Below are 121,018 nucleotides of genomic sequence, written 5' to 3'. Positions count from 1 at the left end.
GTTGCCTGTAAATACACACTACGGCAGCGTTGCCAGCAGTCTCGAATGGGGATTGGGGGGCCGGAAACAACAAAGCTGTCATGACTATGTAGTGTTGACATGACCTCGCCCCCCCCTACATCCGCTTCCACGTGAAATGAGCACGCCCCCTCGTTGTGGTGCACATCGGCAGGCGTAACGGTGTCGTACAGCTGCCGTCGGAGGCGGACGAAATGGATTCCCCAGGTCCGCCGAGACGGCGGCCGGCGGGTTGGTAAGTCGTCGTCACGCCCCTCACCTCTAAGCCACTCAGATAGTGTGTCTTGGGACACTTGGTTCGGTCCTGGACAAAGGATACCCCTTGGTGTACCCGCCTGTAATCCTTGTCGGTCGATCAAGGGGCGGCCGGGGTTGGAGCGCAGGGGCGGACGCAGCAGAGTGTTGACAGTGTTCTGCGTGGTTCATGACAGGACGCAAATGCCACGAGACAACGGCACATAGACACAACCGAGACGAGGAAGAGAATTCCAGAGGATAGGGTGTTCGTGTTGATGTGAACGGCGGATAGGCTGCAGGAGTCAGAACGGGGAAAGAAACCGTCTGAACCCGTCCGCCCTACGATCCCACAGAGCCCATAATACAGTTCTCTCCACAGCTCATGTTTCCATTTAACGCGGGAAGCTCAGGGCGCGGTTTATGCGATGGTGATGGGAAAAGGACATGTGGCGCTGGTAAGAGGGCAAGGGGGGGGGGGGGGGTGGTTGTGTAATTACACCTTTTGGAGCGCTAACAAAGAGGAAGAAAAAAGAAAAGAGATGGGAAGGAGGGGCAAACTCGGTGGTTGGAAATCGAAATATGATCTCGGCGTTTGTAACGGAGGGCGGGACGGGGACTTGTAAACCCCGCGGTCCGACAGGCGGGCGTGACCCATGATAAGTCGATTTTTTTGTGGGAAGGAAAGGGGGAAAAAACCACTCCTTGTCGTCTTTGTTTGATTTTTGGAATTGAGTGGAATTTTTAATTTTTATTTTCATTTTTCTTTGGCTTCCTGCTAGCAACTGCTGCTTTGGGCAAGAGCCGGCGGGCGCATGTCGTCGTCCACGGACTCTCGAAACCTGGCCGACTACTGTGTTTGAAGCGGGCTCAAACAAGTGCCGGTCAATAGTAAATGGCGCCTTGTGAGTTCGCATGTCGACTTGGGCCGAATATCTAACGAGTCTGGCTTGACCACAAACCGGGGAACCCCTGCGTCAGGGCTTGATGGAAGAGAGTGTTCGAGACGCTTTGTCAGCGGGGCATTTTGGGGTTCGAAGAAGTCCATTTTCCTCGCCAAGGAAATGCGCTGTGTGTACGTAAGTTTCCGGCGGCTTTGAATGGTAGACTTGGTCTATCTAATGCTGTCCCTGTCGACGTGTGATTACCGTTCTAATTTTTCCCCAAAGGCAAATCACTTTGGTCCGGGTCAAACCTAACGAAGAAACCTCTCGGTCGCATCGCCTTCTCTCTTTCTCTCTCTCTTTCTCTCTCGCACTCGGCCTTTCGCCCTATGAGAAAGGCAGGGAGGTGGGTCAATTCCGCCGTCAGAAGGTGCGGGAGATTGACTGTTTCTGTTGATTGACTGTTCCCTCTCTTCTCGACTTTTTCTTTCTATTGCTCCATAGTTGCAAGCAGCCAGTCGGGCTGCAACACAGTCTTGCGCCGTCCCACTCTGTCCACATGGTCGGGATCGTAGAGAAATGGGGTTTTCGTACGGGCTTGATGACCAACCGCCAACGTGGTAGGTGGTCCCACCGCTGACAGCCTGACAAGGGGGTGCCCCATAATTTAGGCAGGCGATCGCAGAGGATGTGCCACTACTGATGGAAAAGTTGTGAAAGCAAAGGCGGGCCTTTTTGTGCAAGTGCCATCGGTAGGTAGCTGGCGGTGCCGGACCGGGGTGTCGATCGGCCGCCGGAGCCCAAGAGCTGCGAATGACCGGCGAGGACCTCCCAGCTTGGCGGTCGGGCCAATGGTCATTGATAATTAAGTTTTGGTGGGATAGAGGCATTTAGGGTTGAAGCCAAGGCGAATGAATAGGCGACGCAGCAGCAAATGACACGACGTTGGGCAGATTTGGGGGCAGAAACAAGGAGAGAAAGTTTCGGTTCCCTGCGTGACCGTGATGAAAGGACAAGGCGCGCTTGCGCTTGGTCGAGGATGCATATCGGTGTCCGTCCGTTACCGTACAGTGCGAACAAGCAGTGTCAATACACATTGGGGCGCGTGTTTGATTGGCGCTTGTCTTGGCCCCCTTGGTATTTTTGGGGACATTGCGGTCCGCGGGTTCGGGGTGCCGGTACGTAAGAGTCCGCGGCATGTTGACGGCGGCCAGCAACCCACGCCGTCGGTCGGGAGGGATCGCGTCAACAAAAGTGCAAGTGTACACGCGGGCCCCTCCGTTATCCGGGGGATACTCTTCACGCGTACAGGGTTTAAAAGTATTCTTGTCACATGTTGTTTGCGGGGTTCCTAGTCGGTAGTAGTTTGTTGTCGAATCATGCATGGATGAAGCGAGGCATACATAGTCCATGGAGGCATCTCGGGTCCGAGGAGGAGTTGGAGAAAGGACGGACGGCGTAGGGACCCGGTGGCGCATCATGAGCGCTGGAACTTGCAAGAAGGAAGCCGTCTGTTGTTCCCTCTGTCGATCCGCCCGGGACTTAGCCGTAGTTTCGCCCGGCGGTGGTGCGGATACACCGTACTTGGTACGAAAGCAGCCCTAAACGGCAGCGGCAGCAGACCCTTGAGCAGCGCAGCTGGCTCTCGCTGTCGACCCATGGTGACGAGCGTATTCCCAGTCTGCCACCTTGCATGGTGCCACCAGTGACGGACCACTCCGACCTCCCTCGGAGCTCGCACTTTCCGTAATGGCCTAGTAACAACAGTATCCAGAGAAACTATCCGCATCCGTACTGTATGTAGTATAGATGGACAAGCTGCACTGGAATAAATACGCGGGATGCAGCAAGACTCGTCAACCACAGCCCGCTCGCTTGTCGTGTAGCCAGGTACCTACCTACCTACTACCATTACCTGGGTGCCTGGGCAAAGATGGGCGAGTAGAGGTGACCTTCCTTGCCTTGCACGCATAGAAACTGCCTTCTTCAGGTCGCTCAGTCTCAGTCTCCCCCCCCCCCAACACGCGTATCGCCGTATTTTCCCCATGTCCCTTCGCGTTCCTCGCATTACTCGTCTCCCCTTGCTCGTTTTCGCTCTCGTGGTCGAGACATCAACCTCAACCTCAACCTGAGCTCGCGTTTCTGCCACGAAGTAAGTACGGGTGCTGCAGCCACCACTGCAGGCTAGTTACCTACGCAACCATGCCGCACACCCGGCTCTCGCCAACCACAACTCGATGCGAGCTTTTCGAGTATGTCTGTGGCTCGGCCAGGTCCCAAAAGCAACCGTAGTGGTGGGTAGTAATACTACCGCCTCCGAATAGAGTATCTAGGCCATTAGCCGGGCAACCAGCCCTGCACGTCTAAACGCAACCCCAACCTTGTTCATCTCTCATCGAACCCACTGTCTTGGCCTATTCTTTGCTTCCCAAACGGGTCGCCGGTCTTCCTCTTGGCGCCCTGCAAAAGCCGTATTGGCATCTCGTCATCCATCTCACCGTGACCAAGACATGGCCTATGCTTTCTGTCTTGTCAAACCATCACCAAGACCACCTTGCCATGCCAAATTGTCCCCGCCCCGCCCTTTTCTTGCTGTACGCACGCCGCCATCGTACGCTGTATCTGGACGATGCGCGAAATTGTCTATGGGATTTCGGGGCCGGTCTGGGCCCACCATGCGAGAGACGCTGGCGCAGCAGCATGTCGGTCGTAGTCAACCCAAAGTACCTGGCGAGACTTCGAGTGACATGGCTCGAGTCTCACGTCCCCAAGATTTGTCATGGTATGTTATGCCTTCGCGTTCGAGGAACCTTCTGTTTGTATCCCACCGGGTCCTTGGCAATCATGGGCCGTGTCTGATACACAATGTATTTACCAGGAGCACCGCCTCGGGCGACGTTCCGCAGCAACTGAGATTAGACCCTATCCCCTGAACTGTGCCACCCTCGTGGACTGCTAATCAGCCTCGATCATAACCTTGCGTACAGTATGTATATCTGTACTACATATATCATCCGCCGTCAACCAGCAGGTGACGACTATCGAAACTATCGCCCACACTGCCCTGTTTGCCGGCAAACTCTGGTGCCAGGCCATAACCTGTACTCAATCCGCGAAACTCCAAAACCTAGAGCGGTCCTTGGCGAGTATCGCAATATTCTCTCCTTTGCTCGGGAGAGAGACGTCGACCTCGTGCATGCGGTACAGCGTCGTCTTCACTACCCGCCCTATGAACACTGCATCGCTGGTACCTCAGAGGTAGTGTTTATCGGATCTCCAACTGGTGGATCATCGTCACAACTAGGGTATTCAAATAATCTTCCCCGCCCCTTAACCGACCCGCGGCGTGTTGATAGAGGCGTCTCGTTCCTTTACCAGGCTACAGATATCCTGTAGAATATCATGTCGCGTTGGCAAGCTAAGTGCCAGTCGTTCGGGTCACGCCAACAAGCTGTTGTCACCACTATAAGCACCTTAATCGGACCAGGCCTCTGCCGAGTCGCACAACGGTATGCTTCAGTATGTCGCAGAATGCGAGGTGGAACACTGTCTCGTGATGGAAAAAAGCCCGTCAGCTTACGGCGGAGGCAAGCGAAGCAAGCAAATAGGACAAGGCCAGTGCCAATGTCTCTTCCAGAGTTCCAACCGGCCTTTTGTGCTTACGGTCAACCAGCCATTGGCTATAAGTGACTCTGTCTCGGTCTCGACTTGACAAGTCGACCAAGAGGGAGAGCGGCTCTCGTTGAACCCAACGTCAGCAGCGAAGGTGCTACCTGAAAACCACAGCCTCGAATCCGACCATACATTTACTTCGTTAGCAGCTTCAGTCTATTCAGGAACACGCTGACAATGCAGCCAGACCTACGGGCATGCCGTCAGACGAGCTTCTCAGGGGATATCGCTCGTCCGAGCCGGGACCTCATCGTCTGTCCTACATAGTGAAGTCTGGTTTGCCCGCGAAGAAAACCTTGGACATGATGGCTTGAAGCTTACAGCAGAGATTGGAGGAAACCTCCAACAGCTACCTGATCGCAGTGGAGCCTGGGCCGGAGAGGTGACTCGGGGCTTTGCTGCTCAGGCTTAATTCTCCGTCGATGTCCGTTAAAGCTTCTTGACTCGCGTCAGCCGCGTCCAGGCAACAGCAGTAAATACATGTAGGTCGATAACCTCACTCGTGCGAGGCAAATTCCAGACGAAGATGTTGCCGCAGATCCTGCTTGCTGCCCCTCACATGAAGGACCGGACCAACTTTCGCTACGGAAAGTGGGCAGGCGCAAGCGGTGAATGTCGATTGGATGACTGGAGATAACGAGAAAGGGTAAAAGTCGATTGTCGACGGGTCAAATAACGAGCGGCGGTCTGCGCGAGTCGTGGTTCATCCTTTCTTGGCAAGGGGGATCAGGGAAGGAGAAGGACGAAAGATTGTAAAAAGATGGTTGCCCCCGACCGCTGAACACGGTGGCAGTCGGCGCCCTCTGGCACAACTCCGAGCCAGCAGGCACACGGGGGGAATGAGCAAGAACTTAAGGTTAAGCGGTACCGCGCTGGGTACGACACGCTGCCGGGATGGGTCCAGTTGCAAGCGCGAGGTTTGGCGAGATGTTCATCTGCGTTTTGGAAGCCACAGGGTTGCGACGCGATGGCCTGTGACCTGTGGAAGGGCTGATACGGTTTCAAGGGCTCTGTGTGTGTGTCATCACCGGAGGAAGCTGAGGTCTGGGATGCGGCCTCCGCAAGCTCCTCTCCCGCGCTCCGCTTTTTTGTCTCCGTGCGGGCGCGGAGCCTCGGTTCCGAGTGAACGCCAGTCAAGGTCAACGCAGTGCAGTGACAGCCGGCGGGATGGTCCAGGATGGCTGGCCCTGGGAGGTTCCCCGAAGTGGTTGTCAGACGGTTCTAATTCTTGGGATGCATCCCTAGAAATTTGCCCAAATTGCTGCCCCAGGGGGTGCTTACGAGTGACCAGTAACAGTCAGCAGACAGTTGACAGTTGTGTGAAAAAAAGGGGCGACTGTTTCGCCGATCAGTCAGCCCATTCGTTGTGGCCCATGAAGGTCAAGCACGATCAGTGAAACAGCAAAGGCGCTGTTTGCAAAAACGACTAATAAGCCGGATGCGGGATGGCCAGGCCGGATTTGTCACCTCGGGGTCCGGCGTAACTCCACTACCCCAGTATGCCAGGCATGTTTGCCCACCCCAACTTCATGATACCAGCAGGGAGCATCACAGGGACGGAGAGCTCGCAACTTGAAAAGTGACTCTTTCTCATTCGGCGTTTCCACCCCCAGGGCCCGATTGTTTAGGGGTTGGGACGGTTTAGGATTCAGACCCGCGTCCTAACCACTCAAATAGTCCTCGTAAGTCCCGTCTGCCGATCACAGGATCCCCGTCTCGGGAAGGAGCAAGGGCAATTCTTGGGCTACTCCCCCCCCCTCATGGTTTTCGATTACTATACCGAATAGGCATGGTAGATAGCGTATGCCGCGACCCGAGTCGTGTAGGCGCCGCACCGCCGTTCGCGGGAAACCGAGACAATGGAACAGGCATCTTCGGGGAAGGCAAAGTGGGATGCGATTCTCACTTTGCATACGAGAGAATCTGCCCGGGCCCGCTCGCCTGCTGCCACCACAAACCACCCGAGACCCTGACTTTGCGGTCGGCGTCTGTCCACTCGGTTCCGGCGCTGGACCCCCTTTTCGGATCTATACTTCAACGCCGCATGAGGCTTGCCGGCCGTCGTGACGGGTGAGGCGTCCACCACACATGATCGGATACCGGGTGGCAGGGAGGATGCGCGCTCTCGGTCTCGGTAACGCAACCGTGATCGTTCGTCAGAGGCCACACCGCTGTGCCTGTCGTCTACTGTATGCCTTCCGGGGTCCAGACTTCTGGAACTACTTTACGCTAGAGCGAAGACGCTGCAGGTGATCACAGCCTGTCTCCAGGACGTACTTTGGTGGGAGGGTCTAGGTACACCTCCTTACTTGGCAGTGTAGCGTACGATTTCCTTGGTTAGCAACTGTTCGGTAGCCATGACCAAGCTGAGAGTTTACCGGGATCGCAAATTACCGCTGCTGAGGATTCCCGCGGCAGCTTAAACCATGGTTGCCCGGTCAAGGGTGGGGTATCACTCGGGTGCTTGATACCAGAGTACTTGGAGTAGATCTGCCTTGTTCGCGGGGGCACCTGCCACGTCGTCCTGTGACCATGCTCCTGGCTTTCGGGTTGAGCCGGCTGTGCTGACCACGGTTTCGGGACCCGGGGAACGGAACGGTCGGTAACGGTGACGGATGAATTCATTGGAGGGACTCCGTTGAACGTTTGCGGCCCTCTAGACGGAACTGGTGGAATTCCCACGTTTGTGGTTGTACAAGGCACGTCCTCTACATACGATATCATTGTGTTGGACACCGCATCTAGGCTGTTGGGAACATGAAATGAGAGGCAGCCATAGGGTAAAGCTGTGGACAGTGAAGGTACTTCCGCATGGAAGTCAGTCGTTATAGGCAATTAACTCTTTTGACACATACTGCGGGAGATGTAGTAGCCGATATTCCCTTGGGCCTCGTCGCCTCCCACGTCTCGCAGATGCCCTTTTGCCTGCTGTTGCGCTGGTTGACTACTTGCGCTGGCAACCCGAGCTTTCGAGTAACACGATGTGCTTTCCCCCGGCTTTCTTGGGCCAATGACATTATGAGACTCAAAAAAGATGCTGTGTTCGCAACGAACGCACCAGTGCAGCTCCCCGAGGACCTCGGTGCTCTTTCTCCAAACTCGGCAGACCTTGTCTGCCTCTCAAAAGCCACGGCAGCTTTCGCTAACAATTCCACAGGAGCCCTGTTAGAAAAGGTCCCGAAACCATAACTTGCAAGCAGACACAGAGCAGTTTGGGCCCGAGGCCCGTTCCCCACCATATCGCAAAGTCCTTGGTATCGGTTTAGTGCCTCCCCTACCTCAGTCATTGGCAGCAGGCCCTGAAAAAAGATGACAATTGAGTCGCAGAGCAGGATCCGTACGCGTTGAACATGGTGAAGCCGTTCGGACGAACGAGGGCTTTCCGTTCGGCTTATTTGCAGTCTTGAGAACCCGCAACTGACCAGGCAGAAACCAGGTGCCAAGGATAGGGGACATACCAACGAGGTTTATGTGGGAAGGTAGCGTCAAGCAGCGATCCAACCCGATGGTCTGAGTCATGCCCCTTTCCAGCAGCTTTTGTACAAGTTTTGAGTGCAGTAAAGCAATATGGAAAGCCCCTCTATTGCTCAGAAGGAGCTGTATGAACCAGCGTTCTGGGTCCCCTCGCCGTTGAAAGAGTAGCACAGACGATCTCTACTGGAAATCTGACTGGACTGCGTGCCATCAGTGAAGGTTCATGTGATTTGGCCCAGGCGCATTCCTATCGCCCAAAGATGCTAGTAGTAGCGGGATGGCCCCGATAGGGCTGTACGGCGACTGTGAGAAGCTTGCCATCCGTTTCTTGGTGATCTGGGTGCTAGGGATTCTTGAGGGGCAGCTAGGAATTTGATGCCAACGAGGACTCGGTTCGTCTATAGGAACGCACAAGTTCGTGCTCGGTTGTTGGCGGGCCTTTTTTGAGGCAGCTTCTGGCACTCACGAAAGGGGGTCGACCACTTTGCAACTATCACAGGCGGAAGTTGGAAGGTCCGCGCAATCTTCAAATCCCACAGGGCAAGCAAGACCAGCGTATGGGAATTGCTTACGGCTGTGGGTCGTCGACTCGAGAGCCACTTGGCCAGACTATTACGTGTACGTGTACAGACTGTTTCATCGGTCAGGCACTACGCAAGCTCTCGAAAACAGGCCTTTGTACACTCCTTTCCTTCAGAGTACCAGACGTCATTTGCAAGGTGGAAGACGGAGGGACATCTGAAACATTGGTCCAATTAATAAAAGCTCTCTTTCTACAACCGGGGTTCTTAAAACTCCGCCGATACAGCAATGAAGCCAGTCGCCTTCCCCTCGGCGGCCTGCTTCATCAGCTCCTTGTAAACGGCGTCCTTGGTCTGGTAGTACTCCATATCTCTATGTCAAGCAGTTAGTCGTTTTGTATGTGCCGCAGTTGAAGAGGGGGGGGCCACTGGATAGGAACCTACGCCTCGTTCGCAAAAGTAATCTCGTAAACCACGCTCCACGACTGCGAGCCTGGCACATCGGTCAGGACCTTGCACTTGCTCGCTTTGGACGCGACGATGTACGTCTGGCCGTCTTCCTGGGAAAAAAGGGACATCAGCACTCCGGAGCTGCTGTATAAAAGCCAGGAGGGGGGGCGGATCCGTGAACATACCTTTTTACACTCATTGGCAAAGTTGCTGAACCGTGCGACGGCCTCGTCTTGCTTGACGTCGTCGGCTAAGGCGATGAGTCCGATCCTGGTGATGGCCATGTTTTGCGATTATCTGCTTCAACAGATCCGTGCCAGGGACGAGTAGGATCCTGTAGCCGATAGAAAAGACTTTGGCTGTGTTGTATGCTAGGCTACCAACAAACTCGACAGCGCGGCCCGTCGCGGTTCTTTTATAGATCCCCTAGACTCGGCCCACCCCTCCTCCTGACCTAGGAACTCATCGCCGTCGGATCGCCGCAGGACCTACGTCTCACGATGCCAGCGGAGAAGCAGGGGCACCACGCTCCCCCGTCCGATAGCTCTCCCTCCTTCACTCAGGCGGGAAAGCAAAGCCGGGCCGAGAGACAATGGTCCATGATACCTCAGGGCGTTGAAACGTCGATCGGCTGAGTTGGCACCACAGAGCACGCCCTGATCTGGATTCACCGACGGAGGCCGGGAGGGGGGGATGTGGAGCCCACCGATCGTCAATGGTAGGGCCGAAGGAGACTGTTGCATGAACACACCGCCGGCCGAGACTTACCGGGAACGAAGGCATCTGCCGAAAGCATGAACAACAAGACCCAATCCAGCCCATTTTCCGTCACAGGCCAAGAAAAACAGACCGGTAGCGATGAGATCCCGCACCCGCCCGCTCACAATTCGAAACGTTGGCAGACGGGGAGCACCTCAGACGTCGGTGGTAGTCAGGGCTCGGCGGCGGAGCATATGCCGATTCGGGTCGCTAGCCTGCGTCAGCAGAGGTGTGTGGGGGGAGGGTGTATTAGTACCGGGCAGATCCCAACTTCCCCGCGGCGGGGGAGGGGCACACAAGGAGTTGGAGACGCTGGGTGGAGCACGGGGCCGGGGTCCGTGCAGTTACTCGGCTTCCGGGGCCGTAGGTAGACAACGGTTCCGGCCGACCGGTGGGCCCCATCCAAGGCGCGGCTTACTGCGGGCATCTCCTGAACCATGCGACAGATGTTGAATCATGCTCATTCTCATCATCCCTCACTCACAGATTGTTGCGTCATATATCACAAAACAGGGAATGGATGTACTGGATGATTTGATCATTGATCATTGATTGTGAAGATGAACATCGTAAAGACTTTTTTATAGCCATCCCAATAACACCAAAAACACAGAGATTCATCTACTCGTACAAGTCCCCTCCCGCAAGTCCACCCCAGGCTCGTGCGTGTCTCGTGTACTCAATGTCCCATCACTTCATCGCCCCCCGGGAGTGTTCCAGACCCCCATAACACCAAAAAAAAAGAAGTCCAAGCAAGAGGCCTCGAAAAATTGTATATGTTTTAGGAGTTAGAAATTAAGGGCTGATAAGCGCGAGAGCTTAGCCTCCCACGCGAAGTCCAGCAGCCAGAGCGACATGGATGGAGAAAACAAAAACAAAGTTGACACTTTGGAAACGCCTCGCCAGAAAGAATGCAGCAGGATATCAGATGCTCGCTAGTTTTGAAGCCAAAATGAAAAACTTTTCATGTTGCACGGCGCAGCCGACGTGAGTGTAGGAATTATGTGCTCACAGGCACATACGAGAAGGGCATGGGCCATCACTGGCTTCCCCTGCGTCGTCTCTGATCTCTGTAGTTGAGAGAGTAAGGGGCAGGGCGTTCCTGACGAACCGTCCGTCGGTCCGGAAGCGTGGACCTTACATCTTGGTAGTAACCGGCATGAGATGGGGCCGGTCCCGGCTGGAAAGACAACGGAGACCGCGGGGCGTACGCCGTCTGCGGCATCTCTGCTCCGCTCGTGGGGTAGATGTTGCTAGACGGGTTCGGTCGCAGATAGAAAGAGTTCTCCTGCTGAGTTGTGTAGTGTTGCTGAGGGGGCAGGCTCGGGATGGGCTGCATTGGACGCATCATCTCGACCGAAGCCGGGGGCGGGTAGGCATGCATCGGCCGAGATTGCATCGGAGCGCCAAAATCCGGCATCTGAATCGTCTGCTGGAGAGGGGTCGGAAGAGGTTGTTGGAAGAAGCCGTGTCCGGCGGGATGCTGAGCCTCAACTGGTACCGAGTGGGCGGCCATCGGCGAGTGAACCCGAGATGAGGGCTGGCTGTAGCTGTTGGGGGGGTAAAACTCCGGGCCATTGTTGACTCGGTGCTCGGTACGACGACTGTGGGCGGTCGTCATGTCGCGGAACATGCGCGAGCGGTCTCGGTTCTGCGCCATTGCGGATGACCGGTCTGGCGGAGGAGTGGTCTGGCCGTCGACCCAGCGGCAAGAGTCAGAGTCGTCCGCGGCTTGGGAGGACACCGAGGCCGGAGCCGAGGGCACTCGGCCTGCCGTAGTAGCTGGTGCGTTCATCTTCTTGTCGCTGGTAGCAGCAGTAGCGGGCTCCTGAGCCCGTTTGACTACTTCGGGATGGACACCCTCGACGTACTCAATAAAGTCCTTCAGGCTCTGAACTTTCTGGACCATGCTCTGAACGCTCTGCTCAGACGAATTTGAAGCATTTGGAAGCAAAGCTTTCATCGCGTCAACAATTTGATCAGCGAGGGATTGGAGCCTCTTCTCAGTGCCCTTCAGAGGAATGCCGGTGATAGGCTGGAGCAGACCAAGTTGCTGCAAAGAGTCATCCGCGGCTCGGCGAGCAGCCTGCAATGCCTCAATGGCCTGGCGAAACTCATCTTCACTAGTGGGGTTCCGCTGTAACTGGTCGTGTTGGTTCTGCAACGTAGCAATGTGCGCCTGCGTGCTCTGACGGAAGGATTCGACCAACGCATTCGGCGAAAACGTATGGATGGACTGTGCTGATGCTCGGCGAGCTGTGACTGGCGTGCTTCGCGTGCCAGCCGCCCGTGGCTCCTCTAACATCGGGCTGCGCCTAGACTGCTGGCTATGTGACGATGAAGGCAATGTCCCTTCTTGCACCGGACTGTAGGAGCTGGAGGCCAGGGGGTGAGGCTGGCGTGGCTCGTGACGGTTGCTTTGAACGATGTGAACCTCCTGGGGCGTTGGGAAAGAGCTGATGGGGGCACCTGCGACAGGTAATCTGCTGGAAGCCTCCGGGTAGCGGGACTGCATCTGGAATCCTTGGATGGGTTGAGAGGCAGCTACCGGGGGTAGTTGAGATGGCGCATAACCCGCGCGGGCATCATTGGGCATGTGCGGGGCTTCCGGCTGCTGAGGGTGGTGTGCATCAGGCCCGGAGTGCATATGAGAGCTAGATTGATCTTCTGCAAGCCGATATTGCTCATAGTATTCGGTCTGGGGGCCCTGTCTCATAGGTGGCTGCTGCTGGCGTTGAGGCATTGGGAGTTGTTGTGGCCGCATCTCCGGCGCGTGTTGCGGCGGCATTTGCAGAGGATCCCAGGCAGTCTCTTGACCTGCCGGAATGCCGTGCGTGGGCCACAGAGGCTCTTGGCCGCCCCCATTTGGCCGTTGATGTTCGGCGTGCCCAGGCGCATAATCGCTGCCTCCATTTTGTGGCAGGAAAACAAAATTGACTTGCAAGTCGCTGTCTGCAATCATGTTGTCAAACTGAGGTTCGTTAAGGCACAAATCAAGACCATCAGAGAAGATGGGATCAAGATTAAACGTTGCGTCGACACCAAAACCGAAATCATCATCAGATCCCAGGTCTGACCATGTGGGAGTGTTGCTTTCGTATTGTAGACGCTTGGGCGAAGGGGTTTCTACCGCGACGCGGGTGTTGAATTTTGTCGCAAAGGACGCAGTGCGTGTAAACAGGGGCTTAGGTGAGACCGACTGTTCGGGAGCTGTCAGCTTGGGTTTCCAACATCTTGGGATTCTGTTCGAATAAGGAGTTCACCTTTCGCCCGTCAGTACAAGACTTGTAAACTGGTGATTCAGGGTCTCGAATTTCAATAGCAGAGTCCCTTCGTCCTTGGAGACGGTAGAACCGCGGAGGGGGGGCGTCATCCCCGGACTCGGAAGGGCTTCTTTCTGAAGCACAGGACGAGGCAGAGGGTGTCAATGCCGGTTGTTGCAATTCCGAGTGGACTGAAAGTGCATCCCACTGGGTTGTGAATAGAGAAATCCGATTCGCAGGGTCAAGGTTGACCCTGGAGAGATTGCCCTCTAGCACGACCTCGCGCCCAACATAGACGCCGGAGCCGAAAAGAGTGGCGATGCCACGATACCCCATCTGAGGACGCTCAGAGTGAGAGTGACGAAAGTCCAAGTTTGGTCCGTACAAGGTGAGCAGGAAAGTGGTACCAGACCGTTGCTCGGTGTGAGTAGGAACCCAGCACACAGCTTTGAGTAAGACGAGCATGTATTGGTTGTTCCGGAGGTTGAGAATTTGGATCGCATCTGTAAGAGTCTCTCTCGCACCATCGTCGACGATTGCAACGGGGTCTCCGCGTTGATACTCCTGGTCGTCCAAGGATTTTCCATCATGGAGGAGCGTGCCGTGGGCTGGTTGCATGTTGATATTCGTCGGGTGGCCACTCATGGGCGTAAAACTTGTTGAGTGCATTGACTTTGTCTTTTCGACTGCCCTTCCTGATAGGCGATGGTCTTCGGTTTGGTGTAAGCAAGCGGCCAAGAATACGTGAAACGTAAGGTACGAGGATTAGCACCACCAAGAGTCAAGTTGGATGTTGATCTGGCACATTGCTTGACAACGGTGGAGAGAAATGGAGGCCGTGTTGAGGCAAGCCTATGCTATACGTGAACGGCTGGACGTCCAAGCAGCGTGTTATGAGTGAAGAAGTGTGTGAGGTTATAGCAATCGGGATTGATGAGGAGGCGAGGAAGTTTTATACGATGAACCGAAACAAGAGGGAGCTGTGGACGCATACCACCCGGTTTACCTCATGGAGCCAGATGCGACTTGGCATAGATTCGGGTCCGATAGCCAGAACATGGATCATAGAGTGTCGCTGCAGCGGAAGGCTCATTGCGCTTCCGTTTGTATGAATTTGTATGACATCCTTGTTAACACCCTCCCAGCTCTTGCGGACGTAGGAAACAGGGGGGAGGGATGGGTGTGTGTGGTCAAAATCCAGAATGCACTAGAGGGCGATCTGCTAAGTACCTAGGGCCGCAAGGTACAAAATCCTGGCCGACGAGATAGGTATCAGGGATGGTGACGGGGCAGGCCGGGACGACCGGGGGTGATTACAAGGCCATGGGTTGTCTCGGACCCTTTCTCCACCCCCAAAGGCGAAGTCGTCGTTCTCTCCGAATCGAGTCTGTCGGTGCCTCAGTGGTGCGTACCCAGCCCCATCGCCAATGAGGCGTGGCTTTCCAGGCAGCTCGTATCATCCACCTCTCTTGTCGGTGGCCTCCTAGATCATCAATCATGGTCGACATAAGAAAGAGCTCCGAGTCAAACATCTCGGGAACGGAAACAAGCGTCATCTGCGTCAACTGCTCAACCTATTTGACGCCATTGACGCCGTTCCGGATGGTAAGAAAGACTTCGTGACAGCTCACAAAGCACTACTTCATTGTACAGAGGTGAAGAGAGAGAGGGAGGGAGAAAGAGAGAGACTCCTTCTAAAAGAAAAGTCAAGAACGCGCAAGGAAAATTCTGAGAAGTGATAGGACAATACATGCCATTGGCTGCTGACCATGCCGGACCACGATCCTGATGGCGCGGGCGTGGAGCAACCGAACGCCTGCAAGCCCTCCTCGACCACTAGCTTTTATCAAGCGGCGACCCCGCCAGAGTCATGGGGGGAACAGGCGCCTAACCAGAGCTGCTTAGTTTTTATGAAGTTATCGAGTGTGCGCGGCTTACGGATCGGGCTATCGAGGTGGCTGTGAGACAGCATTACGGATCAGCATACTCCGTATGGCGCTGGGAACGCCGCGATGCAGAACCCGAGGGCCCTGCCGAGGCACGACGGGAGGGCTCCAGTAGATGACCGCACCGCCGCCCTGTTCTGAAACCGATGTTGACATAGCCATTCTGGTGGCTTCATAAATTCCATACTGGCTGCTCCGGTCTCGCTTTCTCGCCGAGGCCAATGGTCTTGCTGGATGGCAAACGTGACGAAATGCACGCCAGTCCATGCCGATTGTTGAGTCGATCATGGTGAGAGGTGTCTTAAAGAGCGATATGCGCCTTGTGGATTATGTACATTGTGTCGCGTCGTGGACGACCTGGCAGCGTCCGTAATGGGACGTGCCATGCCCATGGGTCGTCTGTGCTCGCAACAGACAGATATTTTGATCTAGATGATCGTTGCCACCTCACCGTCCCTCTTTGCCTGTCTTGGAGTCGGCCTCACTTTTGACCTTTTTCTCTTCTTCGCTCTCAGCGGGCATCTTGCCGAACTTTGTCAGAACTTTGGCGGCCCATTCTTCGAATTCACGCTCAGCGGCCTCATCCGTCTGGGCAGCTGATCCGCGAATGCTTCTTTGGGCCATATCTCTGAGGTCGTCAACGGAAGACACATCAAAGGCCCAGGCAGCGCCTCCGGTCATCATCATGGCAAAGCTGAATACGTTGAGCGTCGCCAGATTCAACGCCTCAAAGGCAATCATGCCTCCTTCGGGATTTCCTTGCTTGCCTGCCGCGTAGTGGCTGGGCTGGTAGAACTTGGGAAAGGCGGCGAGCTGTTTGCGAACCACGGAGCGACGCGTGATCATGGCCGAGAAGAGGAAGAAGCCGGCGCCGGCAAAGAAGAGGCCTAACTGTTTCGTAGCCCTGGACTGAAAGAGAGAGGATGTTGGCTGAGGCGGCGATCTTGCAGGTCGAGAGTCGGACGATTCGTTGTCGGAAGCCATGGCCGTTGGCAAGCGTTGCGCGAGCATCGATTCCTACCCCTCCCAGGAAGAAGAAAAAGGTCAGACAGGGCATCCGCAGTGGCTTCTGCGGAAAGAAAGAAAAAACTTACTGGGTCAGAGCGGCAAGGACCGGACGGTCAATTGATCAAGACGGAAGGGAGTCGATGGAGTCGCGGTCTCTTGGGCAAGCTGAGGTTCGTGTGCTGGGGAGAGATAAAGCGGAGCTATGGCGGGACAAGATAGGAAAGCTCCTCTGAATTGGATATCGGGGAAAGGAAGTTCCCGCCACTAAAATTTTCGGACCCTTGCAAAGAGTGGACCTGAATATGCATCTATACCAGCTGACCGCTTAGACTTGCAGGTAACCAGTATTACTATCTTAACCAGCAGTACTTTCTCCTGCCTGCGTCGAGCAAATCGAATCACCAGATTTCCCCGGGCTATCCCACCAATAAACCGTACTGGCCTGAATAGGAAAGCTCGGCATTTGGCCTGTTTCAGCGTCCTACCCTTTCCTTTACATTGTTTCCAAGACGTCACCAATCGCTCTTATCGATCACAGGCGACGCGCATTTCCCAACCACCTAGAGTCCAAATTACTCGGCTTGTCAAACGTCCGCATCAACCAGTTCTCTTTGCAATGCGGCAATTTCGCACTATGCTGACAAGATGCTATCCCCGTTGACTACGGACGAAATGCATGCCGGCCCACTGTTGACACTACACAACTTGCAGAGGACACGCCTTCAGGCACCTTAAGACTGCAACTCGACGGCTGCTGCTAATGCGCCCACACTATTCGTACAGCGGCAGAACAATAGGGCCGGGAGTGTCGACATTGCATCCGCGACAGCCACCCGTCGTCATATCTGCAGATGACATGGAAAACACGATGGCGGTCAATTGTCATGCCACACTAAAGCCCTGGTCGAGCAATGGCGGCACGTCCTGACGTCGCTCTGCCCCTGGTTGCGAGGCCCAATCAGCGTCGCCCACAACACAAATCCGGCCTGCCTGCTCGCTTTTTGGGGCGATAGCCGACCTTGCAACGGCTGCAACTACGTACCTCCAGTCGAAATCACCTGCAGACGACAGACATGCCAGTAAGATGATCGGATGGCTTCCCCGGGGCCTGTCCGCCTACCCTCGACGACGGCTGCATCTGGCGGGTCACCACCGTCCCATGGGCCACACACCACTGCAATAAAAACATGTGCGAGACCATCAAAATGACACATCAGACGTCGTTTTTCACTTACATACACTCGTACGCCATCGACGCCTCGTGAGCCTGCCCCTTCCACAATTCATGGCCCTGCGCCAGCACTCCATCCGGCGACAGCACACGGAACAGAAGACATACTTGTCTCGCCAGCGATCGATTGTCCGAGATCTAGATTGCTGGATCGTCGATTGTATTCGACAACATCATTGCGCTCTGTCAGTTGTTAGTCGCACCATGTTGTCGGGTCCCCGCAAAGCATGCGCGGTGCTATGGATGAGGCGTGCCAGATTCAGGCGGGCAAGCGTTCAGACATCAACGTTTTGCTGGAAAAAATCATCCGGTTGGCTGTTGTACACGTCACGTTTTACCAGCTGTCATCAGGCGGCTTGTACATCGTTTGTCTGATACAACGCCACCGCAGCAGGCTGTACGACCGTCTCCCGCTCAGGCAGAACGAAAAGTCTAGTTCCGCGGGCCTTGTTGGGGACAGCCAGGCCATGTTGATGCGCTAAACTCCGTGGGCAAAGACGAATTGCTGCTTTGCTTCCGCGAGCTCGACGATGATGGGACAAGACCGTAGAGCTTGATAATAGTTGGAACAACTAGTGAGCGAATCAGCCCAGGGTTCTTTAGAAAATGATTGAAATACCGGGTCAGTTGTTGTGTGCCGCCACTTGGTTGGTCGGATCCATGCGTGGTTTAAGGAGGTGGACGAGGCTTGTCGCAGTCGTCTTCGTGAGAAGTGATGCCGGGGCGAGTCGCAGACTGAGATGCACCACACCGCAAAAAAGCATCACGAGACGGGGTGCGCAGTCGGGCGCCAGCTGTGGAGACTGCGACGGGTTTGCCCATTCTCGACGACATACCCTGGGCTGAAGAGAGCGCCGTCCCGACAATCAGGCACCTGGTTCGAGGGTTGTCCCAAGACAAAAACAAGCCACAGTTTGGTTGGACGGGAGACATGTGTTGGCTCACGGCTATTGACGAGTTCCAAACTGACTTGGGTGTCTCACAGCACAAGCCCAAACTGGTCAGAATGGCATTGTCTTCATCATGGTCAGGAACTGATTGCGACAATCCCCCGTCATGAGGGGTTGCTTGCAGCAGAAACTCTGCTGCGTGTTGAACAAGGATGAGTGCTGTTCCGCAATGTCAGAGCGGTTGGTGAGGTCTCATCACAAAGACCTTTCCAGTAATCAGCTGGCTGGCAAGCAGCTGTTGGGACCTGCCGGGCTTGATTTCAGGTCCGGCAGTGTCACAAATCACATTCCCCAAGATCTAGTGCCTCAGCCAGGAAAGGCAATAGTCACGAATCAGCACCCAGTAACAGTGTAGTATTAGCTGAGATGACGCCTCTGCGCGCACAAACACACACACACACACACACACACACAAACACACGTACCAAAAAATAAAAATAAAAAAGACTCCTGCTGGCTGAGGGATTTACCAATTGACCAAGATTTTAGCCGTGGTGCAGTGCATGTGGGATGCTCCACGATCGCCCAGGCGCGAGCTTATCGTGTACTCTCCCCCACCCCGGCTGCCACGATTGCTTTACCACAATACTGGGTCACCGATCAGATTGCATCGTGCTAGATCGATGGGATGGGACAATGCGACCTTTGTTCTGCCATCCAAAGATCGGTGCCCACCAAACACGGCAATCTGACAGCAAACGATCAAATCACTCGCGGAGCTTGGTAGAGAAAACGCCTCTGTACGATCGACCCTCCTTGAGTTATTTTACTTTGGTCCTTGTGGCCCGAGGTTTCGATTAAGAGCGGGAGCAACCGCGTTGCCGAAAGTTTGCTGATGTGGCACCGTCACCCGCCGTCCAGAGGACGCCCTTACTCATCGGGCTTGTGCGACTCAACGTCGCGCACAGATCCAGCAGGCTTGAGAGCCAACTCGACGGTCGGTACTCGGTGCACAGACTGGGTTCCGGCAGAGAGGGATGGGTGCGAAATCTGAGTCGTATTTGCTAGGAGTACGCCATGCTGTCGCCGACAACTCCATCGCGAGTACTGAAGAAAGTCGACAATGATTTAGATACATCAGGAGGGGAAACAAAAACTTTGTCAACTGTCATTTTTGTGTTGGAAAGAAAAAAAATAATCAATGTGCAGGAGGTTGGCTGGCTGCTGAGATATGACGAAAGCGGAAGGGACAGCATGGCAGGGAGAAAGTAAAAGTCAGTACTGACAGAAGACCCCAAATGCTCAGAGCAAAGAGACCGACGCAGTTCTTAGCGCCGGCGACCCCTGGCACCGGCGATGCGACCCCCGGGTCCCCGATGTCGTGGCTCCATGTATATACAGGCCCACTGGGATCTCAAATCAGCGACTGCAGTACCTCTACGGCTGCATGACACTGTGTGCACTGTATATGTGCACAGTAAGCGCGCACGAGCCCAAAGCATGCAGTTTGTCATCTGAGCCCACTTCCTTCCATCAACAACAACCACCCACTCAGAGCGATATCGTTCCATTCTATTTCTGCCGCCCACAAACCTGAGATTGCTCTCACACACCAAGCCCAGGGCTCTAACGGCGTCCTCCAAGTTCGATTCGACCACATTCAGCCGCCAAATCAACCGCTCATCACACAGCCCGTTTTTCTCATCCGTACCGTATAGACTACTCTCGGGGACCAGCCCACTGGCTCCCACCCCCCCTCTTGTGCCACGCCGCGTTGTAACACTAGCGGGAGCTCAGATTTGTGTCCCAGACAACCGCTCGGAACCGCAAGCCACCGATTACTATTTGGTTCGCTGCACATCATTCCGAACCACGTTCTAATCTGTACGGCACAGCGTTAAACCTAAATCATGGGTAAACCTAGAGGTAGCAACACTGCGAAGACGAAAGCCGGGGCCGGGGCCACCAACGGCAGCAACACAAAATCAACCACTCTTTCCACCCCCAATGTACCACCCGCTTGGCCCCAGTTTAAGCCACCGTTGCCTGTTACCGACCTGGTTCCCGACAAGCTCGACTCTTGTCCCGACAAAATCGTTCTGATCCGCAACTTCTGGCCAAAATCCCTCTGCAGTACATATGTCACCTTCCTTAGGGGCCTGCCGCTGATCACCACCCCTGGGCGGCCCAAGCGGGGAGAAGCGGTTAGGGTGAACGACCGTTTTCAAGTGCAGGATGCCGGATTTGCTCAACGCCTCTGGACCGAGACTGGGCTGCGCGAATCGCTGGGCCAAGAAGACATTCAGGGTTTGTGGTAAGTGTGCAGACTCTTCTCCCTTGTTATCCCCGCTCCCTCTGGACCCTTGTTCTGAGCGATGCGTCCGTCCCACGCGCTTCCGGCTAGATCCGCCCGTTTCTGCGCACAACCAGAAAACGTCCAAAACAGTTATAACAAACATGAAACCCACACAGAAGAAGGAACTCCTCTGCGTCAAGACCTTCTCGTTCCGGGTATGCCATGAGACTTGCTAACAAGGGTCGACTGTGCTAGGGGTGGTGAGGTCGTCGGCCTGAATCCCAACATTCGCATCTATCGCTACTCCAAGGGGCAGTATTTCGACGCACATTGTAAGTCTCAATAACCCGATCTTTGACCTGTCATACGCCACATGCGCCGAGGGGCTATGAATGGTCTGCGAGTCACGGGGGCAAGGTACCCATTTCTGCATACACTCAAGACCTGTGGCCGAGTAATTTCAATCATCACTTTGCTATGCTCGCAACAAGCAGCAAGTCACAACTTTCACGGTTTCTTAGATGGCTAAAGTTGGGATGCAATGGAAGGACAGAGCCTGTCAAACATTTCATTACAAAGTCTCAGAAGGAATTGCCAACTGCCACGTTGTTGTGTTGTAGGCTAAACCTCCTGAGTCCGCAAGGCCGGGTTGTTTGAAGGTCGTCGCAAGACATTCATCTTTCGTTCAAGCGGGCGGCCCTGAATTGTCAAGTGCAGCGAACCTGTGCAAAGGATGAATGAGTTCGCTTGGTCCATATTTTTCCTCAGTTTCTCGTTACAGTATCCTTCATCGACCCAGTCATATGGGAACCGGACTCGGAATAGTTTCCAACACATGCATGTCTCAATCTCCTCCAGCTCACAACGAAAGTCTCGAAAGGCGATCATGACTTACAACGCCTCGTGGAGAAACCTGCTTATAATCCAACTTCCTTTTACCCACTATTCTTCGAAGACGATGTTGGGCCCCACAGCAAGAGCCTGGGCCGTCGATCAGCCCAACGATGGTCATATTTGATATATGATATCTTATCCCCTCCGCTCAGTCCTCTTTGTCTACGCTCTTCCTGTTACCGCAGACTTCCCATCCCAGCACCAAAAGAACTTGTCGATTCGTCGCGCAGGCCCAAACCCTGCGAATCGGTCCATATCGACCCACCCAATGGCGTTACCCCCTCGGGTCATGCGAGAGATTGAGCCCGGGAGCCTGCGAGTCCGATCCAGCCAAAACCCTTCGACATCTCGCATCTCCCTATCCAAACAAGGAACTCAGCAGTGAATGGTGCTGGGATCGTTTGACGACCTGCAGCAGCCAAGGATCTTTTGGTCTCTGAGCCATTACTCTTTTATTCTGCATCATTCACTTGTCTTCCGTGCAGGCTTCCTCTTCATCGTCAAGATCGATCCAACTGACCTTTGTACTCCCCCCCCCCCCCCCCACATACAGACGACGACTCCAACAACGTCACGTTCAGCCCCGAACTCTCGACCGGGTCCGTCACGTGCAAGACAACTTGGACGCTGCTGCTGTATCTTACCTCGTCCGCTGAGGGCTGTGTGGGCGGCGAGACCGTCTTCTTTCCCAACGACCGCCGCTCCGCCAAGGAGGAGATCCCGGTCGCCCTCGAAACGGGCATGCTTCTCCTTCACAAGCATGGGGAAGATTGCATGCTGGTAAGTCTCGTCTTGCGAAAAATTTCCTCGTTTGTGTACATACTCTCAAGAACAACCCCCCCCCCCAACCCCCCCCCCCCCTTCCCCATGCATCCTGATTCCTCCCCTGATCCCCGGCATGCTCAGGGCAAAACGCACCTGAGCGTGTTCGTATGTGGCCGCGACCGTTGCCACCATGGCCTCTGTCACGGTCTCCTCGCCGGTAGTCCTTTTTCTGTACCTTTTTGTTGCTTTTGGTGGCGCGAAACACGACCCAACCTCGGCCACCACGGCTGCGGCCTCATCTCTCCTCTCCTCCCCAACCACTCACCGATAAGCCCAATCCACTCCGCATGTTCGGCAGTGTTCACCAAACCGACCACCCCCTACATTCCCCCCTCCCGTCTGGCCCTGTTATTTTTACCTTCCTGGCCGCAGTGTATAGGTTCCCTTAGACTGACACATGTTCCACTTGTCAACAGCACGAGGGGCGCGAGGTCACGTCAGGCGAGAAGTGGGTGTTGAGGACGGATCTATGCGTCAGAAAGTGAGAGTGTTCTCTGTTGATCTGCGCCAGGCATCGCGCAACATGGATAGCCCTCCCCATCGGCTGTCCCACCCTCTGCCCGTTCGGACGTGGAGACGGATCACAGCACATGGCCCATGGCCCTCGATTTCCCATCCACTGTTCTGGTACGGTAACCGCTTTCTGTGGCATATGCCAATTCGACGACCTACTGTGTTTTCATCCCTACTCCACCCCTCTTTTTGATCAGATTTACTGCTGGATCGTACCTATGGAGGAAGGAAAAAGACAACGGAGTGGACTCGCAGCGCGTGCTGACCTCTGGGCTTCGCGCCGCACGCATGCCGCACCCGATCAGGTTGCCCGTTCGGTCAACGATCTAGACAGGAACCACAAGGAGAAAGAGGGGTTCAGCAGATGAGATTCTGCAAGAGGGGGTTGATGAGTTTCAGGTCCACCCTCTCCTCCCCTCCTTCTTTTTCCATCGCAATTCAAATCATCAGGGTATCAAGGCCGTCGAGATCCCCATCGCGTGTGTGCCAAGTAGAGATGTACGTAAAGACACATGCTTGAGAGTGAAAGTGGTGACATGAACGATCCGGTGGCACACGCCGTACCAGGCGGTCCTCTTTTCTCTTCGCTCATCCTTCCGGTCCTGCTGCTGCCTCTGTCAGTGTCGGTCGAGGAGGGGCGTATCTTTTAGGCCGATAGGCACGGCGTAGGATTGGACGGGAGCCCGGCAGGATGCGCCCCCCTTTTCCTTTCTTTCTCGCTCTCTCTCCCTCCCTCACTCTCTCTTTCGATGCTGGTGCTACCTACAGTACTACTGCTGAGGTTTTGCTGCTGCCGCGTGCTCGTCCCATTCTCTCCCCTAATGATGTGTTGTGTGTTGGGTACGACACTTACACTGTGCTTTTTTTTTTTTTGTACCTGTGTTTTTTCTTTATATTGCATACCTGTGCGACCTCAGGAGGGATTGCCTTGGCTACGTATCCCAGTCCTATTCTCACCATGTCCGTGGGGAAAAAGGCCTCGAACGTGACCGCCGGCTGCTTCCCGTCCCTTCCCCGAGCGACAGGCCTGTCCACTTCCCTCCTTCCATTTCTATTCTTTCCCCCCTTTTGGGATCCTTCCCGCGGTAAACTTAATGTAACGTGGAAACGCTTCCACAAGTTCGAGGCTCTTAGGATCTCCCGGCGACGCTCCAAGCGATGTTCCCGGGGTTAGGTCACAGTGACATGAGAAACGGGCCACGCACAAAACAAGGCTATTATTGGGCACCTGCTATCTCCCCATGTCTCGTAAGAAAGGACGCCTGGCCGTCTGCCGGAACCCAGGCTTAACCCGGAAAGCCCTCTCCGGTATCGCTCCGTCTCCCTACCGTATGTCCCTGAATTGATGACTTGGGGCCCGCGATAATGACATGTCAAACGCCCCTGTCGCAGCGTGAAAAGCTACCGTTGTTTTCGCCTCACTAGGCCATGGCGCCGCTCATCAGTCGGTCCATGGCATCCATAGCACTCTCCTCCTCAACATGTATCTCATCTCCACCAGTAGTATTGACGCCCTCGGGTGGCTGTGAAACCTTGTTGTCGTTCTCCTTCGTGGGGCTCCCAAATACCTCCAAGAGCTCGCCCCGGTGAACCACTCTTCCGTCTTCCAGCTGAGTCTCCTGTTGTGCTGTGTCTCCCTCAGCGCGGCGAATGGGGAAGGACTTCTTCGTTATGGGCTGAGCCTGAGGGTCGACGGTCGGGGTGATCTTGACGTGTCCGGTGGCAATACGGCCCATGATCCAGTGGAATATCCACGGAAAACTGGTCAGGGGCATCGAATGTCTCTTGTGTTCCTCGTCTTCGTACTCCTTCGCAAGGGCTGCGTTGACCTGGTCCTCGGTGACTTTGTACATGGCAGCCACGAACGGGGCAAAGTCGTCGTAGTGCCTGCTGCCAGCCTCCTTGTAGCAAATCTCGCGGTATCGTTGTTTGAGCGCTGACGACTCCCGTCCAATATCCTCGTGCTGCTTGTAGTCGCTGCCAACACGTGGTCTGGAGAGCACAAAGCCGGTCCAGGCTTCGAACTCGGTCTGGACGTCGCGATGGCTCATGAGGCGACGCAAAGAGGTGTCGTATTGGTTTTTGACCTTACGCGCCTTTCGGAGGATATCGTCTGAGAGAGGAAAACGGTTCAAGATTCTCGTATCGAATTTATTTCCGTAGAGAGGGTTGAGAGACTGGTCTTGAATCATGTCATATATCTGTCCAAGAGCGCTTGATGACCTGTAGGTACATCTCCTGTTCATGAAGTGAGGCCATGCCTTGGGATGTAGGTCTGGCGGGAATTTGGCTGGGTCCGCTGTTTTGACATAGTCGACCGCCTTAGAATGAAGCTCTGCCAGCTTCAGGCCTGGCAACGTCTGTTAGCATCTGCTATGCTTTCAGCGGTTATATCGAGGCAAGGCAGGTACTCACATCTGAGATCTTTGGCCCCTACTCTGGAGTGGTCAGCCAGCGCCAGATGCGCAATTGCAACCAAAGCCAGGCAGTCGTTCTGGATGTACCGAACGAAAAATGTTCTTAGATCAGATACTTTGACGAACCCGCGCCTCAGCACCTTGGCCCTCGGCGCGATGTAGTTCATTGGCGGATGATGCCATTCTCGAGGAATGAGGTCAGGGTTCCAGATCACAAAAAAGTCGTCGCCGTCCAGGTCTCCTCCTGACAGCATGCTGGGCACATCTCTGTCGCCAATGTTAGGAAACACTACAACGTTCTTGAGGTGATGGAGAGTGGGGACGTCGACCGCTTCCACAACTCGGATATCACCGGGATGAAGTGACGGATTGCGCCCGACAATGCATACTCCAGTGACGCAATAGTATTTTCCGTCTTCGGAGTTCGGAATCTGCAGGAATATCTGGGGAAGGTCATGAATGTTTCGCGTGGTCTTCCCCTCGGTTGCCTTCGAGTGACCTCGCAGTGTTCCCGTTTCATCGAGGCATCCAAGAAGGAAAGCGCTCTGTTCGATAACCACCCGAGCCTTCTCCTTTAGCAGCTTCATGGACCAGATGCGCCAGAGGTTCAAGATCGTAAGAACAAACGGCTCTTGCACCTCCTTGTCTATGAAACCCCAGCAGACGAGATCCTTGATCGTCAAAGAAGTCATATTCTCGTCGATGTACTTGCCCAGCAGACCTGTAGCCGCAACCTGGTCGTTCATGGCCTTCTCGTAGTTCTGAATCTGCTGTTTGGCAAGCTTCAAGATGGGTTCGCTCTTAACGCCGAGAGTGGTAAGAATAGTAATCGTCTGTCGGTTCAGGGTCGCAACCGAGTACTGTGCAGACTTGATGATTTCCAATCCATTGAACTGCGCCTTGAACTTTTCTTGGGAAGGTCGAATGTGCACTTCGAGTCCCTTTGCATCGGGCCAGACGGCCAGCATGCCTTTGCAGCCACCCATGCGGAACTGGAAAGCAGACGGTATGCCGACTGCTTCCTGGCCCATCTCGTTAACTACCATCTCTGCTAGGAGTTTCGAAATCTTGCCCACGCCGTCGCTGAAACAGTATTCGCCCCTTTGAATGTCTTTGGCTTGTTCGATGCGAGGAACAGTAATTCCACGTATCTCCCTTGTTGTTGAGAAGCACTGGCCAATGCGAGCGGCATATTTTGCGACGTTTTTGATGTGGTTGAATTCGCCCATCCATTTCCGAATATCGTCGCAAGTAACATAGTCCGTTGGGCAAAAAAAGTAAACCGCGCACTCCCGAATCTGCGAATTTCCAAAGGCCAAAAATTCGTAGATGCGATTGCCAATCTTGATGCCTCGCTTCAAGGCGCGGTAGATCCTGTCGAAGACCTCATCACCGGCGTCATTGTATATTCTGCCTTTATACAGCTCATCCGTGAATTGGACCCTGATGAAGCGGTCTTGATGAGAGCTGTATTTTCGAAGAACTCTGTTCGATGCTTCTACACTTGGGGAGCAGAAATGCATTGTTGATGGTGTGACGATGACTTTCCGAATAGTCGTGCAGTAGTACGGCATGCTGGCATTTGGAAAGAAGAAACGGGCCTCTTCATTTTCAAACATTTTCATCGGGTTCCATACTCTCGCTCCTTGGTCTGCAAAGTATTCAAGCATCCACTTTGCTCGGTCCTTGTCCATGCGATGTAGCTGATTGATGAACTCCTGAGTGATGGCATACTCGGAGAGAACGCCGCGAGAGATACAGACTTCTAGCTGATAGAAGACCTCGAATTTCAGATCATCGGATGCCGGGGCGAGGGAAAGAGGTGCGAGAGACAACAACGAATGATTTGTGGACGGCTTGCCGAACTTTGAAGTTGCAGGTTGGCAAAGTGTGCTGAGCAGCGCAGAGCGAGAAGGCACAGCTCCAAATCGGTCCAGGGATGTAGTGGCAACGTTGTGGGCCTGTAGTGCCTCCAGTACATTGTCGACGGTGTTTTCGGCCTTCTTGATAATGAATCGAAAGGTTGTCCAACGGCCAATGTTGATGAAGTCCGGCTGGTCGAAGTCGTATTGCAGAGTCACAGGGAACTCTCGAGTCTGCTGTTCATCGTCGAGTATGATGGTTCGACGCTCCCACATATCCAGATTACCCCACGAAGACCTTCCTACGGCCATCATCTCACGCTTTCTTCTGTTGGCCTTGGTCCAAAACATAGGGGGAAGCTCCAGCGGTATGACCAATGCCATGTCGCTTCCATCGTTGGCTCGAATGACTCCTTTGAGGCGAGAAAAATCTACGATGCATTTGTGGTGGGTAACGCAGTTGTCGTACTCCTCCTCGCCTATTTCGCCTTGGTTTTGGACCGCATGTTTCTGTGCTCGATCCCGAGTGGAAGTATCGAAATAGATGGTGAGATTTTTTTTCCGGAGGTTGAAGTCGATGCGTACACTGTCCGTGACAGACCTCAGCACTATCATCTCTTCTTCTTGGAGTTGCGAGCCAAAGTCCAATCGATCAGCCTGCAAGGACATCTTGGACTTGAACCAGATGTCGGGGTTGGCTGGGCTCTTACTCAAACCCTCGTATCTCTGATGGGGCGTCTTGAAGGCACTGAGAGAAACCTGTGCGCTTTTATTTTGGCCATACTTAACAGTGTGGACTCTGGAAGACCAGAAATCGAGCTGGGGCGGGGGCTCAAAACGGATCAAGGCGAATCCGTCTCGGTTTCCATGGCGGTCCTCGCCGATCTCGAGCAGTGAAATGTTGCCATGTTTTGTGAAAGAGTTGTAGAGTTCAGCCAGACTAACAGCAGAGGGAAGGCGATGGATCTTGATGGTGAAATCCGGCCAAGTCCTCCATGGCTCGGTCTCAGTAGCTTCCATGATGTGAGGGTCTGTTTTTGCTTTCCAATGGTGAAACGGGTGACTGCTGAATAATTAATTCGACTACCTCGTCCAAGGAAGGTGTTATGGAATAGAAGAAAGAGGGATGGTTGTTTGGTTTTGGTAAATGGAGACAGGGAGAGCAGAGGAGGACGAGGGAAGTGAAATGCTAAGCGATGAGAATAGTGTGAGAAGGTTAGAAAGAGAGGGCAGTACACAAGCTGAGTTATATTGAGAAGGTGCGGATGAAACTAGAGTGATAAGTGATGTGGTGTGCCCGATAGAGATTGCATTCTGACTTGTGTCTGAAAGGGCTGGTGACAGTATTGTTGATAGTATCGCCCTCCTCTGAATCAACAAAACTGGAAGAAATCGGGAAGTTGTGGTTTAAGAGAGGCTGCCTTGACAGCCTATGACATAGGTACATACCTCGAAGAGTGTCGGTTTGGACTCAATGTTTTGCTCGTCGTTATGAAAACCAACTTGTTTCTTTGTTTGTTCCCGAATGCTTGATGTAGCCTATCATGGCCCCAGAGGCGAAAGAGTAGCAGAAAGGATCTGCGCGAGGAAGGGAGTCGAAGGAAGGCTTGAGATGAGCAAGTGGAAATGAGCCGGACGAATTCGTAGAAGAAGCCACAAAATGACCGATAATGAAGGCCGAATCAATTTTGTGAGACAAGAAATCCTGACTTGGGGTACCTAGGTAGGTAGGCGCACCTCTCCTCCCTCTTCTTACTCGCCAATTAGAGGAAGGAACGGGTGCCTGGCTGTTATTGCCAGTTTCCAGACAACAGTTTCCCACACCAGATGCAACTAGCCGTTGCCATCTGAATAATTTGCTTGCTCCCATTCACCGCCTCAAAAGCCTGCATATCTCTAGGTAACTGCCACCACCGTATGCCGATTTCAGCAGTCTAGAACCAACCCGCATTTGTTTAATGGGGCGTCATTGAATTGTTTATCCGTGTGCAAACCTGCCGGCATAAAGCTGAGACGGTACCTGGTCAGTTTGAGCCATATGATTCTTGAGACTAAATCAAAACATGTAGCCTCCATCCAGTTTTTTGTTTTCCGTATCCCAATGCTTCTGCTATCACTAATCGCATCGCCCCTGAGTGCTATCCCGGTATGTATTGCGTACTCGTCCTTCTGTGAGCATATTTGACTGATATTCCAGTACCCTTCTTCCCATGGGTTAGGAATTTGAGTTGCTGTCTGATGCGCCTTCACACAAATCATAGCTCCAACTACCATGAAAGACACAGTCGCGTCGGCCATGTCGAACTCTAGACAAAGCAGTGGGGAGATCATCATCTAGACGCTCAAGTTCGTTCTCGAGCCTTCGGGAATGTCGATGATCTTGCCAGGGTTCATGATCCACTTTGGATCCAGCGCGCGCTTGATCGACCTCATCACGTCGAGAGTGTCGGGGCCAACTTCGAGGAGAAGTGACTCTTTCTTGCCCCAACCGATCGAATGCTCGCCGGTACACGTTCCCTCCATGTCAATTGCCCGCTTCACCATGTTGTGAACGCATTTCTCAACCTTCTCCCGCTCTTCGGGGTTCGTCCGGTTGTAGATGATGCTCTCATGGAAATTTCCGTCGCCAATGTGGCCCAGGATGCTCGCAAAAAGGCCCATGTCGTCCATCTCCTTCTTGCTGATCTCGATCAGATCAGCCAGGCGACTGAAGGGGACCGCAACATCCGTACTCCCTATCCGGTGTTAGTTAATGTGGCTTATGCACTGGGACCCGACCCTTGCGGCAACTCACAAACTTCTTCTCCTTCCTTTCTCAGTGCCAACATGGACCACAGGGACTCTTTACGGGCAGACCACAGCAACTTTTGCTCCAGAGTGTCCTTGGCGAACTCGAAGTTCCCACCTTTGTGGCCCTTGGTAATCTTCTGGACGAGACCAATATTCTCTTTAACGCCGGCCTTAGTTCCCGAGAACTTGAAGAACAGCGTCGGAAGTTCTTGCCAAACACGGGGGGCCGTTGCACCGCCCATGTTGACAACCTTCATCTGGACCTCGTCCATGATTTCCATGGCCGCCACGGGGATGCCGTTCCGCATCACTTCTGCTGCTGCTGCCGCGGCATCTCTAATGCTCGGGAACGTCACCACTGCAACCGAGAAGTCTTCAGGAACGACCGCGAGCTTGAGTGTCGCTATACCTTTGTCAATACTTCGCCAAGGAATCAAGCAGGGATCCTACATCGGCAAATCAAGACAGCGCAGTGATAAAAGGCTACTTGACGTACCTTCAGTAACGAGTCCCAGTGTTCCTTCGGAACCAACAAACAGACTATTGAGATTGTAGCCAGCAGACGACTTCCTCGGGCGTCGTCGCGTCTTGACCACGGTGCCGTCTGCCAGCACAACAGTGAGGTTGATTACCCAGTCTTTCATGGTGCCGTATCTAACCGCATTGGTTCCCGAGCAGTTGGTACCGACCATTCCGCCAATCTTCGCACTTGGGCCTTTCCTATAGGTCAGCCATCGAGATCTCGGTACCAGAAACACGGCGTTGATCCATTCTTACCTGGGTCAATGGGGAAGAAGAGACCGCTCTCCATCTTGGCGAGCTTCTCGTTCAAATCCTGCCATCCGATGCTAGGCTGTACGACAATGTCCATGTCATCCTTATTAAACGAGAGAATCTGGTCCATGAAGGCGAAGTCGACACTGATTCCCCCGTAAGGCGCCGAAAAGTTCCCTTCCAGACTGGAGCCTCCCGAGTAAGGGATGATGGGAACGTTGTACTTGAAGCACACCCGGGCAATTGCCGATACCTGCTCCGTTGAGCGGGGGTATGCGACGGCAACTGGCAGACCGTCAGGGTTGGTCGACGACCATTCGGAATACCCGTGTGCGTGCAAGTCTTCCGGATCTGTGGAGATGATGTCCTCGCCGCCCAGCTCCTGTCGAATTTCCTTCAGGGCCTGCCCCGGACGTTAATAATCGCAATACATCAAGAGTACAGACGACAACCGACCTGCTCCATCTCGGCCATGGTGGCGTAGTTTATCGGGCGAGATTGGCCATCCGCGGAGAGCAACCCGCCGCCCAGTGGAAGAAAGCCCGAACTGGCGGAATTGTCTTTGACCGAACTGGCGAGACCCCATCCGACAGTCCCCGTGGCTAATGCCACCGCCAACACCGACTTTCCGCTCCAGCCTCCTTGCGCGGTGTTGACTGAACCGTCGGTGTTGGTTCGGGTGCCGCTCCGTCGAGTGGTCGTTGCCGAGAAGCTCCGACCAGCACGGGCGGCAGACGGCACGAGTTGGGTCCTCAAGCCTTGGCCCAAAAAGGGCCTCGCAGAATACCTGGCCGACATGCAGGCGACGGACATTTACACGAACGCAGATCCGGCTGCTGCTTGTTATTGGCCTACAGTATGACCGGGGGTACGGAATGGTTGAATGTGGGCAGGGTTACGCTATGGGTTGCGTCGGCGTTGGGATTTGTGCTGATTCACCCCTTGTTGGTGGCAATAGGACGTATGCTGCAAGCTTCAACCGCGGGTCTTTTCGAATTCGCAACTTCACGTTACTTCCGGTAATCTCGTAAGCTAGCAATGCGCCGAGGTGACTGTCGGGCGAAAGGAACTGCGGTTGCGTTCGTAAATCGTCTATGCGAGAGGTTGTGCGAAACGAGTCCGTGACAACCGAAGTCGGAACACGAGCCTGGCAGAAAGAGAAAGAGGACAACAGGAGGTTTATATTTAAATAAAAGAAAGCGAACGAATCGTCTCCCCAAGAACCCAGTCGACGGCCAATGTCGCAATCGACCACGAAGGGAACTAAGCAACCAAATGTTGGGGCAAGTGGATATGGTGGATGACAACGGGGCCCTTCGTCTTTAATAACGATGCTTTTGCCCTCTCTCCTGTGACAGGAGTCGAGAGCGTGACCCAACCGTCAAAGTATCTGACCGTACCGTTTCCCACTTTGTAACGAGGTGCAGCCAGGGCAGAGGCAGTGTGTGGATAGACGACCGCTCTCCTCAACCAATCAGCGAACCCAACAGGCAGAATATTGGCCGAAAAAGTCAAGAAACAAAAATGGCGGAGGCCTGGGAGGCACGAGAATCATGGCCGGCGAGCGAGCATAGATGGAGGCGTCAGCGAAGGTGGGATGCTGGATTGGTGCTCGACTAGGTGTGTACTTGGGAGTACCCTGTTTGTTTGCCAGCTAGCACCAGTACAGCTAGTGTGAGCCCTCCAGGTGGAGCAGCGAACTGGGACTGTCTTGTTGCAACTTACCGTAGACACGACGAAGCGGACGACATCGGGCCTGGACCTTGGGGGCACAACCGAGAATAGGCGGGGACAGTTCCGAAGCCAGTCCTCCCCGGCGAAGCACACGCCAGCCCGGACTCGGCAGAACAGACAATAACAGAATTCATTGAATTCGACTTGACGCTCTCGATTCCCTTGCCACTGGTGGCTGTCTCGTGATGCTGAGTGACGCCTTCAACCCACCAAGCCGCAGCAGGGGTATCGGAGTCGACACGGAAAAGAAGGCCAAGTCTGGAGGACCAGAAGGGCACGAGGACAATACCGAGAATGGGAGACGACAAAGGCTTTCACGTCATCACCAGAAACCGATGTGGGCTGTGATGCAGACGTGACCCCCGTTCCGTGGGGTGGCTTGGAAGCCTGGGGGCACGATGGATGGGGGCAGCAACAAGCTTCCACGGTTGCTGGCCTGCTTGAGGTCAGATTACCAACGACATCCCACCTTCTCTCTGTTGGCATTCACACCGACGTAATCAAGCCCTTGGCAAGAGTTACCGGTAATCACCAGCAACGGCCAAATCGATCGACCAACTCAGGAGAGGCCGGGAGACCGCGTGGCCCGAGATAGCCATCAATGTCCTTGTTCTGGGGCGCTCTCTCACTCTGGTGCAACATGGACAGCTGGGGCAAGGCAAGGCCGCAACCCTTGGACCTCCAATCAGCATTCTGTCCTCAACGACGACGATGAACAGGGGGGGAAGCGCAGGGGGCTGAGAAAATCTAAGCGCTTCCCATGACCACGGTTTCCCGCCTTTGCTGCAGTGGTGAGCAACAAAAGGGCCCGAGTTCTGATGAACCCCCGCGCACCGGGCTTTGTCGGTGTACAGCCCGCAGTGGGGCTCGCGAGGGGTAACGGTAGCCAACGGTGGACGCGCTGGACGCCGAGGACGCAGGTCCGTTGGCCTCCGGTCGAGCACGACAAGACACTCGGGACAGTTGCCGCTTCGCGGCTCTCTGCCCAGGTCTGGTGGAATGCTGGCTCCAGTTTATGGGGTCCAGGCTTGTTACATACAGGGCCAGGTTTCTTCCGCGCAACGCTGTGAGGTCGCAGACACTCTGGTGGGAACACCGGACACGGAAGGGGGCCACAATCGCCAGGACGAACAGAAGCAGTCCACGTTAAAACACCGACTGAAGTGTCCAGAAGCGCGCCTCCGATGGGTTGACCGGGACGGAGGCTGATGTGCACTCGACAACGTCCAGGACTCTAGAGTCTCTTCACCGGCTCTCGATCGGCAACTGTGTTTCCGTCATCTGACCCTCGAGACGCAGAAATGACATAAGCCCAATAGTGTTTCTGATGTTGCGATAAAGAGGTGGTAAGCAGCAACGTCGGCTCTTACCACGAAGGCTCGCTGGGAGTCACTCATCGTGTCACCCTCACGAAGTCGAGGTAGGTCAGCGACGTGACCCCAGTTGCATGCGTCGTGTGGAACTGTTTGCGCGATACCCCGGACTGACCGCCTTATATACCGTGTACAGAACGCGGTGAAACGCGAGGTCAGGCCTCGGGAATGACTGCGCGACGGACAGACACGCCTTCTCGAGCAGCATCCTCACCGGTCTCGTAGAACTACTTCAAAGGAGAGGGAGAAGGGACTCGAGGAGCTGTGCGTCTTTACGCTCGCATGGACAATAACAGTGTGTAGGTAGGCTGGCATAACGCCCACTCAGCCCTCCTTGCCGACCTGCTCGAAGGATTTTCGGTGCATCGCTAGGCGCGTGCCCTCCATGCTGCAAGGCAACCCCCCTTGCCGCTCGCCCTGCAAACCCCAACCATCGAGGGGGTATGATGATCGGCCTAGCTTGGGAGCTGAATCGGACCCCCGGGGATCCTGCAAAAAGGGAATCGGATGGCCTAGGCAGGGAAGCCGGCGATGGATATTTTGAACCGCCCCAACAAGCATTCTGCGAGTCTCTTGGTTCGCGCGGCTCTGGCGCAAGAGCAGCAGTTCTTCTTTCCCAGCCTTTGTCCGTCGGGTTTCCTCAGCCATAGACTGAGAGAGAGACCGCCATTATTAGTCCTGTGACTCCTGTCCAGATACGGCGAACGGCGCATCATTGACGTGGGAGAATAACCCCCCCTCGTATCCGACGGCTTGACGGATAATGGCTTACACACCACTAGTCGTGCGTCGGCGAATCTTTCTCCACGGCCAGGGTCCTCCTGACGAGCTCGTGCAGCACACCACCACCAACAAACGAGGGTTGAAGCAACACAGAGCCTCTTGGCCCCCCCTGTTCTATTCGCCATTTCCCGGTGGCTTTTCGACTTTGGCCATGATCTCTCTTCGCGCGTTCCATTCCAGGCCGACATGACAGTAATAGAACCTCTAACCATTATCGCGAGCCACAATTGGAACAAAGTGGGTGAGAAAACCCCAGCTTGAGGCTCATTCCCAGGCCAGGCTTGACGGTTCCGAGTGTCCACGTGCCCTGACTGCCCCCTAGGTTTTAGAACGGGCGGGGGAGGGAAGAATGGGCATGCTGGGGGGCCACTGGCATTGTCATCTCCCAATGCTCTGCCTCTCACTGGCTGCCAATGTCTCATGCGCGGCGGTAAGAAGAATTGCCCGATGGAGTGATGGCCCATGGAACATGGTTTTGTCGCTGCAGGACGTTCAGCAACCAGGGCGGTTTCCGCAGCGGCATCCCTTCCACGACAGAAAAAGAGGCCACTGGCGATCAGTTGTGAATCGTGAACCTGTTATGTTGGGCATTCCTCAGTCCCACAGTCTTTGAGCCCAGCCTGTATCCCAAAAACCCAAGAGGCGGGAGTATGACGACACTGTCAGCTTCCCAATGGCTTCATCAGGAGCGGGGTGAACACAAAAGAGAATGGCCGTTGTCGAAATAGCGCCCTGGCCGTGACACAAGTGTTTGGCCGCGCGGGTGGCTCGGCAGGGTAAAAGGGGTGGAGACGAAAAGGGCGGGGTGTTCCACAGTCACGACGCACAGGAACATTCCGAGAGGCTCTTCAAAGAGGGTGACTTCAAGCGGTTGCCCTATCACGTTGGTCTTTGAAAGCATTCTGACTGTCCTGTTGGGGTGTTTGTATAGGCGGGAACGAAACTTTTCGACCGCTTTGCTGCTGTCCTCAACCCCCCAGTCTGGGGATACAACTTGCCGGCCTACGTTGGCCGCTGCATGCTACAAAAACGACCCCGCGTGAGGTCGGCGGCTCAGGACACCATCCGCCCTTCCCAGGAAAATACGAAACCACGGCTGCCCATCGTCCCAGAGCCACGGGCGAGCCTTGGCCGCCGCAGATCCGAGAGGGTTTCCAAGCCCATGGATGATTTTTAATACATGACAACATCTGACCTCGCCGGGCGAGACGCGAGAATCACCAAGAAAACCCCCCCTTGGAGAATCAACGTGGGCGGCCGCGTTTCCTGTCGTGCGTGGTGTGGAAGGCAGGTTTCGTGGGGGCTTTTGAGCAGAGATCAACGCGAGGCCTCTCTCTAGAAAGGAAAGAGCCAAGGGGTTAGAGCTGTTGGCGCCCTCGGGCGCCATCTCTCCAGAGGCCTGGGCGGGCCTGGCTAGCTGGCTAGCTAGGCGAAGGATCCTTCCATGCAGGCTGGGAAAAGGTGAGTGGCTGGAGCAGGCTCGTTGATGCCGTAGTGACCTTGTAAGGCTCTTTCGATGACACACGGGGCTCGAGGCGATTTGGGGGACAAGACCTGACGCGAAATACATGATCCATCCATAACCTAGTCGCATAGAGGGGAGGGACGTCACTTTCAAACAGAAGCGAATGATATTTGGGAACTCAAGATTGGGCGGAAGAGTGACCTTCAATGGCTTGGTATTGGCCGCAGTACAGCTATCTGCCGGGGGTAGTCAAAGCCGACAACTCTAAAATCAGCCCTAGACTCCGTAATTCTTTTGATCATGCTCAATCCCATTTTGCCCGACCCAAATAACCGTTTTCGTCCTGGATAGACATCACGAAAATGTGGTTCGGATGGCCCGTCAGTCAACCTCTTGACAAGAACGGCATCCTCACACACACGCAGCAGACTTCCGCTTACGACTCCTTTCTTTTCCGAGAGAGACGAAAAGCTTAGTTGCCAGCGAGGGCGTTGGCGCGGCGGCGGTCACGCTCCTCAGCGATGGTAAGCTTGACACCCTTGCTCTTGGGCAGGGAGATCCAGGGCTTCTCAGAGCCGATGACGAAAACGTTGGACTCGCGGGTGGCGAAGGTGTTATCAATGGCGTCCTTGATGTGGACGATGTTGAAACCTCCGTCGTGACGCTCACGGTGAGTGATGACACCAACACGACCCATGTTGCGACCACCGGTGACCATGGCAATGGAGCCAGTGTCGAACTTGATGAAGTCCTGGATCTTGCCAGTCTTCAGGTCGATCTTGACGGTGTCGTTAACCTTGATGAGGGGGTCAGGGTAGCGGATGCTGTAAAGAGCAAATCGAGTCAGCAAAGGGGGTTCGGTGAAGGGGAATACATTACAGCCGTCGGATGTTCGCAGCTCCAATCTCTTGCTTCGTTATCGACCAAGTCTTCGTCTTTTTAACGTTGCTTCCGCTTCCTCCCTCAAGGGGGAGTGAAGACTATGTTTCAGGAAATATATGCAACAAGAGTACTTTGGGGGTGATAGCGAATCGACCAAAGCTTGATCCAACGGCTGAATGATGGCTGACAGAACAGGTGATGAAACTCACGTTCTCGCATCGTGCGTGACCAAGAATGGGATTCCACCGCGGCCAAGCTGGACGCGCTTGACCTTGCCGAGCTTGTACTCGGCCTCCTCGGCCTGGATCCGGTGGACGGTGAAGCGGCCCTTGGTGTCGTAGATGAGACGGAAGTTCTCGCCCGTCTTCTCGATGGTGATGACGTCCATGAAGCCGGCGGGGTAGGTGATGTCGGTGCGGACCTTGCCGTCAACCTTGATGAGGCGCTGCATCAGGATGGACCTGGTCTCGCGGAAGTTGAGCGCGTACTTGAGACGGTTGCGCAGGAAGACGATCAGCGGCAGGCAGTCGCGGAGCTTGTGAGGACCAGCCGAGGGGCGGGGCGCGTAGGTTCCGGACAACTTGTCCAGGAGCCAGTGCGAAGGCGCGCTAAGGCGCTTCTGGTGCTTCTTGCTGTGAGGGCATTGTCAGACTCTTTCTTCCTTTCGATGTCGCGACGATCGCAGTTGTCCTTGTGCCCATCAATCTTTTCCCCGACGTCAAGTTGCTCCTCTCTTCTTCCAGCCTCTTCCTGTACGGCAGATAGATTGACTGGACATCGACGTCGAGATTGATTCAGACGGGGTATGATCAATACTTACAGTCCCTTGCCCATCTTGTCTGACTGCCGGTTAGTCTATGGGGGTATCTGGTCGGTGGGTGTGAAGGTCGAAGTCGAAAATACACAAATTTTGGTCTCGGGACGTGGAGTACAGGAGAGAAAGGGCCAAAATCCTTCTTCCTGTGCTACGCTAGGTTTTTCGAACCCTACGGCTTTCTGTGGGTGGCAGGCGGGCCGTCAGCGAGAGGGGCGGGGCTTCGATAATCCGGTGCTGCCCAGTGGCCATCACAAGCGAGGTGGTCCGTGTGCCTTCGTCCCAATTCATTGCCCACTGGGTAGCGACCGGGTTTTCGGCCGCGGTGGGGCCTTTGATGTGCGGAGCAGGATGACGGAAAGGAATGGTGACCCCACGCAAACGAGTCCCGCCCGGGATGCATGCACCTCCACGGCATCAGCTCACCTAGGCTCACTATGAGATGGCCGATTGTTCGGAGTATTCTGATGCTTGAAAGTTCTAAAAGGCACAGACACAGGTCAAGGCTGTAACCATCAGGCGATTGGTACGGACACTTCAATTCACAATGGCTTTCTTGACCTTATACTCGAACAGCAGGTTCTTGGTTTCGGAGCAGTGGTGCCGCGGGGGGGCTCACGATCTTGTGCAGAAGAAGCGACTGTAGTTCGCCGTCTAACCTCCCTAATTCCTTTTCCACGTCTTCGATCCGAGGTATCCGATTACGCGCCTGGTCTCCGTGACGAAATTACGGAGATACTAGTTTGGTTCAATGTCCAGAAACGAACTTCGAGGCAGCAAAGCGCCCCGTCCTCACCCCCATGTACGCCACGCAAGAAAACAACCCGCGACGCTTTTTGATTCTAAAAGTTCCATGAAAAAACCCCAGCATTTCCAAGTTCCAGGCAAACACCTGGTGTATATGTGCAAAACATGCGTTAATATCGCGTCTGTGAGGAAATCTCTGGTCATCGAAAATATGTCGAGAGTCATCGCACAGCTGACTCCACAACAGCCTTTCTCGACGCCCGATTCCCAACAACAAATCAATCAGGGCGACATCGAGTCAGATGTCTGATCAGGCGCATATCGCGCCGAGCTTCCAACCTGCGAGTCGTCCAACAACAGACGAGAGATGTCCATCTCACCCGCGCTGCCCATAAACGCGGCTGTTGTCGTTTCGCCAAAGTCAAAGGCCTGAGGGACAACGGCCAATTCCCCATTGTCAATGACAGATAGTGGCCATCTGGGCAAATCCTCCTTAGAATTGCTCCGGTTCAACGTTGCCTCCATTGGGGGCGGCCTGTTCGGCTGGAAATTGTTGGCGATGCTCATACTGACCGTGGGCTCGAGTGTATCACTTCCTCTTCCATCTTGGGGTTGAAACAAGCCTTTTTCAATCTTTGCGTACACACTAGGGTATTTGTTCCGTACCCTGTCCCTGAGATCTGTTGGTTGCCGTCCCGAGAGACTGAAGCGTGGGTCTCTCTGAATCTTGGTCCAGGCGGGCCCGTATTTGTCTAGTCCTTCGAGTATCTGTTTATCATCTTGGTCTGTGAAAGGCCGCCGTTCACGCCTGTGTGACTTTTTGAACGGTCCGTGGATGCCCAGCTCGGCCAAGTCTTCCAGCTTCTTCCGATGGGCCCGACTCTTCTTCATCTTGGGGAACGCGTCCAAGTCGGCTTGCGTCATCTGCTGTTGGTCCCCCAAGATGGGCTCTTCCTGGGCAATAAGTATGTTTTCGGACAAGAGCCCAGTCTTCGCCTTCGTCTTCGCCTCGGTCGAGGTCGTTGGCGGCACCGCGGAAGACGCAATCTTGGGGTCACTGTTGCTCCTGCGCAGCTCATTAGGACAGCAGGTACGGAATCGATCCTTGAGGTCGCCTGCAGTGCGATCGTTGAAGTTGAAGTCGGGATCCGCAAGGATGTCGGTCCATTTGCCGACGCCGTGGCGATTCACCCCAAGAAGCAAGTGATTCGTCTCGGCCTCGGACCACTTCCTCCTCGGTTTCATGGCCTTCTTTCTGGTTTTGCCACCATTGGCTTTTGCATTCTTTGCCGACGTCGACTCGGTCTCAGCGAGTCTCTCTGTCTCTTTCTCTTCAGGCGCAGGAGCGAAGTCTCGTATCGGCTTCAGTTGGTTACTCTCGGGTTCGTTAAAGTCGTTGGAGGCAATTGGCGGGAAGAGAGCAGCATCGGGGGGGGGCTCGTGTAAGCCATTGATGATGGGCGGCATAGCCGGCATGACCTGTGGCTGAATTGGTTTTTGTTTCTTGACCGGCTGTGGAAGTTGTACGAAATCGTCCTTGGCAGTGATGGTGCGGTGTCTCTTCTTCGTGGCCGTATCATCCTTGCTGTTGTCGGGCACCTCGTCTAGAATTTTGCTTAGAGAGAAGGAGGAGTCTGTCGCGTCTCGATCTTCGCCAAGGAGTAGGCGTAGCTGTAAGTGCGTCGTGGTAGAGCCGTTAACCGCTACCCTATCCAACGCGAAATCATCATCCTTTCTCGATTCCCGTACCGAGAAGCCGTCATCGACAGCTCCAGCATTGGGTGGTAGGGCCCCATGGCTGGTGGCGAGGGACGGCCCGTTGGACTGGTCTTCGCGATGGCTCGTGTCAGGCTCGAGGGGAAAAGGTCGCTCGGAGGGGCGGGAGAAGGCCAGGCGAAGAGGCGGGAGATCAGCGTGAGCGAGCTGCGGCGTGTTCGCATCGTTCAGCAGGTGGATGAGGCGTGGCTCGATGTAGGCCATCGTGGGCGAAAGGGGTCGGAGTGGGCATTTGGTTCGAAATTGGAGGTAGGAAACAATACTGATGAAGGGGAGAAAAGAAACGAAAAGAGGCGGGGGGAGGAAGGAGAGGCACTGGCAGTGGCGTCGATAGTGGAAGTACGACGTGGGAAGACTGAGTGGTGAGGAGTAGGTGAAGGAGGAAGAGGAGTAGGGCTCAAGAAGAATCAAGTCTATACTTCAATCAGGTAGCAGAGGCATTCGCAGTGAGTGACGGAAAGGTGGAGGCCAAGGGTACAAGAGCTAGCAAATGACATGCAGCCATTTCAGGGCCCAGTCTGGCAGACATACGGGCTTCAACAAAAGACTCCCACGCCGAATAGCAAGCTGCAGGGCTCCTCCCAGAGGGATTCGTCCACGACGGGAGTTCCACGTGAAGATGTCTCCACGTGAAGAGCGGCAAATGAGACTAGCGCGGTTGGAACGGTAGTACTTGCTGCTATGGCCCAGCGGTAACGTTAAGTGCGCCAAGTAACTTAAATACATGGAGAGTTATCGTTGGTCGATGTTTCAAGACCGGAGAGCAGCCGAGCAGCCTCACTTGAGAGCTCCAAGATAACTCGCTGACCGCGGCTTCAGCTGCCCTCGAAGGCAAAGAGCGAGCTCCTGAACCAGATGGCAGCTCCGCAAAGCCTCAACCAACAGACATTGAGGAAGGGGGCGGTGGCTGCCTAATCAGCCCAAGGGGGGGAAAGCAAGACAGGGAGGTAGGCACACAGGCCAAGTTGACTTTGGCAGACGACTGGATGGCTCACCGTGCACGTCTCTCGTCCCACCTTGGGTTCACCCCAAAGATACTCCCCTCCTTTTCTCCTGAGCCTGAATTGGGGCACGCTGCACGCGTTATTAACCTCAATTCAACCATCTCAGGGCAAGCAAGGTTTGCCAAAGTGCCGAAGGCACGCGCCGCTCGAATTGACATGCGTCTGCAAGCTCGCGAGTCGTCCCCCCCCCTTCCTTTTCTCCGAGCGCTCAACGACCGCATTACAATACCTGTACACTGCACGCCACCAAGCATCCATTAGCTCACAGCGAGATAACCGAAGGTACTCGTTCACATCAATTGCGTTGCAACTCGTCCCTCCACCATTCGGTCGCCTCCTCTAGATCCTTGCTTGTCCACCCAATCCTTCTGGACCACTTGACGGCCGCGGCCGCGGGGACCCTCCACCCATTCATACCTTCTCCGTCTGTCCGCAACAGCTTGTGATACAGGATCACATCCGTCGGTCGTGCTTTTCTTATTCTTTTCCCATACTTTTCCCGTTCTCGTCATGGCATCTGCTCTTCCGGCCTTCCCTCGGCTGGTCTTTACCGTCTTCGAGCCCATCTCGCTGTACGTGTATCCCGTTCTTCTTACCTGTTTCCTCACCCGGCGTGACTGAACTTGAACTAAACATCGCAAGCGTCGGCGGTTTCCTGGGCGCCGTGATCAACCCGGCTTGGTTCATATCCGAGCAGATCGTGGGGAGCGCCAGCTCCACCGTCCCGCCCTTGCCGGTGTCGGACAACGATCGTCTCGTGGCCCTCCAGCTCGGCAATATCTACCTGCTCATGGCCATGGTTGGGCTTGCGGTGCTGAATTTCACGAGCGAGATCAAGGTCGTACGCGGCTACCTAGTAGCTCTTTGGATAGCGGACATTGGCCACATTTACGTCTGTTATAATGTTCTGGGCCTCGGTCGCTTCCTCGACGTTGCACATTGGAATGCCCTGACCTGGGGCAATGTAGGAGTAACAGTGCGACCACCCACCCACCACCCATTCATCCTTTCATGAGCTGTCTTTCTAACCGTCCTAGGCTTTCCTCTGTCTGACAAGGACAGCCTACCTTCTAGGGCTTTTTGGCCCAGATGTTTCTACCAAAAAGACGGAAAAGAAACAGTAGTGAACTCTTGACGAGTGGGTTGCGATAGCAGTATTCTCCGGGATACAATATGCAGTGTTCCATCCAAAGGTGTTTATTTGGTCTTGTCTCCAGAGAAGAGAGCAGAGATGGTGGATATATACATTTATAGTCGTCAACACACGCATTGGCTCCTGTCAGGGACAAACTCGGCTTGACTCCACAGCTCTTTTGTAACCTGTCGTCGTACGGCCAAGATCCAGTGCCGTCGAGAAGACAGCATATGTGCTTACACGATCGGCCACTGCCGTTGGGGCTGTCCGCCTAAAGAGGCAACATGACGGCCCATGCCGTTCTGTGCTGTCTCCTCAAAGCACAGTCGATTGAAGTGAAGAACCTGATGCCGGTAGAAAGATCTGGGCTGTGCGTTGACGGCGATGATAAACTCTGACAGTACCGCAACAAACGCCTCCTCTCTTCCTTGCCTCACAGCCACGTGTAAAGAAGCGGATTAAACCTGCCCACCCCCCGCCAAAGACACCGACCGCAGTCCGTCAGTTGCCCACCTAGCTACGGCAGGCATGGCAACCGAAGCCCAGGCAGCTTGCTCTCTTTGACTACAAACCATCGATTTCAATCGAACAGTATAGTTACCCTATCGCATCTCTTTCATTCGTCTCCACAGAGGGGTTTCCAGAGTTGAGAGCCAACCTTGATTGTCTGAACCTAAAACCCCTCTCATGTTGACGACGGTACTACAGTAAAGCGAAGCCTGCCTCAGGCATCCATCTCAATGGCCTCGACTCAGGTACCTAGGTACCTACCCTAACCTGCATGCTCACCAGGGTTAGGGTTAGAACTTGTTTACCTTTACATCTGCTTACCACCTTGCGCCGGTGACGCGTCCTGCTGCGATTCTTGACCGACCAGGCTGTAAGCACAGACATGGTGCAAACGAGAGCGGGCCGAGGTGCCCCGGACCAGATTGTCGTTGACGACGCTCGTTCGGCGAGGTTGACGCGACGTCGCGTAGACCCTGCCACAACGACCACGGAACGCGCCGCCCTGGCCACCATCGCAGGTGCAACATCCCGGCTGGTACGGAGCAGGGGCAAGGAGAAGGTCATACCTTCGAGCGTCACAGAAGAAGAGATGGACGCCGAGGAGGAAAATGAAGAAGATGATGATGGCGAAGAAGTGGTCAGGAACGAGCCACCAGCACGCTTCAATGCACGACACGTGTTTAAGGGCAGCATGAGTCCGCCGCCGAGCGAAAGTGGTGGGTTACTCTCCGTCGCGCTTCTCGATATATGTGCTGTGAGACGAAGTAGTAGATGGTTGGTTCGCTGACAATGCGACAGAGATGGGATCGCAGAGCGCTGCGGGGACTCAGAGATTTATGACCCCTGGATACACGCGGCTTTCGAGTCCGTTTGCTCTTCCTCCTTTTTCATTCTCACAACAAAGAAACTCATGCTGTCTTAGGCATAGCCCAACCACCAGACCTGTCGCTATCAGCGCGAGCCACACACGAAGGTGAGATGCAGCTTTATGGCCTGGAAACTTACGGGCACAGCACTGACCGAGTTATAGGCCAGGTGCGTTTACCGGGCATTGAGGACGATGGCGTCGACGACCCGTCCGAACAGGAAGTCGACGAGAGGGAGGATAGAGAGGAGGCCGAGCTTAAGGAGAATGCCCTCGATTCCCTCTGGCACAACTCCGAGGGGCTCGCGAGGCTGCTCCGGAACCCCAAACCAAGCAAAATGTCCTGGCACAGGCTGCTCGATGTCCTCCGCCGCAATTGGTTTGGTACCAGGGTGTTCTTCGCGAAACAAGACGAGCTGTTCATCGACATGCCCCAGACCGTCCGGCACATCAGCGAGCAGTGCGAGATCAAGGCCCGAGCCGTCACTGTTGGGGCGAACGCGACTGCCCTGCTGGAAGCATTGTCTGAGGCGGTCGCGGATCGCCAGGATGGCCATTTCTTCAGGTTATTTGAGCGTCTGGACGAGGATTTCCCGGCGCCATTCTGTCCCAGCGATGACTGGCATGAGGTTGTCGCCGAGGAGGACATCGATCTCGCGCTGGATATCCGGACACACAGGTTGATTATTAACCTGAACAATCTGGAAGACGAGCGGCAGAGCCCGGTCGACGTGGCATCCAACATCTTCTGCGCCGCCGAGGCGTCAGCCAATGCGGTGGAAGCTCTGCAGAATGGACCCTTCAAGGGTATCAAGGGTCGCAAGGCGGAACATTTTGGCGAGAGGGCGCGGGCGATTCTCAACCTCATCCGTGAAAAGAGCGTTGCCGAGGCCGTTCGGGCTCTGGATGGCAACTTCCCTCTCGAAAGACCGCTCGATGGGTCTCAAGGGGATCCTAAAGCTGCGGACGATTTCACCACCAAGATATCCGCCTGGTGCGGCAAGATCATTGACGAGATCGAAGAGGGCTTAAGGGATTCGCCGCCGTTACCAAGGGAGTCTTCACCGCCAGACTCTCTGGCCTCGTCCATGGCGGCACAGGACATAGTCCGAAAGGACGTGTACGTCGTCTTCTCTCCCCCGTAGCCCTGGCACCTCGAAATGCTAATGCGCTCCCAGACATGACGACATGCTCTCACGACCCAATGTGCACCTATTAGCAATGCTTTCCCGGCAGAAACAACTCTCACAAGCGCCCCGCGCATCCCCAGCCTCGACTAACCCTCGACGGGGCACCACTCGCGAACCAACCGTCAACGGCGGCCTCGACGACTACGAGGAAGACCAAGAACAACGCCGCCGCGAGCCCTCTCTCGCGTCCACGGACATCGAGGGCATCCTCGCTGACCTTCCCAGTACCGCAATCACCCGCAACAGCATCCAGCCTTCTTCCGCCGAGGTCGGTTCCAGCAGCGATCATGTTCCCGCCGCCCCCGTCGTCCGCTCTGGCTTCACCCCCGTCAACGGCGCCAAACGCACGCAACCCCAGTCCCAGTCCCAAGATACCGACGATGGTTTCGAGTACGACGACCGCAAACCCGACCCACGACGCAGGGCTCAACTCGACCGCGACCGTCGTGATATGCCGCCCCCCCCTTCTCGCCCCCGGAAGCGCGTTCGTCTATCGTCCACCGCAACGCCTCCACCGCCGCCACCCCCATCATCCTCGTCCCCTCGTCAGGCAGACTCCATCCCACCCAGCGGCTCCGCCCCCCTTCCCTCCTCCTCCTCTTCCTCGCGTAGCTCCCTGCCGAGCAGCACAAACAGCAGCGGCCCATCCTTCCGCGAGCTCAGTGAAATGAACCGCCGCGCCGCCTCCCGCGGCCCGCAGCAACGCGTTCCCTGGTCCGACAACGACACTCGCCGCCTTATTCGCCTCATTGAGTACCACAATTGCCTCTGGGCGCTCATCGCCAAACGCCAGTTCCACGAGCACCGCGGTTCCGACCCGGGGCCCGAAGTACTGGAAGATTGTGTCTTTGACCACCCACGCGACCAGCAGGCCATCCGGGACAAGGCGCGAAACCTCAAGGTTGACTTGCTAAAGTACGTCGTGTGCCCTTTGCCTTCTCCGCCGCCCGTGGCTCCCCCTTCCCCCATCTACCTTGACCTACCCTCCTCATCCTTGAACCTTCTTCCAACGAGACCCGACTACAGTCGTCCTGACGTGTTTTGTAGAGCCGACCTACCCCTCTACCCCGGCTTTGACGGCATCGCTCTCGGTAAGAAGGAGCGGCAGGCCCTCATCAGTCGCGGTAAGAATCCGGATCGCACGGAGGCCGACGTCGACGCGGACGGCAACCCGTTGCATACCGAGTACGTGCCCCTCGGCGAAGAGGAGCATGGCACCTAAAGGATGCTTCATCATTGATGGCCACCGATGCTTTTGCTTTATTTCTTGGCCTTTCCCGTAGGGAATACGGGACAGCTCGCGGTACCAGCAGGTGATAACGCCAGAAGCGAAAAGAGGCTTCGAGCAAGATTGTTGTTATTGTATTGCTACATGGATAAGGGGGCAGGCAAGATGCGTTGTTTGAGCTTCGCTTCACTTGGCTCCGAGGCGTTTGTGGGGCGAAAATTGCGTTCATTTGCAATGGCAGCATTATTAGTAGGCCGACCACGCAGAGAGGGCTTGGTCATCTGTTGCAATCACAAAATAACATTGGCAAGTTACAGTCCTTTCTCTCCAGGTCCAACCGCGAGACCTTCCTCGACGAAGAAGACAAATCGAAATGGTGAATTGAAAATCCGGTCCCTATCAAGGCTGTACTACAGATGTCGACCGGCGTCTCCTGGTTGGTCACCGTGACTGACCTCAACTCGTGTCTCTGTATCTCTCAAGCCCATCCTTCCAACCGAACGACAGGGCTTTCTCCACCAACCTGCTGCTCTCCAACCGATTGTTGACTGATTACAACCCCCTGCAAACCTCAGTCTGCTCCTTCGTCCCCGGGGGTCTCGAATGTCGTTATTGAAGCAGAATAGAAAAAGATTGGGCCTGGTAGAATGAATCGTCACCCCCGCCGGTGAGGGAGCGAGTGTGGCGCTTTTCCAGTGCGCAAATGTACCATAAAACAGGTCTTGCATCCCTCTCTTGCAACAGAAGTCTTGGCAATTGTCATACTCCCCAGCTCTCTCGATAATGAGGAGTCGGACATGCTGGTATGCCATACCATGCCACATTGCCAAACCGGGATTGCCATCGCAAGGTAGCGTCCGAGGATATCAAAAGGGTTTTCGTCATGCGAGTTCGGCCTGAAGATGCTGTCGTTTCGCCCTGTTTTTGGGATGCCTTCCAACCATAGAAGTTCGTAAGAATATGTGACATAGGAAAAACGGGACAATAGGGGTATGCTGCGTGGTGCTCTCAAATCTCAAAAACAAGAAGTGGAGAAAACATGTTTGAAAGCCGGTCTTGGGAATACCGGTATGTTTTAGAAGAGAAAGGGTATCAGTGGTCCATAAGAGGGGACCTTGCGGGTTGGTTTGGAAGCAGCCTATCGTCGACGGGCATTCGGGTTGTTCTTAAGTCGCGACGTGCGCCAACCCTCGTACCACTGCTCCCTACTGGCCTCACGGAGTTCGGCTCTCCACTCGCTGAAGACGGCGTCCTTGAGTCTGGTGAAGTCGCAGTGCTCCTTGTTGTAGGGGTCGGCAAAGCCCCAGGGAAATTGCCGTCCCAAAACCTCGGGTTCGTACAGATCCGGGCTGATGACGGAGAGAGGAAGGAACGGTATCTCCTCGGCCTTTGCCCCTTGATTCGCCTTGTGTTGGCGGATGGACGAGCTGGAAAGTCGTTTTGAGCCTGGAGAAGAGGGTGCACGCTCACGGTCTTGAAAAGGGAAGTCGTCCTCATCATGAGAGACGGCCTGCTCATATTCCGATGCGATCTCATCTTCCTCCTCGATTTTGGTGGAGTCGTCATCCTCGTCGACGCCTAGAGCCTCGAGAGGGTCCAAGCCCGACTTCTTGATGGTTTCCCAAACAGTCTTCTTGAGGACGTTCATGTGCTTGGTCGTGATTGTATCGGATTTGGAGATGACCGGAATGACCGTCGTCTTGCCCTGCAGAGTACGAAGGACTTGGAGGTCCAGATCCTCATCTAAACCACCCTGGATGCGAGCGGGAGGCGCGTACTTGCCATTGTGACCATTCGACACACCGCTCCTCACCGACGCGAGGTTGCGGTCGAGGCGGGCGGGGTCGAGAACCATGAAGACGGCGTGGATGTGGGTATCCTGTACACCAGGCGATCGAATCACCTTCATCTCCTCGGTGAAAGTCTCCTCAAACTTGCTTTCCAGGAAGGCCGACATCTCCCTAAGCTGGAGATCGACAACGTTCTTCTCCAGGCCTTCCGAATCCCAGATTGTAAGGCCGACTCGCTCGCTGTCAATCTCGGTCTCAAGATAGTGGGGGATGAAGTTGCCAGAAGGAGGCGGCCGGGGGCTGCTGTCTTCCTCTGCCTCGGTTCGGCGGGATCGCTTTTTCGGCGGGAGTGCCAGGGCGGTCTTGAGGAATTCGAGAAAGGAAGTCTTGCCAGCGCCACGGGTACCAATGACGAGGATGCTTAGTGAGGAGTTAGTAAGCTTCGGTGACGGGACGGGATACGCGGGGCCTTGTCTCGGAAGGGGGACTCACTTGAATGGAGTGGGATCCTTTCTTCTCCGAACCCTTCTAGGGCTGTTCACCGTGCTGATGGCGCTGCTAGCGTAGCTGTACCGACCGCGGTGCGTCATGCTCTCTGTGCGAGCATAGGGATCATAGGCATTGGCGGGGATGGGAGGAATGGGAGGGACGAAGCCCACACCACTGCGGCCGGGCTCCATGGAAGGGCGAGTGGAATAGGCGGTGCCTATGGTGTGGTCGGACATGATGGAGGCTTCCTCGGCGCGAAGGTCGGAGGGGATGGAGTTGGAGAGCTGGTCATTGACCTTGTAGAACTCGGGGAGCTTGGGAGGGTTCTTGGAGACGGCAGCTTGGCGCTGACGTTCGACCTCGCGTTCCTGCTGTTCGCGTTGGGCTTGGGCCTTCTTACCACCCTTTCCCAAGTCGCCGGACTTGGAGCGTCTGAGAAGCATACCGAAGCTAGAGCGACGGGCCTGGCTCATTATCTGGGGTCCTAGGCATAAACTGAATGTTTCGGAGTCGGAAGCCGCAAACGGAGTGGGCGAATAGCATGTGCGACCACACTACCACAGTTGCGCCTATTGTTTGGTTACTGTTGGGGCTCCCCGCGTGCGTTGCGTGCAAACGGCGAGCGTGAAGCGCTTAGCGAAAGGGCGTCAAGTATCGAGTGGATCGCTGGTGAGGATCGCGAAGCCGAAAGAGTAGCGACTTGGCAATTGATATTGTCTGGATAGTAGTGGGCTTGTTCTTGCCTGGCTTTCTCGCTCGTGTTCGTGATTGCAAGTGGTAGGCAGAAGGGGGGTTTGGTAGTTCCCCGGGAAAGAGTGAAAAGGGGGGGAGTGATGGGTTGCACGAGACGATGACGGAAAAAGAGTGTCTGATAGATTGAGGTCAGCTTCCAAGCAACGATTAAGGCGACCCGAGGCAGTTGCCAGCCGCCCAAATGCACTCTCAGCCAACAGCAGGGCGTTGTCGCGGCGGGTGCAGCGAGTCACAGCGGGTGATTCCCTGGCTGGGCAGCGCCTGCAAAATGGGACAGGGTAAAGGCAGCGAGCGGGAGTTTGGGAGAGGGGGGAGGGAGCCAATTGTTAGGTCAGACTACCTACGCAAGAGGGGAAACAGACGGAGCAGGAACCAGTGCGTAGCAGGGTGGCTCTGAAGTCGAAACCAATCCTGATGGACACGGCTGTCTCCCGAGCTCCTTCTGCTTGTCCCGGTTGACTGCGAAGGACGGCAGACGTCGTTGATGCAGGATATCTGCCGTCTGCAAGGGGTACGAAGGAGGGGCAGATTGGCAGTCAAAAGGAGGCAGGAAGAAGGGGAGTGATGAGGCGGGCGCGATCTGGTCGCTGTTATATGCACTTACCAAGGCAGTACCCAGCGGATGATGGCTGTGGGCTAGTGTAGATGCACGATTGCTATTCTCGTGCAGCAGGCGCAGTCGAAAGAAAGCAGATGCTTCGGCTCAAGCAGCAACAGGAGAAACGTCGGATGGATGGTCGAACGCAACGATAGTTTACAGTCGGGGCGGTGGGTGATGAGACAGATCGGATGACGAGGCGTGGCCGCGTGGGGATGGTCGAGTGTCCGTGGCCCGCGCGTGCGTATGTGCGCGCAAGTGTAAGTAGGAGGGTTGGGCTATCCGTACCTCAGTCGAGGTCGAGGAGGGATGGAAAGAGAGGCGTCGACGAGGGGGAAAGGTGCAATTAAGTGAAAGATAGGAATAGGCCCGGGCCGGTCGGGTCGTTGTCGTCGTCGGCTTTGGGGAAAGAAGGGCAATGATGTGTTGGTTGCAAAAGAGGGCGAGGGTGAGAGCAAAGCGGGAGCGGTTGTCCTTGGAAGTGGTATCCGTAGGCCGGGATGGATGCAGCGACGAGTGAATGTAATTATGCCAGTGGAGGAGGGTGAGAGGTGAGAGGGGACGGGGGCCAGAGTGAGGTCAGTGCCGCACGCAGTGCAATGCAATTCGAGATTTGCCAATTGCGCCAACGGCCGTTTGTTGCTTTTCTCGTCAGGTTCGCTGGCGCATGGCATATGCAAGGTGGTGATGGATGGCAACTAAGTATGTATTCGCAAGGAAGAATAGTGAGAGAAGGGAGGAGTAGAAAAGATGAGAGAGAGCGTTTGCAGCCGTAACGCAGGGCCCTTCAAACGTAAGGCCAGCCTACTTGCCTATCTTGCCCAGTACCTGGTTATGTACTATCCGTCTCTGTACTTCCTGACAAGAGAGAGCGCGAAAGAGCGCGGCTAGTAAGGAACAGATGAAGACTATCGTCCTCAGCGTTCCCCCTCGGGCTGCTGGATCCAATGTCCCGTCCAATTTGGGAGGGGGTTGCGCCGATACATGCCTCAGTCGGATGTGCTGTGAAGCAAGTTAGCAACTGCAGTTCGGGTCTCTGATTGGCCAACTTGAAACTACAGTCCGCACCGCACCCCTCAGCCTGCAGCCAGAAATCCCCCCGACGCAGGTACAGATGGGACTACGCTAAAATGGGTCAAGGTCGATGTACCCGTCGTACGGCCTTCAACTTGGTACCTGCCTACATAGCAGGTACGCAGGTACCTATTTACCCACCTGAGCAGGTACCTAAGGTGGGTTCAGTACCAAGTCAGGAGTAAGGAGCTAAAAAGAGGAGCCAAAACCACCCTCAACCTCCGCAAGGCGTGTAACGCAGCCAGACTCTAACACCTCGCTAACCCAGGCCCCCAAAGCAACTAATAAGAGCTAATTACGCCATGGGGACCACTTCAAGCCGGCCCAAGGGGGCGCGCCCCAAGCACCCAGGTCCCAAGGGCCAGATGGTCTCGCCCACCCACCGCCACCACCCACGAGGGAATGGGTCCTCCCTCTTGGAAACACCGTTTGAACTCTACAGTTGGGCTGTTCGCCTCTCGGCCGGACGCTGCACCAGTACTGGTCTGCTAGCCGGAACTCCAACATATCTGGTTCAACCCATGGTTGGTGCCCTTCGAAGGTCGTCCAGCAGATGCGGACTGCCGTCGTGCTCGAGCGGATGTTCCCCGGGCCACATGGCGGTGAGTGCTCAAGGTAGGTAGGTAGGTAAATAGTTGTAATCTGTACAGAGGGCTCTATACAGAGGTGGGCGATTCCCAGTGGTCTTACACCGTGTTCGTGCATAGGGGTCGGTCTCGCCACCACCACCACCACTGCCAACCCTAGTTACGAGAATCAACGGCCCGTTTGCTTTCATCCGCATCCAACTAATAGGACGATAAGAAAGATGATGTTGGGGCCAGGCATATAGGGAGATCATCCGCCTGAAGAAGAGCTTACTTATTTGCCATCAGCCCGCCTTTTCGCTCTCATCTCCGACACGACCGACCGATCGAATCACGTCGCTCTCGAGTCTGACTGTCACGAGGCGCGCGGAAGAGAGGCACTCGCTCGACCGCAGAGTAGTTTGTGCTCGTTCTCCTTCTTCGGAAGAGTTTGGGTGTGCATGTGCATTTCAGATGCGACAGAGGACGCAAGCAAAGCAGTCCCTGGGAAATAGGGTCCTTCCTTGAAGCAGCCGCAAGACAATCTCAGCAGATGCTGCCTCAGGCGGCGGCACCCCTTGAAAACTGCATCCAGCTCGTTGCAAAGTCTTCCCACCGACCCAATCAGTATCTACTAGGTAGTCTGTCCACCTACCTCCTACCTATCTAGGTAGGTCGGCTACTGCACGGCTACTGGTCCCTTTTACTCGTTGCTTCCGCGCGTCTGTCACGCGTGGCTTTCGCGCTGCTTCTCTCCCAAGAGCCCGAGATGCGCCAGCTGTGAACGTCGACTGGTCGAATTAGAGACAGTGCCGGCGTCTTGGCGCCTTTTGTGCGCGCAATACGCTCGCTGCCGGCCATGCTGCATCGTGTAATTGACGCTTGCGTACTCTGTATTCGTAGCCCGCCTTTTCCGCCTTTTTCCTTGTTTTTTTTCTCCTACAATGCACACGGCAGCAATCGCTTGGCTAGACTGGGGACTGCAGGGGCTTGTGGGCACGGATGGAAACGGCCTTGCCCTTGCGGCCTAGCCAGCTTGTCCACGCCAACCGGAAAATTGACGACGGACGTGCCACGCGACTGATGTTCCTACGCCTGGAATCGCAGAGATCTCTCGCAATGCAACACACACAACTGCCACTGGCTGGGTCGTCGAGTCTCTTCTCTTTGTGTCAGGCCTTGCATCTATCGGGAGGCTCACGGCCTCACCAACGCACTCGCCCTAGATACTCACAGCTCTCCATCATCTCTTGTTCGGGAGCTGAAGCCCCCGGACCCAAGAGATAATCTCGCTCCCCCAATCCACGGTTCCGCCCCCCTGTATTCATGAATTATGGGCCTCCGACGCCGAAATGGGCCTTGTTTCATATTAACCACGCGCTCTTTCATGCCATCTCAGCCAAAAAAGAGAAAGAAAAAAAACCCTCCCAAATTGTCCGAGATCGATCGTCGCTCCAATTTCACAATGCCTTAGCATGTGGAACAATGCCCAACCGCATTCCAGGGGCCCCAGGTCCCTTCTTTTTTTTTCTTTTCCTTTTTCATTTCCCGCACGCAGCATGCCCTTATCCTACTAGTCTAACTTCTGGCCCCCGACCTCTGGCTCGCTAACGCTACCCACCCAAAACCGTCACTTCACCTTATCCATCAAGCTGTGAGACTGAGACATGACGCCGGTGTCTCTCCTCGAGTGGCGCCGAATCCATTGCGAACCAAACCAGGCCCATTACGCATGGTTTTCTGATCCCCTGATAACCCCCAAGCTTAACTCAACTTCATGCAGTTCAAGACATGAACGAAAAGTGAGAATTGATATCCGCTTGGCCTACTGTGCAGCTCGCCGAGTCGCGCAAAGAGGATGGTTTCGTCATTGTCTATTAATCCTGGCGTCTCATTCAACAAGATCCGGGAAGATCCCGTGAGCTACAATGCTGTGGAGACCGCTTTCGGCCCTAGGGGATTCAGAGCTCGGCCGCATCCATCTCGGCCCGCTGGCTCTTTGCCTCTCCCGCTCCCATGCAGTATCGGCCCGGGCTTTCACAGCCGGGAGCCTGGATAAACTCTTCTTCTTCAGACAATGCTGCGCTTGCAGCACTAGCCAACATAGCGGACGCGGATCTCATCCCCGGTCCTCCCTGGGCCTGTAAGAACAGCTTGGAATGTAGACACCTGACGAGAGACAACTGGCCATGTCAACGTGCCTGTATCGGCTGCTTATGGCTTGGATCTGGGATGTGTTGAGCTGCGAACCTGCTGGCCAACGAGATGGCTACACACGCTCGGGATCAACACTCTGCGGGTGCCTACCAACTGGCAAGTGGCCAGGGTGGTCCGCAGCAAGGTTTCCTGGGCAGCGGATATTCATGTTTGCTCAGCCCTATACACCTGAACAGGCCTGTGATGCTTGCCCATGCGGCTCTGCTGGGTACCTTAGATAGGATTTGCTGGCATGCCGCCTGTCCCAAGCCGTATCCGCCAGTCGTCTGAGCCTTCTGCCTTGCAAATGTAACTCCCCCAGGCTCCGGCAAGAGGTGCGAAAGCATTCCACGTCATGTTCACGCATTGCAAAGAAGAGGGGAAACAGTATTCGGGCAGCCCCCTCCTCGCCCTCTCCCTGCCTCGGGGCTTCTAGGGGCGTACAGCTGCCAGGCCGCAGGGCAATAGCGCCGGGCTAGATTCAGGCTCGTTTACCTGCCTACTCCTACACTGTGCGTCGCACATATACGATTGCATGCCACGCTATTGTCTCGTGCTTCAGTATCTCTTGCCTCTTTGCCTCTCTTGTCTCGTGACGGCCCGCCCGGCTGGTTCTTCTCTCGGGTGCAGGAATCACGACCCGAAGCGTCGCATCAGTCCGTGATCTTGGCGGTCTTTGTGGTTCCGGAGAAGCCCTGGTCCGAGACTAGAAAACTAGGGCGGCGTCGTGAGGCCCACGATACATGCATTTTCCCTCTGGCACGGGAGTTATTTGGTATTAATACCGTGTGCTCCTTGACTGGCGGCTAGGGATGGGAGGCACAGCGTGTCTGCAACGTTCTCTAGAGAGCCGGGCAGCCCGTACCTCGGACCGATACTTGCCCGCCGCAGCTTAGGAATCACTGCATCCGTTTTTGGTTTCCCCATGTGAGAGGAGCTCGAAGCTTCAAGGAAGACGGGGCCCTGAATCGATTCTCCAAGGTAGGTATATGTAGTCCAAGAGAGAGGGCTCGGGACACGGGCTGTAAGACCTTGTCAGCCCTCAAGAGGGGTGGGTTGCCTCGATACCGCGTGTAAGCGCAATCTCGACGGAGGGGTAGACGACAGAGCGGTTCAGACCGCAGGTTCCTTCGTTAGGTGAAAGGATAGCCCGGCTGCTTTGCCCCCAAAGAGCGAACCAAGGGTTGTGCCCCGGTCTTTTCGGGGCACGAGGATTTGGCTCGACCTCGTTGCTGCGCTGCAGGCAGTTGCCATTCTCCTTCAGCTCCGACTTGAGAGGATTATGCCCATCGAAAACATGATCGACGGGCGAGAACCAAGAATATGGGCGCCGAAACGCCCTCTTAGGTACCAAAACGAGAGGCATAGCGGGCAAGTAGGTAAGGAATAGCGGCAGGCCGGGTCGAAAATCATGACATTCTGGCCGGGCCACCACCACCTTGGGGAGGTTGCTGGTCTGGTCAAGACACGCCGTCAAGTGTCTCGCTACAGATAGACGGTGTGAAGTCTGGCGAGCCTTCAATCTTTTCTTGCCGGCAAAGGAAGTTATCCAACTCTCAAGGCCAGGACACGACTTTGATCATGAAGGGTGTCTATCTCAGATGTGTACATCCGAGCCTCGAGTGGTGGCTGTTTTCTCGCCCGGAACACGACATATAGAAGAAACCGCAGCCACAACCGCAGCCAAAAATTCACCACGACAGGCCACATCTTCCTGGGCCGGTCTCCCGATAGCGTCGACTTCTTTGACGGGGCTCGGTACGGTCCAGCACATGATGGGGACCACAGGGCAACCAAAAAAACAACGAACGGTATCTGACAGATGAGTGGTATCTTTCCTGTATCAATAAAAAGTAAGCGTCTAGAAGACTCACACCGAGTCCCGAGCCGCAAAACGCGCATCTAAACCGCCGGCTACCGTGATTCTATAAACCTACATCCATCCGGCTGTCCTCTCCCCACGCCTCTGGATCTACGCATGGTCTAACCTACCCCTCAAAAACTTCGTGCTGCAGCTCGACGCCGAAGTCCTGTGCAATGTCCTTCATCCTCTTCTCCATCTCGTCTTCCATACCACCGCCGACGCCGAGCCACTGTTTAAGTTTAAAGAAGTAAAAGGCAATGTCCGTCAGCGCCAGCACGCCCTTGAACAGAAGATGCCGCCACGCGTTACCGGCGCGGCTCGCCCACGGCAGGTTCGGGTCCTCGAACAGGCTGCGGCTCGCCCACTCTCCCATCATCTTGACACGGTTGACAGGGCTGCCGAGGTACTGATTGTTGCCCTGGACGATGCGCATATTGCGGCCAATGAAGACGAGCTCCTTGGGCCACTTTTCCTCGTCGGCGAGCATCTCGCGGATGCCCTGCTTCATGCGCTGCTGCATCTCATAGTGCCGCTCGGCAGGCGTCTTGCCCTCGAGCTCCTTCATCAGCCCGTTGCGCGTTCGCTCGTCGCCGCCCTCGTACGGCCGCAGCAGCGTCGCGCTCGCGAAGAGGTCCGCCGCCTTGATGCCCCATTCCTCGGTAACGCGCTCGATCGTCTTGTTGTCGAACGTCATGAGGGCCTTCCAGAAGACGCCGTACTGGTGCCGGAACCGGTCCGTCATGTACACGTACAGCCCGTGGTCGATGAGCACGAGCTCGGCGCGGCCGTTGGGCAGCCGCCTGATGAAGATATTACCCGGGTGCGGGTCGCAGTGGACGACGCCCCACTTGAAGATCTGGGCGGCGAAGAGGTCGATCATGGTCGTCATGACCTCCTTGCTCGACAAGCCCAGGCCGCCGCGGCCGCGTCGGCCTTTCCAATCGGCGCGCTCCGGCTTGATCTGCTCGGCGTAAGGCCGCTCGCGGAGCTCGCGGCGGACGGTGACCATGTCCGGGGGCTGCAGGCTGGCGCCCTGGACGCCGGGGGACCCGTTGCCGTAGCCGCCCATCCAGCGTCCGTTGATGCCCTGCTTGTCCCACAGCCGGATGCCCTCGATCCACTCCGTCACCATGACGCGCCTCGTCGACAGCTCCGAGTAGACCTTGGGCACGTAGACCCTGCCGCGCAGGCTCTTCTCCGACTGGATGAGCTCGCGCATCGTCTCCGAGTTCTTGGCCTCGTTGAGAAAGTCCGTCTCGAGCTCCAGCCGCTCCGTGATGAAGGGCACGAGGCTGTACAGCGGCAGATCGAACCATTTGCTATAGATCCAGGCGACCGTCTTGAACGCCCACAGATCCCAGGTGATCTGCTTGGCGATCTCGCGCTTCTGGATCTTGATGGCCACCTCGCGGCCGTCAGGGAGGCGAGCCCAGTGCACCTGCGCGACGCTGGCACTCGCCCGGGCGCGCCGCTCCATGACGCCCTTGCCCTCCTCGCCGCGGAAGCTGACGCCGAAGACCTCCTCGACGCTCTTGCCCCCAAAGTCCTCGCGAATGACGGCCTCAACGTCGCGCCAGTCGTCCTGCGGGGCGTCGTCAAACATGCGCGAGAACATCTTCTGGAACTCGGGCGGCAGCACAGCGCTCTGCATGGCGATGGCCTGGCCGATCTTGAGATACAGCCCGCCGTTGTGTCGCAGTAGCTCGAACAAGCGCTCGGCGTTGCGGTGGTGCAGGTCCTGGACGGAGCCGCCGGTCAGTGGTTCCGGGCGGAAGTTGACTTTGTAGTCGAGGGCGACCACGAGGCCCATGCTGAAAGTGCGGAGGGTACGGCCGAGCCCGGAGGCGTAGACTTGGCGGTCGAAGAGGTAGATGGAGCCGCCAACGGCGGAGAGGACGAGGAGCCGGCGCAGCCATTTCCTCCCGCGGGGGTATGTGCGCGCCTTGCGCGGTGCGCCGAGGGAGGCGGGCGATGGGGGAACGAGGACCTGACGGTGGCTGCTGGTGCGTATGCGCGCCGTCCGCGTATACGAGAGAAGTCGCGATGTCGTCGTCGTCGTTATCGTCTTCGAATTACGGAGGGATTGACGTCCTGCTACGGCAGCGGCGGAGGCGGAGAGAAAGCATTTCTGTGCGGGTGCTCTCGCGGAGAGACCAGCTATGCTGTGACGTAACATAGCTGGCTATGGCTGCGTATGGAAGGGAAATAAGGTGGAAAGCGAACCATCACCTTGGGATTCGATTTGGAGGGAGACAAAGTTAATCAGAAGCAGAGGGAAAAAAAGGTTGCAAGCCTTAGGTCATTCAATTAGGCTCGCGCACGCCGGATGAGTTGATAGGCGCCACTGATCAATGACGATGACAGCAAGAGCCACACGCACCCACACCGCACCGTCCATGGGGGAAATTTGGCCGTCGGGCGAACTGTGGAAAACCCCGAAGAGTCCCTTCCACTTATCCCCGGCCCCCGCCCGATTTTCAATCGGTGCCGGTTGCAGGCGCCCCAGCCCACCTCGGTCGGCCCTTGGGTTGGACTACGACCCGTGATTCGGCGCGGAAGTCGTGCGAGCCACGTGGTCTCCGAGGGTTCTCGGATCCTTTCAATGCTGTGAGGCAGGATCTGGAGGCCTTTTTGTAAGATAAAAAAATTAAATTAAAAAAATTTAAAATTCAGAGAGGAATACTGCTTGCAATCTCTGGAGCTGTCCTCCCGGTCTCTACACAACTCGAGCCATGTTACCATGTTTGGCAGCCAATGCCAAGAAGCGGTCTTGATTCTCGTTTGCAACCTACGGAGCCACAGTACTATTCATCCTTTCTCAGTTGAAAACTTGCACAATGCTCGAAAGCAATGTGCCAGGAATGTAGAGAACGCGTTCCTTCCCCGTGCCATCTCACTGGGTATTCTGGGCTGTCAGATCGATACTGACAGCTTGCTTAGGTCCGAGACCGCTCGGACTTTGGCCAATTTCGGAATTTCCAGTCCTCCGATGGCATCCCAAAAAGTTCAACGCGATGATGGGTACAAGTCCAAACCCCAAATGCTAATACTGAAGGCACCTGTCAGATGCGCGATGACAGACGATGGAGGGGTTATCTAGCCATTACCAGCAAGTCAATCAGGCCCTGAAGCAGACTCACGCGTAACTGTATAACCCTGCCTGCCCATTGTCCTCAAACATGTATTGCCGACACTCTGCGCGCTCAGCTCAACAACAGGGCTCTCCCGGGGCCATGACGCTCGCTGACAGGGTCAGTCGGGCTTCCGTCTGAAGTGCTGGTTCTGAAGCATTAGGGATCGAGGGCGTCCGGTGCCTGAGATCAAGTGAAACAAAACTGAGGTCGGTGGGCCGATTTCATGGAAAAGCTTGACCGCTTGCCGTACTTACGGCTCTGCCAGTTTTTGGGGGGCGCGCGCGTTGTGTTATGACGAAGGAACAGCAAAAGAGAAGGGGAAGCAGGGACAGAAGCAGAGAAGGGTTGAGTCGACCGGTTGCTCATGCACTTATTAAGCATGACGAAGGACAGTCGACGAGTGTGACGTCTTGCTTTGAGCTCCAAAGGCCTGGCGCAAGACGAGTGCATGAACCCGTTGTCCCTGCACACGTCGATCTGACTGTTGAGAGTTTGTGAGGTCTGGGTAATGAATGGAAGCATGGTAGATACCTGCTGGTAGTCACAGGGAACTTTTGCCTCGGCGGGTTGGGCGGCTTTCACGACGGACCAGGCTACTTTGGATCTACCAGCTTGAACAACGGTCTGTATGCCACTTCCGTGCAGGCGTGTTTTTTGGTCGAGGGTCCAGAGTCAGGCTTCAGAGTTTGGTTTCGATGGACTGTCTGCCCACCTGCTGGTGCGACCATTCGACGAGGCTCGACTCGACTGCCGTGCAGGAGCCACGACGTACCCATGCAGTGAGACATGTCTCGACACTGTAAAGAAGGCAGAATCAAGTGCTGTTTACCGTGTGTGTAGTCAGCCAATTCCCTGACAACCTCACCAAGAGCCGGGGGGGGGGGCTTGGCGATGTAATCTGTATTAGATCTTTCCGTGGCTCTTGGCCTCTCGTCACTGACTTTACTTGGCGCTGTTTGGTCAAGTCTCACACGGCGAAGCCAGAGTAATCGGGCATCATACCATGGACAAAAAGTGCAGAAATGTAGGGCTGTCGTCCATCGTCGGAACGGCAGTCGCAATTGGCTCTTTTTATGTGAGTCGACCTGGGACAACCCCCCGATCCTCGGTTGCGGAACGTCTTGAACGCCAAGGTGGCCTCACTTGTGACGGTCCCGGGCTACGTTCTGGAATGACCGGAGGGACTCAGAACAGAGAGCCGTTGGCTGGCCTGCCTTTTATCACCTCGAGCACGTTGCGGTGTATCACTGTGACCACGCTTCTTATTCGAAAGATGGTGAATAGCATGGATTGTTACGTCCCGCATCAACCGGAGCCGCTCGTCGAATGGACTGGGGGAAGGGGGTCGGAAGGGTTGGCATGGAAGCTTACAAGAGACGCAGGGGGGACAACCTTGATGTTTGCGTCAAAATCTGAGACGGCGAAGGGCGCCCGTGTCGCAAAGTCGCCTGTCCAGTCTGTAGTCAGCAAATCTAGATGTGAGCCTTTGCCTCAGACCCGTGGTCGTCTGAACAAGGCCTACAGCCACAATGACGGGTACCGCGAGCTTGCCATCGATTGGTCTTCGAAGGACGGGAGAGGCTTTGGATTTCGCTTCTGCCACCTTGTAGGCGAACCAATTCCCACCCTAGTTCTCCGACAAGTTTCGGTCCTCTGACGTGCGCCTAAGGGCCGTGGCTCGTCCGGCCTACGGACTGAGGGCTCAGCTTGGACCGGCAAATGTCCTGAAATAGCTCACGGTAGCGGTTATAGCGTCCGAGACACGCCTGGGTTTTCGAAGACGATAACGGGCAAGTGAAGGATATTGGGGAACCACACAATTGCAATCTGAGGTGTGGCGTTCCATGTTTCTTTCATTCAGTCTCTGTTCTCAGTTCTGCTGATCGCCAATTCAACGTTTACTGCAATTAGCCAAAACCTGGAACATCGGGATAAACAACAAATGAATGGCTGATCGAAATCCTGGTGTACACTAGGTAATGATGATTGGCGTTTGCAAGCAACCACTCGCGGCGAGTCGGCGTGGAGAAGCGTGTTGGGCGCCTGTATCTGCAACGCAGTTGATCCACGGTTCTCTAGTCGCAACAATGGTTGCATGCAAATTGCAGTGTAGGGATACGGCCGACAACGGCGTTGTGTGAACCCCTGGAACCCGGAACCCAGCAAAGTTTCCACATCTCCAGTACAGAAAGTGGGCAGTCAATTCACGATATTATGCCTTTGCGTTTGTTGGTCGGCCGGGCTATCTAGAATTACTCGCGAGTTTTCTCTCACGATGAGATAGATAGATACTTTACCTACCTATCTACGTGCAGGGTGTTGCGTTGATAGTCGGCTGGTAGGATCCAATGGTGATTGGTGGACTGTGCCAGCCTACTGGCGAGGGAGGGGATTGCAGAGGAAGATAAGGAGGATGGATGGGGCTTTGTCGGCGCGGTACATTCCTCCGCCATTCCAATCCTCTTCTTGCTAAGCTTTGTTGGACCCGGCCAACGGGTTCGTGAGTGTTGTATCAACGACCTGCTGAATCGGGTAGAGGTCGTTTTGTACGTGCCGTGAGGGCCCAGTCGGTATCCGGATTCCCTGAGCTCAAGCCCCAGCCAGCGCCGTACAGAAGGAATGTCGAGTGTTAAGCGACAAACAGGACCCGCCGTGAAAGCACGCGATGGCGTGCATTCGATTCTAGTTGGGCCAGACTAAAAGTCGAATGGATGGGACCTAACTAGGCGGGGATGAATCGAGTCTCCTCCCCCCCTCTTCTTACATACTCTCATCTGTTGGGGTGATATCGGCCGTAATCTGGGAAATTAAAGACGGCATGGTCGACATTGGCCCCTTTGTTGTTGTGATTGTCGGTTTTCAGTGTTGCTGCTGGAGGGAGCCTGACTGCACCGGACTCTGCTAAAGTAGAGCAGACCAATAACTGTTTTGAATGTTTTCGTCCCGTCTACATCAGCATGCTTGCAGAGATATTAATACTTAGCGTTCCCATAGGTGGTTGGTGTGCTGGATGACGGCAGGTTGTGTAGGATTTGAGTTCGCGACTTGCCGTCGTAGGTGGCCAGTGCGGAAAGTGAAAGAGTGAAGACTCCGAAAAGAGACGCCGTTGGAAACCAATGTACAGGTACATATCCATGGTGGCATTCGGCGTATCGTCCATGGTGACGGAAACGACTTCCCCAAGAACAAGGGCATTGTACTGGCTGGATGAGCACGGAGGAAGATATCCTTTTGGGAGTGCCACGCGGCCGAGGAATCCCAGCTGGTGCGGGAAATAGGGTCATGTTGGGAGGAACAAAGAATACCTCGTCTCGACACTAAGACCGGTACGTAACTCAGGTACCTGCCGTTTGAGATGACATACCAGCAGCAGGTGGAATGGCAGCCCTCGATATTGGGACATTGGGACAGTGACACTTGTGCAGCACGTCGGCGGCAGGGACAAAACTGGAACTAGATTTCAACCAACTAGACGAGTTGGCGGGCATGACATACGCTGCTGCAGAGAGAGAGAGCTCGGGCAGTCGCCATTCCAGGCACATTTGGTTGTGTCTCCTCCCCAAGACCTGGCCCATCGCTCTCGGTCTCTGCCAATCCGTGTTGCTTCGTGCCTGCAACCTCCTACCTGCCAGGTGCTGGTGGGCTGTGCACCTAGATATACGCTAGACAGAGTGTACGTACTTTTTCCCTTACACCCACTGCACCAGGGCGTCTCGAATCTTACCCCAGGGTATCCGTAAGTGAATACCTAGGTAGAAGCGGTAGTCACCCAAGTGCCTGACTTGAACGGCATCTCGCTCTCAAGGCACAGCACAATTGATTCCAAACCAAGGCTTCTTTTCCAGTCACAACTCATCTTATTCACTCATTCACGCACGCAGCAACTTGCTCAGGTGAGAATTCCAAGCCGCGAAGGCAGAGCGACGCAGTGCTAATTTAAGCTGGCTGGCTGGATGCAGTGCAGTACTTGCTGATCGCAGCACAGCGCTCCCCCCAGCCACAGCCAGCTACGCAACGCTTCCCGCTTCCCGTGGGCCGCCATGCTCGTTTTCCAGCCTTTCTCGACTCACACCACCGTTCCCAGACTTGCCCACACCCTACTGCCCCCCGCTCCCCTGCTCTGTGGTCCCAAAACTGCCCATTTTCGCTGCATCCACGGTCTCGACCCACTTTTCTTCATCCCTCCCTCCACACATGGGAGTCGCCCACTCTCGCCCACCCACATCGTCTTACTCCCCAGATCGTGCGTACCTTTGTCTCCTTCTCCCTCTTCCTTTCTCCAGGTCGAACCACGGGGGAACTCGATCCCGTTTGCCTCGCACAACTTCAACCTCAACCTCAAGTTTCGACCCTCAACGTTGGATGCACCCTGCATTTAGGATACCGCTGAAACTCTCACGACTCCCATTACTTTGCCCCAATCGATTTGATTTACAGCCTCGACCGAATCACCAGCTACTTGCGACATTGTTTCAGGTACACGACGAACAACTGCTAGGACATCGATTCAACCAGACTCGAACGCAAAGAAGCAGGATTGGAAAGAGAATCAGACTTGGGAACCACATCGCACCGATCGACACCATTCGGCAACCCTCATTCATGTCGCTATTTTCGACGACCTTGATTTCTTCCACCGCCGCCGAACAGACAATGCCGTGCAACGTTTCCATCTTACAGTAGCCAACTCCGATCCTTCTCGCGACGATATCCGATCACCTCGGGCGCAACTCACACCCCCTCTTCGCCGCGTCTTGACGACGCCGGCATTCCGTAAATCTCTTTGGAAGCAGGTTTCTTTCGACGACAAGCCGCCATCATGCTGCGACCGGCGACCCCCATGTCGTTGCTGCTCTTCGCGGCCTTCGCCCTGCTATTGCTTTCTACCTTGTCGACACCCGTCATTAAGCAAATACCACTCGGCAGCTTCAAGGGTGCCAGCTTTGGAGTCTTTGGCGTTTGTAAGGCGGATGGCACTTGCGAAGGCCCTGAGATTGGCTATGACACTAGTAAGTCGGCTGCCGTCGTGTTCTGTTGAGAGTGTTGTAGATGACCGCCACTGACACCTTCTTCAGCCAAAGTGTTTGCAGCTGCAGACAACAAGGGTGCCTTTGACCTACCGGACTCGGCTCGAAACACTCTCTCCGCCATTCTGATCGTGCACCCGATCGCCGCTCTTACGACGCTCATCATGCTTATCATGGCTGCCGTTGCCCATCTTCACTCACCCTCGCATTCGGCTCGCTACCTCCTCGCTGTCTTCATCTTCTCCTTCATCGACTTTCTCATCTGTCTCTTGGCCTTCCTGGTCGATGTACTCTTGTTCGTCCCTCATATGGCCTGGGGCTCATACATCGTCCTCGCCGCCACGATTCTCGTTGGAATGAGTGGACTCGTGGCCTGCGCTATGCGTCGTATGCTGGTCAGCAGAAAGGCCAGGAAGAAGAGGATCGCCGAAAATGCCGAGATGAGCGGAGAAAACTACTACAACCGTGAGGCTCAAGTCAAGACTACCGGATCCATCGGCTCACAGCCGACCATGCCCGTTGTAAGCGGTGGAAACGGCGTCGATAAGCTGCCTACGTTTGCCTCATTCGAATCCCAGAAGAAGGACGACCAGATCAGCGATGAGCATATCCCCTTGACAGCCAGAAGCCCCACCAATGGCTCCCAAGGCATCGTGGCTGCAACAGATGTACCCCCCTCACGGTCTGGATCCGTTCCGCCGAACAGAGATCCGTATGGAAACCCAATGCCGCCACAAGATGGGTTCGGTCCCAGGAGAGGGCCCTCTCAAGAGCGCATGAGAGGTAGAGGCGGCATGCCCGCCGGTGGATTTAGAGGACGCGGCGGCGGTGGTTATGGCAGGGGTGGGTACAACAATTACGGCCCACCACCTCCGGGGAGAGGCGGCTACGGCCCTCCGGGACGAGGAGGAGGCTACGGTGGGCCCCCTCCTGGTGGCAGAGGCGGATATGGGCCGCCCCCTCGCGGTGGGTTTGGACCGAATGGCATGCGAGGCGGACGGCCGCCTCCGCCTGGCTACCAACCTGGGCCTGGCGGCCCAGGACCATATGACCGCAGACCAAGCCCAGGCAACGGCTACGGTGGTCCCCCTCCTCCCGTTGGACCGTACGGGCAACGCTCCATGGACATGGCCCCTGGGTACAACAGTGCAAACAACAGCACCAACCCCTCTCTCCCATCCATCCCGCAGCAGCAAGGCTATGAGGCCTACAATCCGGAGCGTGGGAGCTTGCCGCGAGCCGAATCACCTCCGCCTCTCCCTGGTAATACACCGCCGCCAATGGTTGGTCAAGCGGTTGAGATGGATGCGGCAACGGGAAGTCCCGCCCTCCCGCCTCAAGGGTTCGGCCAGTTCCGGGACAGTGATGCCGATATCGCTGGCATGGTTGGGCTTCAGCAGCAGCAAAACGGTGGAAACAGGTCTCAACCCTTGAGACATGACACGTACATGAGCGAGGGAAGCAGGTACAGCTCGGACGAGTGAGTTCACTGTATTCCTGCGTACATCTATCTATATGCTAATGCGAGATTCCTAGGGCATACGTACCGCCTCGTCAGGCCTGGAACAACCAAGGCTCATCACGCACGGCGTCTCCGCTGCAACATAGTGAGCTACCCACCCGAAGCTCGCCTGCGCCGGCGGCCAGCGACTACTACGAGGATGTCGATCCGCGCTTCGCGGACGTGCCAGCACCGGCTCCAGCTCCCAGAGCAGGCCCCCCGCCTGCCCTTCAGGTACCTCTACCCGCGCCCAATATGTATGATGACGCTCATGCGGATGCCGGTGCACGTAGCCCTGGCGCCGAGTCTGATCGATCCAATTTCACCTCGATATCTCAGAGAGGGATAAACCCAAGGTGGAACCCCGCCCCTCCGATGCCTGGATCTGGTCAGCAGATGCCGCCGCGTCGGCCGGTTCAACAGCAACGGCAAGACGTTCTGTTGAACAATAACCCCGACTTCGAGCTGCCCGGCAGTCGCCTTGGACCCCCATCTCGCACGGGGGGCAACGGTATGATACCCGGCAGTGCGTACCCGCCAGGCTTTTAATCACTACAACTTTATCCCTTTTTCGCTCGACCATAATTGGTTCATTCTCGTCGGGTCTACTCGCCACGTCGTATATATATACCTGTCAAGGGATGCCTGGCATTTCCATTCTCGACCCTCCTTCAACACTACGAGTCGCAATTACGAGTCTCAGCATGGGCTCATGACGTTTACACTCATGTCCTTCAGCCGATACCCCAAGCAACATTCAGTTCTCATCCGCCCAGTACATACACCGGACTCGTGTTTTCTTTCTAAAACGGGCATTTCTCTTCTAACATGAGCTTCTTTGTTTTTGAAGCAGTTGATACAGCGGACTTCTATTCTTGGGTATCCCAAAATCTCCTTCCAAGTGGTTGACTTCGAAACTTGGTCCTTTCTTCACAAGGTAGTCAGGGATTGGTTGTGTAGGCGGGTTCTCCCGACATCATTGTCTACGAGGGCAGCCAAATTTCCCGGCCTACTTTGTTTCAAGCTAATCGATCCCCACACGACGCATGCGGGGGATATGATAGAATATTGTAGAGGCATGTGCAGGCCATTTGGTCACAATTGCCTCTGGCCTTTTTCTTTTGATGAGCGGTTACCTGGCTTGTAGGGGAGGAATAGGATTACAGCATATGGTTTCAAGATCGTTGGCCGGACTCTTGAATCGGCTTTCGAGTTTTTCGCATGTGATGAGGAAAGCATGGATGGACCCTCCGGTGCAAGAAGAGGAACGATGGGCATCGTTGTGACAGCTAACACATGTACACCGCATTTCGTCTGCTCGGGTGCGTGTGATGGTAGAGCAACATAGGTGGTAGCTGAACAATAAGACGGATTGCCCTGATCATCCAAACCATAACACTTGCATCGCGCCTGGCTTATGCTTACAACTTTTAAACTGTGCTGCGCTTTTGCCAATATGGTGTTAGATGTGAACGTTCCTTACGCCTCGTGCCTTTTGTGCCACGAATCGCGGTTGACTTGCAGCCACCTCATCAATCATGTCCTGCCGCGGCGCGGGCCATCTGTTTGGAGCCGCCCCGCAGCAGACGTAGTATGACTGTTCTGTTGCAGTAGTCAGCCAATGAGTTGCAAAGGGACGAGAGAGGGAGAGGGATACTATTGGCAAGCTGTTTCTTTGCTGGTCGGGCCGGCGAGGCAATCACGGACCGACTCACTTAGCGTCCGGGTGTTCGCGTCACCCCCCCCTCCCCCCGAGATCTTCATATCAGTCCATCTTACGGAAAGCAGCTGAGTTAGAGTTTAAGAGACTACAAGCGCTCTGGCGGGGGTGAGCTCTTTCGAGAATGACGCCTGAGTGGCTAAACCGGGGTTCACGCGTGTGAGAGAACGCCTGGGGTACTAGTCTCGATGGATGACATCCGCGGACTTCCCCTCTCTCTGCTTGTGGTCTTTCGTCTCTGGTCGTTGATTAACGAATAAAGGACTTGGGCTGCTGCTGTCTGATTGCGAACATCATTTTCTTCAATAGACTGTGATCCGTAGCTTTGAGACCTTCGGGGCACAGTCAGCTGGCTTTCCCGATTCGATCTTTTGACAGGATGTCTACGTTCGAAACCGCTCTCAGCCCAAGACTACCGGAGGCAGGTAGGTACGTTGATCGCGTAACTCAGAGGTTCTGGCACAAAGCAGAACCAGCGGTTTGCCTTGATGGCCTTAGTCCGTGTAACACAAGAGCTGCGAGGGGGGATGAACATGTCAATCCAGCCCGGAGGCAGGAGTCCCCTTATCCACACGGTTATCAAGGTCTGGAGCTAAACCCCTTGGGATGACGAGGCTCGTGTCACCCTAAAGATAGAACCTTGAAGAGCCACCAACCTTAATCCCTTGACCATGGCGAACACTTTCTGAGGACGAGAGGTTGAGATAATGTTTGGCGTGTGAGGTGGGGTAAACAAACGGGTGTAGGGTTCTGTTATTGTCAGGTAAACATGGTTGGTAGCGCGGTTTAGTCTGTTGGTCGGTGGGCGTGGCACCTGTTTGAGACGAACGGCATGCGGTGCTGGATATTCGAGATCCGATCGTGTTTGACATGGGAGCTGGAAGTGTTCCCTTATTGGACTAGAACACGAGGAGAAGAGAACAGGGGGCGTTCGGGGACGATGTAAGCAGGGCTTGGGAACCTTTGATCGTTGGCATGGGCGGCGATTGTGGCTGCTGCAGAGGACGTTTCGGTCAACGGAGCGTTTTGGGTTCAAGTTCTTGTAGGCTTGTAAGGCGCGGCAAGATCTGTGTCGTTGGCGATAGGGAGCGGTTGGCGGTGGTGCTATCGGATCTCTTTTTCACTCACGGAAATAGGTAAGGTGAGGAATTGCATGTATTTGTGGTGATTGACGTGTTCTGGTGGATGTATTGGCGAACCAGACAAGACGGGCCGGATGGCCAAAGAGGTTGTCAGGATATGGTTTAGGACCGTTTGGTTATAAGAGAGAGGACCCTTCTTTGGTTGTCGTGAACGGAGAAGGGAGAGTGTTGGTTATCAGGTCCGTCTTCGCTGTGCCCTTATGTATCATCCACTTCATCCATCAACAGTAGTCTTGTGATCGAGTCACCGTCATCTATTAGTCGTCGTCCTAGTCCTCCAAGATGTACGCCACGGGTACTACACGAGACCCTTCGAGTCTGTTCAAGCGGCTCAATCTCCAGATGCAAGAACACTACGTCGTCTGCTTCACCTGTACCCCTTGTGACGAAGCCGAGAATACTCCCACAACAGCCGGGACGACGAGCATACAGTGGTGCCGGTATTATCTGTGGGTGTTCAACTCTCCGCCGCTGACCCTCCCCATGCTCGAAGGAGACATCGACGTCGTCAAAGCTGGCATTTACTCCAAAACGTGCAGCATCAGGGGCTTCTCGAAGGGTGTCCACGCAGCGTGCTTGGAGAGGGCTGTGGAGATTCTCCGAGCCCGTCTTTGAGATTCATTTCGATAGTACGTCTGTTGCATTTTCCCCGCCTGCCTGGTCTGATTTCGGCCAGGAAGCGTGGTCTTTTCGGTCCCTTTTTCTTGGGAAAAGTCTCTCACGCCAACAAAGGCAGTAATTTCTCCATCGGTCTGACGATCTTGAGTTTGTATTTTTCAGTCGCCAAATAAACCATTTGACAAATTACGTAGAGGGGAGGGAAGAAGTTATGTTTTGATTTTGGTTCGGTTATTCACCTCTGCTTCATGTCTCAGCGGACCATCCACCTGCACACTGTCGAGCAAGATAGGTAACAGGAAGGTAGAGCCTGGAGCCGCCTTTGCTGGCGAGGGCACCTGGAAGCACCTGTCTGTCCGCCTTCCGTCGCTTCACTTTGCCTCGTCTACTAGGCTGCCCGCCTCATCCCTCCTGGATTATGCCTTCCTGTCTTGGAGACAACCCACGAGCGCACCTTCCATCTTGCCTCCAGCCTGCGGTCCTACCCTTCCTCCGTCAGCATTTCTGCCTTCCACATGCGCCGACCCATCCTCTTGACTCTTCTTCATCCCCGTCTTCTCCCCCTCTTCACACACTCTCCATTCCTTGAACCATCACATCCTCCACTCCCCGATTCGCAATTTCTGTCAACAGACACTTTGTTCTTGTCCCATCCTCATATCCATCTCGACTTCCAGGCGAGATGACCTGAAGCTGTCCAAAGCACCCGGCATCATCTTTTTCCAGGACACCACTTTCCGCCAACTCAACATCAGTCGTTCCTTCATTCACCACAGCACGCCTTTGGATGCTCTTGGTCCAATCCATATCTCTGACTGGACCAACAGAACAGCTCGTCTTTGGCCAACCACGTATCAGTATCAGGGGATCCCGATTTTCTGTTGGATGCTTCCAAGTGTTGCGGATGCCTCCGACCTTCAACATGGACCATCTATCTTCTTCCTCATCGTCGACGGGCACGACCACCTATACCCAGCAATCTGTCAGCACCTTCCATCAGGATGTTCCTAAGCAAACCTACACAACGGCTGGTACCATCTACAACCCCAGCAACTCTCAGCCGCTCCAGCCTCCCGTTCGTCGCGGCCGCACCCTCAAGTGGCCGCCCGTCGGCGCTGCCGCCTCGGAGCTGTCCCTCTTTCCCAAGTCAGTTCTCGCAAGCTTGCCTCTGAAGTCACACAATACCGTCACTACACCTCCCAGCCCGCTTCCCCATACGATCCCCAAGTACTCGCCTCTTCAGCAAAACTACGATCGTGCTGTCAGCCCCGTCACCGACCACAGCCGCGAGTCGCTGTATGACTCTGACCTTTCAAGCCTTCCATCCTCTCGCGTGCCGTCATTCACCATGCATGGCGATCAAGCCTCGCCGGTGAGTGGTGCAATGCCCATGTCTACCGTAGACAGGCTTGTCGATGCCGAGTCGAGCGACATTGAAGATGACGAGGGCCCCGGCGATAATCCTCTCAAGAACTTCACTGTCAAGGGTCTTCAGAACTTGGCATCATACCCCAACCCGAACCAGAAAAGGGCCCAGAAGACGCTTCTTCGTGCTCGACCGGGTGCCACTCCCGCTCCCTCTACCGGCAACATCAGTCGCACGACAACCCCGTTCTACGGAGCCCATTCCTTCGAGGCATCCGACATGGGAGCCGATGGCTCGTGTTCCCCTGGTCTCTTCCGCTTGGCCAAGACCGATCCGAACACCATTCTCAAAATGCAGGCTGAGCAGAAAATGATTCGAGACCTCAATCTGTCCTGGCGAGACAGCGGCGTGACGCCGCCCCCGGGCCTCCTCGCTGCTCACAACGTTCAGAGAACCAACACGCATACGACCTACAAGTCCACTCTCGCAACTGGTCCGGGTGCCCCTCGCCCCCTAACTGCTGGCCCTCCTGGTCAGCGCCAGTATCGAACATCAACCTTCGACTTCGCCATGAAGGCGCTCAACGGCGGCCCGAAAACGGACACGTTCTACGATGAATCTGTGAAAGGTGACTCTCGCCCTGTTTCACACTGCATGCACAATACCACATCGCTTGACGCGCTGAGACTCGCCGGCTCCGAAACGCCTGATCATCTCATGGCCGGACTGCCTTCGCTTCTGTGCAACTCGACCCCCGATGCGGACCATTTCTATCAGGACCCCATCCATACCGGAAAGATTTCTGATGTGAACATGAAGAAGGGCTTCCAGCACATCAATATCAGTCCGGTCCACTACGCCAAGATTAACAAGAGCAAGTCTCGCCAGCCAGAAACCAACATTCCTATTATCTTCGGCGAGAAATGGGTAGCAGATTACCCCAAGACTGGTCGCAGCAGGTTGGCGAAGGGAACGTGGACGATCGCGGAGGACGAGCTCCGCCGACGCAACGAGAGAATCTACCAGTTGTTCTATGCGGGTACAGGCGAGCTTGGAAAGTCGTTGGATTCTGTGGTCAAGGATGCGGAACTCAATACTTTCAAGCGCCAAGTCGGTGTCATCGGAGACCGACGGCCCAAGACCAAGCCAGAGAAGGCTGATCATCGGCCAATTTCGATTCAACAGGTCAACGACATGACGAACAAGGAGGCGGCGGAGCCTTTGGTCGCCCTGGGCGTCTCTTCCCTCTTGAATCATATCGAGGCAAAGTACGACAACCAGCGCTTTAATCAATGGAGGGATCCCGATGCATGCAAGGTTGATGATTCTGTGGAGGGACGCAAGTCAGTCTTTGGACGTTGAAGATCTGGGACCGTGGATTGGGATGAGGTTGCAATCACATTGGCTTCGTTAGCGTTGTTGCTTGGATGAGGACCTTGTTTGGCCCTCTGTGTGGGGATTACCTAGAGGGCAGTCTTGAGATTGGGGTGGATATTGAAGCAGGAAGCAGCCGCCTAAGTACAGGTTAGAGGGGGCGTGAAGAAGCAAGTTGTTAGAGTGAGTTTTATAGATTCAGGCCGCATCCCGGGGCTGAGATCCGGCCATCAGTCTTTTTCACTTCGTTACTCTCAGATAGACACCCAAAAGTTTAGGTATCTTCAAATGTGTTCTTGTCATGCGCGTTTTACAGATGACAGTGTTTGTGAGTAGCTAGGGAGGCATGATGTCGACGTCGGTGTTCGTTGCAAACAAGAAACCACGACTCATTGCAGTCGGCCTTTTACGGAACGTTCCTGGCTCCAGAACCAGACGTAGACAGACGCTAGTTCTTTACGAAGATAGAGCAAGAGGGACGGAATGACACCGAGGATCTAAACGATGAGACGACAAGTATTGGTCGAGCCTCGCAATGTAAATCAAGAAAATATGATAGAGATTAAACATCAGGTGAACTAAGCCAATTCAGCGATCAGATCAAGACATGAAAGCATAACGATAAACTCGCTTGCTGCACACTTGGTCGAGCCACCTTGCATGTTCGTTGATGTGAGGTTGGGACTTGGCCAGAGTGTTGCACGTGACTGGCCCCACCAACTTCAAGGGGTGTGGGACTGACTGGCGTTATCCCAAGGACACGGAGCCAACTTCACAATCCACCGACGCCGACTTCAAGCAGTCCGCCAAACACCGCTGCCCAACATGAGCTACGGCAAGAAAGACGAAGATGCCGATTTGGGCCTGGTGAAGGTGGACAGGACCCAGGTATTCCAAGAAGGTGAGTGTTTTCCCATGGAACTGCTCCGTCGCTTACCCTTCGAGATTCGTGCGGCGAGCAAGCTGGCTAATCCCAGGGTGAACAGCACGGCTATTTAACAGCTCCCCCATCCAGCCGCGAAGATGCCGAATTCTCCTCACCAAGATCGCCCTTCTCCTCTATACGGGCGAGAAGTTTCCGACGAACGAAGCGACGACCCTCTTCTTCGGCATCTCGAAGCTTTTCCAGAACAAAGATGCCAGCTTGCGACAGATGGTCCACCTTGTCATCAAGGAGCTGGCTCACTCGGCTGAAGACATTATCATGGTCACGAGCACCATCATGAAGGATACCGGAGGCAGCACCGATGCCATCTTCCGACCCAACGCCATTAGGGCCCTGTGCCGCATTATCGATGTACGCTGAAGCTGCTGTCTCGAGCTACAAGGGAGGGAAGGAGCACCATGCTAATTAAGCTTCCAGGCCACCACAGTCCAGTCTATCGAGCGTGTGATGAAAACTGCCATTGTCGACAAGAACCCCTCCGTATCGTCTGCGGCCCTCGTTTCCTCGTACCACCTCCTCCCGATCGCCAAGGATGTCGTCCGCCGCTGGCAGAGCGAGACCCAGGAAGCTGCGGCTTCCACGAAGTCCTCGAGCGGCTTCTCCCTAGGCTTCTCCTCCTCGAGCGGTCAATTGCCCGCCAACAACTCGACCATGCCACAATATCACGCAATTGGTCTGCTCTACTCGATGCGCATGCACGATCGCATGGCGCTTGTCAAGATGGTTCAGCAGTTCGGTGCCGCTGGTGCAGTCAAGAGCTCGGCCGCCATTGTCATGCTTGTCCGCCTGGCCGCCCAGCTTGCCGAGGAAGACCCATCGCTCAGGAAGCCGATGATGCAGCTGCTGGACGGCTGGCTGCGTCACAAGAGCGAAATGGTTAACTTTGAGGCCGCTAAGGCCATTTGCGACATGCGGGATGTCACTGACGCCGAGGTCTCCCAGGCCGTACATGTGCTCCAGCTCTTCCTTACCTCCCCTCGCGCCGTCACCAAGTTCGCCGCTCTCCGGATCCTCCACAACTTCGCCTCCTTCAAGCCCAACGCCGTCAACGTCTGCAACCCCGACATTGAGCTCTTGATCTCCAACAGCAATCGATCGATTGCCACCTTCGCCATCACCACTCTACTCAAGACCGGTAACGAGGCTAGCGTCGACCGTTTGATGAAGCAGATCTCTGGTTTTATGTCGGAGATCACGGACGAGTTCAAGATCACCATCGTCGAGGCTATCCGCACACTGTGTCTGAAGTTCCCCAGCAAGCAGGCCGGCATGCTTGCTTTCCTGAGCGGCATCCTCCGTGATGAGGGCGGTTACGAGTTCAAGCGCGCCGTGGTTGAGAGCATGTTCGACCTGATCAAGTTTGTCCCGGAGTCGAAGGAGGATGCCCTTGCTCACCTGTGCGAGTTCATCGAAGACTGCGAGTTCACCAAACTTGCGGTCAGAATCCTGCACTTGCTCGGTCTCGAAGGCCCCAAGACCTCTCAGCCTACTAAGTATATCCGCTACATCTATAACAGAGTGGTTCTAGAGAACGCCATCGTGCGCGCGGCCGCCGTCACCGCCCTTGCCAAATTTGGTGTCGGGCAGAAGGATCCCGAGGTCAAGCGCAGTGTCGAGGTTCTCCTCACCAGATGCTTGGACGATGTCGATGACGAAGTCAGGGATCGTGCCGCGCTTAACCTCCGACTCATGCACCAGGAAGATGAGATTTCGGAGAAGTTTGTCAAGAACGGTATGTCTTTCACCCGCACCTTGCGAAAGGTGGCCCGAATACTAACCTCTTCACAGAAAGCATGTTCTCCTTGCCGTACTTCGAGCAACAGCTCGTTATGTACGTCACGTCAGAGGACAAGTCTGCGTTTAACAGCCCCTTCGATATCTCCCAGATCCCTGTCGTTACCCGTGAGCAGGCCGATGCCGAGGACCGGACGAAGAAGCTCACGGCGACTGCCCCGTCTCTCAAGCCCCCGAAGGTTGGACCCACGAAGGCTGCTGCAGGTGGCGCGGAGGCTGCTGCGTCAGCAACTGCCGCCACTCAGCGTTACGCCCAGGAGCTGATGCAGATCCCCGAGATGAAGGAGTTTGGCAGTGTGCTCAAGTCGTCGCCCGTTGTCGAGCTTACCGAGTCGGAGATGGAGTACGTCGTCACCGTGGTCAAGCACATCTTCAAGGAGCACGTCGTGTTCCAGTACGAGGTCAAGAACACACTGGACGCGACAGTCCTCGAGAACGTATCCATCGTGGCGACGCCGTCCGAAGAGGAGGAGCTCGAGGAGGTTTTCATTATCCAGGCTGAGAAGCTCCCCACCAACGAGCCCGGTAAGGTTTACGTAGCCTTCAAGAAGGTCAACGGAGAGGGCTCCATGCCAATCAGCAGCTTCTCCAACGTGCTCAAGTTTACCAGCAAGGAGATCGACCCGACGACGAACGAGCCCGAGGATACTGGCTACGACGACGAGTACGAGGTGGCCGAGTTCGACCTTGCGGGCAGCGATTATGTCATTCCCACGTTTGCCAGCAACTTCAACCACATCTGGGAACAGGTGGGTGCGGCTGGCGAGGAGGCCGAGGAGACTCTGCAGCTCAGCAGCATGAAGAGCATAGCAGGTGAGTATCCCTCCCTGACCCAAAACATGAAAGGAGCTGACAAACTCGCAGAGGCAACGGAGCAACTTGCCAAGGTATTGTCGTTGCAGCCTCTGGAGGGTACGGATGTGCCGGTCAACCAGACGACACATACCCTCAAGCTGCTCGGCAAGACTGTCGGCGGGGGCAGAGTGGTTGCCAACGTGCGGATGGCTTACTCGTCCAAGTCTGGCGTGACGACGAAGATCACGGTTCGCAGCGAGGAGGAGGGCGTGGCGTCGCTTGTTGTTGCATCGGTTGCTTAAAAAAGAAGATACTTGTTCGGAGTTTGTGGGATCAATACAAATGGTCGGATGTTCCGAGTAAGCCAAGATGTACGTACGGCAGACGAAAAGAGACGAGGACCTTTTTTCTATCACAGCCGACTCGATCAAAGCAGCCAACGACGACGCCGCCGCCACCATAGTAGTAAGGGGGTTTTAAGCTGGAGTTTTTGAGCGCACAAGCGTGCGCGTTGAAAAGGGCCAGCGACTCGCGTACATCTAGAATGAAGACACGAAAAGAAACGAGGACGAGCTGCCTGTGCTTTGTTTGGTGTCGCGGTGTATTGAAATGTGTGATTGCTGCCAGTCTCGTCTCTGGGCCAGCCATGACCGGGTCTGAATGCTTGATACCACCATGCCACTATCTAATGCTGACTAAGACAGGGAACTGCCGCCAGAAGCTGCACGGCTTTGAATAAGACGACATAGCACACGACCGAACCCTGTGCCGGAGCTGTCACGCGTCCGAGGGTGTCAAGCCTCGCGGCGCGGTTTGATGGGCAAAAGAGCGGTTGGCGTTGGGCATGACTGGTTCCGTCCTTTGGGTCGGGGGCTTGGAGGGCACTGATCGAAGGCTTGACAAGTGTGGCACGGACCAGAAAGGCCGTATGGTGTCCTCGCTAGTCCCGATAAGGACTAGTGGGACATTCCAGGATTCGTCGGAGTCGCAGGAAGCTCGGGGCAGACGGGAGAGAAATGACGTTGTCGGTGACGGTGTGCGCTGTAAGTATCCGTACAGGCCACTCACCTACTGCAGAGCTGTCCAAGAAAGAAAACTTAGCTCGAGCTTGGGTCGCGAGCAGAAAGCGCCGGCCACGCGACTGACCCCCCCGGCCGTTGCTTGTTGATACCACATGTCAAGTCCTCTCTCTGTCTTTTGCTCGGAGTTTGGTTACAACCTGTTGCTCTTGAGGATTCCCTGTCGCCTGTCTCGGACCCGTCTGAAGCGTCTTTCTCTGTATCCGTACAATACCTACTTACTACCTACCCACTCCGCATCTTCTTAAACCTTTTCCCTTCCTCCAACCAACAACAACCTATCTACTTACCTTGCCTCCTGCCTTGCCCACTCCCACCCCGCCGAAGTCGTTGGCCACTTACCTTACAATTGGATCTCCACCCCCCTTGGTCTGAAGCCATCGTCACCGCTTTTGAAGGATAACGGATACGGATTTCTCTGGGACCCATCGACTGGTTCTACGGCGTTCGCTCTCTTCCCCGGGCCCCGCTTACCAGAGCTTCCGACAACCGAGAAAAAGTTACCGGCAAGCCAAAACCCAGTCGCCCTCTCGGTGCCAACCGGATTGATCTGTCCAAGTACAACCACTACCTCAACAAAACACAACACAGCACCAAACGACGCACGCAAAGAACAAGATTGCATCCTCTCTTTCAATATGGTCTACGTGCGCCAGGACCGCCTTCCGGCGCTCAAGGAGTACAAGTACTCGAGCGTCGACCGCTCGCTGACGTCAAAGTACATCCTCAAGCCCTTCTACACCAACGTCGTCATCAAAATCTTCCCCATGAGCATGGCGCCGAACCTCATCACCCTGTCTGGCTTCATGTTCGTCATCGCCAACGTCCTGACGCTGCTGTGGTACAACCCGACGCTCGACCAAGACTGCCCCCCATGGGTCTACTACTCATGGGCTATCGGCCTGTTCTTGTACCAGACGTTTGACGCGGTCGACGGTTCGCAGGCGTGAGTTTTCCCCTTTTCCACGACTTTGCTATCCGAGCAGAGATTTTAAGACGGTAGAACGTGAAGAAGCTAATGCTGGCTTGGTTTTGTGTCAACAGCCGAAGAACACACCAGTCCGGACCCCTCGGCGAGCTTTTCGACCACGGCGTCGATGCGCTCAACACCTCGCTCGAGGTCCTCATCTTTGCTGCGTCGCAGAACATGGGACAGGGTTGGATGACTGTCGGCGTCCTCTTTTCTTGTATGTTCTTAATGCTCCGTTGGGTCTGCCCCCACCAGACTCTAGAGACACCTCCCCCAAAACATTTCTAGTAAAGCTAACAGACACTCTCTCACCAGCACTCCTCACCTTCTACACCCAGACATGGGACGAGTACCACACTAAGACGCTCACACTCGGCATCATCAACGGACCGGTCGAGGGCGTCCTTATCCTCGTCGGCGTCTACGCGCTGACGGGCTACATGGGTGGCGCCTCCTTCTGGCAGCAGTCGCTCCTCCGGACATTTGGCGTCTCGGAGAAGCTGGGCATCCCCGAGTCCCTGTACGAGCTTTCCTTCACGCAGTGGTACATGGTCCAGGGCTCTTTCGTGCTCGTCCTCAACACGATCGAGTCGGCGCGCAACGTCATCAAGGCCCGCCGCGCGCGTGGTGACCGCTCCCGCGGCGCGTTGCTGGGCCTCCTGCCCTTCTTCGGCATGTGGGTGCTCATCGCGGCATACCTGCTGCTGCATCCGACCATCCTGTACTCGCATCTCGTGCCGTTCGTCATGTTCGCCGGCGTCGTGAACGCGTACTCTGTCGGGCAGATGATCACGGCGCATCTGGTGAAGCTCGATTTCCCCTATTGGAACGTCCTGGGCCTGCCGCTCGCATTCGGGGTCGGTGATGCGCTGGGCCCGAAGTTGCAGGAATACTTCGGTTTCGGCTGGCCCAGCGCGCTGGGCGATGGCGTCTATCAGGTCGCCTTCATGTTCCTCATGCTCGGTCTGGCAGTTGGTGTTTATGGCAGCTTCGTCGTGGATGTCATCGTTACCATTTGCGACTACCTCGACATCTGGTGCTTGACGATCAAGCACCCATGGGTCGAGGGTCGGGACGGCGAGGGCAGCGCCCAGGTCAACGGCAAGAAGTCTCAGTAAACGGAGGGGAAGCAACTCTTCTCTTGCCTTTGCTGTTGACTGGGGAGATGCCAGTAGACCGTTTAGACACCGTTAGAAATGGGGGGGGGGGGGGGGGGGGACGCCCGCCGTGAAGGGTTGAATGAGGGTCGAGTAAAAGGTTCGATCCAGCACGTCGCCGGCCCCTCCATGAACGACTTCCGCGTATTGAAACGAATGAGAGCCACGGGCTATCGGAGGAAATGAGAGTATGACCAAGCACATGACGGGATAAACGATGGTTCTGGGACGACGGCGATGGAGAAGGCGGTGGAATCAGGGAGCAAAAGTAATGATGTGATGGAAGTCTACGCGCGGTGTTTTCTTTTCTTTTCTTCTTCTTTCTCCACCTCCTAGTTGCTTTCTTGCTGTTTCTTGTTCATCAATCTGTATCTCCTTCTCGGCACAGCATATGTCAGGAGTTCAGGCGCATGTACCGGATACGAGAGGTAGACTGTGACGTGACGGACACACGGCCGTCACCAGAGTATGCCTGCTTTTACCTTTAACCTCCCTACGTACCTACCGAGCTGCTGTTTCTCTCTCACACACATACTGGGGTATTTCTGCCGTCACGAACGGCGGTGTCTGTCCCTTCGAGCAAAACCACTTAAAATGAGATACCACACTAATTCCCCACGGCCCCGGCATGGTTTTCGGTTTTCATGCACCCCGTCCCCGTCCGCACTCGTCCTGACGTGTTGTACCTCCTGTGGCCCCGGTGTACTTAGGTAGCTGCTAAGAAGTCTGGCACGGTTATCGCGGTACAGCTCGACGGAGACGGAAGGATCCGGTCCGGACGGAGAAGGGTCGGAGCGTAATCTGAACTTACGCCCGCCCGCCCGCCCGGGGCTGGCGGGGAGGGAGGGGTTTGATCCCGTCTAGGGTATGCAACGATCCGATCGGAGGAAGAGCCAAGCAACAGAGGGAGAAACGTGAAGTTAGGAGCAGAGAACCGGGGGGCGGCATAACGACCATTTAAACCTTGGGCCCGGGCCGGAATGGAAGCTCAACTGCCCCCCCCCCCCCCCCGGGGCGCGCAACACGCGACGGCGTTGTTTCAAGCACCACCCACCCACCACCACCACCCGGTTGGCAAAACCCCGTCCGTCTCTCCCCTCCCTCCCTCGCTTCTCATTCGGGAATTCAGAACAATAACCAAGGCAAGCCACCGCCGCTCGCGAGGAAAACATGAAACGAAACGACGCGAAGCGGGCACGGTTTCTTAGTTGGGGACACCGAGACATTGCTATTTCCAACACCCTTCAATGATGAGAAGAGCCTCATATCCTAAAGGACCTAAAGGACGTCGTTCCCAGGGAATGGAAGGTGTTAACCTGGGCCTGCGAGGTCAGAAATCCTTCCGACCAACGGACCCTCTTTGCTAGATAGGCTCTGTCCCCCAGAGACAGAAAAAGAAGAAAGAATTTGGGATGGAGGAAAAAGCAGACCAGAGTAACCCCCAGAAGCATCCAACGCGTATGTGCCCACCACAAACCTATCCGTGCGTGCCGAAGCGGCGCCCGCCCCGCCCAGGACGAGCGTTTCTCTCGTCCGTTTCTCCAACGATAGTAGTCATGATGCTCCGGCTGCCCCAGCCCGCCGGCGGACGGCTTTCCTTGTTGCTTGGCTGGATGCCGTCGCCGGCCGGAGGCCTGTTTGTTGTGTTTCTCCATATACAAGAAGCCATATCGTCTAGTTAGTTGAAACCTCATTTTTGGTCAGATCGCAGGTGCTTGAATGCCCCCCCCCCCCCCCCCCCCCCCCCCCCTTCAAGCCAGAATTCCATCGCACCGGTCGAATAGCAATCATTGCACATAACTGGCAACGATGCAAAATAAGAAACTTCAACGGCCAAATCGGGCACAATGCCGTCTGTCGTTGTAGCAGGCGTTTCCCCCAATTCCGTCCTCCGTTTGACTCCGTTTATCCATAACGCCGAACCTAGCGCCGCCGGTGCTGCAGGTTGCTTACAAAGCCACATACGCGGCCTTGTTGAGGGGTCCCCGCTGTCGCGAATCACGGACTAGAGCAGCTCGTCACTTCCGCTGGCGACGCTGCCTTGGATGGCCTCCAGGATGCAGCGCTCCGAAAAGACCGGGCCCTGGCCGTCGCACCGTGCCTGGTTCTTCAGCCGCTCGCTCACGTCGCCCACATCCACCATGCCTCTCTTGAAGAGTGGGTGGCTGATGATGAAATCCCACGTAGCGCCAGCGGCGAGCAAGCGTTCTCCGTCGGACGAAATAGCGACTCGGTGGCTAGGCGTCTTGTTGTTGTGCGGCGCGAGCAGGTCCGTGTAGAAGTCTTTGGGATTGTAGTGCATAGGGCCTGTCATCCGCGGCTCGGGGGACGCTGAGCTGTGGTGGCCGTTCATCGACGAGGTGGCACGTAGGATCTCGTTCTCGGTGCTGATCTTTTGCATTTCTCGCTTGAGCCGTTCGTTTTCCGTCGACTTTTGCTGTGCTTCGGCCTCGAGGTCCGCGAGCTTCGCTTCCAGATCCTTGACGTGCCTCTCCTTCCGTTCCCGGAATGCGCGTTGTCTGCATCGCAGTCGCGTGTCAGTACTGGCTTCCATCATCAAATGGGCATGGTTCGCATCAACTGGCCAAGGGCCTCGTCGTCGATTCATGCGGGAGAGGGCGTGGCGGAGGTGCAACGTACGCGGCGCGGTTTTGGGCCTTCCTCCTCGACTGGGCGGGCGTCAGGTCTTCGTCGTCCGAGTTGGACTGGCCCCGACGAGAATGATCGTCTAGGGGCTCCTGCTTGTGGGCGACAGCATCGGGCTGGGGCTTGATCTGGTGAACGGGAGGAGCGCTCATTCCATTGTGCTGTGGCGGCTGAGGCTGCGACTGGACGGGCTGCTGGACGGGCAGGCCATGATTTGGCGGAGTAGGAGGGCCGGGAGGACCAGGGAAAGAAGTGTGCTGGTGGTTAAACTGGGCGGGAGGATAGTTATCAAAAGAGGCGAAGTGGTGGTCGTTTGGAAATTCGGCGGCGTAGACGTCCTGCTCATGTCATGATTGTGTAAGTGCAGGTCGCAGTACGCTAAGCGGCAGCCCACCAGTGGGCGGTGGGTATTCGGGGGCTCAGGGACGGGAAAGGAATTCGATGACTTACTGGTGGAGATGTCGTGTTGAAGTCGTCTGAACCTGCGGAATTGGAATGGGATGGCGTGAGGGGCGGGATGCCCATGAACTGGTAGGGCTGCGTTTGCGCGAAGTACTGATGGGAGAAGTCCATAGTTGCGATCTGGTCTGAACAGGCTGGCCAGCTCGTTGGGATGGGAAGAAGGGTAAAGGTGAGGAAAAAAAGGGTAGAAGTTGGAATGGGAAGCGGATAGGCGTGTTCTGATGAGGGTCTAGGTCCAGTCTGGTCCAGTCCAGCTGTAGAGGCGGGGGGGTGGTTAGGCCGTAAGTAGGAACAAGCGGAGGACGACGACGAAGACGAGAAGGGAGGGAGGGGGGATAGTATGTAGCGTCAACAAACCTACCAACAGACAGTACTTGCTCTAGAGTCTTAGGGCGAGATGGCACTCACTGGCCAAGTGACATTTGGGTTGATGGAGGGGTGGATTGGCTCACCAGCGACAAACGGGGCAGCAAACCGGACACCGAGTAAGGTGTGAGATGCACAGACCAAGACTGGCCAGGATAGGCCAGGAGTGTGTGCATGTACTGCACTGTGACTGCACTAGTACCCAGTACCTTGGAGTGCGACGGAGGACGCGAGGAAGCCGAGTCGACCGAGCTACGGGCTGAAGGCTGTGGTGCAGGTTGCAGGGTCAGGCGAGCCAAGAGAAGAGGTCTAGACAACAGAGACACCCCCAGAGCCAGACAGAGTTAAGTGCCTGCAGTCCTATGTACCTACCGACAAGGCTGGACGGGACAGGCCTCGACAGGCCGGGACAGGGTCCGCTAAGGCAAACCGTTGGCGCAAGTTTCGAAGGCCTGTATCACAGACAGCATCGGTGCCGCCAGTACCAGGGTGCCGGCTGACGAAGGGGTCCTCTGTAGAGTACCTATGGCTGCGAGAGAATCAACAAACGTCCGAGGGGACTAAATAGAACTTGTGAGGGGGCAGGAGGTCGGCATTGTCTTCAACTTCGACGGGTGTGGTGGATAGAGGCCAAAATTGCTTTGGCATTGTTTTGAAAACAAAACTCATGTATTCGAGTTCCACTCGGGCTTTGCATTTCTTGCTATGAAGTGTGTACGGATACAAAGCCTACATATGGTGTGCAACCATCCGTACAGTGTATCCGAAGACCTAGGTCTGCCATCCTTGACCGGGCCTCTTTTTTTGTGTCAAGTTCGAATGAAGCCGAGTATGCTTTGCAAAGCTTCACCACAACCATCGGGTAATCGGATCAGAGGGAAGACGGCCGGCAGCACTTGGTCCGCGCTGTGCCTGAAAAGCCTTTTGACGTTTTCCGTGACTCGTCTGAGTTGGGTTGGAGAGATGAAGCACGTCGGACCAGACGATACTGCCCCCAAACCGGCGTGGGAGGGGCCTTCGGGTATGACGGCGAGGATAAGGTTGCTGTCGATGAGGCAGAGGACAAAAGGCCAAATCCAAGTTTGTCGGCGCAGCGCCATGTTGACAGATGACGGATCCCTAATTAGAGTTGGGGCCTGTTGATGAGACTGGCCTGATGAATCCGCATGAGGCAATGTTAAGACTTGGATGTTGAAGGTCCGAACCTGAAAGTAACAGCCCGGGAGCAAATACGTCCCGTGCTTGTTTGCTTCATCATCATCATCATCATCATCATCCCCTTTCCCACTCCCCAAACCGTTAACGGCCGCTCCAATCTACCTGTTGCTATTGCGCACGTCGCCCCGAACCAACAGTCGTCCGGGGTGTACGAATACAATGTTCGTACTCGCTCCCGATCACCGTTGGCGGCTTGTGTTTCCTTTTTTTGCTATTGCTCCGACAAGGGTATCCTTCCACTGCCGGGAAATGGTGCAGCCTGCCTTATTCCACCTCGTTCTCTCCCCTCCCTTCCCACCGGCGCCTGCTCCTGCTCCTGTTACTGGCCCTAAGTGCTTCTGCCCTTCCCCTTCTCCGGAGGATTCATACCATGACTTTAAGGCATGCAACTGTCCAGTACCAACCAATGCTTGACGCCCCTCGACGACTCTACTGTCAGGACAGCACCATCAACATGGCTCCTTCGTCACGGGCTCGAGACATGTGCTTTTCTACTCGCCACGTCCGGCGCTTCGTTACACAACTCTCCTCGCGACTTGCAAATCACCAACCCATCTGCCAACGTTGACGGCTGGTGGGACATTGGCAGCATCCAGCATCCTGCATCCAACGGCCATCATGAGTTTCGGCGATTCATCCCCGTCGAGATTGCAGCTTTCTGCAATCGCAATTTCACAAAGACACCCAGCGCGGTCTTAAACCTCCGCCGGCCACCCACCCCGTTCCCTTCTAGCCTTGCTTTCCGCCCTCGGGCGTCTCTGTCGCCCCTCGTTCTCGCGAACTCTACTCGTCGACTGCGTCGTCGCATGTTCTGACTCAAAGACCACCGAGCCAACTTTATTTCTATCCTTTTAGTTTTCTTCCTTTTCTAGAAAGGCAGGCCACACCTTCACGGCGATATCCACTGAGCAACCAACAAGAATACTAATCAGAAACATATCTCGATTTGCGGCTCCCCTTCCTGCTCGAGAAAGGAACCACCCATCAGTCGTGCTGAATCATGGACTCGGTACCCATCTCGGCGAGTGATCTACAGCACTCCATGACAGCCCCCTGAGGATCCCTCCCGTCGACAGCCGCTCGCTTACGTTAGCTTGACAAGCGCGACGTCAGGCTGGCAATCGTCGATGCTCATTAAAGGCGGGAGAACGTTTCTCGCATGGTTTCTGCAGAGTTGGTGCCCTAGACAGGCGCAGGGAGGCACGGCACTGTTCTGGCGCTGTCTGCCCTTTTTAGCAGCCACACGCGCCCCATGCCGCCAACATTGGTCAAAGACGTGAACACAGTGATTACTGTACTACGCTTGCTGGTTCACCAGTCGCCCTCTCCCCGGTTCTTGTCTCAAGATTGCCTGTCCACACCCTGATAGGAGACAGATGCTGTGACGTACAGTGTACGTACAGTACATGCCATGCAAATCGCCATCCTTTCCCCCAAGTTCCTGGTTCCCCCACAAGAGAACCAACTGTTTGTTCATCGTCCATCTTAGATCTTGTCTCTTGTCTGAAACCCTAGCACGCATGGTTCAAGACTGGCACTGGCAAAGCTTAACCGTTCGACGTGTCCCACCTCGGTTCACGTGGTCTCGAATGACCTTTCCGTCGCTGCAGCAGTGGCTTTCGCCGATAGTTGTTGGTTATCGCCATTCAGCTGGCGCCGTCACCATGTATTCGGTCCTCCTACGACACTCGTACAATTGGCATTCCTATTCCTGGACACCGGATGACTCTGAGCGGTGTAGTTCACGCAAGTACCGAAGGCAATTGCCGAGGAAACTCTGATATCTGACACAGAGCTCGTCAGTCCTGGGCAACCTTGGCAAAGGCGACCTGGGAAACTCTATTCGACGTTTGGGTCATCTTTATGTATTTCCAACGAGTTCGGCCATGGACAATGCGGCATGTCACGGTTGGGCTCTCTTGGGCCCGGCCCCATAGCATGCACGGGGGCACGGGACAAAAAACGGCACACGATGTGCCGCTCGAGGGATGAACCTGCCAGGAGGTTTCTCTCGTAATCATATGATCAGCCACTCTCGCAGGCCAATCCTGCTGCTTCGCTTCCTAGTACTGCTCTGAGACTAGGATCGGTAGCATCACCGACGTCGTATGTCTCCCGAGACGGACCTTTCGATCGAAGATCTAGACTATAGTGCTAACCGAAGGTCGAACGCACTGCAGGAAGTCCAGCTCACGCATGCTCGCGGATGCTACCTGACAACGCCTACATAACCGGCAAATCGAACCCCGGACAAGAAGGCAGGCATTTTGGCCCGGTGGCGATGACAATCATTTCCTGGACTTACTGGCTTAACCTGTCCGCTTGGGGACGGGACAGGGAGCCGTTAAACTTATCGACTCCTCGCACGAAAATAGCCGCCGCTGACAAAGACGCCCGACGGTGTCCTTGGTTGCTGTGCATCGCTTTGGAACGTCTTGGGCCAGATGGGCGCCGCGTCGCCGAGTCTCCAAGGTGTTCTGCCACTTTGGTGTATGGAATCCGCGCTTTTCAACCGATCATAGGCGATTGGACAATCCGGCCATTGGGCCTTGTGGCTATGATGGCGGCGAGTCCATCGAAGGAAGAGGCACACTGGTCGCTTGAGCGGATACTGGGGCGGTGATCTCACCTCTTGGGATGTGAGACAAAGTCCCAGCAGACAATAAGATCACCGTGTGGATACGCGCCTGCAGCAGAGACGTTTTCCTAAGCGCCGTCGGGTCTCGGCCAACGGTGCTCCTCTGGATTCCTGCCCTCTGCGCGTGACCAGCGGCAGCCCTACCGTAGGGCTTATCGTGGGATCCAAGGGGAGCCGCCGCCTGGGGGGTTGCAGCCCAGAGAGGGTAGGACAGAGAGAGGTTGGCCACAGCCACTCCCGCCGTCTGCTGACGCTTTTGCCGCACTCACATAGGCCCAAACCTATTGGGGTCTTCTTGGTGAAGCTCCGTCGACCATTCCCGAGGTGGTGAGCGGTGGGCGTACGATACAGGCCCCTGTCTGCACAAGCTGAGCAACCTTGGCGCGCTTATTCCTGTTGAGTAGCATCAACGATGGAGCGAGCCTTTGAAATTAATATCACCGGCTGAAAGGTCGTGAAGCCTTCGCCTGGTGCTTGGCGGGCCGTCATCCACACTTAACCGGATATCGCCCCGGGATGGTGGGGGGCGGGGGGTGATGGGTGGGAGATCGACCAGTTCCGTAGTGTACTCCCCAGCTGGCATCTGGGTCGGCGGACGGCGGAAACCCGCTCTCTTCTGCTGCACCATAATCGGATGATCTGTTTAGTTTGACCTCCCGTTCTTTCTTCTCCGGGACGGTGTGGGATTGTTTTGGTTGTTCGCATAAGACAGGGCGTAGCATTCTGGATGACGCGCCTAGAGGTGACTCAACTACAACCACCACGACACAACCATTGATTGCTGTCACCAAGAATTGCGTTAGGACATTCGGCCTCTCGGCGTTTCCCCTGGCAAAAAGCCATACTCGTACCAGAAGTTCATCCGTTCCGGAGAGAAAAACCGGAACCTCTTTCGATTTACAAGATATTCAATGACAGCTCCACGCGCTGTTGTCCGTCTTGTCTGAGTTGACGCAGGCTTGGGGCGCTGTTATCCTTTTACCATTGAGGCCCGTTGGTGATGAGTTTAAGTCTTCACCTGAACCAAGCCACCTTCCACCTTGGCACCTCCTCGTATACGGACATTCCTCCTCCTTCATCGCCGACACTTTTCTCCAGTTTTTTTTGAAGTCTTTCAAGCGCATCGCATACCCACTTCTCGTTGTGACAGAGGGGCGGGTCCTTCAAACAGCAGCGGCATCGATATCGAGCTCCCGTTTAGTCGTATTTAAGGCTCCCCGTGTGTCATCGAAGTCGCTGTGACTGACAGTTCAGGTCGGCACAGGAACCAGGACAGTGGAGTCGCAGCAGTGAATTCTCCTCACTGGTCAATGCCTACACACTCCCACCGGTTATCATGGCAACTTTTTGAAGGGCAAGCAGTTGCATCCTATGCTGCCAAAGCCGTGGAGGACCCGGAAGAGCCTGGAATCGGCGGCAACCTAGTGGTGAGCCTAGACCGAGTCAAGCGAAGTCGGGAGGCTATGCCTCGTGGCTAATCCCCCTTCTACAGCATCTCTTTGACGGATGGCTGTTTTGTGCTGCGGCCAGTTTGCTCTGCTTCCATAGCTTGACAACCAAAGCCTCCGGGTCGTGCCTTCGAAACGACGAGCCCCCCCCCCCCGTAAGGGTACACAACTCGAACGGGACAGCAATTCACGAATAGCACGTCAGGTAACGCTTTCGGCAAACCGGAATTTCCGCAGGTGAATGCTTCGGGCACTTTCCGCTCGGAAGCGGCGATGTCTGATATTGAAAAGACAACTACAGAGACTTCCGTTATGCTCGAGCAGCAACACTTTCCGAAAACAAGGCAAAAGCAAAACCAGACATAGAGCCAAACGCAAAAGTCGTCACGTCGTAAAGGGGTTGTACACTTCACCACTCGCATCCGCCGCGGTCCGCAGCTTCTTGTTCTGCCTGCGCAGATAGGTCTTGGACGTGAAGGCCATGCAGAATGTCAGGCCGGCGAAGACGATCTGGAGGATCATGGCCATCGTGTAGCGCGGCGAGTCACTGTCGGGAAAGAAATAGGGCGACATGACGTTGCCCAGGTGACCCATGATGTTGACGATGGCGCCGCCAGCCGCACGCTTCTCGGGCGTCTGGCCGAGCGACGAGACGGCCCAGGTGTAAACCTATGGCGAGAACATGTCAGCATGGAGTTGGAACGATCAACGAGGGTCTGTGAAAAGACGTACCAGAGCGTTGGCGGAGAAGGAGCCTGACGTGTACAGGAAGGCCGCCGTGTAGCGCGCCGCCGTGTTGAGGGTCGCGACGGAGATGATGAAACCAACGATGGATATGCAGTTGTTGGCCATGATGTGGAAACCTCTCTCCTTCTTCCTGTCCGAAGACCACGCCACGCCGAAGGACACCGCGGTGCCCAGGATGTAGGGCGGCGCAGTGAGGACGAGGGCCATCGTGCTGCTACCCATGCCGAAGCCGCGGACCATGGTTGGGAAGAAATTGTTGAAGCCGTAGGAAGATGTCATGAAGATGTTCATGAAGATCTGGCGGTTTGATACATCAGCAAAGGAGGTGGACGCCCCCAAGGGGCCGGGGGGGGGGGGGGGGGGGGGGGGGTACTCACGAAAATGTACGTTTTCAGATCGGTCAGCGCCAGACGCAGACCCTGCCAGACTGTCGAGTCGGTAGGCTGCTCCACACGGTCGGCCTCGATGCGGGCCACGGCGATCCTCCGCATATCTTCCGTCATGGACCACATCGCGCCCCCGGTCTTGGAGTGAGGATAGTTGGGCAAGATGAAATAGGCGGTCAACGCAAAGAAGGCACTGAGGATTCCTTCGAGCACGAAAAGCCACTGCCACCCACGGAGTCCTGCGGCCCCAGACATGCCGGAGAAGACGCCGGCGGCGATGAGGCCGGAGAAGGCTTGGGCGAGGACGAGGCCCGAGTAGAGGAGCGCGGTGCGGAGGGCGAGCTCTCTCCGGGTGTACCAGCATGACATAAGGTAGACGGCCTTTTTTGATTGGTCAGTGCGGGGTCGGGTACGAGAGGGAGACAAAACTTTTGACCGACTTACACCAGGGAATAGGGGGGCTTCAATGATACCCAAGATGAACTGGACACCAAAGAGCTGGCCCGGGGTGGTGACGGCAGCCGTCGTGGCGGAAACGCCGGACCACAGGATGGCGCAGGTCGGAAGGTAGAGGCCCGGGCGGACTCGGGTGATGAGCATGTTGGAAGGCAGCTGTGCCAACATGTAGCTACAGAAAAGTCAGTTGGGGTGGTTCACTCGGGACGGGGGGAGGGCCTCGACTGACCCGACGGTGAGTAGGGCGACTGCGGTACTGTAGTCGGTGTTCCCGAGTTGGAGTGTCGCCTCAAAGTCCTCGTCGAGACGGGCTTGTCTGTACCCCAGAGGTTAGCGGGTCGGGGGTTTTCTTTTTTCTTCTTTTGCTTGCCCACGCGAGCATGTGCTTCCTGTCTTACGCGATGTTTGTGCGGTTCAGGTAGTTGAACATGTACAAGATCCACAGCTGGGGCAGCAGCGTCATGTCCAGAGTCCGGACAATCTTCTTCTCCTTGGCCTGCCAGTCCGGGATGCCGAGGGCCTCGATGGCGTTCACCCTCCGGGCCTCCTTGAAGGCCTCCGAGTTGTTTGTCGCGGCGTGCTCGAGGAACGCGGGCTCGTCGTCCGTGTTGTTGGCCTTCTCCGAGGCCGCGCGCGGCGCCCCGGCTCCCATGGTGCTGCCGTGGATCGTGGGCTCCTGGCCCGAGGGCGCGTCGGGCACCTTGTCGTTCGCCATGTGTGGGAGTTGCAGAGTCGGGGAAGAGAAAGGGGGAAGGGAGAGAGAGGGGGAGGGAGGGATCGACGATGGGTGCCCGTCTGCTCCTCCCAAGAGCACACAGAGCATCGTCGCTCTTATACCCTTTGGACCGTGACCGCGTCCCCCCACACTACTTACCCCAGATTACATCCCACACTACTCCGCATTGTTGATGGACGGAGATGTTGGACTCGGCGGAGGCGAAACCACCCCCTCCATCCCCTCTCTGTCTTTCTCTCTCTCTCCCTCTCCCTCTCCCTCTCTTTGAGGAGGCATTGAGGGGTTCCGTTTGCTCTCCCCCGGTATTGGCGCCGCGGGCGACGGTGCTTGGTAAAGGTTGGTCGAATAAGCCCGCGTAGTCCCATCATGGGCCATGATGAGAGAAAACCAAGAAACGCAACGTTGCCGGGAAGTGAGAGACCGGGCTGAAGTCCGTGATTGTGGAGGTGACATCACGGGTCCCTGTATAAAAGCCCTCCGTCGGATTCTCGCCGAGCGGAAGACCAAGCATTGGCAAAGGATCCGTATGGAGACGGGCTCGCCCGGGGTGCACGCGGTGTGGAGTGTATTCATTGGTGTTGGTTAGTCAGCCAAGGCCTTGGGGGGATCTTGTTCAAGGCGGCCAAGCCGGAGAACATGTCCAACTTCAACATACGCCGCCGCTGACGCACGGTTTGTGGTAGATGGCCCATAGAAGATGAGAGGGGGGTGGGGAGGCTCAGGCCATGCGGCTCGCGGGGGATGACGGGCTCGCGGCTGAGATTGTTTGGCGGAGGCCCTGAGGGAGAGAAGGAGGGGACTTGCGGTGTTGGGATGCTCCGGGCCCATGATGTTGTCCCGTCCCCCTCCCCCTTTTTCCGAAGGGGTCCTTGCAAGATGCTGTTTGAGGAGAAGCGGTGATGCGATTTGATTGAGCGACGAGTCGTGACGGGGAAAACACCGCGCGTTGTCTGTCGATGCGGGGAGGGACGGGCGCTGTCGCTTGGCTCAGGTTGTTCGAAGACGAGGGGAGTGTCCGCCTTGATACGAAGCGTCTCCGCTGCTCCGCTTACCTTGATATATTTCATGAAAGTGTCCTGGGGTTTCCGCCGCCCCCATGGGCCAAACATCGGGGGTGGGACACCTTGCAATGGGAGAGGGAGGGATCCAGCTCCGCGGCGATGTGGTTGGTGCTCCCATGCTTGGCAATATGTTGGGGGAAGGGGTTTTTTTTTTCTTTCGTGGAGTCTGCATAATTATGAGCACGCTCATGGTTGATCTCTCGTCGGAAAGTCGTGGCGTGCGTGGCGTACAGCTCATCGGCAAGAGACAAGACCCCGAACGCGTGTTTGTCGAACCTGGGCGGTTTTCCGTACTCCTTGTTGTACGGATACTCCCCCGTGCTGTTTGGGGTGCGTAATATTGGTATCAACACCACCCCTCTCGTGCCCCCGGGTGGGATTCGCTTCGATTCTGAATCGAGGCGGACGGGCTCGGAGGCGGTCTAGGGGACATCCCCATCCCCTTGGGTAGACGGGCAATTTCCGAGGTGCTCCAGAGAAGAACTGCTTTGCCACCATAAGAGCCTGTGCATTGTTTATATCCCCGTATGTATCTGCGTTACTCCAAAACTGAAAGTTCATGATGAGTCGCTGCTTCACCCACAACCGAGAACAGTTCTGAGAGATACGCTGCGCTCTGTCAAAGCTCGTCTGGCCTGTCATTGTGATCGATATCCTTCACCCAGCGGAGTTGAGACTAGGCGAGGGCAGCTCGTCGAAGTAGACACAACAGTATGGCTTGTGTAGTTACTGATACCTTGAGATAGAACAGATTGCCTGGCTTGGGCGCTCACTTCTATGTGTAGCTGTCGCATGTTCTTCTTGAGCTGATGGAACAAGCACACGGAGAGAAAACTTGGGCTAGATGTCATTGAGGCGTATCTCTCCTGCGCTTCGTCACGATGAGAAGATCCGTTATGGCCACCACAGCCGACTCTTCTTTCTTCTGGTCCTAGGCTGTCTGGACGGCCGGTAGTCGCTGCTTCAGCGCGGTCCAGCGCAATCGTTTACCCCTCGTCACCCAAGAGGATGGTTGTCTCTTGGCGATGGCTCACGGAGCTCACGGCCCAGCCCAGCATTGTTACACCAGAGACGGAGCCATGGCACTGCGACGATTCAGGAGGGCGGGGATGGCTGCGGGAGAAACCTTCCCCTGACAAACTCGTCGACGCTTAAACTGGATTTCTGGTCCCCGCCGAACCGCCGAAGGATTGGTTGCATGGCGCTGCCTTTTCCAAGAGGTCGTGGGACGGCGATGTGTTCATCCCATGCATAGATACGACCGTGTAACGACCATAGAGATAGTGTCGTTGAAGGCAGTCTGCCGGTTACCAGCGGAAGGAGGAAGTCTGGTCATACATCTGCCTCCTTCAGACAACCGCTAGTGGTCATCCTAGACGCAAATCCCTCGCTCCTCTTAGACAAGTCCGTCCGACCCTAACTTCGTAGCACAATCCAGGTCTGGTATTATAGCGGTCTATGGTTCCTCGGACTCACTGATCTCTATCTGGGCAGTTGCTCCGTGTGTTTGACAAAAGAGAGGCCCCGCCGCAACATGAATGCGGTTTGGAACGGTTGACTTTGGGCTGGTCTGTGTTTTGTTCGATGCTAATCGTGATGTTGGTAATTGTCATCAGAACATTGTTCTCGTCTGATAACTCAGAGAAGAATGAGGAGATGGCGTGGTTGTTGAGTCGAAGTCCAGGACCTAGGTTGGGCTTCGGTATCAATGAGACACAGGCATGGCGAGAGAAACTGATGATGCAGATAATTAAGGGAAGGAGTCCGCAGGAGCACGCCGACCGGTCGCACCGAAGAAGCGATCAGCCGGGCGATGGCCTTAAAAACACCTCCAGAGCGTACGGATGGACGTGAACGTTGTTGACTATGTTTCGAAAAGACCAAGTCTTATTATTCCTCTTATGCCAGGGGTTCTGGGCACTCTATAAGAAAGACGTGGACGTAGGCGTCGGCCATGTTGTGGATGCCATATCAAGGTGTTGGTGACCGACGAGATCGGCGGCTAGTTAGTTGAAGCTCGAATGTTTTATCAAAGTCCGAAGCATTGTAGTATGCAACTGACAATCCGAACATACCCGTGCGGTTGGCATCCTTCCCCAAACAAACATAATCGCTTATGGCCTTGGCATTGGGACCGACATGATCACCACAGGATTGACGGGTGCAAGGACAAGGCTCGAATCTGTAAGGCTCTCTGGAGACTTGGCTCCCTTCTGCGAGTGCTCTGGACTCGGCGCCCGGGGCGTGTTTCTGTCTCGATGGTCCTTCTCCATCCTGATCTCGACTGGCCGCACCATGGGCCCCAGGTTCCAAAGTCCGCCGGTGTCGTAGTAGATTAGAGCAAATGATTCGAATCGTGGTATACGTATACGTACGGAGTTTTGGGACGATTCAATACTCCAAAAAAAAAAAGGGCCCAGCAGGTTGACTGCTTATGCCGGCTCATCCGTAGCGAGGCCACAAGTGACGGTGACCAACATGACCACCGGCTGATCTTCGCCTGCATTAGCTGACGTTGAATGGTCACACAGGCTAACGTGGGACGGTACGGCCTTTTGTACTATTCTTATTGTGTCTTTGACACTGATACGGTTAGTAATTCTTTCTGGATATTCGTAGCTGTCTTGGATAGTCAAGTGGTAGGCAGGTCGCCAAGGTTGAGTGAGAGTGGGGAAACTGCATGAAGCTCTTGGAACTCGAACCGTTCCTCAAGGACTTGCAGTTCATCCTGTGAGTTGAACCCAGCCGCAGGAATCGTTGAAATGCAATTTGCACATACTGCCAACAAACTATATGGTCTAGAGATAGCTCGTCGTCTAACCAGTTTTGCTAGGTCTGCGACGTCTGAAGAGATCACTCAACTGAACTACTTACGAAAGGACAATCCACAGTATTTGAGGCATTGCTCGCCAGCCCATCCCTCGGTTCGGCAATTTCTTCGACGTCTCTCCGCATCTCGCGGCCGCCGATTTCGAGGGCCGTACACTTGGGCTCCGTACCCGGGGGGAGAGCCCCCCCCCCCCCCCCCGGGCAAGACCTAGCGACGGCCAATGGGCCCGATTCTTGCTCGTCAGCCGACCAGCATCAGGCACGGGACATCACATAGCCTCCTGGAGGGCGTATTCATCTGCCCGACTGACAATATTTGGGAGGATCTAAGGCTCTGATCAGATTTATTCTCAAACACAAGGAGCCTGGGACTTGGCTCATTATGTCGGAGGACAGACGGTGGATCAGACGAACGGGCGGCCCGTAACACTGGCGGCACGGCCTGGAAGACGTAGAACCTCGGATCTCTTGCTACAAACTGTAGCTACAGAGGAGCCGTGGGATGATGGCATTGTATGGAATGAGAATGTGCTGCTGCGGTACAAGATTGAAATAGGGCGGCCACAATGACGTAGAAGGAAGTCAATTGGATAAAGTAGCAGGAGTCTAATAAGCATCATGAAGGGACTTACTGAATATATGCTCCAAAGAAACCTGGACAGGAGGGTAGCGGCAAGAGAGAACATACGGAGCATCTTGAGAACGAAGGATGCCACTGCACCTTGCATTCCGCTCAGTTCATCACTGCAATGACAGCAAATGAGGACACACTACAGGGATAATGCTAAGGACTTCCTCGCACCTCTGATGAACGAGAATCACTGATGTGCGTCTCAGAGAGAAACATCAAACAATGAGGGAATGTATCAGCTGGTCAAGTAACAAAGGCAGGTGACATAAATATGTCACGGCTCAATAAGGGACAACAGCAAGTTGAGGTACGCAATCATCTCGCATGCGGACAGTCATAGCAAACGCCACTGTGACGGCCCTCCGCAGACTGACGATTCCAACACACCAAACAAACACTATTGTCTTTGACCATCTGCGCCAAACCTTTGACGATGCTGTGCCTCCACTGAGAGGGACCAAGTTGACGATGGGACAAGCCAGATTGCCTTCAACGGCAGTCCAGGCAAGATAAAGTTTCCCGATTTTTCATACTCTCTTTCAAATTGGGCAGGTCTGCACAGAGAAATACTGTCGGTCAGTTGGATTTGGCGGCAGGTCGTTGCACAGAGAAAATAGATGTAAGTGAAATGAAATGTAGTTGCTGTTAGACAGACTGCCATCAGAAGTGACAAGCAATGTTTCTTGGTAGGGGTGAGGGTGGACCTCTCCATTCGGTACCCAATAAAATTCCGGAATTATGCAGATGCCCCGCTTCTGTCGCAATAAAGCCACCTCTCCCTGCAAAATTAGAGGAATCCCTACTTAGTTGACCTCATTTTGCTAGTTTCCAACAACAGCTATCTGCCTAGTTAATCAGCAATCGTAGTGTAGCGGTTATCATCCCAGCCTTCCATAAAGAAGATCAGCTGGGGACTCGGGTTCGACTCCCGGCGATTGCATTATTTTTTGTTTTTATGAGTGCTTAAACGCTTTCTGTGAAGATTTGTCGCAGGCCCTTTTTTCTTTTGCTAAGACCTTTTCTTCGTTCGTAGCAGCAAACAACGGACTGAATGAAGGCTTGACAGTCGCTTCCTGTTCCGAGTAGATAGAGACTCGGTCTCAGTTGTGAGGTTGCTGTTGTCTGTAATCTCTGTTTCCTCTGTGTTACTGTCTGCTGCTGCACCTTTCGAAACTTGCTGATAGGTGATGCAGACTTCTTCCCCATTTGGAGGATTCGTATCCAAAGTGCGCCGTTTATACTTGGAAGCATATCCTACCAGGTACAGAGTATCCATATTCACAACAAATTTGCGACTGTGTCCCCTCCACGAGAACATCTTTGACGCCAGCTCGGGCTTTTGGTCTGGACTTCGGTGCAACAACATGGACCTCCTCATGAAAATCTCAACGCACAGCACATAGCACACAGCCCGCTTTCCTCTCTCGCGTCTCCATCTCTGCAGCATGGGAGTGCACTGCCACAGACAAGTCATGACATGGAATGCTTCTCGACCCAAGCACGGGAGAAGCACACGATGCGATGTGATGTCACAGCAGCAGCCGCCACAGACGATATACTCAGAGCGCATACGGGCGCGTCATTTATGCAGAATAAGTAGCTACCGCCGCCGTCTCCTTGACACAACATTGCCACTAGCTTCCATCACGATGCATACCGATACTCACTTCGTCCTTGCAGGTGCTGGCTGGGCTTAAAAATGTTTCTTGACTCGCCATGGTATTGGTGAAAGCCACCGCAACACGACATCAAACCAAAACATTGCAACCCTTCTTCACGTCCACAGACGCGCGAGCACGGATAGGGGCACATCCTCTGCCCTGGCCCCAACCAAGCGGTTCATGACCAGGTGAGATGGACACATGCATCTGCCGCCCTGGCTGGTCCGCTCATGTGCGCTTCCTGTGCTTGGGAGTGAAGGTGCGGGTTCGAGTTGACCCTTTTGCTTTTGCAGACGTCAATCCGCGCGTACATACCCGCCTGCCTTGACCTGCCTTGCTTTCCATGAGGCTACTTGGCGAGGCTGGCTGGTACACAGGCAGGACCTAGTGTCTGTCTTGAGTAGGCTGCATACTGTGAGTGAATTCGAATCAGGTCCTCCTCTCCTTCAAAGAACCCCGATGGCCAAGAGAAGCACTCTCTACTCAACTGGCATGTCCAGTCGAACAGCAAACCCATGGCTCTCAAATGTTGCAGTAGGGAGTCTAACCTATCGACAGGTGGCTAGCCCTGTGCGGTCTGTTGGACTTCAACCCGAACGAGAGGCCACCGGCTCTTCCCCAACAACGTCCAATCTTTTTCCGCAGTCACTTCATCCCGCATGACTCTCCTTCTCTCCCTCCCTCGCGTGTGCGCTCTCTCTCGGGCTGGACACTTTTAGAGTATACTGATCGTCTGCCGCGCGCGACCCTGCGGAGGTCGATGTACAGAGTTTGTTCCCAAAGTGGACGTAGGTATGGCCGAGGGTAGTTGGATTCTCATCTCATCTCATCTCCAAACCTTCCGGAAAACCAGGTTTCTCTCACACACCCCTCGTCTCAAAAACGCAATGTCATTTTCTTTCGGGTGTCCGGTCAGGATGTCTTCGCCGAAATGCCCATCGAGGTAAAGACATAATCATAGCTCCGGACTTTTTCAACACGCTCGTGGTGCCTGCCAAGAGTACACCAAGCGGCTACTGCGTAGGACGGCGTAGGACGGCGTTTCTACCCTATCTGCGCCTCACCGACACACTGACGCTGCGGCCTTGGCTTTCGATCCTGCTGTCTGGGCCGGCAGACACAGAACATGCAGACAGACATCTGCGGCCTAGATTGTCGCCATGTGCAGCTCGGCAGCCTGCAGCCTGCAGGTTGACTGACATGTCGGCCGCGACATCTTCCAACGTTGAAAAATCAACTGTCTGTTCCTCTTTTCATCCTCGTCATCCAAGGCATACCAATGTTTCGAGCCACAGTGGCCGAACCGATGCGGAACCAATGTCCCAAGGCGCGATTTTCTATCCGTTCACAGCTAATACGAACTAGGCACCTAGGCAGCTTCAAGGCCCCCAACCCATAGAGGAGAGGCCCGTTCTCCCGCAGTCCCAATTGACACCTCCGGGCCCCACCACCGGGTTGGGTGGGTCCTCTCTTCAGGTTGCCCGATATGGCAATTGTAGTCCGGCTGAGGCAGAGCTTGCCCGAATCAACGCACGATTTGACATGGGCGGTTCACTTCGACCTGACAGCCGACGACCACCCGGCCAAACCTACCTGAAGGCTGTGCTCGTTCGACACGGAAAGCTTTCCACACGCAGCAGAGTGGTACTAACCATGTGTTCCCGGACTGCCACACTCTCTACAGGGTCCATACCTTGATCCATCCACCATGGCATCGACCAAGTCTTGAGCCTACCGTTTTCCCTGCAGAGAGCCTGTAGGTCGTGATGACCCAGCCACCTGCGCGATGACACAAGGTTTCAAGAGCGGCCCTAGGAGAGCCTCTTTGCGGAGACCTCAGCCAGACTGACACGCCGCTGGTCAAGTGGGCCGCAGTAGAGATATAACAACGACTCTTAAGCCCTCCCATCTCTCCCCAAAGATTCGGGTGACTTCAGCACAATCCCAACTCGCAGACGCTTCTCTAATCCTTTCCCTTCGACCCCCGCCAACTGCAATAATGGCCCCCACCATGGCAACATCGACTTACACGACCAGCCACAGATCTCCCTTCCCCCTGCAGCTCTCCCCGCGGGCTCTGAGGTCACCCATGGCATTCGGCCAGTCCGAGATCTTATCCCCACGGGCTCTGGCCAAGCAGGAGAAGGACCTTTGCCTCCCGGCGCAAGAGTCGATATACATCCACAGACCCGATCAAGACTTTTGGACTGTTCGTTGTGCCGAAATCCTCGACGGTCTGATGCAAGCTGCCGGCTCTTACACGCCGGCCCAACGAGCCGCACACATCCGTCTTCTGACCGAGATCATCGTCCCCGCCATGGGCCCCCATCCGTCAGCCGCCCCGACAAAGCCCTTGTTGACTGCCGACGGCTCTCCCTTTGAGCCTTCGTGGAACATCACCGACTCGGGCTCCTCGTCCATCCGCTTCTCCTTCGAGCCGATGGGCCGCCATGGCGGTTCTGAATCGGACCCCTTCGCGCAAAAGATAGTTCCTGCCATCCTCCCGGCCCTGCGCATGGTCGCTCACGGGGCCGACACACGGTGGTTTGAACAGTTCATGTCCGCCCTCTTCCTGACGGAATCCGAGACAAAGGCCGCGCTCGCCAAACTCCCCAAGGGAACCCGCGCGCCGACCTCGTTTCTGGCGTTCGATCTCGACGGAGACAAGGCTGTCTTCAAGGCATACTTCTTCCCTATCCTCAAGCATATCGCCACGGGTGAATCGCCAGAAAACATCACCTTTAACGCCATCCGCTCCCTGTCCCCAGGCGGCGCCGACCTCGCCCGCTCCGCCAACGCCACGGAAGCGTATTTTAGAAATGCACCCTTCTCAATCCCCGTCGAGATGATTGCTCTGGACTGCATCGATCCGGCCGCGGGCGCCCGCGCCAAGCTCTACGCCCGCACACGCTCAAACGCCTTCAACGTCGTGCGCGATGTCATGACGCTCGGCGGCCAGATCCACGACGAGACGACGCTGGAGGGCCTCGGCATCCTCCGCAGCATCTGGCACCTGTTGCACAACGAGCCGGAGCCCTACGGCGACGACTTTGACAAGCAGCCCAAGCTGCTGCAAACCCTCCACAAGGGCATCTGCTACGGCTTCGAGCTCAAGCCCGGCGCCGAGTGGCCCGAGGTCAAGGCATACGTGCCGCTGTGGCAGTATGCTGGTAGCGACGCCGTCATCTCATCGAACCTGGCCAAGGCATTCCGCTCGAGAGGCTGGCCCGTGGCCGAGACGTACGAGGACGCGATGCCTTGCTGTTTGTAAGTAACGTACCTGTGTTGCCCTCTGTTTTTGTCTTTATTTTATTTTTGTTTAGGAACGATCCCAAAACTGACTGTCCAATTTGAACTAGCCCCCGTTCCAACCTGGGCAAGACCACGGGGACGCACTCATACATCTCCTTCGCCTTCTCCAAACAGAAGGGCGCCTACCTGACGATCTACTACTCCATCAGACCACAGGACTCGTTGATGGCTTTCTGAAGAGGAGAACGGGACGGAGGTCATGTGTGGCGCGTTGGGGGGTTCCGGCATTTCCAGCATCCGATGCTTTCGATTCTCTGCATACAGGGTGTTTGCTCTCTCTGCCAAGAGAAATGATATCCTTTCGCGTCGCTCCTTAATGTGTATATTCATATATGTGTGTGTGTGTGTGTGCGTTCCCTGAGTCGAATGAGCCGGACCGATGTGCAATCCACGGCGGGAGCAATTTGAAAAGTAAAAAACCAAAGATTGATAACCCTAGCCTTTTCTCCATCTCACAATAGATGGACATACGTTTTACGCCAAGCGCGGCCCGTCGTTGAACCTGCATCCTGTCAGCCAGACAGACATCAGACTGGCGCAAAGGATCGTGAGGGAGCTGAGCACGAATCCTACGGGGCGAGGAGGCGCATCCTGTCCGCCCTCCCCTTACCTCCCCTTCCCCGCTTTCGTTTCCCTCTTGTGAAGGTGGAAAGAGAAAAAAAAAACACTCGTCCCATGTTGCCTAACGGCGTCATCACTTTAAAATGACCGAGCCCGACGTTCCATAACAAGAGAGAACCTCTTTTTCATTTTCCCCTTTCCTTCCAGAGGCTGTTTCGCTTGCGGAGAGGGGCAATGAGATGAGAGTCGGAACGACCGGAAGAGGACGGGTCGATGTCCTGGAGGAATGGCCCCCCAGCATGGGTACCACTCCAAGATAAAAATTATATGACTTCCTTTTAGTCTTCTAATAACTAGCCTTGAAGACAAAATAATCTATTAGAGGTTGCCAGTTAAGAAGATTAGGTATATAGCCTCAAAAGTATAACACTTGTAGCCTATCTATAATAAACATGGTAGTAAGTAGTTGTGGACCCATCTCCATTCGCTTCACCATCACGCGTTGGATACGATGAAGGGTTTTGACAGTCACTTAGCATCACGGCTTGTTTTTGCAATGCCAAATTGCTGGAAATCTCGATTCAAGGAATGTGAGCATTTGGTGCCTATGGATACAACTATCTAGTCCCAACTGCTGCCGTTCTGGCGTCTTTGTGGTCCTCGCGTAGTCTCAATAGCAGAACCAGTCCCTCAGGTGGGAAGAGAGAGTGTGTTACGTGTTACTTGCGTTTGATCAGACATGACCCAGCCAGCACACGTTCCGTAAGTTTCCAAACGTAGCGTGTCAAAACATCAAAACGTGATGCGTCGACGAGTGCTAAAGAAAAAGAAATAAATCCCTTCTGATTTGCCAATCCCACCCAATGAACATGAGAACGCCGCCTATTTATAAGTTGTGTGGTTTCCACTCTTGTCCAATCTGTGTTCTGTGTTTTGTTGTAGGGTGTTTTGAATTTCTTGGTGTTGTCCAGGGCGTGACCAGAGGTGAATAAAAAAGCAGAAAAACAAGGTCAAAGGAAAAGTGGTATCATCAGGTCAGTATCGCGCTTGGGAGGTTAGGTTTTTTTTGTTCTCTCCATCTTCTTTTTCTTGCAATTTTCAATATTGGGCTCGGTTCCCCTAGACCTGAGCGGTCTCGGTCTTGGAGGTCTCCTCCTCGTCGTCCTTGTAAGGGGGCAGGGACTCTGTCTCGGCCATGAGCTCAGACTTCTCCTCGACGGCACCAGACTCGCGATGAGCAGACTTGCGTGCACGGCGACGGCAGTGACGGCGGGAGAAGGGGGGCTGGCGGCGGACGAAAACGCGCCAGAGGCAGACGACAAAGGTGCCGACCATCATGCCAATGCTGATAAGCCATGTCAGTGGAGCTCATAACGGGAAGAGGGGGGGGGGGGGGGGGTGACCCGGGGACGGATCAGGGGAGCGAAACACTTACATGCTAACACTGACGCCAGCAACGATGCCGATGAGAACGGGGAGCAGGATGTGGGATGCAATGTTTTTGGCCAGCTGACCCCAGGTGTGGTGGTGATGTCTAATCTGGCCGTTGTGGTGGCCGTGACGATGTTGGCCGCGCATGCCCCCACGATTCTTGCGGCCTCCGCAATGCTTCATACGGTGCACCTTGTTCAGGATGGCGGCGCGCCATCTACAGTAGAAAGTGGTGCAGTCCTCGGCGGGCGCCTCAACGTGCTCCTCCTCACGGTGGGATGGGACCGAGGTCTCGGTCTGCTCGACGTTGGCGATCATGAGGTTGCCGGTGGGGGACTTAATAAGCTTGACATTGACGTTGGGGACATCGCTGACGAAGCTGTTTCCGACCTCAATGATCTGGAGGTCAATCTCGACAAGCTCAAGCTGCTGCTCGGCGTCCTTGGCAACGGGGCGAACACCTAGGCTGTAGCCCAGCTGTGGAGTGTTGGGGTCGGCGATGCGAGGGTGCTTCGTGGCGGCCTCGGTGAAGTCGGGGATCTGAGGGGCGCGGAGGGCCTTGTACCACGAGGCGGGCTTTGGGTAGAGCTCAAAGTCGTTGACGAGGAGATGGTCGACGCCGGAAGTGTCGGTGTCGATGGAGAAGGTCAGCTCGAGGTGGTTGTCGATGTTGGCCATTGTGTGAGAGCGGCCGTCATGGTGCCGCATGGTCAAGGGACATCCGGGACAGTCAACCTTGACGCGGTGGCTCGCGAGGCCCATTTCAGAGGACGGCTGCTCAAAGGGGAGGGAGTTGACGATATCGGTATCGGCGTCGGAGATTTCGGGAACGATGACGAAGGCTTGCGTGGCCGTAATCGCCAGGCCGGCGGCGGCGAGTGATTTCAGCAACATCTTGTCGGCGTGTCTGGGAGTCAGTCTTGATAGGTGATTCGAATGGGGACGAGTCTCGATTGTATCGATGTCGTGGTGGTCTCTTCGCTGAAGATTTGTGATTTGTGTGTAGGGACGGAAAGTAGGATCGAAGATGGTCGTGGGAGAGAAGGGAAGGTTAAGTTTCAAGGCCGAGTGGGAGGAGAACACATGAGTGCCATGTACGTGTGCGTGTGCGTTCAGAGGTACCTAGGTGGAGCATTAAGGGGACCAGCACTGGCACTACTAGCGTGCCCCAACGCAGGGCATTTACGCAGTCAAGCAGCGCCTTACGGGCCTTTACCCAGCAAAAGGATGGATCCCAGGTGCTGCAAGTGGCGTCAGCCTGTGGGAGGCAATGGGGGGGCACCGGGACTTGGGAGGGACTCTTGGGACACGCTAGGTAGGTAGGGACAGATGGAGGGGCGGCCGGGACACAGGGCAGGCAGGTGACTGGCTTGTTCCCATCAGCTCGGCTTTGGCGGGCAATTGCTTGGCCCGGCTCGTTGTGAGTGACTTGCTCGGAACCTGCGGAGAGGGATGGGGAAGCCTTGAGCAGACAGCGGGGGCATGGTGCCTCAGGCACCAAAGGGCATCGCAGGCGCGTGTCTTTCAGCCCGATTATGTCACGATCGTCCCTCCCATCCCACCACTCACCAACGGTCCCTGCCTCGCCGAAGCACAGAAGCACCGAGAAGGAACGGCCAAGGGTGGAATCGACGAGTCTCCCGCATTCCCTAGCAGCAGCCAGCCTGCTGGTTCAGGCTTGAATCCCCTCGCATCATGTCACCTCGTCGTCCACTCACCTTTTGGCCCCTCCGAGTATCTCTGCTGTCCAGTCTCCACCCTTCCCCTTGCTCTTCCACTTTCCGCCCTCTCCGTCGGGGCCACTCTTTCATGCCGCGACGGGCTGAACGGCAAACCTCCCAAGACTCCCTCTCTGCCTCGACGCCCCCTCAACCTCTAAAATACTCGTATTATGGCATGGCATGGTACGGCATGGTATGGCAAGAGTCGCTGTGTCCGCGTAAAACCCCAATTGCCAAATGCCGCCCGCTCCTTTGCTTTGTGCCTACATCTTACTCCTCTGGTGGCCTTCCCTGCGATACAAACAAACTCAAGGCGAGTGTGAACTCAAAGCGTACGTCAGCACATCAATGCTCGATGCCCAACACTCTCCATCCCTCGAACAGCCCAGCACGAGCATTTTCAGCCCGGAAGCCATGACGTCTGCGGCTTGTGCTCGAGTCAACCAGCTCCAGTCACACTCGAGACCCGAAAGGCAGAGACCAGAAGAAAAAAGTTAAAGATTGGTGGTGACCATTGACCTAGATGAATAGGCGAATGGGCGTGGCTGGCTGGTTGGCTGCGCGATTGAGACGAGAAAAGACTGATGAGGCGACCTGAGCCATTACTGGGCATGCTGGGCTTGTGATTCATCGCCTGCCGAGCCACGGCCCACGCAAGGGGTTCCGTCTGGTCTGAAACCTCGTCGCCGTATCATCGTGATGTGGAAACTACCAAAGCCCACCTCGACTCCCCCCTTCCTCCGGAGGCTGGCCAGACAGTCAGACTCATTGTCGAGCTGTGTCGTCTTGAAAGGTGGATTCTGTTGGAGATGGAGGATACCCCTCGGATCCAAGAATCTGGGCCGTAGCATTCCCGTCTTTCCGCGACGGCCCAGAGAAGGCCTGGACTTTGCGCCGTGGGGGCACCCGCACACCAGTATCCGCACACAACAACGAATGTCCAGACCAAGGTCCGGGTCCCGTGCACACTCGGTGAAGGCCGGTGAGATCACGTGAGTCCAACGTCTCCCTCCGAAAGTTGTGTCATTGCTGCAACCGTATAGTAAGTAACAACTCGAAGATCAGTCAGTAGTTGTGTGAATAAATTAGTCTACCCGACAACTCGTAGACTGTGGATGGGAAGCGACCCTTGAAGGCGGTCTCGCTCTTCGTCTCGGAGCTTCAAGATACCTTTCGAATAGTCCAAATCGCTGAAACCTTCAGTTGGAGATGTCGTCTAAGCATCAGTTCTCTTGGCGGTGTGATCAGCCACCATTCACAAGCAACGTTTTGTGAGCTCCCGGCGTGCCTAAGTGAATCTGCCGTCTTGACGTTTAACCCCGTTGCGGGGGGTTCAGCGACAGCCCACTTGTTTCTGCTGATGATGTTCCAAGCCAGGATCGGGGATGACGATAGAGTTGTGTAAGGCCTCATGCGCAGTGTCAGTTATGGTTTGTATTATCTGGAACTCGAATGGAAAGCATTTGACACTTGCCTGCGGTTGAAAACTTCCGTGACGTGTCGAAGGCTGATGTAATGACGGCCAACCCGAGTTGGACTCAGTTCAGCAGCTAAACATCACATCTGATGCAATACATGCTCCTGACGATGGAACTTCAGACATTCTGACCAAGAAATCTTTAACAACCCCTACCCCAACGGACAAAACTCCCTTCACTTGACTACAGGATAGGAGCGCTGTTGTTCCGGCATCGTGTTGCATCCGGAGCAGGTCGTCTTGGGACACTACCTCGACGAAGCCGAGACAAGCATAAGATCAAGAGGGAAGCAATTCTGGAAGTCCTGCGAGAGCGACGACACCCAATGTCGAGAAACAAAATATTCTCATCAACGAGGCTGCCTTTATTTGCTCTTAGGGGCCTGGCTCGCCCTCGACTTGGTATGACTGACGCCGATCTCGCTAGCAAAATTGGACCTCTGTCCATTGAAGGCCGCCTGGAGCGCTACCGGCGAAACTGACAGGATGTGAATCGCATAAAGAAGTTGTTCAATGATGATTATAAGGTGTACTTCCGTGCCAACTCGTGACTTGATGCCTGTGTTGTACGGGAACAAGAAGCAGTCGATACAGGAAGCAGCCGCCCAAAAGGAGAGAATCCTGGACTGTTTGAACTCCAAAACGTTCCAGGCGATTAATTCGAGATGCGACGCTTAAACTCTTGCAGGCTAGTCTTGGAGTTGTAGCACTGCGGAAGCCAACATCATGATGGACGATGGTGATGGCCATGACCACAAACACCCCGACAGGTCCAAAAGGAAGTCTAGCAAAGAAGCCAACTGCCCAGAAGCTGTGACATGGCAATGCGCAGGCACGTTGCTTTTCTAGCTGTTCTTGCAGATCGTACAATACGTCGACGTCGGGACAAAGACCCAGGTGGAGAGTCATGACCAGAACAGCCGAACGGCGGAGGGGGGTTTTCCGATGGTCCAGACATGACAAAGGCCAACGTCGTCTTCGTTGAGAGACGAGCCGGGTCACCGCGCGAGGTGCGCCGAACCGTCACCCGAGCTTGACAACCACGTTGACATTGCTCACGCCCAGCGTGGACCCGGGACAGCAAGCATACGGTTCCTTGTCGCAAGATGATCAGGTCTGAAGACCCATGTGGAGAGCCATCCTGCATAGAAGTGAAATTTCCGAGTAATATCACTTTTGAGTTTTGTCCCCTGCCAAGAGATGACCTTTTCCAGTTGTAGACTGTGTCAGGTTATTCGACCAGCATGAAATTGGGATGTGCTATAAAAAACAAGTGATTGATAACTTGATGCTGTTGTGTCCTCTCCCCCTTAAAAAAAAAAGCCATCATGTGGCATGGCCATAAGCATGATCCCCAAGATGACTGGCCGCTTCGAAGCACTCGATCTATGGTTTCACTCAGCAGATTAGGTTCACGGCGCAGCATCCGGAAATGACGACTTTGGGTGATCGACACCTCGTTGGAATGCCCGCTGAGCTTGGAGACGACATTCAGGGACCGGCTAGTGGAGTGCTTGATATCCACACATTCGGGAACCGGAACAGATGTACATCTCTAATTTGTTCGTTCAACAGTTCGGCCACAAAAGAATGCGGAAGCAGCAAACAAAGCAAGGATATGATACGTCTGCAATCACCGAAGGAAAGGAAGCGCACGATACCTCCACCCCGGCGGCTAGTCGGCGCCCTGGGGCTGGAGAGTTTGACGTTGATAACCGCCGATAGAGGCTGGTGCGATGCCGATAACACCTCGGAGACCCGCGAATGAACCATTGGAGGGCTGGTAAGACTTGATACCGAACAGTGACTTGGCGAGAGACTGCAGTTCGTCTCTGAACGCTTCCCCGAGGAATGACGACGTGTCTTCTGTGAGATAGACACAGCCGAGAATCAGATCCAAATCAGAGATCAGGTCGCTTGGGCTACGGGCTGCGGGTTGCTTCATCGCAAGACGGCGGCTCCGTCGGCGCCTTGTTTCGTTTCGTCCCAACACTCCACGTGTGGAGAGGTACGGCAATTGAAATTCAAATCGTGCAGAGATACAGGCAGCGGTAGTGCTCACTCACTCTAAAAAAAGGTGCGCTTCTCCGAAGTGTGTAAACCATCTCCCGATGGCTGCATCTGCATCTGCATCTGCATTTGCATCTGCATCTGCCTCGATAGCTGATGTGAGGTTAGGCCGCAAGGGGAAGACTTGTCTAAATAATGCCGGGGATCGGATGGGCAGCAGCAGTGCCCTGCCGGCTGCTGTCCCGCGTCGATCATTCACCATGTGACCACATTTATTGTGGCAACCTGGCAGGTTCGAATACGGAAGCGCCGCCGCATACCTGTATGTTGAACAATAGGGATAATGGCAACGTGTGTTGGATATTCATCGATGTACCCTGTTAGGAAGGAGGAAGGAGCTCCACGTGACAAAGTATATTCTAGTACGACTGGTGCTTGCCGATGCACCCAATTGCGGCCATTGTGACGGATAAAAAGATGAGGAAGGGGCTGACCCTGAGCCCTGTCCCATGTCTGCAGCATGCATGCGGCAGCTGAAACTCGTCTAGAACTCGAAAACGAACCGCGGCCTGTAGAGTACAATAAAAGACAAACTAGTTGATGGACGGCGCTGCATGGCCTGCCAACTTGTTGATGTCGCCGTCGCCGTGGCTGTTCTATCACTACCTCCTCGAAGCGCTGGTTGGATAAATCATTCCCAGAGTAGGGACCACCTCGTTGGGTGCCGTGAGACATGCCACAGAGAGCAGTGCAGAAGCCCAGGAGACAAAAGACGAAGAAGTCATGATCACATATCGACGTGCCAAGACCACAAGGGCATCCACCTCCGTATCCTGTCGAGATGTTCCTGCAGGAGGGGGCTATTACAGGAACTTTGGAGCTGCATGCCGCAGGCAGACCCCCGCTTGTGTGTCAGCTGTAATGCTGATCGGCGTTCTAGTGGTAAGGCAAAGGCTGCAAGGCAAGCATAAGGTGAGGGCAATCGTCACCCCGTTCTTCTGTTGTCGGCGCGGGGTGTTGAACGGTCATATTGACTTCGTCGTGATGACGCCCAGATGGACAGGATAGCATGGAGGAGGGTGGCTGATGTCCGGCATGTCGACAGCTTGGTCAAGGATGAGACGGTGATCTCCTACCGCCTGACCGCGTTCAGCGCTCTGTCAGAGACTTGCCGATAGGGGGGGCTATTCATCGAGGGCCGGATGCAGGCCGGACAATGAAGAAAAAGTTGGGATAGTTCCCTCTTTATCTCTCCTGCGGCAGACATCAGCTCAAGGAAGGCAGTGTTTCAATTCGTCCCGTCTTCTTGGAGAGCGTATGCACAGTGGGTAGCGGGTGACGATGCAAGCGTGTTGCGGGCGTATGAATGGATGAAGGTGCACCTCTGGCTTCCCGATGTCCCCTCGATGATTTGACAAATGCTGGCTATTGGGGTTGGCTGTTCTTTGGCGATTGAATTCTTCGTGGCTGAGCAACGGGCGGGCGACAGTGTCTCGTTCCAGTTCCAGGATGGCTTGTTCTTGGTTTTCTTTTTTGACGTGCACGCCGACGGCAGCTCTGGCATATGCAAAAGAAAACGGCGAAGAAGGCTGGGCTTGCCGCAGGTTGCAGGAAGAGAATGTTCCGTTGAGGGGCTTGGTTCGCGGAGACTTGGCGCGTTGGCGGGTTGAACGACTCTGAGGTGGTAATAAAGCATGTATGCGATGTCGGGTCGGGACTCGGTGGTGTGCTACGCGACTGACTGTTCCTTGCTCACAAGACACTAGGTTCCATGCATCGAAAAGCGACATCTCCCCAATATTGGAAAGGCAAAAAAAGAAAGGAAAGCCGGGACCAGTTGGGTGAGCCTCCCCCAGATCGGGCCATCTGGACCGCCATTGCAGGGATCAAAAGGGTCTCGCGGTGCGTGCCTGCACTAGTGTTTCCGCTTGAGACTAATACGTCCATCGTTGGCCCACCAAACTCCGGAAAGATCCACTTGGTGAGTCCAGAAGACAGGGGCTCGACGAGGGCTAGCCAGGGGGTAAGCAGGCATGACTCCTGGAGCAGGAGCGGTGGGTAGGTGATAGGTAAGGTAGGAACTTGACGAGACTCTCGAAGTCTAAACACATACACACACACACACTCTCTCTCTCTCTTTCTCTCTCTCTTAAAACTTACAAACTGCGTGCAGTTACAGTTACAGTTACCCCTTGCCAGTTCCAAAGTCTACCCGAGCTACCAGCAATCTATCTACCACTTTGGATCATTGTCCTCTTCAAAATTGCCGCCAGGGGCAACCCTTGGGAGACGTCCGATATACCTTTTGCAAGTTGGGGCGACCGCCGGGCTTGCGCGACCATCGATTTGGCCGGACGCCTCTTGCGCCATCGGGTTTCCCTTTCCAAACTGCTTCTGTGCTCCCACCCGACAGCCTAGGGACCCGGAGCAAGGAGTAAAGAGCAGAGAACAGTGGCGACCACGCCGTCAACGGCCCTCTCGCCTCTACCAGCTTGGACTGTCGCTGACGCTGACACTGACGCTGGGCTCGTTGGTGTCCCGTTGGTGTCACGGCCACCCCACCCTGTTGTCATTTCCTCTTGAAAGTCTTGTCCTATCCACATCACATCGTTTGCGCAATCCCGTCACAATCCCCACGCCCGTGCCTTGCAGCACGGGGCATCTCCCTCTTCAACTTGCCGCCGCCTCCGTGGCTTAGCCTTTACTATGTAGATGGCAGCGACAGCGCTGCAGAAAGCTGCGGCAGCACTTCACCTCCGGCGTATTGTCCCGACTTGATAGACTGGGTGGGACTGCAGAGAGTAGCACACTCACCAACCAACCATACGGAGGTACGGATGGTGAGAAACATATGCACACCCACCCCCGACGGAGAACAGACAAGGGCCAGGCGATATGCCCCTGGTCTCTTCTCTCCTCTCTTCCTCTTCGAGTCCTTCCTGGTGGAGTGAACATGCTTCTGCAGCCTCTCCATGATTGATTGATTGATTGATCAAATGGGCTGTCACTCATGCCAGACCTCCCCGATCCCACCCTCGTCTCTGCATTAGGACTCAGACCCAGCCCAACCCTCTCCTTCTGGCAGCCCGCTTGTCCCTTTTTTGACCTCTGGGGATCCCTCCTTGCCTTCTTCTCTATCCCTTCTTGTCCCGTCTCGACTCCTCTTCCAGACTTCTCCCCTCTTCTTCGCCTTCACAGTCTCGAACGCCTATCCAGCAGGTGTGGTAACGAGCAAGAGTCGTCGCCTCCGTCCAGTCACGTCGAGTCGCGAGTCTACTCCGGCCAACCTGTTGTTGTAAGTCGGCATTGGCATCGACAGCCGGTCAAAATCCCACGATACATCAGTGTCCGGTTACCGACCGAGACACGCCCACACAGACCTGCCAACAAGCTCACACAGGACGGACGCCTTTTCACTTCTCTACTTTCTTTTTTCCCTCCCAATCCCGTCGACACAATCGACCGTTATTGGAATTTCTTTACTTTTTCATCTTGCCGCCAACCGGACAACAGCTCAGTCTTGAAGACATCCAACTGCCGATAACCTTGTTCTACCCCCATTCGAAACAACTCGATTCGGAACCCGCGCCGTCGTCCTTGCTCAACTTTTCCTTCTCTTCTCTGTCTCTCTGTTCCGTTGCATTGTAACTTCTTCTACTTTTTTATTCCTTCTAACCAAATCCCGTCAACGGACGCGCTCCGCCACGCGGATCTCGCCTGTCAGTTCGCACATCATTTTAGCCTTGACTACTCCGCGGGTCTGCGTCTTCGCCTGATTGTCACTTGATCTTCGAATCTTCAGACGTCAACCGCAAGGTTCCCCCCAGAGAGGTGCTGCCTCCCCGACGCTGGATACACCCTGCCCGTTCCGCCCGTCTGAAACACTCTCAGTCCTTCCGCCAGCATCGCAAGGCCCAGTGTGTGTCGTGCAACCATCCGCGCTCCGTCTCACCACTGACGACTCTTCTTATCCTGTCCGCCATCAGAGTTGCACTCTGTCGTTGCGTTGCGTTGCGTTGCTTTGCTGTTGCGCCGACGACTGCGTTGGTCTGTCTGCTGGTGGAAGCCATCTGCTCAGGCGCGCCTGTTCCCCATTTTGAGGCCGATGTCATCACCCCACAGTCAGCTTCTGTCATCACACTCGCTCACTCACTCACCCATCATATCGTATCTCCGACCCGTGGTCGTCTCTTCACTCACTCACATACACTCCTCTTCTCCTCATCGACGGCAACGACATATCTTCTTCATTGGGCGAATCACGCTGGCCAGAAGATCAAGTCTCGAAACACCAAATGTACGTGATCCCTTTGGGACTACCCCCTTACCCGTGGCTCTCCTGTTTAGGTGTTCCCTGCGTGCTACTTAGGAGGGTGCGGCCGGCTTGAAGCGACCCTCCCGAAGCACCGGGAACCTCCTGTGTCTGTTACTGGGCAGGTTCTCTCGGTGGCCGTGCTGCTTCATCCTTCCTACCACCCACCACCACCACCACCTCAACCCTCTCCTAAATACTTTTTCTCGTGCTGACCTGCCTGGACTTCTCCACGATAGATCGTCCGCTGTCTTCGCCTCATTCTCTCCTACCCTAATTAATCTATCCGGCTTCTTTTCCAATCCTGCTACCACTGCGTAGTACGCAGCTCGTTCCCTCGCCGTTTTCCCCGCCCCGTTTCATTCCTTTCCACTCGGTCGCCACTCGGCTGCGTGTTCAACAGCATCGCCCCGGACTTCGATTCTTCCTAATAGGCCTGGGTCCTGTTTTCAACTTCGCACAGTTACACCGCCTCACAATAGAGTTGAGCGACCTTCGTTTGAAATATCCACCGCCAGTCGTTTCTGTCGGCGAAGCTGCGACGAGTACCTGCAGTCGCAGCACTGCCCATTCGAGCCTGTACGAGTTTCCCCTCGGGCAATTTCGAAAGCACCGCCGCATCAACCAATTATCGGAAAGCCGCAGAAACCACGGCCATAAGACCTGCAGCCAGCTGATACTGTAGAGCGAATGGTTTAATCGTCGAACCTGGACACGCAGGCATCTCGCAGGAGGGGGAGACGAAGCACAAATTCGGAAACCCGAAACTCTGATGTCGCTGGACCGAATTTACGAGTACTAAATGAGTCACCCCCAATATGGAAAAGATATGGATCGACCATCGATTGCAGGATCCGTCAAGCGGGCAAGAGAACGGGCTCAGGCCGGATTTCTCCGGGAACAAAACTCGCCGCCAGGCGCCACGAGGTTCCCAATAGTCGAAGAAGATCCAGACAGCCCCACGGATGTCTCAGAAAGACGCCAAATAGTTGAATCACCGCCATCACGTATACCGAGACCCCAACCATCGGCAGCACTACAGAATAAGGACGGAGGAATTGGGGGCGCCATTTCCCGACCGACGCAGATCCCGCAATGGCCGCTACCCGGACCGATTCTGTCTCCCGCAAACAACCCGGATGCCGAACCCTACCGACCTCCTCCGGGCCGTGGTCCACCACCCCAACGACCGCCTCGCCCGAGCAGAGTACCCTCCATCCTGGACAGCTCACGAGTTCAGGATCACACTCCCGTGTTCCAATACACACCGCAAAGCGGGCGGGAATCAGTCTTGAGCCAGGATATATCATCCACTCCGCTTACCCCGTCGTCAAGACACACGCAATCGTCGCTTTCGTCTGTCGGATCGATTCCAGACTTTCCCCTGCCGGCAGCTATCCCGCCCGTTGCTGCACCACCCCCGGTAGCGCCGCCGAGACGAAGTGTAACTCTAGGCCCACCGCCATCGTCGCGCCGAGGCGACTCGTCCTTTTATTCAAATGCCTCGTTTGTTTCACCGATTCCCGAAGAGAGCCCGCGGTCTAGATCACACACGTCGTTTGCCTCGAGTGCCGCAATGCCTGAGAGCTGGGGTAGTCAATCACCGGGATTTAGCCCGGGATACCCAGACGACTACTACGGGGATGATGCGTATTCCACCGAAGACGAAAACAGCCAAATGAGCCGTGGCAGCGGGTCACCATATGGCGATGTGGGCGACGAGAGCAAGCTGGTGAGGAGCGCAAGTTTAGGCAAAATGTCAAAGCCGTCCATCGTCATGAATCGCGCACCGAGCAGCGGCGACCCGTTGCCCCAGGAAGCACAGTCCGTCTCGGAACTTCAAGAACCACCGCCACGACCGTCGCCCAGTCCTATGCAACTTCCCGTCAGCCCGTTTGAGAGTGGAACGGCATACTACGAGGGGTCCAGCTCGTCTGGCACAGTCCCCACCGTGGCGGCGACAGCCAACACGCCATCACTCACGCCCGATGCGATGCTTGGCGCTTTTGCCGCTGCCAGCGCAACAGACCCGGCAGATATGAGGAAAGTCACACCATCGCCACGACCCTATGACCGCTTGTCAGCCATCCGACGCCCACCAAAACTTGGACTCGACATGGACTCGGTCAGGGCAATGGAGTCCAGGGGAAGCATGACTAGCTTGCCGGATCTCATCAAGCGCGCAACCCGCCTAGCTGCCCTGATCGACCGCGGACGAAGACCCGGGAGCCGATTCGAGATGGGTGACGGGACGTGGCCGGACGAGAAGGCATTTGGGCGCGAGGGGGATCAACAAGTGTCTGGCATGTCATGTAAGTTGAGACCATTCAACCGCCTTCTTGGCAACGGCGACTAACTTGGCTCTAGCTGCCGAAAAGCACCAGTCAGGTCTATCCGACATGCTGGCTGCGTTTCCCCCACCTGCGGCGACAACTCCCAACCCCCCAAATCGGGGCAGCTGGTTCCGACGAGCCTCCACAGCCTCTTGGCCCCTGGCACCGGGCAGTCGAGGCAGCACTCCACAGCCCGTAACCCGAGCGATGGCGGCAAGAGGGTCTCCTCTAGCCAGACTTGAGTCCAATGATGAGCAGTCGTCGACTAGGCCTCGCAGGAGATGCTGCGGTCTCCCCCTTTGGGCCTTCATTGTTATCGTCATCATCGTGCTGGGCATCGTCGCCGCCGCCATCGTCGTCCCCCTCGAATTCCTCGTCTTCCGGCGCAACCGGACTAGCACACCCACGGCGGAACCGGCTTTGAACCAATGCCAAAACCAACTCAGGTGCGAAAATGGCGGAACTAACGTCATATCCCAAGGCGTTTGCTCCTGCATCTGCATCAACGGGTTTACCGGGCAGACTTGCAGCGTGGCCGGAGCTACGGGGTGCACTACAACAAACCTCATGGGAAATTCCACTTCGACTAATTTTAGTAATGTCACTCTTGGCCAAGCTGTACCACGACTGCTTCAACAAGCTAGGACGAACTTTTCAGTGCCCTTGGACGGAACCGACATTCTGGCCAAGTTCAACACGGAAAATCTTTCATGTATCGCACAAAACTCGCTCGTCACGTTTGACGGCCGCTCGTCGCGCGTGGGCACTCCCACCTCCGCCGTCGATGTGGTTGCAAACGCCGCCATCCCAGTGGAGGTCATCGTCATTCCGCCTGGAGGGGCGGCCACTGTCACGATCGATATCAACGCGCCTGGGGCCGTGGTGCTGCCATCGCCGGACATTGTTGGCGGGTTCACCACCCTAACGGGCCCTTTCCGGGTCACAACCATCTACGCCACCAGTTCTACCAAGTGGGCCACCATCCCTGTGATATCTACTCCGACATCGCTGCCCGAGACGACGCCCTCTGTATCTCCGCCAGCGACCACCACGCCGCCGCCGCCGCCGTCGCCGCCGCCAACGACGATGACGACAATGACGACAACTCCTCAGGGACCGTTGTTTCCTTCTATCCCAGTGTCTTCTGCGCCAGCACCCAACCCCAGATTCATGGTTACGGAAGAGACGCTTGATTTTGCCCGCGTCTCGGTTCTGCTGATCTTGGAACGGCAGAGTCTGATGGCGGCAACGACGGCGCAGACTATCCTGCAGCGTTTCTTCACTACTGCGGACCAAGGAGGCCGGCAGCAAAACGGCGGCGTGACGCCCACTCAGGCATTGAATGTCACGCTCGGCGGAGGAAACTCGGTAGACCTGGTTAACTTTCTTATCACTATACCCGGAGGTATTCAGGCAGGCGGCACAAGCCGCTGAGGGGGACACAAGGCGAGCCTGGCTGGGACCGCGAGGCGGTAACTAAAATTATGGCTGTTGCCGGCGTGCCGACATTGGGAGGGTTGTACATAGAAATGACGGTTAATGAGGCGACGGGGCCGCCCTTTCTGGGTGAGGACCCGAGCATTGTGGGAGTCTATGTAGGCACGTCCGGCCAGCCATTTTGTATACAAGATGCAAATGTGTTTTCTTATTGTTTTTTTGTAAGCGGGAGATATTTGGCAAGCGTAGCATCTCGTCGTGTACGAAGTTAGTCAGCAAGGGTGCTGAGACGATTGGTGGGACGTCGCCAGAGAGAGGTGTGCAGATACAGATACCAATTGTTATTAATCAAGACATAATGACGTCTACAACAGGTACCCCATACTGTCTAACTTGACAGTCGCGAGGTGCATTCGAACTTTGTGGCTCACAGTTTGGAGCAAGAGGGTCTGATTCAAATAATGAGGAATTTGGAATGGGAAGCACAGAGGGTTTCCATAAATGAAGCTTTTGTCAGAAGGAATTGGGATTGGATGGTGGGTGGGGGGTCGTGTATTTGTGGGTTATGTGCGGCTTCTCAGGTTAATTAATTAGGTTGGCGCTTTGGGTGAAATTTGTAGAGCAGAAACTTGGTCAGATAAGTGCTCTGTCGTTTGCGGTCTCCTTTTTCCTTGTCCTTTTTTCCTTCCCCATGGGTTTGCTTGAGAACATCATGGATGCAAGAGTTCGATGGCAGACACCGGCGCTGAGTCGAAGTGTCACTCGGATATTGTCATCTTTTTTTCTCTTCTCTTTCTTCGACAGAGTTGACGGAGTGACACTGAGTGACAGCGTTGCGCTCATCATCGGGTTACCAGGCCCTTTTTTCTTTTCTTTTTCTCACACAAATTCTCTCTTCACTTTTGAGAACATTGGTTTTCTGCTTCTGCTGCGGAAGAGAAACCCTCCCCCCACCAGCTTGGCAGTTGGGGCGCGCAAGTTGCGATGTGCAGAGGGGGGGTGTCTGCGCTAGAGCGGATGCAGAACAGCCTGTTTATCTCCCTCAATGCCCCCCCTTTTCTCCAGAACGTTGGGTCTTTGGGAGTGCAAAGCCAAGACGAGAAAAGGGAGGCAGGTTGAAGAAACGGAGAGTTACAGGTGGACGAGGGGCTCTTGCTTGGCGGGAGGCGTCGGGTTCTTGGGACTCGCACGTCGTCCAACAAGTCTTGCTCCCGGCACAACACTTGCTGTGGTTTTCTTCTTTCTTGCCTTCTCCTTCTTTTCTCTACAATTCGTTGATCGATTGAATGACACCCCCCCCCCCCACGTAAGTGTCAGTCTCCTCCCACAGCCCCACCGAACAGATCGTGAAACGGGACCGCAGTGGTTTTGGTCCTGGCTTTTCCTAGTTCGCTCTGCCGAACAGTGGCAGGGTCGAGAATAGCGGCCGGCCGGGCATGCCCCCCCCGGGGGACCCAATCCGGTTATCTTCGCGACCGACATTGTCGAACGTCTCGTGGGCGGGAACACAGCCCCATCGCGAGGGACGACCTGATCGGCTCGGCCTTTGTTAGCGTGTGGGATGCCAGTGCCGTACCAAAGTCCCCAGGTTCCAATCCTCGCCTCTTTTTCTCTCTCTCTCTTTTTCTCTCTCTCTCTTTTTCCGAAGCCCCCCCCCACCGAGCCCCTGCCTCTTCTCCGACCCCTTTCTAGGCGCAGGCGTGGTTTACCACCTAGCAAGTGCGTGCGTGCTTGCGCCAGAGCAAGGGTTCCTGCATTTCCCTCCCCACCAATCTGTGTCCTGTGCCTGGCCCAGCTGCATATGCCGTAGCCTCCCATTTAGAGTGGGTTTTCCTTTGAGAACCGAAGGCAAGGTTGGACAAGTGGGTGACAATCAAATGGGGGCTGTAGCCTGTTGTTGTCCACAGAGGGGGGAGAGGTGAGACGGAGGACCAAAAACATGCCAGACTTGTCAGACCGAATGGGCTTGTCTGTCAGTGTCATCACGTCGTCGGGTCTATTGAAAGTTTGAAACACATCAGGTTGTTCTGGCCCGCCGTTGGACCCCAGAGTTGTTCTCTCGTACTCTTGCCGTCTGTCTGGCTTACTGATGGGGTTGCTGTCAATGACTGTCATCCCGACTGTCATCGTGACTGCCATCCGCGGCCGTCGTGCACCGCCCCGTCCTCTCAAAGGGGCCACAGGGCTTGACGACGCAGAGGGGCGTGGTACTGTAATCATCATTGTAGCTGCAACTGCCACTGTTACTGTTGCCAGACGGGCGCGTTGCTGCGCCTGAACTCCCTGCCGCGGTCGCACGCACCTAGTCTCGAAGAACAAGAATTAAGGTATCCGTCGACTCTACCCGTCCGCCCCTCCCATCCGCCATCTATCCATCCATCCACAACGAGAATCCCCCCCCTTGCCAAAAGGCTAGAGCCACGAGCGCCGCCTATTGAGGCTGTGAAAAAGACGAACCACTACCCCCGTTAGACGGAAGAGAAGCAGGTATTGGTGAGCAACAAATAGGTAGTAAGGTAGGTAGGTACCTCTCAGCGCAGCCAGATGGTCTCCTGCATGTACTGTACCTAGTAATGAATAGCAACAAAACCCACTTGACTGGTCCAGCGAGCTGCACCGTCACTTAATCCCGGCCGGCGGCTCGCCCTTCTGTCCTTGACATTGCGACTCTGTGCTTCGCAAGTGGGCGGGCTCTGCGCATCCTGGGTGACCCCTTCCTCTGCATGTTCCTCACTCTCACTCTTGCGCCTACTCTCACTCTCATCCTCGCTCTTTTTTCTCACCTCTCTCTCACTCCCCCTTCTGCGCTACCCTTTCCCTCACCCTCACCCTCATTCGTTCCTTACTGCCCATCGAGGGGACTTGCCATCCGCTTTTGCTGCCCATCCGCTCATTGCCTAGACCAGACCAATCCGTACACTTTCGAATGGTCGTCCCATTCCTTTCATCCCTGCTCACTCACCCCCGTATCGCTCATCGCATCGGTTTTATGACGACCGTCTCGACAGCTTCTTCGGCACGTGGTTATATCGCTTTCAACAGCCAGCCTTCTGGCGCCAACCGGCTGAGTCGATCCTTTTGTTCTTCTTGGCCTTGTCCCTAGGGCCTCGGCTGCATTTGGATTGGACTCGCGGACGCATATCGACGTTCACTCTAAGTCCAATTCCACCCTGTCTCAGTCCTCTATCCAGATCACCTCCATCATCCCCAGACGACGAACCACTCCGTAATAACATCCGTCCATCATGGCCTTCAACCAACAAAGCCATCACCCAATTGACAGCGCCGCATACCCCTCCGACTCAAATTACTCCCCAGCCGGCCATCCCTCGAGCTCCATCAACAATGCCGCCTACCCTTCAGACTCGTCCTACCGGCCCTCCGACCCGACGATGCCTACCGACGACAAGCTCGCCATGCCCAACGCCCGCTATTCCCAGTCGTACAACGCGGGCCCCGGTGCCAACAACAACAACAACAACAATAACAACAACATTGGCAACAGCGGACAATCGCCATACCCGTCATATCCTGCAAACGCGCAGACCCAGCAAGGCTGGGCTCGCTCGCCCACCCACGATCCGCTGCTGGGCCCCTACTCGCCCGCGCGTGGGCCGATAACCCCGTGGAGCCCAGACGGCATGTCCGCCGCAAACCCCAACCTGCCGCCGCCGCCGCCGTATGACCCCTCAAGGCCAGGGTCCGGCACGAACCCCTCGACCCCTCGAGACCCTGTGTCCCCGCACTCGTCGGAGCACGCGCTACTCGGCGCACAGCAACCCCACCAGCATCAGAACGCGGCGCATCCCCCACGGTCACGGGGCGACTACACGAGAACCTCGCAACAGTCCCCCGCGCCGGCGGCCGCGTACGTCGCCAACGCGACGTCGGTGCAAGGTGAACGGGGCGGAGCGCGCGCGCACCTGCAATCCATGACGGGCGGCATGCCAGCTTATGGCAACAGTCCCGGACAGCTCGGGCCCGTCGCACAGGCGAGGCGGCGGAGAAAGGTGAAGCTCGGTATCCTCGCCGGCGTTCTCTGCGCCGTCTTGCTGTTCCTGGTCGCTCTGGTGGTGGGTGTCTTGGTCGGCGTGGTCAAGGTGAACAACAAGAACGACAAGCCGCCGCAGCAAGGTCCGCCGAGGTTTTGAGGGGAACGAGGTGACCATGGCCCCCGATTGGGAGGGAGGCAACGTTCATGGTTGCGGCCCCGCCTGGAGGACATAACTTCAACCGATACCCCATTACTTACTTATTCTCTTACCCTTCTTCTTTTTCTTTACATTTATGTCAACACTGACACTGGGTTGGTCCTGGTGGAGTACGGCTCGACGGGCGTTGCTGGGGCGGGTTGGCTGAAGAGGAAACGAGAGAGCGACGCTTAATGTCTTTTGTGTCTTTCTTGGAAATACGATACGGATACAGCTGGGGGGGCGAGGAAAGGAAGAGCGCCGGGGCGCTTCTGTGATGTTTCCGGGTTTATAGGGACGAAAGACTTGGCCCCGAGGAGGCAGCCAAGCCTATGAGATTTGAAAATGGCATCACAGCGTCAAATGATCGAAAGTTCTATCCAGAACCCGCCCTGTCGTCTTTGGTTCGGGAGAGATGTGCCGCTTCGTTTACGTGTCTTTTTGCCGAGAAACGGGGGGGGGGGGCGGGACCTACACGCCGTGGACATCTGGTGAGAGGCCGTCTGGGTGCGCGAGGCTTGTCTCATGCCTTCAAACGGCCTCATCGTCCACATTTGCCTGCTGGAATCCGCGGCGGGGACAGTGGTGCTTGTCACTCTTGTCATCTCCAGAAAGAACAATCCTCCCTGTCCCTCGCTTGCCGTCGCCACGATGGCCACATGAAGAAAGCATGTGATGCCAATGTGGCCCTGCCTCCGGCCATTCGTCTGCTCATGTAGAAGACTGCTTGGGGCTTACACGAACATCTGCGCCGTTTAGAAAAATGATGCCGTATTCCCCTGTCGTGTCGTGTCGTGGCCGATATGCTGCTGCTGGTCTAGCTAGCCAACCTTGGCGTCTGAATGCCGGATGGGACAGTCCGGAATAAGACGGCCGAGGAAGGACGTCGGCAAGATACTCGGAAAAAGCCAGGGGGGGTTGGGCAATTCAATCACATGACCCTAGTACACGCTGCTGGAAGGTTACCAGACATGCGGCGTTCTGCGGCACTTGAGTGAGGCAGGCGCCCTTAACAACCAAGCATTGGGGAGCGGCACGGGTTGGAACTGTGGTCAAAGGCAACGAGTAGAGAACCCGCGAGAAAGTCAGCCCTAGTCGTCCCATAGAGGCCTCGGTCGACTTGGTTTGAACAGTTCGAGTTGACGCGCAGGCTTGATCCAATTGCAAACCGGGATATGGGATGTGACGCTGAAGCATTCGCATGCTTCAGCATCATAGTCCCATCACCTGTCACAAACGATAAGCAGGGAAGCTTGCAGTCTCATAATGAGGCTAAGAATACTGTCAATTCCCGCCTCATGGGGAGGAGAGAAGACCTCCCCCTCCTCCCAGCCAAGGCCACATCTATTGCTAGCCTCGCGGCCTTTACGGAACCATCATTGTTTGTTTACCAACGCCTGTGAGCCATGTCCAACCATATCTTGGTTTTGTACTTAAAACTCCAGTCCCCTTGTGTTTTTGTTTCGTCTCCGGCCCTATGATGAATGAAAAGTTGGAAGTTGAAGAAAAAAATATGTCGGCGGTAAGGTCTTTGTCCAAAATCGTCCCTTCGTGAAAAAACAAGCATGAAAAATGAAGACTAAATCAAAGTGACATATGAAAGTCTGTGTCTGCAGTTCTTGAAATTCCTTCTCCTGGTGCATGCCCCTCCCCCCCCTGCCCCCGCGGGGGCAGGGGGGGGGGGACGAAGCATGCTGTCGTCAACCAAAAATCGAAAGTCGTAAAGCGTACAAAAGGCCGTATCGACATGAAAAGTCGAAATGCTACTATGCCATGAGGCTAACAACAGAAATCGTGAGAGGGTATGTTTTGCAGATAAAACAACGTCGTCTTGTTTGGGGGGGAAGGGGGGGGCATCAAGATGAGAGGGTTGGTTGGTTTACCGCTCTGCCCAGGCCATTGAGAAAACTGCGTGTCGTCTGTTGCCGAATGCACTGCTGTCGGGGCACCACGGTGGCATCGAAGCGAATACGAGCAAACTCTTCGCGGCTGGGGGGTGACGTTGGGCATGATAAAGGGCTGTGGCGAGCGGTGAACTTGGTCCCAAAGACCAAGTTGACTTTAACATGAGCGAGAGTAACGCTCACAAGATCACGCATCGGTGACCGTCGGGCCTTCTCCGTCTTCGGTTTTTCCGCTTGGCAAATCCCATGAGACCAGGGGTTTTCTCGTACTCGTGCTCGTCGTCGTCTTGAGCGACCTGGCTTTGAAACTTCTCATCCTTCATGAGCAGTTGGCGGCAGATATCTATGAACACGGCATCGACGTTGGCTGGGAATCGAGTCAGTTTCGAATATTCCCTATTCGACTCGTCATCAACTCACTCCGGGTCCTGGCGCTTGTCTCATAGTAGGGCGCATCCCACATTTGGGAACAGGCAAAAGCCCTTTGTCTGGGTACAGACCGCTGCTCTTCCAAGTCGGCCTTGTTGCCAACGATGACGATGGGAACATTGTCATCATCCTTGATGCGAGTTATTTCCTCACGCAGCATCTCAATCTCATTCATTGACGAGGATGAGGTGATGCTAAACACCAAAATAAAGCCCTGACCAGACTTCATGTATAGGTCGCGCATGGCAACTGCACCCAATGTTAGACGAGATGAGAGACCAGGTCGGTGATTTCACTTACCAAATTGCTCTGTGCCTGCAGTGTCAAGGCTGTCTCCGTGTCAGATGCATTGTCTCACGGCCAAAAGAGCCTTTTCTTGTTACTCACATTTCCAAGACAACTTGGCGTCCCTGGATTGAACTGAGTCAGTGGTTCG

The 121,018-nt window shown here is 55.3% G+C and overlaps 25 protein-coding genes across 25 annotated transcripts in view; 12 read left to right on the top strand and 13 right to left on the bottom strand.

Annotated features, from left to right (window-relative positions):
- Nucleotides 1-9,012: 9,012 nt before the first annotated feature.
- CDEST_08206 (Putative stress responsive alpha-beta barrel) lies at nucleotides 9,013-10,116 on the bottom strand. The gene is made up of 3 exons (XM_062924365.1): nucleotides 9,439-10,116; nucleotides 9,248-9,363; nucleotides 9,013-9,176 (listed from the first exon to the last, which is right to left on the bottom strand). The coding sequence occupies exons 1-3, from the start codon at nucleotides 9,535-9,537 to the stop codon at nucleotides 9,071-9,073; spliced, it is 321 nt and encodes a 106-aa protein (XP_062780416.1). The 5' UTR covers nucleotides 9,538-10,116; the 3' UTR covers nucleotides 9,013-9,070.
- A 680-nt stretch (nucleotides 10,117-10,796) lies between these two features.
- On the bottom strand, nucleotides 10,797-14,336 carry CDEST_08205 (uncharacterized protein). The gene is made up of 2 exons (XM_062924364.1): nucleotides 13,276-14,336; nucleotides 10,797-13,211 (listed from the first exon to the last, which is right to left on the bottom strand). Exons 1-2 carry the CDS (start codon nucleotides 13,942-13,944, stop codon nucleotides 11,052-11,054), a joined length of 2,829 nt encoding a protein of 942 aa, XP_062780415.1. The 5' UTR covers nucleotides 13,945-14,336; the 3' UTR covers nucleotides 10,797-11,051.
- A 1,332-nt stretch (nucleotides 14,337-15,668) lies between these two features.
- On the bottom strand, nucleotides 15,669-16,205 carry CDEST_08204 (Putative altered inheritance of mitochondria protein; the record flags this gene model as incomplete). Its single annotated transcript, XM_062924363.1, has 1 exon — nucleotides 15,669-16,205. One exon carries the CDS (start codon nucleotides 16,203-16,205, stop codon nucleotides 15,669-15,671), a length of 537 nt encoding a protein of 178 aa, XP_062780414.1.
- Nucleotides 16,206-19,823: 3,618 nt separating this feature from the next.
- On the top strand, nucleotides 19,824-21,381 carry CDEST_08203 (uncharacterized protein). Its single transcript, XM_062924362.1, has 2 exons — nucleotides 19,824-20,664; nucleotides 20,902-21,381. Exons 1-2 carry the CDS (start codon nucleotides 20,261-20,263, stop codon nucleotides 20,990-20,992), a joined length of 495 nt encoding a protein of 164 aa, XP_062780413.1. The 5' UTR covers nucleotides 19,824-20,260; the 3' UTR covers nucleotides 20,993-21,381.
- A 1-nt stretch (nucleotide 21,382) lies between these two features.
- Nucleotides 21,383-23,323, top strand: CDEST_08202 (uncharacterized protein). Its single transcript, XM_062924361.1, has 3 exons — nucleotides 21,383-21,396; nucleotides 22,094-22,320; nucleotides 22,782-23,323. Exons 1-3 carry the CDS (start codon nucleotides 21,384-21,386, stop codon nucleotides 22,848-22,850), a joined length of 309 nt encoding a protein of 102 aa, XP_062780412.1. The 5' UTR covers nucleotide 21,383; the 3' UTR covers nucleotides 22,851-23,323.
- A 782-nt stretch (nucleotides 23,324-24,105) lies between these two features.
- CDEST_08201 (Putative RNA recognition motif domain, RNA-dependent RNA polymerase, eukaryotic-type) lies at nucleotides 24,106-28,177 on the bottom strand (the record flags this gene model as incomplete). The annotated part of the gene is made up of 2 exons (XM_062924360.1): nucleotides 24,106-25,228; nucleotides 25,294-28,177. The coding sequence occupies 2 exons, from the start codon at nucleotides 28,175-28,177 to the stop codon at nucleotides 24,300-24,302; spliced, it is 3,813 nt and encodes a 1,270-aa protein (XP_062780411.1). The 3' UTR covers nucleotides 24,106-24,299.
- A 970-nt stretch (nucleotides 28,178-29,147) lies between these two features.
- On the bottom strand, nucleotides 29,148-32,003 carry CDEST_08200 (Putative FAD-binding oxidoreductase/transferase, type 4, FAD-linked oxidase-like protein). Its single transcript, XM_062924359.1, has 5 exons — nucleotides 31,178-32,003; nucleotides 30,725-31,124; nucleotides 30,444-30,662; nucleotides 29,952-30,350; nucleotides 29,148-29,892 (listed from the first exon to the last, which is right to left on the bottom strand). The coding sequence occupies exons 1-5, from the start codon at nucleotides 31,532-31,534 to the stop codon at nucleotides 29,492-29,494; spliced, it is 1,776 nt and encodes a 591-aa protein (XP_062780410.1). The 5' UTR covers nucleotides 31,535-32,003; the 3' UTR covers nucleotides 29,148-29,491.
- Nucleotides 32,004-35,461: 3,458 nt separating this feature from the next.
- On the bottom strand, nucleotides 35,462-37,914 carry CDEST_08199 (Putative small ribosomal subunit protein eS4). Its single transcript, XM_062924358.1, has 3 exons — nucleotides 37,779-37,914; nucleotides 37,168-37,590; nucleotides 35,462-36,900 (listed from the first exon to the last, which is right to left on the bottom strand). The coding sequence occupies exons 1-3, from the start codon at nucleotides 37,790-37,792 to the stop codon at nucleotides 36,549-36,551; spliced, it is 789 nt and encodes a 262-aa protein (XP_062780409.1). The 5' UTR covers nucleotides 37,793-37,914; the 3' UTR covers nucleotides 35,462-36,548.
- Nucleotides 37,915-38,298: 384 nt separating this feature from the next.
- On the bottom strand, nucleotides 38,299-40,713 carry CDEST_08198 (Putative SANT/Myb domain, Homeobox-like domain superfamily protein). Its single transcript, XM_062924357.1, has one exon. The coding sequence runs from the start codon at nucleotides 40,497-40,499 to the stop codon at nucleotides 38,802-38,804; it is 1,698 nt and encodes a 565-aa protein (XP_062780408.1). The 5' UTR covers nucleotides 40,500-40,713; the 3' UTR covers nucleotides 38,299-38,801.
- Nucleotides 40,714-41,183: 470 nt separating this feature from the next.
- CDEST_08197 (uncharacterized protein) lies at nucleotides 41,184-43,082 on the top strand. Its single transcript, XM_062924356.1, has 3 exons — nucleotides 41,184-41,871; nucleotides 41,942-42,275; nucleotides 42,337-43,082. Exons 1-3 carry the CDS (start codon nucleotides 41,810-41,812, stop codon nucleotides 42,421-42,423), a joined length of 483 nt encoding a protein of 160 aa, XP_062780407.1. The 5' UTR covers nucleotides 41,184-41,809; the 3' UTR covers nucleotides 42,424-43,082.
- Nucleotides 43,083-43,263: 181 nt separating this feature from the next.
- Nucleotides 43,264-46,819, top strand: CDEST_08196 (uncharacterized protein). Its single transcript, XM_062924355.1, has 6 exons — nucleotides 43,264-43,660; nucleotides 43,743-43,808; nucleotides 43,867-43,917; nucleotides 43,975-44,929; nucleotides 44,988-45,914; nucleotides 46,047-46,819. Exons 1-6 carry the CDS (start codon nucleotides 43,327-43,329, stop codon nucleotides 46,219-46,221), a joined length of 2,508 nt encoding a protein of 835 aa, XP_062780406.1. The 5' UTR covers nucleotides 43,264-43,326; the 3' UTR covers nucleotides 46,222-46,819.
- Nucleotide 46,820: 1 nt separating this feature from the next.
- CDEST_08195 (Putative P-loop containing nucleoside triphosphate hydrolase) lies at nucleotides 46,821-50,582 on the bottom strand. The gene is made up of 3 exons (XM_062924354.1): nucleotides 49,864-50,582; nucleotides 48,510-49,374; nucleotides 46,821-48,437 (listed from the first exon to the last, which is right to left on the bottom strand). The coding sequence occupies exons 2-3, from the start codon at nucleotides 48,977-48,979 to the stop codon at nucleotides 47,366-47,368; spliced, it is 1,542 nt and encodes a 513-aa protein (XP_062780405.1). The 5' UTR covers nucleotides 48,980-49,374; nucleotides 49,864-50,582; the 3' UTR covers nucleotides 46,821-47,365.
- A 4,846-nt stretch (nucleotides 50,583-55,428) lies between these two features.
- Nucleotides 55,429-57,869, bottom strand: CDEST_08194 (Putative ABC1 atypical kinase-like domain, protein kinase-like domain superfamily). The gene has a single exon (XM_062924353.1). It carries the CDS (start codon nucleotides 57,731-57,733, stop codon nucleotides 55,682-55,684), a length of 2,052 nt encoding a protein of 683 aa, XP_062780404.1. The 5' UTR covers nucleotides 57,734-57,869; the 3' UTR covers nucleotides 55,429-55,681.
- Nucleotides 57,870-62,909: 5,040 nt separating this feature from the next.
- Nucleotides 62,910-66,645, top strand: CDEST_08193 (uncharacterized protein). Its single transcript, XM_062924352.1, has 3 exons — nucleotides 62,910-63,700; nucleotides 63,767-65,198; nucleotides 65,255-66,645. The coding sequence occupies exons 1-3, from the start codon at nucleotides 63,511-63,513 to the stop codon at nucleotides 65,766-65,768; spliced, it is 2,136 nt and encodes a 711-aa protein (XP_062780403.1). The 5' UTR covers nucleotides 62,910-63,510; the 3' UTR covers nucleotides 65,769-66,645.
- A 1,718-nt stretch (nucleotides 66,646-68,363) lies between these two features.
- CDEST_08192 (uncharacterized protein) lies at nucleotides 68,364-68,696 on the top strand (the record flags this gene model as incomplete). Its single annotated transcript, XM_062924351.1, has 1 exon — nucleotides 68,364-68,696. The coding sequence occupies one exon, from the start codon at nucleotides 68,364-68,366 to the stop codon at nucleotides 68,694-68,696; it is 333 nt and encodes a 110-aa protein (XP_062780402.1).
- A 925-nt stretch (nucleotides 68,697-69,621) lies between these two features.
- CDEST_08191 (uncharacterized protein) lies at nucleotides 69,622-71,427 on the top strand (the record flags this gene model as incomplete). Its single annotated transcript, XM_062924350.1, has 1 exon — nucleotides 69,622-71,427. The coding sequence occupies one exon, from the start codon at nucleotides 69,622-69,624 to the stop codon at nucleotides 71,425-71,427; it is 1,806 nt and encodes a 601-aa protein (XP_062780401.1).
- A 781-nt stretch (nucleotides 71,428-72,208) lies between these two features.
- On the top strand, nucleotides 72,209-75,590 carry CDEST_08190 (Putative clathrin/coatomer adaptor, adaptin-like, coatomer/calthrin adaptor appendage). Its single transcript, XM_062924349.1, has 5 exons — nucleotides 72,209-72,340; nucleotides 72,426-72,736; nucleotides 72,803-74,117; nucleotides 74,174-74,992; nucleotides 75,044-75,590. The coding sequence occupies exons 1-5, from the start codon at nucleotides 72,265-72,267 to the stop codon at nucleotides 75,274-75,276; spliced, it is 2,754 nt and encodes a 917-aa protein (XP_062780400.1). The 5' UTR covers nucleotides 72,209-72,264; the 3' UTR covers nucleotides 75,277-75,590.
- A 544-nt stretch (nucleotides 75,591-76,134) lies between these two features.
- On the top strand, nucleotides 76,135-78,871 carry CDEST_08189 (Putative CDP-alcohol phosphatidyltransferase). Its single transcript, XM_062924348.1, has 3 exons — nucleotides 76,135-76,999; nucleotides 77,098-77,240; nucleotides 77,339-78,871. Exons 1-3 carry the CDS (start codon nucleotides 76,692-76,694, stop codon nucleotides 78,139-78,141), a joined length of 1,254 nt encoding a protein of 417 aa, XP_062780399.1. The 5' UTR covers nucleotides 76,135-76,691; the 3' UTR covers nucleotides 78,142-78,871.
- Nucleotides 78,872-80,185: 1,314 nt separating this feature from the next.
- Nucleotides 80,186-81,399, bottom strand: CDEST_08188 (Putative basic-leucine zipper domain, transcription factor PAP1, Yap1 redox domain superfamily; the record flags this gene model as incomplete). The annotated part of the gene is made up of 3 exons (XM_062924347.1): nucleotides 80,186-80,699; nucleotides 80,821-81,164; nucleotides 81,277-81,399. The coding sequence occupies 3 exons, from the start codon at nucleotides 81,397-81,399 to the stop codon at nucleotides 80,186-80,188; spliced, it is 981 nt and encodes a 326-aa protein (XP_062780398.1).
- Nucleotides 81,400-83,275: 1,876 nt separating this feature from the next.
- On the bottom strand, nucleotides 83,276-89,847 carry CDEST_08187 (Putative major facilitator superfamily, MFS transporter superfamily). The gene is made up of 7 exons (XM_062924346.1): nucleotides 88,946-89,847; nucleotides 88,777-88,863; nucleotides 88,536-88,719; nucleotides 88,083-88,472; nucleotides 87,691-88,002; nucleotides 85,059-87,627; nucleotides 83,276-84,984 (listed from the first exon to the last, which is right to left on the bottom strand). Exons 1-6 carry the CDS (start codon nucleotides 89,368-89,370, stop codon nucleotides 87,343-87,345), a joined length of 1,683 nt encoding a protein of 560 aa, XP_062780397.1. The 5' UTR covers nucleotides 89,371-89,847; the 3' UTR covers nucleotides 83,276-84,984; nucleotides 85,059-87,342.
- A 7,617-nt stretch (nucleotides 89,848-97,464) lies between these two features.
- On the top strand, nucleotides 97,465-98,954 carry CDEST_08186 (Putative aromatic prenyltransferase; the record flags this gene model as incomplete). The annotated part of the gene is made up of 2 exons (XM_062924345.1): nucleotides 97,465-98,732; nucleotides 98,825-98,954. The coding sequence occupies 2 exons, from the start codon at nucleotides 97,465-97,467 to the stop codon at nucleotides 98,952-98,954; spliced, it is 1,398 nt and encodes a 465-aa protein (XP_062780396.1).
- A 953-nt stretch (nucleotides 98,955-99,907) lies between these two features.
- Nucleotides 99,908-101,805, bottom strand: CDEST_08185 (uncharacterized protein). The gene is made up of 2 exons (XM_062924344.1): nucleotides 100,774-101,805; nucleotides 99,908-100,683 (listed from the first exon to the last, which is right to left on the bottom strand). The coding sequence occupies exons 1-2, from the start codon at nucleotides 101,661-101,663 to the stop codon at nucleotides 100,458-100,460; spliced, it is 1,116 nt and encodes a 371-aa protein (XP_062780395.1). The 5' UTR covers nucleotides 101,664-101,805; the 3' UTR covers nucleotides 99,908-100,457.
- Nucleotides 101,806-108,926: 7,121 nt separating this feature from the next.
- On the top strand, nucleotides 108,927-114,426 carry CDEST_08184 (Putative EGF-like domain-containing protein). The gene is made up of 3 exons (XM_062924343.1): nucleotides 108,927-110,274; nucleotides 110,529-112,601; nucleotides 112,657-114,426. The coding sequence occupies exons 2-3, from the start codon at nucleotides 111,092-111,094 to the stop codon at nucleotides 114,054-114,056; spliced, it is 2,910 nt and encodes a 969-aa protein (XP_062780394.1). The 5' UTR covers nucleotides 108,927-110,274; nucleotides 110,529-111,091; the 3' UTR covers nucleotides 114,057-114,426.
- Nucleotides 114,427-116,686: 2,260 nt separating this feature from the next.
- Nucleotides 116,687-118,338, top strand: CDEST_08183 (uncharacterized protein). The gene has a single exon (XM_062924342.1). It carries the CDS (start codon nucleotides 117,305-117,307, stop codon nucleotides 118,208-118,210), a length of 906 nt encoding a protein of 301 aa, XP_062780393.1. The 5' UTR covers nucleotides 116,687-117,304; the 3' UTR covers nucleotides 118,211-118,338.
- A 1,133-nt stretch (nucleotides 118,339-119,471) lies between these two features.
- The window catches only part of CDEST_08182 (Putative small GTP-binding protein), a 2,437-nt gene continuing 890 nt past the window's right edge, over nucleotides 119,472-121,018 (bottom strand). Inside the window, exons 5-8 of the mRNA XM_062924341.1 lie at nucleotides 120,970-120,992; nucleotides 120,883-120,911; nucleotides 120,574-120,831; nucleotides 119,472-120,520 (exon numbers count right to left, since the gene is read on the bottom strand). Of these exons, the coding sequence (XP_062780392.1) occupies nucleotides 120,333-120,520; nucleotides 120,574-120,831; nucleotides 120,883-120,911; nucleotides 120,970-120,992 (498 nt within the window). The 3' untranslated portion in view covers nucleotides 119,472-120,332. The remainder of the gene's footprint in view (nucleotides 120,521-120,573; nucleotides 120,832-120,882; nucleotides 120,912-120,969; nucleotides 120,993-121,018) is intronic.

This window comes from Colletotrichum destructivum, chromosome 5 (assembly GCF_034447905.1).
Source record: "Colletotrichum destructivum chromosome 5, complete sequence".
Classification (NCBI taxonomy): Eukaryota; Fungi; Ascomycota; class Sordariomycetes; order Glomerellales; family Glomerellaceae; genus Colletotrichum; species Colletotrichum destructivum.
Note: the sequence above shows the minus strand (reverse complement) of the source record. Positions and strands in the feature narration are given on the sequence as shown.

What these genes read in the sequence shown, in the direction of transcription:
- CDEST_08206 (XM_062924365.1), bottom strand. Translation starts at nt 9,537, where the DNA reads ATGGCCATCACCAGGATCGGACTCATCGCCTTAGCCGACGACGTCAAG. An exon ending in TTGCCAATGAGTGTAAAAAG is followed by an intron (nt 9,364 to 9,438) that starts GTATGTTCACGG and finishes CTTTTTTCCCAG; the next exon opens with GAAGACGGCCAGACGTACAT. An exon ending in ATTACTTTTGCGAACGAGGC is followed by an intron (nt 9,177 to 9,247) that starts GTAGGTTCCTAT and finishes TGCTTGACATAG; the next exon opens with AGATATGGAGTACTACCAGA.
- CDEST_08205 (XM_062924364.1), bottom strand. Translation starts at nt 13,944, where the DNA reads ATGCACTCAACAAGTTTTACGCCCATGAGTGGCCACCCGACGAATATC. An exon ending in CTTGTACTGACGGGCGAAAG is followed by an intron (nt 13,212 to 13,275) that starts GTGAACTCCTTA and finishes GCTCCCGAACAG; the next exon opens with TCGGTCTCACCTAAGCCCCT.
- CDEST_08203 (XM_062924362.1), top strand. Translation starts at nt 20,261, where the DNA reads ATGGGTAAACCTAGAGGTAGCAACACTGCGAAGACGAAAGCCGGGGCC. An exon ending in GAAGACATTCAGGGTTTGTG is followed by an intron (nt 20,665 to 20,901) that starts GTAAGTGTGCAG and finishes CGACTGTGCTAG; the next exon opens with GGGTGGTGAGGTCGTCGGCC.
- CDEST_08202 (XM_062924361.1), top strand. An exon ending in ATGGGGAAGATTGCATGCTG is followed by an intron (nt 22,321 to 22,781) that starts GTAAGTCTCGTC and finishes ACTTGTCAACAG; the next exon opens with CACGAGGGGCGCGAGGTCAC.
- CDEST_08200 (XM_062924359.1), bottom strand. Translation starts at nt 31,534, where the DNA reads ATGTCCGTCGCCTGCATGTCGGCCAGGTATTCTGCGAGGCCCTTTTTG. An exon ending in CTTCTTCCCCATTGACCCAG is followed by an intron (nt 30,663 to 30,724) that starts GTAAGAATGGAT and finishes CCTATAGGAAAG; the next exon opens with GCCCAAGTGCGAAGATTGGC. An exon ending in ACTGGGACTCGTTACTGAAG is followed by an intron (nt 30,351 to 30,443) that starts GTACGTCAAGTA and finishes ACAAAGGTATAG; the next exon opens with CGACACTCAAGCTCGCGGTC.
- CDEST_08199 (XM_062924358.1), bottom strand. An exon ending in GTCACGCACGATGCGAGAAC is followed by an intron (nt 36,901 to 37,167) that starts GTGAGTTTCATC and finishes TGCTCTTTACAG; the next exon opens with CATCCGCTACCCTGACCCCC.
- CDEST_08198 (XM_062924357.1), bottom strand. Translation starts at nt 40,499, where the DNA reads ATGGCCTACATCGAGCCACGCCTCATCCACCTGCTGAACGATGCGAAC.
- CDEST_08197 (XM_062924356.1), top strand. Translation starts at nt 41,810, where the DNA reads ATGGCATCTGCTCTTCCGGCCTTCCCTCGGCTGGTCTTTACCGTCTTC. An exon ending in GTCTTCGAGCCCATCTCGCT is followed by an intron (nt 41,872 to 41,941) that starts GTACGTGTATCC and finishes AAACATCGCAAG; the next exon opens with CGTCGGCGGTTTCCTGGGCG. An exon ending in GGGGCAATGTAGGAGTAACA is followed by an intron (nt 42,276 to 42,336) that starts GTGCGACCACCC and finishes TAACCGTCCTAG; the next exon opens with GCTTTCCTCTGTCTGACAAG.
- CDEST_08196 (XM_062924355.1), top strand. Translation starts at nt 43,327, where the DNA reads ATGGTGCAAACGAGAGCGGGCCGAGGTGCCCCGGACCAGATTGTCGTT. An exon ending in TGGATACACGCGGCTTTCGA is followed by an intron (nt 43,809 to 43,866) that starts GTCCGTTTGCTC and finishes ATGCTGTCTTAG; the next exon opens with GCATAGCCCAACCACCAGAC. An exon ending in CTCAAGGTTGACTTGCTAAA is followed by an intron (nt 45,915 to 46,046) that starts GTACGTCGTGTG and finishes CGTGTTTTGTAG; the next exon opens with AGCCGACCTACCCCTCTACC.
- CDEST_08195 (XM_062924354.1), bottom strand. Translation starts at nt 48,979, where the DNA reads ATGAGCCAGGCCCGTCGCTCTAGCTTCGGTATGCTTCTCAGACGCTCC. An exon ending in AAGGATCCCACTCCATTCAA is followed by an intron (nt 48,438 to 48,509) that starts GTGAGTCCCCCT and finishes CTCCTCACTAAG; the next exon opens with CATCCTCGTCATTGGTACCC.
- CDEST_08194 (XM_062924353.1), bottom strand. Translation starts at nt 57,733, where the DNA reads ATGTTACGTCACAGCATAGCTGGTCTCTCCGCGAGAGCACCCGCACAG.
- CDEST_08193 (XM_062924352.1), top strand. Translation starts at nt 63,511, where the DNA reads ATGCTGCGACCGGCGACCCCCATGTCGTTGCTGCTCTTCGCGGCCTTC. An exon ending in TGAGATTGGCTATGACACTA is followed by an intron (nt 63,701 to 63,766) that starts GTAAGTCGGCTG and finishes CACCTTCTTCAG; the next exon opens with CCAAAGTGTTTGCAGCTGCA. An exon ending in AGCAGGTACAGCTCGGACGA is followed by an intron (nt 65,199 to 65,254) that starts GTGAGTTCACTG and finishes CGAGATTCCTAG; the next exon opens with GGCATACGTACCGCCTCGTC.
- CDEST_08190 (XM_062924349.1), top strand. Translation starts at nt 72,265, where the DNA reads ATGAGCTACGGCAAGAAAGACGAAGATGCCGATTTGGGCCTGGTGAAG. An exon ending in GGAGAAGTTTGTCAAGAACG is followed by an intron (nt 74,118 to 74,173) that starts GTATGTCTTTCA and finishes ACCTCTTCACAG; the next exon opens with AAAGCATGTTCTCCTTGCCG. An exon ending in CAGCATGAAGAGCATAGCAG is followed by an intron (nt 74,993 to 75,043) that starts GTGAGTATCCCT and finishes ACAAACTCGCAG; the next exon opens with AGGCAACGGAGCAACTTGCC.
- CDEST_08189 (XM_062924348.1), top strand. Translation starts at nt 76,692, where the DNA reads ATGGTCTACGTGCGCCAGGACCGCCTTCCGGCGCTCAAGGAGTACAAG. An exon ending in GCGGTCGACGGTTCGCAGGC is followed by an intron (nt 77,000 to 77,097) that starts GTGAGTTTTCCC and finishes TTGTGTCAACAG; the next exon opens with CCGAAGAACACACCAGTCCG. An exon ending in TGTCGGCGTCCTCTTTTCTT is followed by an intron (nt 77,241 to 77,338) that starts GTATGTTCTTAA and finishes CTCTCTCACCAG; the next exon opens with CACTCCTCACCTTCTACACC.
- CDEST_08187 (XM_062924346.1), bottom strand. Translation starts at nt 89,370, where the DNA reads ATGCTCTGTGTGCTCTTGGGAGGAGCAGACGGGCACCCATCGTCGATC. An exon ending in AAGCCCCCCTATTCCCTGGT is followed by an intron (nt 88,473 to 88,535) that starts GTAAGTCGGTCA and finishes CAATCAAAAAAG; the next exon opens with GCCGTCTACCTTATGTCATG. An exon ending in CCTTCTCCGCCAACGCTCTG is followed by an intron (nt 87,628 to 87,690) that starts GTACGTCTTTTC and finishes TTCTCGCCATAG; the next exon opens with GTTTACACCTGGGCCGTCTC.
- CDEST_08185 (XM_062924344.1), bottom strand. Translation starts at nt 101,663, where the DNA reads ATGTTGCTGAAATCACTCGCCGCCGCCGGCCTGGCGATTACGGCCACG. An exon ending in GCTGGCGTCAGTGTTAGCAT is followed by an intron (nt 100,684 to 100,773) that starts GTAAGTGTTTCG and finishes ATGGCTTATCAG; the next exon opens with CATTGGCATGATGGTCGGCA.
- CDEST_08184 (XM_062924343.1), top strand. Translation starts at nt 111,092, where the DNA reads ATGAGTCACCCCCAATATGGAAAAGATATGGATCGACCATCGATTGCA. An exon ending in ACAAGTGTCTGGCATGTCAT is followed by an intron (nt 112,602 to 112,656) that starts GTAAGTTGAGAC and finishes ACTTGGCTCTAG; the next exon opens with CTGCCGAAAAGCACCAGTCA.
- CDEST_08183 (XM_062924342.1), top strand. Translation starts at nt 117,305, where the DNA reads ATGGCCTTCAACCAACAAAGCCATCACCCAATTGACAGCGCCGCATAC.